General features: G+C 44.4%; 2 protein-coding genes across 8 annotated transcripts; both read right to left on the reverse strand.

The window, feature by feature from the left end:
* Nucleotides 1-3,014: 3,014 nt before the first annotated feature.
* Nucleotides 3,015-117,635, reverse strand: RIPOR1 (RHO family interacting cell polarization regulator 1). 7 transcript variants are annotated; one of them, XM_061594452.1, is made up of 22 exons: nt 117,539-117,635; nt 36,586-36,712; nt 31,710-31,862; nt 30,874-30,952; nt 30,048-30,071; nt 27,176-27,229; nt 26,092-26,244; nt 25,924-25,987; nt 25,588-25,631; nt 25,243-25,368; nt 24,999-25,147; nt 24,456-24,585; nt 20,048-20,743; nt 17,746-17,861; nt 15,450-15,627; nt 14,371-14,506; nt 13,530-13,691; nt 10,438-10,596; nt 9,409-9,605; nt 9,005-9,088; nt 8,511-8,601; nt 3,015-4,033 (listed from the first exon to the last, which is right to left on the reverse strand). In XM_061594452.1, exons 2-22 carry the CDS (start codon nt 36,684-36,686, stop codon nt 3,936-3,938), a joined length of 2,994 nt encoding a protein of 997 aa, XP_061450436.1. In that variant the 5' UTR covers nt 36,687-36,712; nt 117,539-117,635; the 3' UTR covers nt 3,015-3,935. The 7 variants fall into 7 exon arrangements, with proteins under 7 accessions (XP_061450436.1, XP_061450435.1, XP_061450437.1 ...); XM_061594451.1 differs by lacking the exon at nt 117,539-117,635 and adding an exon at nt 111,862-112,085; XM_061594453.1 differs by lacking the exon at nt 117,539-117,635 and adding an exon at nt 111,282-111,342.
* A 7,475-nt stretch (nt 117,636-125,110) lies between these two features.
* Nucleotides 125,111-137,118, reverse strand: LOC133369232 (C-signal-like). The gene is made up of 6 exons (XM_061594297.1): nt 136,860-137,118; nt 132,179-132,230; nt 130,907-131,094; nt 128,589-128,747; nt 128,023-128,133; nt 125,111-126,019 (listed from the first exon to the last, which is right to left on the reverse strand). The coding sequence occupies exons 1-6, from the start codon at nt 137,004-137,006 to the stop codon at nt 125,906-125,908; spliced, it is 771 nt and encodes a 256-aa protein (XP_061450281.1). The 5' UTR covers nt 137,007-137,118; the 3' UTR covers nt 125,111-125,905.
* Nucleotides 137,119-144,179: the final 7,061 nt, after the last annotated feature.

Here is a 144,179-nt window from a genome sequence, read left to right on the forward strand (position 1 = left end):
CCTTTGCTGTGCGGTTTTTGGCGAATGCTAAAGACGCACCTCTTTACCTTGATCTTTGGTACTTGAGATGTATGTTTTCAGGACCCACCCTATTCTTGTGATTTCTCTGAATTGTTTGCAATACTGAATTTAAAGGTGCTGTAAACTAGCCTGGGACATACTGGTGAAGGGCAGGAAATAAAAATAATAAGTCTGGAACCAACTCTGTATCTCCAGTTCCAGGGCAACCATCAGGGACCCTGCACCACAGAGACTTGCCCTGGCTTCTCCTTTATTTTTTGTGGCCTGGTGCGCTAAGCGCTACTGGATCTAATTGCCATTTTAATCTCCCACAATGACCCTGAAAGAGTGCTGTTCCAGGATATTGCTGGGAATTAACATGGGTACTAGTCCCTGCCATGAAACATTGCTCAGAGTACCATTGTTGCTGCTAGCTACCACCGCTGTCAGGTAAGGCCTGTTGACAGAGGGACTCCACCAGAGTGTGTGTTGCATAGGGCCCCCTCAAGCCTAGAGCTGGCCCTTTCCAATCGTCCCCCCGAGAGTTTCAGGGAAAATCTTTCATCTCTTACACCAGTTCCTACAGCTAAGGAAAGCATTTAATGCTGAGCATAGGCGGTGTGGTCCTCCATAATCCTGGTAGCCATTGAAATCCTCCAAAATCTATTTCTAGATTTGTTGGATGACCAGCTTACTCTTTGTGAACCTCATGGAAAGCATAACTCAGTTCTTCCCACTAGAAAACTAGGCAGCAACACTGATAGATTTTGGAAATTGTTCACTTTGTCTAATTTCTCTCAGGATTCCCAGGTGCCTTGGATACTTTAGTAATACGTTGTCTTGGGCTTAAGTCTAGTTCTCATTGAGATGAACCTGTCTCCTCCATTTTTTAAAAAACCTCAGTTTAACAGGGTAGTAATCTTCTCATTATGCGCTCTCTCTAAAGGGAATTTATTCTTTATACTTTGGGGAACGGAGCGCACACACTCACAGGAACTCCCACCTTCAGCTGAAGTGGTATAACCCACACACTAGGCATAATTCAAAAGTTATTATTTTAGGGGTAGGCTAGAGGAGCAATTTGGGGCACATTCAATGTATTTTGGCAAAGCAATCATACAGAAGAAACTAAGCCCAGGGATGTGCCAACAAGAAACTCCAATAAAAGAACTACACAGAGAGTATAGATGGGTCTTTTGCAGGAGTGAAATATTCCTCACTAGGCATGGGGAACCTGTGGCCCTTCAGGTCTTGTTGGAGGACTCCAACTGCTGTCTGCTCCAGTCAGCATGGCCAACGGTCAGGGATTGTGAAAGTTGTAATCCAGAAACATCTAGAAGGCAACAGGTTCCCCATCTCTGCTGTAGGCTAAAAGGACCCATTCAAGCCATTCTACTGCCATTTTCTAGATGTAGCAAGCCCAGGAACAGTTCATTTAGGAACAATCTCATTTTACTTTCTGTGCAGCTCTTTTGGTTTTCGTTTTAAGTACATCCATATATCTCCCTGGGCTTTCCTCAATAAAGACCTCGGTTTGCTATAAATTAGGACAAGGGCGTGCATGGCTTAAGAGGCATTGTGGAAGAACTCAACTAGGTCTGGATGAGCTAGTGTATCAAAGAACTTTTTAGGAGCCCAAGACCAGAGCTTAGGGATCAGGGGGATGGCGAAAAACTGTCATAGCTCCATCGGATTCCACTTACTATGTGGTAGTAGTAAAAGTGTGCCAACCTCAAGGACTGAATGTAATCTGGGCATGTTCATGCTAATTTCTGGGTGTAGGAGGGTTTTTTGGAGTCAGAAATGGTACAGGGAATGTCATGGGCACATGCATATTTTTAAAGTTGCACTGCTTATTCTTGGAATTATACTTATCCTCTTTCAAAATGTGTATTTTATATTCCCATCTAAGAGCCTACACACAGCCCTCAGTGTTTGCCATTCAGGCACCAATTCAATAATGCTGCAGCATCAAGCGTTTCCAGACCACTGTGGGAATGTTAATCCTTCACCATTTTCTTCCATTCATACAATGAGCAATTGGGTGAACTGCTTATTTTTAAGAAGAGAACTGCAGATGCAAGGGCCCTCACCTGGGGGTAGGAGGGAAGCGTTAACTCTTTGCCCCCTTTCGGTATTTATGATCCAGATTGGTGAGCCCCACACCTGCAATTTAACTTTAAAATGTGAATGACTTTGTCTTGTTTGGCCCTTTGCCTCTTTGAGAGTGGCAGACACATTGAGCTAGAATTTTCAGGAGACATCCCTAAATAATTCTCAGCCTAGGATATCTCAAGAATCGGCTCCTTTCATATGAGCCTGTCTAACAACTTAATTCATCTTCTGAGGCCTTGCTTCAAGTTCTCCTATCAAGACAGAGCCTTTTCATGCTGCGGGTGGGGGCACCTGGCCCCTTTGTTGTTTGCTTTTATATGGGCAGCAAAGGCTTTCGTTTCAGTGAGATTTTTTAAATTTACTATCCTTGTGTTTCATTTTCTCATTTTTTAAAAGTCTTTTAGGCTACAGTCCTATACCCTCTTACATGGGAGTAAGTCCCATTGAACTCAGTGGGACTTGCATGTCTTACTTAGACATGTAAATGATTGCACTGTTAAGTCTCTTTAAGATTGTTGTTAGGTTGATAGCTTGTTACTATTATCTGGTGTTCTATTTTTTATGAAATATTCAGAGTAGCTTATTTAAAAAGGCAGGGTAATGACTTCAAAATCAATAAACTATCTTTTCCATGTCTATTTTCTGTACTGCAGGAAGGACAAGGGCGAATTCTTGCATGTGGTCCTTTGGGTTCCCCTTTCACTTCTGAAAAAAGCTCAACCCATCTTCCTTGTTTTACAGGTTATGAAATAAACTTGGGGGGGGATCAATATTCTGCTTTGTTGACTTAAGTCACCCAAGGTGTTCCTGTGACCACTTGAGGATTCACTACGCCTCACTACTTCCCTGCTGGTTAGGGAACCTCCATAGCAGCATTCACAAAATGACATACACCCAACTTACTTGCGCAAACTTATTTTTATTTCAGGTTTAAAGTCAAAATTAGCCAAACCTCTTGATAATTACATTATATATATTTATATATCTATGTAGATATACAGATAAATTTATAAGGATTTTATAGAAAAGGGACTTTTTGCTTTTATTTGTCTGCAGCCAACCCCCCCAATGTGTAAATTAAAAATAATAAAATTGTCCAAGAAGTGGCATTGTCTGCCTATCTGTGTGCTTCCGTCTTCTGCAGCACCACTGTTAAAACAATCTCTCCTTTCCCCCTCTTGCACTGGGGTGGTGGTGGAAAAATCCCTCCTGTAATCTTTGTGTTTTCTCTCCCCACGGCTCTCATAACTGAGAGAGGAATTTTCAGTCCATCAGTAGTGGAATATACCTGGTCCCAATTTCCTGCAGTATTCACAGCCCCAAAGGGTGGAGGACACGGGCAAGATGAGAACAGGCTGAACACTAAGTAGGACTTCAAGAATACACAAAAGTTTTTCCAAGCTTATCTCAAATGAGAGATGGCTTCAGCAACTGAGGACTTTCTGCCACGGCCATAAGGCTCAATTGTTTTTCTTCAGAAAGGGGCATGTTGATGAGGGTGAATGGCAGAGAGCCAAAGGCTCGATCCCCCAGCCCAGTAGGGTCCTGTAGAAAAAACAAACAGGGATCTCTCTCAATGCCATCTGCTCACATTAGTTCTAGATGTGAAGCAGCCAGTGGAGCTAGGAAAAGGCATCCTCCGCATAAGACAGCATGCAGGTGGTGCTAATACTGCAGTGTGTGTGTGTGCCTAAGGGCAAAGAGTTGCCCACTGTATGGCACACTGGACTGACCCCAGTCTGCGTGACTTTGTTGAAGTTCTGTGGCATGCAAAGTCTGTGTCCACAAAGCATCTGGCAGGTCAGCTGGGGTGGCACTCTTCAGAACGCAGTGCTGGCCATGCTCCCTGGGGCAAAGATCCGTGGCAAACTGTCAAGAGACTCTTCTAGCCGTCGATGAGCAGATTTTCCATCTTCTCCTGCAAACACATATAGCAATCAGCTGCTAATTAAAATATGGTTTGCCCAAGCCTTGCACAAAAGTCTACAAAGGTTAGGCCACAAAAATGTATAGTCATCTTCCTGGGCAACATACAGTGGCCTGAAAAATGGTGACTCCCTCCCCCCAAACTTTCATAAAGCTTCACTGCTTGGTTGCCTATGGTAGTCCCCCCTCGGATGGACAACCAGCTAAGTGGATATCTACAAGACTGGCTACACTCTTCCAAACCAATTTACAGTGACTTACAAAAGAAATTGGCCCCCTGACCAATGCTCTCATATTACTGAATTACAAATGGTACATTGTAATTTTGTTCTATATGATATTTTATTTTATTTTGAAACACTGACACTCAAAATCTATAATTGTAAGGTGACATTGGTTTTATGTTGGCAAATGTTTGTAAGAAATGTAAAAAACTGAAACGTACCATTTGTAATTCAGTAATATGAGAGCATTGGTCAGGGGCTGATTATTTTGCAAAGCACTGCATGTGCAAGAATACTTGCTGATGGTGGTCTATTTATATTTTCTTGAATTTTAATGCAAGTCCCCAATCAAGACAGTTGAGGCTGGATGATTAATGACTAAACATTTCCTCCTAGGAATGGTCAGCTGGTATGTATGTGTTAGGTCAAGTGTAGGGAACCTTTGGCCCTCCAGATGTTACTGAACTACAACTCCTATCATCCCTGACCATTGGCCATGATTGTGGGGCTGATAGAAGTTGTAGTAGCACAATATCTGGGGAGCCAAAGGTTCCCCACATCTTTGTTAGGGGCCCATTTAGTAGCTTTTGAACACCCCTCTTCTATCCCGAGTCGTTTTTTTAAACAATTTTTGCCCTGCCTCCGTGCTCAAGTTGGGGTGTAATTGCACCATTCTATTTGAATTTGCCCTTTATTTGTGCCTGTGACCTTTGCTTGTTTGCAAAGTTCTCCAGTACTTGCAAATAAAACCCCTCAGCGATAGGCATGCTGCTTTAAACACAACTTGAAGGGGAACACAAGAGTCCCGCTGTATCAGGCCAAATGCCCATCTAGTCTAGTATCCTGTTCTCACAATGGCCAACCAGATGCCTATGGAAAGCCCAAAACCAGGATCTGAGCACAACAGCAGTCTCCCCACTTGAAATTCCCGGCAGCTGGCATTCAGGGGCATACTACCTCCAACACTGAAGGTGGGAGACAACACAATGTCTGTACAGACACTGTGAGGAACCCTGTACTTTAACTGTTACCATTTGAATGAGGTTTTTGTGTGATGCTTCCACTTTAGAGACAAACAGAATTGGGGCACCACCTAGGATAAGGTGTAGGCCAAACCATTTCCCCCATGGAACACTTGAAGATAGCCATGGGTCTTGCTGGATCACTAAATGATTTTTCTGCATGATGTAGCAAGTGTAATGTGCTGTGCTAAATGAGTATGATTTTTAATTAACTATCAAGTGGACTTCCAGTTCATCAAAGGCAAGGACAATGTACTGGCCGATGGACTTTCCAGGCAAGTGGCTGGGACTGCAGTGACGTGACCAGACAGAGGAACAAAGAAAGACATTTTCCCCATAGAGACTTTTATTTGTTAACGCGACGTATAAATCCTGGAACAGGAATAATACTCTGCAGTTGTTTAAGGGGGGGGGGAAATGTGATGTTCCTATATATTAGTGTATATATGGTAAGTGCTGGTTGTTTAGAGTATACATGGTAAGTAGTGAAAGAGGAGGGGGAGTGAATGGGCAATAGAATGCTTGATGATTGGCTGAATGTTTAAAATGGCTGACAGGTAAATCTGGGTGGATGTGAGGTGGTGAATTGTGGAATCTGGGGGGGAGAAGAGAAAGAGTGGATTGCTTGGTGGGGTTTAGAGAGTTGTTTACCAGGAGGGAGGTGGAGTTCGGATTAGTATTGAGTAAAACCATATGCTTATGTGCCTTAACTGTATAATTGTATAATTGTATTTATATAGTATTTTATGGTATTAAAATTTGAATTCCATAAAATTCAAATTGTAACACAATAAAATGCAATATAAGAAACAAAGGAAGCAATAAAAGTACAATTAAAAATCATTATAAATATTTAAACAATGGATATACCATTTCCTGTCCTCAACCACAAACCCCCAGATACATCACATACCACCTGAATTAACTACAGGCTACAGTTTGGGAACCCCTGGTATAGACTGCATTAGCCAATTGTTTGTTCTCAAGCCCGTTGTAAGAAACTGGTGCAAATATACCCACTGTCTGTCTCCCCCAAGTCAGTCGTTGGGAGTAGTGATCAGCACCCATTTTTGTGGCATGCAGGTGCCAACGCTTTTAGCACCCCAAAAGTCATAGGAGTGGCCTGAGCACCAGCATGTGACAGTAAGACACTGGAAGCTGCTGATCCTAGAGATGTGGGTTTCTTTCAACACAGAAGTGGTAGTACTGACTCCTAGACCCAGGCCCAGCACCGGCAGGTGGCCACGTAGGGACCTGTCCGAGAGCCTCTGATGCTAGCGTGACCTGCGTATCATCGGGTTGCAGAGTGTTCACCCTGTGACCCATACTGGTGCAGATCATAGAGCAGGAGCCACCTCCCAGGCAACACCCCTCATCACCAGCACAGGCTGGCCCCATCAATGTGCTGTGTGTGCATGCTTGCCATCACCCAAAAGAGCAGGGGCATCAATATGCCCCCATCTCCGTCTTGGGTGATGGCAGGCATGCACAGCACGCTAACTACAGCCAGGCCTATTTAACCCCTAGTGGTTGGTGGTGGTGATAGTGCCGCCACCACCTTCGAAGGCCTCGAGTCTGGTGCCAACCCTGCCTACGTCCCTTGTGATAACTGTGTGTGTCTGTGTGCTCGCTTCAAGCTTCCCTCCTGAACCCCATGTTCCTCCTCCGAGGTGTCTGCAGTTACAGTATATGGCCAGTAGGGGAAGTCAACCATTGGGCCAAAGCACTCTGGAGAGAGTTGCAGCATAGGGGGTCCTGCTCTTAGTGAAGGATGTGCTTGGCCTTGAACTCTGGCTTCTGCAGCATTGTGGGAGACGAGATCTTTAAGGTGCAATTCAAAGAAGTAAGGTAACCTTTGACAAGAGTGTTCCTGACAGCATATACATCAACAGGTGGTCAACCGGCCATCATCCTAACCTTACAGTAGATCCAGAATCAGAGTTGCCCATTGCTAAGGGACTGAAGAAGCAGCTTACGGTATGCCATCAAGAAGCCCTTAATCCACCAAGGGTTTCAAGCTTCTCAAAACAGAAAACACTTTGAGCTGGGAAGACAGGTGCCACTGAAAACAGAGATGACCTACAACTCTTCTTGTGATGAGGAAGTAGGAAAACAGAGACATGGTCTGTACTAAGCCCCAGAGCTAAAGGGCCTGTCTGGACACAACAGTGCAATGTGCTTTGCATGTAAAAGATCTGAGGTCAGATGCCTGGTATCTCCAATTAGAAAGATCAGGAAATAGGTGATGGGAAAACCTCTGCCCAAGGAGGAGACAACATTGGGTTTGGTGGAGAAGCAGCGTGACCTGGTACAAGGCAGCTTCCTATACAATCCGGGTCAGAGCCCCACAAGAGATGTTCCATTCCCATTGCAATAGTGATAAAGACACACACAGCTGGAACACAAGTACACTAGGAGGGTGCCTACAAACTTGGGGAAGTGAGTTGAGACAAAGACCTGATGAGAAAAGGACGGATGGAGTCCAGCACAAGAGACACTGGTAAGGCATGCAGCAGGGTGGGAAGGGAAAAAGGAGACTGGCTAACGCATCCCAACCTGTGCAGCTGCTGTCATGACCCAGAAGTCTAGTTAGCCACTCAGAGGATTCTCTCAGTGCCATCTAACAAAATGATAAATAACAACAATCACTGCTTAGTGTTTTCCACTCTCAACGTTTCTTATCAACTCTTACTAAAAGTGACCAGTAATGCAGGGCAAAGAGGATGTTCTGTCCTATGCACCAACAGAGATCAAGGGGTAAGTATAAGGGTAATTCAGAGCACACTTTTTCTTTAATACCCCGTGCCTGGACAAACTAGTAGAAGCTCTACCTAACCACACAGTACGAAATGAGTTTTATATAGCACTGTGTGGACCTGGACCCGCCCCCACAACAAACCATAAGGCAGGGTGGTCTATATGCAGCCTTTGGCCCAACTTCCAAAGCCCTTTGAAAGCTATTCATTTAGATTTCTGTCAAGAGTGAGCTATGCCTTCCCCAGCAGCTTGCTGGGCAGCAAGCAAGAAAAAAAGGTAGGCAGACAGTGAAAAGGAGTGGCCCCAACCACTTTAGGTTCAAACCCTGCCCACTGCTAGATTTGGCCCCAACAGATTGGCCTGAGGAAAAGTGTCCCTTGATGGTTGGCAGCCTCTGCCGTAAAGGGAGCCACCTGCCCAGGTGAGATAACTATGTCTAGGAACAGGGCAAGGGATAGACACTCACCACACAGCATCAAGCTCTGTTTGGCTGCCTCTCGCACGGCCTCTTTGTCAGTTTGGCACAAGTACACCAGCTGTTCAATACTCTCCTTGGCCTATTGGGGAGAAATTGTAAAAGAAGGTGACGTTATCAGGTTTTAGCTCCTTCTCTCCACTAAACTCCTAAACCCAAACCTACACACCGATACACAAATACAGGGTACTGAAGCCTTCTGCAGGGAAAGTACATTAGCCCAGACAGTTGCCAAACCAAGGTAAATAATCTCCAGCAAGGCCTTCCTCCTCCCAGGCATCTCTTCCATACAACAAAGTCTTGTTTTAAATGCTCAGACACTGAGGGAAAGATATTTCTAGAAGACTCCTGAATATTTTATTTATTAGATTTACATCCCATCCTTCCTCCCAGTAGGAGCCCAGGGTGGCCAGCCAGTAAATATGGTAAGCACTGGCCTTTAAGAAGAGTTTTATCTAATTTCACACAAAGAATCCTGCCCTCACCTTAAGGCAGCCCAGAGCTGCACAGGCTGCGATCCGCATTTGCACCTCTTCATCCTCCAGCTGCTCTAGGTAACAAACCAGGGCCTAAGGAAAGATACACCAGTCAGCTTACTTGTGCCTAATGCAAGGCAACCCCTTCCTGTATGTTACACACCTTTAAATCTATATAATATGTCATGGTACCCAACCAAGAAACCAGCAACCAATGATGAACAAAGCAGTCTCAGCATCATCACAGAACTAGCTCCCAGAATTATTTGCGAGAAATCAAGCAACTTAAACTGATTCCAGCTGGCTTTAAAAATTTGTAAGGTAGCTGCACCTACCTTACAGATAAGGATATTTATCATATCCTGATAAATAAATTACCTCCCAACAATAGGACAAGCAAAGCGGGTACTTGCCCGTTCCCGGAAGCCAGGGTTCTCTGAAAGGTTGCGCAACTGGGCTGACACAGCCCCAACAACCTTGCTGTTTCCTTCAACAAGAAGCAGGCTCAAGGCTTTCAACCCATCCTTACGGAGCCGGCTCTCGGGAACACGTTTCAGAGCCTTCAGGACCACATCTTGGTCATCAGAGTTCAGGTTCTGTGCTAGCAACACTGCAGCAGGAAGGCAGTACAGGCACCACAGTTAGCTACATCTTTTTTACTGAAGTTTGTTTACATACCATTTTTCAGGGATACATGGTATCAAGGAAAGCCAATGCCCACAGTCCAAAGGGTGAATTTCTCCTTTGATTTGTTAAAATTTACACACTCCAAAAGTAATGAGTAAAGAAACATACATAAACAAATGTAAATCATTACAGCATTTAAAAATTACTCCCAACTTAGTAAGAGGAGCTACTAACATCCTATACCTTTGAGTTCAAATACACTATGAAAATATTCCATTTTTCTATAAATGTGCATGATTGTTGGCCTTCCCTAGTGCTAATAAAGTTTTTTTTCCCAATTTTTTTGACTAGTAGTCATTCTGGCTGCGCTATCACCACTTCTCCACCCCCTGCTAACATGGCACAATAATATGGATGATAATATATAACCAGTCATATCTTGCATGTTGATTAACACTAACTTCCAGTGTTCAATAATTTTGGGACATTTCCAATAAATGAGAGATGCATCCACTTGAACTTAATTACAGTGCCAGCAGTTGTCATTAATTCCTGGATGACTTAAGGGCAAATTTCATGGGATCCCTTTACATGGTTACGAAAAGGGGCCTCTCTCCAATAGGTAAAGGGAATAGCCCTCCACTGGAAAATGTCATGTGTGAAATAATGCAAGGTGATGGCAAAACCCTCTCTGTGGCATTTGATCCATGATGGATGTTCACACATGCAAGTCATCACTTCATGCTGCTACCCACCAGGCGTCACAACTTGCATGTGGGAACTCTCCCTCAATATTCACAAGTCATATAACATACCTTCCTCCGCCAACTCCAGGATGTAAGAGTCCAGCGTCAAGATGGGCAGAGCCTCAAAGTGGCTCCAGTACTGGAAGAGGGTGACCTGCTCAGCCTGGCAGCTCCCCTGGCGCCTGGGCAGTCTGCGCTGCAGAAGCTCCTCCACCAGCTTCACACACACTGTAGCAGGAAAGAACGTTGTCAAGGAGACTCCCAAATACTTGATACATGCGCCAACAATATGTCAACAAAGCTCTTCCAGCTGCACCCAGGCTGGTAGGGACCGATAGGGTACAGTCCAGGGGAACAAGTGGTTGGTTGGGTTTGCTCTTTGGAAGTGACCGAAGCTTTGAGGAGTTTGTTCTGAGTTACACTCACTATATTGCCATCCTCAAAGGGACAATCATAACTGAAGAGCACCCCTTCCAACGAATCATGGGCCAGTCATATCCATTAAGAAGAGGAGGCCCAGGAACCCAACAGGGACAGTGCAATACTGTTCTGGAAGCACGGTCAGTCTTGAGTGCATCTCAGTACGAGAAATACTGAACTAGGTCCATGTCAAATAATAGCTCAAAAGGTTCCCTAGGAGTCATTCATCTGTAACAGTGGGTTTTAGAGCAGTGCTAGGCTACCTACCTCCTCTGGCCATGCATATCTTGCCCATAAAAGAAGCACTGGAATGGATATCTGGCCCCGAATTCAGCACTTGGGGAACTCTAGATTCATTCATAAAAGAATTTCCTGCATCCAAGCCCCTTATAACGTGAAGCATGAAAACACAAGACTGGAAACCAAGTGGAATGAGGAAAGAGTGCGGCCGAGTGTGTTTAGGAAGATTAAGGGAAGATATAAAGTCTTCGAATATTTTAAAGGCTGTCACGCAGAAGATGGAACAGACTTGTTTTCTGTTGCTCCAGGACTGGAACAAATGGGTGGAAATGGCAAGGAAACAAAAGTTCAGCTGAATGTTTGGAGAAACTTCCTAACAGGAAGAGCTGCATCAGTGGAACAGACTGCCTCAGAAGGTAGCAGGCTTTCCTTTGCTGGAGATATTTTAGCAGAGGTCGGACAGCCATCTGTCAAGGATGCTGGAGTTGCATCCCGCATTGAGGACGGGCTTGGATTGGACATAATTGGTGCAGCTTGAGGAAGTCAACAAGGTGCTTGGACTGGTGCGTGCGACCACTTCTGCTCTGGATCCTTGCCCCTCTTGGCTGGTAAAAGCTAGCAGGGATGGAACAGCCGGCTGGGCCAGGGAAGTGATAAATGCCTCTTTATGAGAGGGAGTGGTCCCCAGCTGCCTGAAAGAGGCAGCTGTTAGACCACTTCTAAAGAAGTCTTCCTTGGACCCAGAAAACCTAAATAACTATAGGCCGGTAGCGAATGTTCCATTCCTGGGCAAGGTCTTAGAGCGGGTGGTTGCTAACCAGCTCCAGACACTCTTGGATGAAACCGATTATCTAGATCCATTTCAATCCGGTTTCAGGCCCGGTTTTGGTACTGAGACAGCCTTTGTCGCCCTGTATGATGACCTGTGTCGGGAGAGGGATGGGGGGAGTGTAACCCTGTTGATTCTCCTTGATCTCTCAGCTGCTTTTGATACCATCGACCATGGTATCCTTCTGGAGTGACATCGAGTTGGGAGTGGGAGGTACTGCTTGGCAGTGGCTCCGCTCCTACTTGGTAGGTCGGCTCCAGAAGGTAGTGCTTGGGGAACATTGCTCGACACCCTGGGTTCTCCAGTATGGGGTCCCGCAGGGGTCAGTTCTGTCCCCCATGCTCTTTAATATCTATATGAAGCCGCTGGGGGCGGTCATCAGGAGTTTTGGAGTGCGTAGTCATCAGTATGCTGATGACACGCAGCTCTACTTCTCCTTTTCATCTTCTTCAGGTGAGACTGTCAATGTACTGAACCGGTGCCTGGCCGCAATAATGGGATGAGAGCTAATAAATTGAAGCTCAATCCAGACAAGACTGAGATGCTATTAGTGAGCGGTTTCTCTGATCAGATGGTGGATATTCAACCTGTTCTGGACGGGGTTACACTCCCCCTGAAGGAGCAGGTTCGTAGTCTGGGAGTTCTTCTAGATCCTTCATTGTCACTTGAGGCCCAGGTAGCCTCGGTGGCACGAAGTGTGTTCTATCAACTTAGGTTGGTAGCTCAGCTACGTCCCTATCTGGACAGCGCCGACCTTGCTTCAGTTATCCATGCTCTGGTAACCTCAAGATTGGACTACTGCAATGCACTTTACATGGGGCTACCTTTGAAGACGGTTCGGAAACTGCAGCTCGTGCAAAACGCTGCGGCCCGATTGTTGACTAGGACCAAACGATCCGAACATATAACACCTGTTCTGGCCCGTTTGCACTGGCTGCCTATATGTTTCCAGGCCAGATTCAAAGTATTGGTTTTGACCTATAAAGCCTTACACGGCGCGGGCCCGCAATACCTGATGGAACGCCTCTCCCGATATGAAACTACCCGTACACTGCGTGCAACATCGAAGGCCCTCCTCTAGGTACCGACTCATAAAGAGGCCCGGAGGATGACGACAAGATCTAGGGCCTTCTCAGTGGTGGCCCCTGAACTATGGAATAGTCTCCCTGACGAGGTGCACCTGGCGCCAACTTTGCTCTCTTTTTGGCGCCAGGTTAAAAAGTACCTCTTTACCCAGGCATTTTAATATGTTAATATTCTTAGTATATTTATTACATCTTAGTATACTAGAACAATTATGTAATATGTTTTTAGTCTTTGGGATTTTGTTATGTGTGTGGTATTGATATGTGATTTTATTATATTGTATTTTAAATTTATGCTGTTCACCGCCCAGAGAGCCGTTGGCTGTGGGCGGTATAGAAATTGAATAAAATAATAATAATAATAATAATTGGAAGGTACCTTGCACGCTATGATACTATGAATGACAAAGCCAGAAGGTTTCACGCTAAAGCATAAATGATGCACACACAAAAAGTAGCTCCATGCTTGAATTACACCCACACACAGACTGCAGAACATGAGCCACCTTGGCACAGAACCTGGGATTGGGGGCAAGGGGGACAGCAGTAAAGTAGAAAGTACTGCCCTGTGTGCAAGTCACACTCACCTGGATCTGCCAGGCCTTGCTGGCGTTCGTTGATTCGTGATGCATACTGGGAATTGAGTGTCTGCAGGAACTTTTCTACAGGGCAGGTGTATATATTAGGGATGGTCATACAGCTGTCCCAGAAGGGCAATGCTCCCTCCTTCCATGTAGAAAACTGTACCACTGAGAGAAGAGACAGCATACAGATAGCTTAGACCTCTGGTTGCCATAACAGCCCTGGGAGAAAGATTTCCCTTTGAACTACTCTTAATCTTAGGACATGCCCCTAATGTCTCTCTTCTCCTCCCCTGCACAGTGTTCTATAGATTTGTACGTATGTACATGAAAACAGCAATCAACAATGCTTCAGAAGCACATTTGTCATGTTTAAAGGTCAGCTGTACCCATTCCTCTGCAGGCTGAGGTCAAAGAAAAGTTGCACAGCTCTGCAGAAGATGGCTGGGTGCACAACTCTGACTGGCTTGCAGCTGTGAGATCACAATCGCCCTCCCTTCTCTATCCTCAGTTAAGTATTTTGGAAAGGTGTTTAGCAATGTTACAATAATAAAGGCAGACATGGTGCTTTTTAAAAAGCTTGTATATGGGAGAAAGGGCAAGACTAACCATGCTGATACATATATCTGTGCCTTGCAAAGAGAAGGTAGGAGGAAGCTGAGCTCACCCTCTGGGAGAAAGACAAATAGTCTGGCTACATGCTTTGTTGTATCTTTGTACGCACCCTTCGTAGCACAACAGTGGGCCCTGCCTCTCCGGAGAGGTTTCCTGCTCCCCGCTGCATCCTGCCAACAAGTGCCAATTCCCTCTGTCCCTCTATCTGGGATTAACCCTCTTTCTTTCCTACCTTCCTCAGCAGAACTGGCTGTCCCTGCTCGCTCCTCTGCTAGGCGGCAGGCCGTCTCCAGGACCTGTGCTTCCCTTGCCAGCCTGTCAAGTGCATACATTTCCCGGCAGCGGAGGGGCCCAAAATTGCCCAGTTTCTAGGAATCAGACACACATGGAAAAGACCCTTAAAGGAGAAATTCCAGTCCCAGTTCATCATACTGTGCAAAGCATGTGGGGAACCATTTTAAGGAAGGGCGCCAGAACAAGCTGTTACTCCCCCAGCAGGTCACATTTCCAACAACAACACAAAGGGGCAGATCTGGTAGCAAAGCTGGGACTCAACACCTTGAGTGACGCCCAACTGGAAGAGTAGTAGCCGCCATAGTGGTAGTAGTTCAAAGGCAAGGTGAATGCCAAGTCTCAGATTCCCATTAGAGTAGTGGGGCTGTGGGGGGAATGTGTGACCCTCTAGATTTTGTTGGATACTAACTCCTGTCGACCCAATCCGACAAGGCCAAAGGTCAGGAACAATGGGAGCTGTAGTCCATCATCATCTGGAGGGCCACTGTTCCCCATCTCTGCCGCAGAGTAAAAAGGATCAGTACACTGCCTTCTCCTTTGTTCCCAGGCACGTTTCATAGTGTTGGTTTTGACCTATGGAGTCCTGAATGGCCTGGGAGCAGAGTACTTGAAGAACCTCCTCCTTCCATATCCGTATACTGAGCTCATCTAAGAAGGCCCTGCTCTAGGTATTTCTGCCCATTGCCTAGCGGGGCTTTTTTTTGTTGTGGTGCCCCAACTGTAGAATGCCCTCCCCAAACATTCACCTGGCAACTATTTCTTTTGAGGCTCCTTTCCAACTCTTATGTTTCTTCTAATGCCTTTGAGAGTTTTAATTGTAGATCTGGTTGTAGTATTTGCTTTTTAAAATGTATATCCATATTATATTTTAATTTGGTTTTATTTCTAGTTTTGCTTTTTTTTTAAAAAAAATACATTTTTGTAAACTTTCTTGATCTTTATTTTGATGGAAAGACAATCATCTTACATAAATAAAGACACAGCCAATTCTCCACCAGATCTCCACTTTGCACTCACCAGCAGCAAGTGGTTGCAATGGTTCAGATGCAGGACCAAAGCCCTGTCGAGGAACTCATTGCCGGTGCTCATGGGCTCTGAGCCACCCTCTGAGCTCAAGCACCCAGCTGTGTCTTCAGCAACAGCCTCGCTTGTTCCGGGTACCCTGCCTGTGCACTGCTGTGCACTGCTAGCCTTCCTGTGAAGAGGGGCAGAAGGCAAGATGTTAACATGCATCCAATCCTTAATAAGCCCAACCCAGTCAACCTCTGAACACTAGAACACATTGCAGGCATGATGCAGCTTCACCCAGCAACCATGCAAAAACAACAAGGCTCCTAAACACATTTGAACTAAGACTGTAATGTCTAATTGATTAATTGGTTAAATCAATTCTTTTAAAAAAAAAAAAACTTTTAATCAACTGAAAAAAGTGTCTGCTAATTAATCTGGCAATTTTTTAAAATACAGAAGAAATATGATTCTCGCTTCAGAAACACTGTTTAACCCACATGCAAATCTAACTGAAAAATAAAATCAATCCATTAACACACACCCTTCCATTACAATGTCTTTAAATGAGTGACAGATCTAGTTGATTTAGCAATGCATCTTAGACTGCTGGTGTCTCAAGAGAGCGATTCTAAACACTTTTCTCCCCTTTGTGCAATGGGCTACTTGTAAGTAGAGAAGTGGAGTGGGGGAGGGGGAGAGAGTCAGAGACTGTTGCCAGCAATATCAAGAGCGGCCACAGAGTGGCACTGTTACAGCACAGCTTGCTGGGAGTCACCTGTCAAGCCAGGCTCATTTCCGGCAGCTGTATCAGCACTGTGGGAAAGGTCTATCGGGTCTCTTAGTGTGCCAAGCTGAGACAAGCTGGGCCTGTTTATATAGCCAGCTGCTCTGACGTTACCACCTCTGAGCTCCCTTCAAGTTCTCCTTTAAAATCAACACAGGGGGAGGATACGGGAGGAGAGTCGACAGCCCTAGGCAAAGCTTGCAGCTCCTGATCCTTCCCTCCCTTTCATCCTGATATAAGCTGAGCGCTGCCAACTGGCAGACCAATGAAAAAGTCTTATCCAGCCCACAGCAACTATCTGGCTAAGTTTTAATCAAGGTGGTTTTTTTAAAAAAATAAGCAGTTTTCCTACGAAGAGGGAAAGGAATAACTTCCAAAAGCTGCAAATGACAAGAGATATTCCCACCCTACATTCAAATTGGATTTTATATGCAATGCTCCTGGTTAGGTCTGAAATGTATGACTTTGTTAGTTATGAAGGGAAGGGCTGTAGTTCAGTGGTAGATCACATGCTTTGCATGCAGAAGGTTCCAAGTGCCATTTGCTGGCATCTCTGGGCAGGGCTGGGAAAGATCCCCATCTGAAACCTTAGAAATCAGTGTAGACAATACAGAGCTAGATGGAATAAGGGTCTGGCTTTGGAAAAGGCAACTTCCTGTGTTCCCATGAAGCCTTTACCAATAAAAGGGCACCGGCACTATTAGAGAACCGGATTACCTGGGCTGGATTTGGAGTATGACAAAATATGCTTTCAGACCACAACTGGAGAAGACAGGGCCCCTTGAAAATACAGAAGATGGCCATCCTGATGAAAGCTATAGCAAGAATGTTTTTGGGTGGACAGAATTTGCAGTTCATAGTCTCACCCAAGACGGTCAAACAAAGGGGTATGTATGAAACACTCTGTGGACCTGAGTGCCATAAATAAACCTGTTAGGATTACGGCACCTTAAAAGACTATTTTTTTCACCTTTTTGGCTGCTACAAAGTAAGATGGCTCCCACCCCAGAACTCCTTGTTCCTGTAAGACAGCTGCTGTCTCAGGATAACCACCTAGGACAATAATTTCTGAACTTCAATTATGTGAGCAAGATCCAGGGCAGACGCATACTAGCCAATGAAGTTAAAGGTTGTAGGATCCTATTATTTAGGAGTGGGAAACCTGCGGTCCTCCAAAGGTACTTTGGACTCCCAACCCCCAACTACTCTAGCCAGCATAGGCAAAGGTCTGGAATAGTGGCAGCTATAGTCCAGCAACACCTGGAGGGCTATAGGTTCTCTACACACACACACTCCTTCAGTTAAAACCTCATCACTTTGGGATGAGTTTTCTAATTCTGACCCTTTTAATTGAAAGCTCCAAACACTTTTCGCTATTGAGCTTAATATTACTTTGTCCCCGATTCCCATAAAGATCTGAATCCAAGACTCCCACATGCTGGGGTGACTCCCTAGCACCAACATCCCATTTATCCCAACATTGGCCTGCATTTAGTGACTTGTGTGATCCTCACTCACCCGTCGTCATCCGAATCTTCTGTATCAGAAGCATTGAGGAAGCTGAAACTCTCAAGAGCGTGCTCCACTGTCAGGCTGGTGCTGGAGGCCCGGCTCAAACACACACCCTGCTTTTGCTGCAGGATGGAGAAAAAACAATCACAAGAATCCTTTCCCTGTCCACTCTGGCAGCTGTTCCCTATGTCTGCAAGCAAATCACCCTGGGTTGTACAATCAAGTCCTGATCAACTGTGCTTCTGTGGCTGCAGCCGCCTTTAGTTTCGAAAAGTGAGAAATGGAAAAAAACTCTGAATAATCTCTGAGAAGAAAGCTCAGGATAAGGGTAGAGGGCATAGAAAGGTACATCTTCTAATCCAGGGGAGAGGTACCTTTTTGGCTTCATAGGCTAAATCCTCATCCGAAGCAGCCATGCAGGCCAGATTTTACAGTTAGGTGGGGTTGCCTGCCTGTCCATCACATGATGCCATTATGATGTTATATGACTGACAGGCAGATTGTGATATTTGTTGGGCAGGGTTCCTAATCTCCCAACTGCTGGCTGGCAGGTGCTTGAGAATTGCAGCACAAGGGGTGTTGCTAACACTTTGCAAGTGCTGGTCACAGAGCTGGCAAAGTGCTTCTTTCTCCCCGCATCTCCTCACCCCAGGTTCAAACAGGCGTGCAGAGCTGTACCAAAGCTCTTCTGCAAAGCAGTTTTTGGAGCTGTTTCAAAGCTCTTCATTTTATCAAGATTCTGATGCAATCAGGAAGTGGTTTGCATCAGAATCCCCTGCTAAAACAAAGGGGGGGATCTTCCTTTTAGCAGGTGTTTCCATACAAACTCCTTCCTGAATCAGGAAGGGGGTTGCATGGAATTCTGCAAAACAGAACACAAGTTAACTGCGAGTTAAAGCCTGCTGCCTTGCAGCACACGCGGCCAATGTGGGATTTAATCTCGTCTTCCCACCCATCAGCCTATGTCACAAGTGACATTATCTGATAGGCATGGTTTGGGGAAGACAGCTCCCCACCCCTGCTCTAATCTTATAAAAATAAAAGGTAGCCATGTTGACCATAAGAAAAAAAAATCCAAAATCCATGTTACGGCAATAGCTTTATTTTATTAGGGCAATCTTTGATTTCTTCAGAACTCTTCTTCAGCCTAGATTGTAAACAAAATGCAGACCAATAATGACGCCATGGAGCCTGCATCAGGTCAGTCTCAAGATCAAATGTGGAAGGAGCAGGCAGACATTTAAATAACTTCCTCGCAGGTGATACGTAGGTTTCAGGTTGAAGGGACAAACCACATCTTTGGGAATATAAAATCCAGCTGTTACCTAGCTCCGTTTCCCTCCTTAGGTGAGATCTATTTTGCAACATTGTGGCTGGCATAATAAAAGGTATTGCCTTAATATGGATTTTGAAATCTAATCTGGAAGCTTTATCCATGGCAGAAAATTCTGTAAGTAACTGGCACTGGGTTCAACAACCTCAGTTTTCATTCAAGCAAAGAACAAAACCAGGGGCACAGGTAGGTATTTCAAGAACTTGGGGCACAGACCCATGACACAAATTTGCATAAAATATGCACGTGCCTCTGGGCACATTAAGATGGAAGGTATCTGGGGTCTCAACCAGCACTGTGGTTTGCAGTGTATCCCACGCCTTGTTTTTCATTTAAACTAAGTTAAAGAGAGGAAAGGGGATAGAAGACCTGGGGCCTGGTGCAAAAGGCCTGGGACTTGGACCCTAACACCACCAATGAATAAACACATTTGTAGCATCCTCCATATTGAAAACATTGAGGCCTGACAGCATGTGAGCATCTGGGGGAGATGCTGCTGTGAATGCATATGAAACATGGGCAAAACACTTACTGTTCTCTGCACTTCTTTGCAAGGTCCAAAACATCTCCCCACCCCCACCTCATCCCACAACAACCACTCCCTCAGTGTGAAGTGCTTCCAATGTGGGGGGCAAGATGCTCATCTTGCTACAAAGGGGGACCGTAAAAGTCACATGGGGCTTCCTTCACATCCAGTGTTGCTCCCGAAAAGCTCAGGGAACCAAAGGTGGTGATGGGCACTAGCAATGATCACTGTGATCAGGGAGGGAGACTTCAGAGGCCCACCCAATTCTTCTTTGTTCCTCCCTATGATTAATGCAAATTATGCAAACCACCAGATAATATGTGCAAAATGAAGTTTGTCTGCATAGTTTATACAAGCCACAGAATTCAGCAAAGTTTGGTTAAAACCTTTTACACAGCCCTAAAAATGCTGTCCTTCCCCCAGCCGTAGTCTTATTCCCCCTCACTTACCAAGAGAATCTCCTCTAGGTGCTTGAGCTCTTGCTCCAAGGTTTGTAACTCAGGGAACTGGCCCCGGTAGTCGTCCAGAGCAGAGGCCAGCAAGCTGATGGCCTCCTCCAGGCCACAGTCCACAGGCTTGGGCCTTGGTGCCTCCAAGACCCCTGCTGGCTCCTTTGGGATTGGCAGGCTTAATGAAGGCTTAGGCTGTTGAGCCTCCTGGGCTGAGCAGGCAGTGTCCTCACTCTCTTCTTCAACGGGAGCGGCTCCATCCGGCTCAGCCTCCGGTTCTCCAGCCTCGCAGATCTGAGTGTCCAGCATCGAGCCCGTACTTTGGGGCAAGGAGTTCGTTTCCAGGGGAGGCAGCTCCCTGGGACTCGAGTCTCTGGGGACAGTGCACTCTTTGTCCTCTGCCACTGGCAGGTCCACACTGGCCTCACTGATCTGGCTAAGAGTCCGGGCATAGGGCACGTGCCCATTAGCCACGGCCACCTCCTCTCGAAGGGCTGGCGGCTCTTTGTCCTCAGGGTGCGTGAAGGCAATTTCTATGGCGGGCGCAGCAGCCTGTACTGCCGGTTGCACGATAGGCCTGGGCAGTGTGTGCCGGGCGCTTCCAGAGAGCTGCGGGCTGGAGGAATCGTCTGAAGACTCTGAAGAGATGGACCAGGCTGCCCCGTTCTCAAGCTCCTCCTGCTGCCGCAACATGTTCTGCAGAGAAGACAGCACGGATGAGACACAAGAGGGACGTACTGAGCCTAGTCCACATGTGCAAGCAAGCGTCTGTCTTCTACACTCCCTCAGCACGCAACTGCTTCCTTCCACGCTTCTAATCCTGTCCTCTCCCAGGCCCACTGAAGCTTCCTCAACGGACCTCCCTTGACCCCCAGAACAACCTGTAGCCCCCTCCATTCTTATACCAGGTCATGGCTAAGTTCCCCCCTCTCTGACCCAGCCAGCAACAAACAAGCCAGCCATTCCATTTTGGGTAGAAAGGGGCTGGAAACCAGTGAGAGTCTGCAACTGTGGTAGGAGTAAGGCAGGGGAGGGAATTTTTTCTTCCCATTTTGTGGCTCAGCTCATCGTCTGGAGAAACCAGTTTGCTTAGGATGTGTGATGCTGCATCTCTTACAGACAAAAGCAGTCTGCTCCAAATCTCACAGGCTTTGGCAAGTCCCCAGGGCAACAGACCAGCTACTTGTGAGCAGCTAAAACAACCTCCCTTGCAAGTGCAGTTAGATCCAGAGCTAGTCAGGATGGCCATCATTCCTACTTGCCCTGTCCCTGTTTGCAGTGACAACTCAAGAATTGGCCTCCACAAGAGGAAAATGTGCCCAAGAAACACATTTCAGCCCCTATCCATTCTCTAATCCAGCCTTTCCCCCCAACCTTTGGGTCCCCAGATGTTGATGGACTACAACTTCCATCAGCCCCAGCCAGCAAGGCCAACGGTCAGAAAGGATGGTAACTGTAGTCCAGCAACATCTGGGGACCCAAAGGCTGGGAAAGGCTGCAGTCTAATGTGCTGCATGGAGAAATACTGGCTTCCAGTCCTCCAACCCAACCTTCTCCATTCAAAACCCTTTGGGCCTCTTTCCATAGCTTCCAGCACTCCTCCGTCTATCAGCCACCCATGGATGGGGGCGGGGACTGCTTTGTTTGTCAGGGCCCAGGAATGTGCTGCAAAGCGCATGGCAAATTACATGCCAATTCTCTGCTAGTCCACGTGGCAGATCAGGAGGAAAACACAGCTTGCTTCAGGTGGCACAGCCCAGATGGAGTGTTGTGCAAGCCGCTGCAGAGCATGGTGCCTCCTTTCCTGAGATACCAACTCCAATGTGGAAGTATCATGAATCACACAGAGGAGCTGCCTTGGACTGAGTCAGATCACAGGTCCATAATAGTTCAGATTGTCTACATTGATTGGCAGCGTCTTGCTAGGGTTTCGGATAGGGGGCATTCCTAGCCCTATCTGGAGCTGCCAGGGATTGAACCCGGGACCTTCTGTATGCAAAGCATTTGCGCTCACATTGAGCTACAGTCCTTCTGCACAAACGTTCCGAGTCAAGCTTGGAAGGCCTATAATAACAATAATAAACTTTATTTCTACCCCGCCCTTTTCCCAATAGGACTATAGAAGGCATGGCGGGAGAGACAGATGGAGTACAACATCTAGAGAGCCACAACTCCCATCATCAATTACTATTTGTCATGCTGTTCTGGTATTGATTATGAATCCCCCCCCCGCTGTTCTGATTTTAACAATTGGATTTTATTGATTACATTGCGTAATGTTTTATATGTCTGGATAATTCGTTATAAAAGTGAAACGCAGTATATAAAATTCTGCAAAATAAATAAATGCTGGCTAGGTCTGATAGGAGTTGTAAGACCAATATCTAGAGGGCCACAGGTTCCCTGCATCCCTGGATTACAGGGATGCAGCTCTCTGCTCCCAAATCCAAACTCTAGCACCAGATGACTGCAGCGTAATGAATATGGGCAGTCCATAGAAGGGTGGTAATACAAATGGCAAACCAGTGTGAGGAAGGCATCTAGGGATACAAAAACCAAGAGACAAAAGCCTGTACTACTCTACCCTGCCTGCAGGGGCAGCAGCGTATCAGCACATGACTACTACAGAACACCATAATCTGGCAAGGTAGGGGAAGCCCATTGCTCACTAATGCAAAGCAGCAGAGGAACAAGCAAGATTCTTCAGTCATTCCATTTGCTCCAATTCAGGCCTTAAAACAGGAATCGCAGACTAACACACAGGAGGCAGAGCACAGCTACCTCTACCTCAGGAGACGAGGCTATGCTACAGGACCAGCACTTCCACAGCCCCGAGGTGCCCTCATGCCGAGCTGCACGGAGGAGACTTCACTGCAGAAGCAGCTCCGTGGCAGTCTCTCCAGGAGAGTCTCCCGGAAGATGTCCAACAAGGCCCACCTGTACTTGGGGGTAGCCTCCCGGTGCAAGCTCTTGGGCAGAGAAAGAGGCAACCGTCGGCAACAAGGGCTCAGCTCCGTTATTTGATAGCGTTGCTTGCTTTACCGATCATTCTTGGTGCCTCTTCCTGGCAAGCAGACCAATCCTAGCCTTTGTAACAGGCCTGCCTGTTTCCTCTGTCAACCAGATGTTGTCCTGTCTCTCCCTTTGGGTGGTATTCAATGCTAGTCCTACTCAGAGGAGACCAATTGAGTTAATAGCCATGACTAATTTAGGTTCATTAATTTCAGTGAGTCTACTCCCCGTAGGACTTCGTTGAATACAACCCTATGTTAATTTCCTCAACTTCTTCAGCTCAAGACAAGAAGCCTTTTTCAGATGCAACTGCCTTGGCCTGATAAACCATGGTTTGTTGGACTGAGAACAAGTGTTGAGAGTTGCAGCCACTTTCCACCCCTCCACTTATTTATTTATTTAATTTATATCCCACCCTTCCTCCCAGCCTGGTGGCTAAAAGAGTGATCTGTGAGGTTGCCAGTTCAAATCTCATCTCAGCTACAAATTCAGGTGGTGGGACTTAGGCAAGCCGCAATTCTCTCCACTTTGGTTCCCTCCTTCTGCGATATGGGAACAACAACGCTGGCCTTATGGGTTTTTGTAGAGATTGCTGAGATAATAATGCATGAGAAGCGCTTTGAAGCACTGTATAAATACTACTGATTTTTATCACTGGATTGCTCTGCTATCCCAACTCGAAAAGGATGTAACACCAATTTCCTTAACCAGCAAGTATATTTGAGAATGGCCTGGAGAACTTCTCTACAGGCACAGGATAAATTTGTCCCTAACACTAAGCAGGTCTAGCGCTATAAACTGCTTAGATTTAAGAACTCCTAGGAACTAGAATAAAAGCTTGTCAGACAAAGAAAAAAGTGTAAATAAATGGTTTACATAGCCACTTACTGGATTAACTTGCTGTTAGAAGTGGGGGGGGGAAGAGACAAAAACAGATGCATATCTTAGTCCTGTATCTTAATAATCCCCATCCCAAAGAAGTTGGGGTATATGTTATCAAAAGCATACATCATAAAAGTTAACATGAATCTTGCAAATTTATAGAGCAATTTTATTAGTCACAGATGTTAAAAAACAAAAATCTTAATGCATCACAAAAACTAATCAAGGAAATCCTTTTAAAGTTAAAAATATCTAATGTATTTTGACCGTGAATTAGTCGTCTTCAGCAGTCCGGTATCACAATTACGTTTTCACACATGCACATATTGAAAATAATGCATTAAGCTTTCCGATTCAAACATCTGTGGTTACAAAAAATGTTTTATAAAGTTGAAAAGTGCGTAGTATGTTTATTATATACTTTTGATAACACAACCCCCAATTTGGAGAGTTGTTTTTTTCCAGCGTGAGTTTGATTTCCTTCTGTTTTTTGTTTTTTCCTCTTTGCACTTACATAAAATGCCTGTTCACGCATGGAGGGTGTATCGGGTGGGCTCTGGTTGTATGAGGAAAATCTCTTGTTGACCGTGGAAGTCTTAGTTACGGTGCTGGCAGATGATGGCTGGTCCTCTTTGTCGAAGGGGCTGGGGAAGATAATGCAGAGCAGTCAGCAAGAAAGGTGAATCTCGCCTTGTGTCCACTGATGTACGAGGGGGAAAGGGAGGGCTGTGCTTTCTCAAATCCTCTCCAGGAGTTACCATTCAGAGCAGCCATCTCCAACCTGGTACCCTCTGGATGTTTTGGAGTACAAATCCCATCAGCCCTAGCCGACACGCTATGTTGCCTGGGGCTGAGATGAGAGTTGTAGTCCAAAACATCCGGAAGGTGCCAAGTTGGGGAAGGCTGATCTAGAGCACGACAGTTCCATTCACCTCATTTATCAGACCACTCCCCTTGAGGGTCTGTAAGATCTCGGCCTTCCCCACAGCCACTCAACAGAACCCCTGATACGGCTTCACAACAGAGAACCTCAACCAGCCTTAAGAGAACAACTCACTTCCAGTTCACCTCCAGGCTCAGCTTGATGGTGCCCAGGTCGTTGATATCCACAGCCACAACCTGGGGCAGCGCAGCAAACAGGTCCTTGGTCTCACAAGAGACGTTCCCCACCACCACATGACTGGCCAAACTCTTGAGCTCTGTTACCTAGGAGGAGAAGGAAGAGGCGGGGCCCAGTGAGCCTAGGAAAGGCTTTGTCTTTCCTTCGAAAGACACCAGCTGCCCAAGGTGGTATCAGATACCTTGATGGAGAGGAACTCTGTAATGAGGGGCAGGAAAATCATCTCCTCACTGTCCCACACTTGCTTGCTGTTTGCCTCAATGCGGCCCCGCAGCTTCCACCGTTGGCGCCCGTACCTCATGAAGATCTGCCATGAGGAATAAGAGAGTTCCTATCAACTGGATGGACATGAACAAGATGTGCATCCAATTAAAGCTGGACAACAGCTAACATAATCAGTGGTAGGCAGCCAGACCCGCCCTACGTCAAACTGTTCAGTCAAGCCCAGTCATCTCCACTCCATAACCTTACCCCCCCCAAAAAACCCCTCTTCAATGTGTTCTGAGCCCAACTCTAACTCACAAACCTCGTATTGGTCGCCAGCACAGAGCCTAGCAAAGCCAGCCAATCCTGCAAGAGAAAGAAGAATCAGTACCTCCTTGATAGCTCCACTAGGGCAGCCACAATTTTGCTGATCCACATATGTGACTGGAGGTGGGGGATGATCCAGAATTCCACCTGCAAAATGCAGGTGCATGTTTAAACTTGCTTTTGGGATTTCATAGGTGGGATCTGTGGCAAAACCTTAGTTGGATAGAAAAGGGTTAAGTAGTATTGCTCCTCCCACCTGCTCAAACTCATGCACTCCCAAAGCTGCTTTTCAAGTTAAACACACATTTTTTTTTGTATAACATTTCCATACCTTTCATCTTGATGTGGAACTCCCCCAACTGGCTCTCCAGTTCACTCTCCAACAGACACATATTCTGGAAGGGGAGAAACCAAACAACTGCCCATTAATGCCACCAGCGAAGAAAAGTAGTCCCTACTCTTCCACTGCCTTCACCAGTACCAGGCCACCTTGACCCACCTCTGTGTACTCTTTGTAGCCCTTGCTGGCTTCGGCCAAGCTCTCGCGTGCCTCCTTGCTGCCGGGTGAACCAGCTGTGTAGGCCTTGACCATGTTGTGGGCTCCATCCCGAAGCCGTCGTTGGATGCAGTAGGCTTCGTAGAGCTCATCTATCTGTTAGAAGGAAACCCATGGAGACAGGGTGACAGGGGCTGTAGGGCACGTTTAGCCAAAAGCTGGTTTGCCACAAACCCAGAGCAGCTGAAGCACTAAGGCCATGCTCTCACCGTGCCATAAAGTAAGTAAGGGAAACCTGTGGTCCTCCAGATGCTGATGGACTCTCATTGGGCCAACAAAAGGACTGATTAGGAAGGGCTGTAGCTCAGTGGTAGAGCATCGGCTCTGCATGCAGAAGGTCCCAGGTTAAATCCCCTGCATCTCCAGGAAATGCTGGGAATGTCCCGTCTGAAACTCTGGAGATCTGCTGCCAGTCAGTGTAGATTATACTGAGTTTGAGGTGCCAGGGGTATGACTTAGTATGAGGCACCTTCTTATGTTCCTATCAGGCCGAGCTGGTGTGACTAAAGGCCAGGGAGGATAGGAGTTTAGCAGCATCTGGAGGGCCACAGATTCCCCATTCCGGCCATAAGGGTCCCATGAAACACAACGGACTACTCTGCCCTGTAAGGCTACTTTCAATAACCTATTTTATTTTTCTTCTCCCTTTTTGCTCCTCCTTTCCTTAGGGGAAGGACGACTGTTCAGTGGGAGAGCACCTGCTTTGCATGCAGAATGTTCCAGGTTCAGTCCCTGGCATCTCCAGTTAAAAGCAGTCAAATGGGAAGAGATGGGAAATGCCCCTGCCTGAGACCTTGAAAAGGAGCAGAGCAAAGGCAGGGTTGTGCATTTTTACAACAGCACTGTGCAAATGCAGAAATTGCCTGTCGAAGTTTAAGAGGCCAGAGGACAGGCTGGGCAGCATTCCATTGAACTCCAGCATAGTTCTCTGTGCCATGACTAAATTGCTTGATTTTCAAAGGTTAAAAAAAAGTCCAGTTTCCCTTGGCGCAGAAATTCCTTTCACACACCCAGAAGCAGGAGGTACCTTGCTAGCGTGGAACTCTAGACGGCGCAGAAACCGCTCAATTGACTTGACTTGCTGTGAAACAATAAAAGGAAGTCCCGTTAATACAGAAATTGAAAGCTGAACTGGCGAAGGAGAGCAGGGCCCCAGAAATCCTCCATGCTCCCAGGTTGCCCATGAAAGGGATTGGGTCTCTAAGTTCCAATTTAAAGAGAGAGCAACATTGGCGCTGACAGGCTAAATGGGCTCTTCTACTGATCTGTTTTGGAGCAACAAGTTCCTGATAAAAGCATCTCCATTGGTAAAAGAAAAGAAATGTTTAAGCTAAGAAGATATAGCCCTAGACCAAGAGTTAATTACTGGGCAACTGGCCAGGGTCCTTCCTTGGCTGCTGTTTTATGGGCAAGAGAAAATTGTTCATGGTTGAAAGGGAGGGGTAGGAAAAACTAGCTGAGTTGTTTTCTTTTAGGTACCAGACAAAAAACCTGTTTTGTTTGCTCCCACTTTTAACAGGAGCATCTTCAAAAGTATGCAAGTCCTTTCTTTATTTAAAAAACACATCTAGTTAGAGGTCACTACTACATCTTATTTTAAAGATCAGCTATCCCGAGGAAGGGAGCAGTCCAGGTTACCCGACTTCTCTAGCAATATAATATAAGAAGAAAGCACAAACACGTCTTGTTAAGAAAAGGGGAAGCCAGGGAGTGCTTCCTTCTCCTCTCCTTACTCTTGTACCCAAAAGTTCAAAGCCACCTATCTGCCCTCCTCTACCCTGCTCTAACAGCAGTGACCTTTCATCAGGCAAAGCTGACCCCTAAAAGAGAAAGCTACTTTCTTGTGCCTTTCATAGGATCATAGTTGGAAGGGGCCTATAAGGCCATTTAGTCCAACCCCCTGCTCAGCACAGGAATCCATCTTAAAGCATACCCAACAGGTACCTGTCCAGCTGCCACTTGAATGTCTGCAGTGTTGGAGAGCCCACCACCTCCCTAGGTCATTGGTTCCATTGTTGTATTGCTCTAATAGTTAGGAGGTTTTTCTGGATGTTCAGTCAAAATCTGGTTTCCTGCAACTTGAGCCCATTATTCCGATGATAGAGAAGAGATCCTGGCCCTCCTCTGTGGTAGCAACCTTTCAAGTACTTGAAGAGTGCTATCATATCTCCTTTAACTCTTATCTCTTCAAGGCAAAACATGCCCAGTTCTTTCAGTCTTTCCTCACAGGGCTTTGTTTCCAGTCCCCTGATCATCCTCACTGCTCTCCTCTGAACCTGTTCCAGTTTGTCTGCGTCCTTCCTAAAGTGAGGTGTCCAGAACTGGACATACCCAAGATGAGGCCTAATCAGTGCCGTATAGAAGGGAACCAATTCTTCACGCGATTTGGAAACTATACTTCTGTTAATACAGCCTAAACCCAAAGCAACTTCAAAGGCTGCCAACAGCATTTGCCTTGGTATGGAATCAGGGAAGCTGATTGTTCACTGCTTGGAGTGCGGGATGCAAATAAAATGAATGAGAACTAGCAACATGTCTCTTTCCTTCCAAGTCAACACATTTAGGAACCCAACACATATTGGTGTTGGTTTCTTTGACGTTAAGCACTGGGAAGGAAAAGTAGTTTTCAGACAGGTGAGAAAAGCACGCAAACACACACACGACTACTTTCATCATTTATTCAACAGATAAAAGAATGATCCTTTTTGTATCCTTTATGGCCTTCAGTCCATCAAAGAGAGTTCTTGTAAAAAAGGAGCTTCAGACAGGGCACACCTGACTCAAAACTGCCAAAGAAAACCATGCAGGGAGTCAAAGGAAAAAAGTTGCCCCCTTGATTTCTCTGTGCTCTCCTGGCCCCATTCAGAGATTACTGCTGTAGCTAATCCTTAGACTAACCTCAGGACAGAGATAAACAAAGTTTTCATTAGAGAGTTCCAAGTTTTTATAAGAGAGTTGGCAATTGGTTTATGAGAGGTTTCACAAGGAATTTACCTAATGGTATTTCTTTTGTCTAATTTCATCTCTCGCCAAACAGTCTTTGCATGTTTTTGAAAGGATACAAAGCCTTGCAAGAATTGTTTATCAGATGCAAAAGAGTGGGATGAATGTATACATCCACTCTTTGGATGAAAATCCCACTCTTTTGGGATGAGAGCAGCAATACCTATCTTGGAACCACTATAACCCCCCCCCCCCGGACAAGGGCTTTTAAAAAATAATTTGTTCCACCCTTCTGCATTCTGTTTTCTTTTCTTTTTTAAACCCAAAGCAACTTCAAAGGCTGCCAGTCTGAGCAAAGGAAGGGCTGGAGGGGGGTGGGAGAGAACTGCCTTCAACCTTTACCCTTCAGCCACTTTGTAAAGCTCAGATGGATCTCTCCTAACCTCTTCCTTCCCCCCACACACATCTTTTCCCCTATGGGTAAGAGCAGCTTGTGAGCAGTGGTGCAGGATCAAGCTGTCCCTCCTCTAACACTTCTACTTTTGATTAGGACTTCCAACACTACCTTTGAATTAAAGAGAATCATCAGTGGGAAACAGAACCCCCCTGTCACATTTAGTTTGGCCCTTACCTGCTGCTTAAGACAGTTGGCCAGTGAAACAAAGGATCCAGAAAATGACTTCTAAGGAAAGCAACAGCGTGACCAAAGGAGCACCACTCAAGTTAAGTAACGTGAGCTTCTGTGCTAGCAAAGGCAAGGATAAGAAATGTAGACCAGGGCCCAGAAGCTCCAGTGTCTTGTTCATTTATTTATTTATTAAATTTCTATCCTAGCCTTCTTCCCAGAAGGAGCCCAGGGTGGCATTCAGGGCATATAGCACACAGCAGGTTGACAAGCCTATCCCTCCCAAACACAATGCATGGGCAAGCGCCATTCCCATCCCAGCATGACTTACCTTATCAAGGTCATAAAGAAAACCCTAGAGGTGAAAAGAAGGAGAAGGTGAACATTAGGTAGAGGTGCAGAAACAATGATTGCTGAGCATACCATGCAATTGCTCCTATGTGCCCGCTGCCCATAAGAACATAAAAGCAGCCCTGCTGGATCAGATCAAAGGCCTACTTAGTTCAGAATCTGGTTTCTCACAGTGGTCAACCACTGTGACAGAGGCCCACAAGCGGGACACCAATGCAGCAGCCCTCTCCCACTCATAATCACCAATAACTGGTATTCAGGAGCATACTGCCTCCGATACTGGAGGTAAAATCCATCCATCATGATTAGTTGCTATTGAGATCCTTCTCCCTGATGAAATTGTCTAATTCCATGTTAAAGTTGGTGGCCATCACTACGTCTTGTGGTAGTGAATTCCAAAATTTAACTCTGCGCCACGTGAAGAAGTCCTTCTTTTTGTCTGTCCTGAACCTCCCACTACTTCGGTTCACTGGTTGGCCCAAGACTATGCCCACTACTACCACAGCAACAAGGGATGTGTCAAGTTCCCAGAAGGTGCATATACGCCCCCCGGGGAGAGGAGAACCATCCTGTGGTTCCACAGCTTAAGGGAAGCAGCTGGAAGATCAGAGTTGTTTCAAGAATACAAGGGTGGCAGAAGCTGTTGCTGAGCAAAACAGCCAAGGCCCCAAACCCCACGGTATCAGAAGGCTCCCTCCCCAAGCTTCCGCAGTGTCTCTGCTGATGCCAGCCCTGCACTCTGGGGAGAGCGAAGTGCACACAATGAGGGCAGGAATGCTTTCAGTCACCACCAACCCTCCACTCACCAATCGAGAATTCCTTTTGGACTCGCGGATTTGAGTGCTCAACTTTTCCAGCTCCAGCTGGTGCACCTCCAGATAAGCGCTGCAGGGGAGAAATGGGATGAGCAGAAGCGGCAAGACTCTCCCAACTGAGTCAAGAGATTAGGGGAGACAGCATCCCGACCCACTCATTCAAACTGCCCCGGCTTCTGCCGGATGTTTTCCTTGGCAGCAAGGCCCAAGGACAGAATGCTTATCCTTTCCCTCCAGCTTCCCAGCAGGCTGCACCCAGCACAGCTATGTTTGGCAGAGCTCTTGGTTCACCAGCTTAACTGAGAAAGCCTCTGGGATAGACTTGGGTTTAAATATACTGTGTAATTGCCTGCGGGAGCCCCCACACCCTCAAGCACGGACTGTACAGAGGTAGTGTACAGGGTAAGAGAATATGCAGGCATACAATGGATCAAAGTATAGGAAGGGAATATTTTTCTGTATGTGTATAGCAGGAAGAAGGGGGCACTGGCCCACCCTCCACAAGCCGCTTTTCGCAGGGGGGCAGGGCCTGATTGGGGGGTGGCTGGGGCTGATGGAAATTGCAGCCCAAAGCATCTGGAGGGCATCAAGTTGGCAAAGCCTGGGTTACACACTTGTTACCATTTGTTATGATCGGTAGACAGCTGGCAGTGCTTTTGAGATCTGGGTTTTTATCTACCACTCTTGGGTTTGTATTACTAACGGGTTTGTGTCCCAACGATAGAAAGATGGTATTAAAATGTTTTCAACAAAACAAACACCACACCTCCCCACCCCAAGCCAAAGGTTAAGGGGGGGGGTTGCGTCCTGGGAGCAGCATCACTCACGTCAGTCCCTTCTTCAGGGCTTCGTACACTTCATCGAGTCGTTCTGGCTGGGGCACCTTGGGGGGAGGGGATTTGTGGGACATTGAAAACATCCTACTGACTCTGGAGCCAGACTTCCTGGAGACCGTCGGGGTGCTGAATGCAGGGAAATTCCTACAAAAAAAACACAAATCCCCATATAAAGTATGACGTTACGGAGCTGGTAGATTGGGCTGACACTTAAAACAATGCAGTGAGTGTACCCATGTGTAGGCGAGAGAGCTTTGACTCATAGTGCAGAGCACCCATCCCAGAGCAACACTCACTCACTCACTCGCTCGCACAAAAAATGCTCAAGAATCATCTCTCAGTAAATAATATTTTCCCATGCTTCAAAGTGGATCACAAAGACTGCATGAACTGGATCCCCTACTGTAGTGCAGTCTGCCAGTAACAAAGATGTGAGGGGGGGAGAGGGCTGATCAACAGAGTGTCAGCACCTCTGTATAGTGGTGTTTGGAAGTGTACTTCTAAAATCTCTGTGCATATTCTAAGACAGCAAGTCTGGTGTTTTATCACAGCTTAGACCCAACTAAGTATTTTGGCGGAGTCACTCAAGCATTCTGTGTATTCTAGCCCAGGAGTAAGGAACATATTCTGGCCAGTGTGGGTCAGATCCTTAAATTCCCCAGCCCTCACGGGCCACGTTTGACAGGTGGGCAGGGCCACTCACATTTCAAGAATCTGAAATCAAGTGATTATCATCAAGACTTCAAAATACCACTCAGGGCTTGCAAAAAGCCCTGCATGGTGCTCTGAAGAGTCGTTGATCAGAAGGCTTTACATTACCACCTAATAGCTTATGGGAAGTGGCTTCAAGTCTGCTTTTTGAATTGGGACTCAGTTGCTCAACTGTTTCAGTTGTGTCTCTACCTGCTCCATATCTGACATCAGATGTGGGGCAGGTAGGTGTGGTTTAGGGTAGAATGGCTTCATGGTCCCAATTAGGGCCTATACCAGGCCAAATTTGACCCATGGGCTGCAGGAACTACACCCCTGCCCTAGTTTAACTGCAGTCACAAGGGAATCCTGACTCTTGTATTTCATTCCAGACCCTTGTCTCCCTCTCACCACGATAGTGAAATCCCATTTTGTCCCTAAGACATGCTGAGCTTGATTCTAAGCAGTACTGACCAGTTTCACAGACATGGCTGCTACTGTTTGATTGTTTCCTACATCCCCCAAAAGCATGGTTTATATTATTCAGGCTCCAAATTCTTGCAGCCAGATTAATATTCCATGCTATTTTAGGAAATTCTGGTCATGCTTCTCCTGCTGTAACATGGTCAGGGAACCAGTGGCCACCCAGATGATGCTGGATTACAACTCATCATCCCTGTCCATTGACCAGGCTGGCTGGGGCTGATAGGATTTGGAGTCCAACATCATCCAGATGGCCACAGGTCCTCTATCCCTGTGCTAGAGGCCTAAAAACTGTGCTACTTATTGAGAGAAGTGTGAGAGATATTGAAAAATAGAGGCCTGGAACTAGGAAAGATGTCTTGCCAGTTAGGCAACTTTAAAAAGACAGCTGACCATGAGCGCACTTTTTCTGCAATAACAGGTGGTTGTAAAGTAGTGCATGTTTGATCTTCTTCATACCATTTTGCTGCTGACGGTGGTAAGAAGGAAGGAAAGTCTGACAATGAAGGAATATAAGAAGCTGACAAACCACGTCAGACTATTATTATTACTACTACTACTTACTATTACTAACTTTATTGCCCTTCCTTCACCAGTAGGTCTCAGGGCAGGTCAGAGCAATATAAAATACATTATTAAAAGTAAGTTCAAATAACATTCACAGCTAGAGAGGGTCTAGTAGACTATATGTCTATTTAGCCTAGGGTTGTCTGCTCCAGTGGTTCCCAAACCTTCCCCCCCCGACTACTTGCAAATAGCTGAAGGCCTAGACGGATCGCTTAATGAGCTTTCTGCCTGTTGTAGCAATTGTACTGCGCGATGCCAAATACATTTTGTTGTATTTTTATTGCTTCTTTTATTTCATATATATTGTATTTTATTGCATTCTACAGAATTCAAGAGAGCCAGTGTGGCGTAGTGGTTAAGGTGTTGGACTTCGACCTGGGAGACCAGGGTTCGAATCCCCACACAGCCATGAAGCTCACTGGGTGACCTTGGGCCAGTCGCCGCCTCTCAGCCTCATGAAAACCCTATTCATAGGGTCGCCATGAGTCGGAATCGACTTGAGGGCAGTACATTTACATTTTATAGAATTCAAATTGGAATACAATAAAATACAATATAAGAAACAAGAGAATCAAAATTATATTTAAAATCAATATAAATCTTGAACTACCACCCACCTGAATGAAGATGGAGACCACGATGCAGACTCCTGGCTTACCATCATTGGTAGCAGCTCTCCAGGGTTAAGGCAGGTGCCTTCCACATCACTTGCTATCTAATCCCTTCAACTGGGGATGTCCGATATTGAACCCGGGATAGTCTGCATGCAAAGCATGTTTTCTGTCACTAAGCTATGAGGTCCTCCATAGAGGTAGGAACAGGCCAGAAATCCCAGATCCAACAGGAGGTGGTGAGTGAAGTGCCCAGTGGACCAGGACATAAGCAGCAGCTTATTAGCACCTGAAGACGGGTGCTCACCAGCATGTGCAGAGAAGCAAAAAACTGGGAACCCCAAGACAGAGCAAACACAGCTCCCGGGAATTGGGGTGTGAAAAGGATCTAAGAAGAATAACTGAGGAGCGGCCCTTAGCCCAATAGCTCCATGATCCAGCACTGGACTTTATACTGCATTTGCCTATGGCACTCAAGCCAGCGTAAACTCCTGGCTGGTATTCTTGAAGGAGTTGGAGGAAGGAAAGGGGATGAACACAGCACCGAAGCCAACTGTACAGTATAAAGTAACTTTCACCCAAGCTAGCCTCTGATCTGGAAGTCCTACCTAGACCCCTGGTTTTTCCACACAAATAACTTGCTACCTTCCTTCTATAAGTGCCAGACATGTGCTGCTTCTTTTTAAATGCTGAGGTTTCTCATGATCCTTCAGAAGCAACTGCAGGGTACACCAGAGACTGTCTTCACTCCCTTCAAGGGGAAGGAACACAGAGCGGCTCCAACAGCTGGAATTCTAATGACAGTTCTAAACTTCAAAGCAGAGCAACTGACAGAAATGGGAATGCCAAGCATCGATACTCTCAGGGTTGGGATGGCAACTGCCACCAAGCCAACAGGCGTTGCTGCTTCACAGATGTTCCAAGGGCACCGGCAGAAACTTGAAATGTTACATTTAGAGCAATTCAGCGCTGCAAAAATGTTTGGCGGTTCGAAATGCTGATATGCAGAATCATTTTATAAACTGGGGGAGTGATTAAAGAAATCTGATGTTACGGATTTTAACACTCCTGGGCTTTCTGCGTCATCCTCGCCTAAAGTTAAATCGCCTAGCACTGCCCGTGGGCGATAAGGGCACAGAATATGATGAGCTGATAGCATTCTTTTGCAGGCCTATTTTTCCTCTGTTTAATTACTGCAGAAACAGCAGCATTCACCATCAAGTGATACTTTTGCTGCATCTTGTTCCCATCTAGCTTGATTCATTTTTGGTCAGTACTCCAGGAATTCAGACCCAAGCCTCGCATATTCAACCTCACCAGCAAAAAAGGGACAATGAAAGAATTGCACACTTGCCAAATGTTCCCATAGGAAGCCCTCTGAACGCACGGTCTGTGTCTTTGCTACGGTGGAACGTTGGCCAGGCTGCATCCTACCCCTTCTTCCCGCACGGGATTCTGCTTCTACTCTAAAGCTATGGCTATGGAACACAGACCTGACCTAGGAGGGCATTCATCAAACACACAAGCCCTATTCAAATGTTATTTCAATGGGTACTTTACTATGTGAGGAAGGGCAGTGGTTTTATCATATTGTACACCGCCCTGAGAGCATGTTGCTATAGGGCGGTTTAAAAGTGTAATAAAATAAATAAAATAATAAATAATAAGCATACTAACTGCTCCCCTGCCCCGTGCCTGGTTTTGTTGCTTTCTGCAGGTTGTAAGGCAACTGTCTACAGAGAAAAGCCTCTTCTGTCTGTGGAGGTTCCTTGCCCATTTTGGACCCATGCCCAGCGTTCAGGAAGTACCACCTTTTGACATGCTAAGAAACACACAGACTACAGGTGCAATCCTAGCTTGACTGTCTGGTAAAAGAAGCTAGAGTTCTGCAAACCTCGGGGTTCCCACAAACCTGGTGATACCTCCCTCTAGTTCATGTTTTGGCTACAAAATCAACAGCACTCACAACCTGAACATCAGAAATAGAGGGAATGATTATGGTGATTGGCACAGATATGGGTGCCTCCTGAAGGGTCCTTGGAGCAAAGGTAGTGGGTGATTGCACTGCTTACTGCAAAGTAAAAAGCCAGCCACAGACACTGCTGGAATGATACCCTATCTGATGTACAAAGCTGTGTATATTTCAGCTTTGATTTTTTTTAAGTATTTTGAGTTCTGGTGAAAATGAAGCTTAAGAACATGTGATCAGTGCCTGGAGAAATCTCAGGAGATCTGAGGGGAAGCTGAGCAAGACTTCCAAGTTGCCAAAGGGAATGGATTGTTTTGAATATCCTAATCCTTCCCGCATAATGAGCCAAAACAAAATACACCGTGCACGATAAATTAAAAGATATGTAGAGTAGTATAACTCTCAATCACATGGGTGGAAAGGAAGGGAAAAGGAGAGATGTCATCATGCCCAAGCTAGCCAACTAGGCATCACACACTGCTCTTCACCTCTTCCTGGAGCGTGTCCCGACCCCCATTTCCACCAAAGAAGCTTCTCCTGGGCCTACCTGAAAGGCTTGTCCTGAATGGAGTTGACGCCAGCAAACGAATGGCTCCTATTGATCCTGACCACCAGGCTGCGTCGCTGGGGCCGCACTGAGAGCGACATGGTTGAGCTCCACCTGGAGGGACTCCCTGCAAAGAGGAGAGAAGAGTATGGCATCAATGATCAAGAGTGGGGTAGCAAAGGAAACCATGTCAGGGAACCATGTAGGGCTGGAGATGGGGGTGGGGATGGTGGAATCAAAGCTGCGGAAGATGGCATGAGGGTATCACTAGGAAACACACTAAGAACAATCACCGAGTCATAAATTTATAAAAAGTGATATCGCTAATTACAATGATTCACAGCAGAACAGCCAGTACATAGATGAGCCACAACATCTCAGTAAATGAAGAGAAAGATCAAAGTAATGATCCAGTAAGAGGCTCATAATTCAGCTCATTCCTCAAATCCCATTTGCTAAAAAGTAGCCCCGAACATCAAGCACACAAATATTCCTTATTACTAGTCAAACGTCTAGTCCAAGGGACCCCAAATTGTCCACATTGTGTGAATTTCTGACTGAATACAAGAAATGGCACATCCTTCATATTAAATATTCATATTGCTTTTTTAAGGTATTTTTACTGCTTCCTTTACTTTATTACAGTTTGGATTCTTTGTAAAATACAATATACAAAAAAATGCAGCTTTAAAAATACAATTAAAAATCATACCGCTTCTAGCACAGCACATTGCAATTGTTGCAATAAGCAGAAAAATCATTAAGTGATCTGCCAAGACCCTTAGCAATTTTCAAGTGGTCCATGGGGGAAAATTTTTTGGGAACCACTGATCTAGTCCATCTAGCCTGGTTAACATTCTGTTCTGACTGGAAATGGCTCTCTAAAGTCCTCAGGAGAGGCAGCGCTGTTACCTACATTCCTTTAAATTGGAGATGCTAGCAGTTTCTGGGTGCCTAGAGTATGACTACTCCAGATTAGCATAGTGGAAGGTGATACACTGTAGGCAGACCCACTTTTCCCCCCATGCAGTATAGGAATACCCCGCATTAACATACGCAATGGGTCCAGAGTGAGTACGTAAGCCGAAGATGTACTTAAAGTGAAGCACTACCTTTTTTCACTTGCGCCGCCACTGTGCCACCTCTCCTTCACGCGGAGCCTCAAAGCCCCGCACTAAAGCCTCTGCTGCTGCGCCTCCCAGCTGATTGCAATCGTGCCTCCCAGCTGATTTGCGGTCGCATCTCTTTCCACCCTCCCACTCACCAAAAGAACAGGCCACAACCAAAGGTTAAGTGTCCATTCTTGCGAAGCGAGCCTACGTAAACAGGGGAATGGTGCTACTGCAAGTATGTCCGTACTCGCGAGTGTCCTTAAAGTGAAGGTCCGTATAGCGGGGTACTCCTGTAGCACCTTGCCTGTACCACCTCCCCACCCACAACAGCTACTGAGCCAAGTGACATCCCCAACCCATGTCAGGGATGGGGAACCTAGTTGTTGCTGAACTATAATGGCCTTCAGTCCCAGCAAGCACAGCCAAGGACTATGGGAGTTGCAGTTCAGCAATATATGGAGGGCCAAAGGTTCCCCACACCTGTATATTGCACTCCAAGAATCTACCATAGGATTCAGGCAAGATTGCCTTTCCTTATTCCAGATCTTTTAGACCAGTCTCACTTTTGAGATGAAGCAGCTTCCTATTTTAAAAATAGAGGGCAAAAAACAAGGCAATGCCTATTGTTCAAGTGTTGGCACAGATGGAAGTAGCAGGTTCTCCAAAACTGGTTGTCTAAGAGTCCTCCTTCCTCCACAATCACCCACTTGCTGTTTATAGGGAATCTAACATAGTTGTAGAAAATGGACTTGCTAAGTTGTAGGGCAGAGATGATGAACCACTGACTTGGAAGCTGAATATGGTCCTTTAGGCCTCTTTGTCCAACCATCAATACTCTTTCCAGGCCAAGCCCCACAATGGCATGTTCTGTGCCCTCCTCGAGAGCTTTCGCTTGGCTGGAATCTGTCCTTGAACTGTGATAATACCTCTTGCTTGCCAGTATGGCGATATATGGGGGGTGGGGGCAGAAATGTAGTCTGCTGTACAGATGAGTCACATCCTTTGTTCCACCTACTTCTGCCTCTGTCTCCCCAAGCTGCATTGCCATGCAGACTCCAGAAGGTCACACATGGAGAAATGTGGCCCTCAGGCAAAAAAAAAGTGTTCCGCACTTCAGAGAGGAAACCCATCTCTTGTTTCAGAAGTTCACTTTAGCAATTCTTAGTGGACCCTTGTAAATCAAGTACAAAAGTTACTAACCTACCTATTCACATAGGCTTATGTTAATCATTTGCGGCTTACTGAAAAGCCTGGGAGGAAAAAAGGTCGGAGGATAAAATACAACAAAACTGTTCCCCTCCCCTCCTACTGAAAACAGCCTTTTAGAAATCCCTTTGCCCAATTGACCCTGCATTTATTTAAATATTTATAAGCCATACTCTAGGCCAAAAGTGGCACCCCAAATGGTGCCAAATTCCAGAGAGGAGGCTGTGCGTGTTTGTATCAGCTACAGAAAACACATAGAGTCTTGTAGCACCTTGAAGCCTACCAGATTCATATAACTCAAGATCTGCTAAGATCAGAGGGCCCAAAAGGCCCAGTATCATGGCTTGTAGAGGCAAGGAAGCGACTTCTAGGGCCTGGAAGGAAACTTAAGAGCAGAATGCACTGGAATGTCCTTTTCTTAGGAGTGGCTCAGGGTTAAGACCACTGACAGGCTTACAAGAATGTACAACATGGAGAAAACTCTGAACAGAGCTATGTATTGGAGTCTTGGATCTTAAACAAGCATCCTTAGAATTACCGACCCTCACTTCTCACATTTTTAAAAATGGGGACAGTGTCAAACTGCCTTGTTTGTTATTGTAAGGATTTGTAAAGTAAGGAATTGCTTCTGGTGCTGAGCCTGCGTAACTGAACAATTACAGTGACAATATATATATAAACAGGTAGACGAAAACTAAGTGCACAACCTTGTCTGGCAGGAAACGCATCCGTGAGCCACATGTCAGTTCCGACTTTAGCGAGATTCTCATTAAGAGAAGCCCTAAGCCAGCCTTTCCCAACTAGTGGGCCACCAGATGTTGTTGGACCATAACTCCCATTAGCCTCAGCCAGCATTGCCAATGGTCAGGAAAGATGGGAATTGTGGTCCAACAACATCTGGTGGCCCACTAGTTGGGAAAGGCTGCCCTAAGCTCTACCTAAAACAGCTGGTATAGCACAGTGGGGAGGAGAGCCTGGCTGGGAGTCCAGAGTCTGTGAGTTCAAATCCCTGCTTGTGTCTCCTGGGTATCAAGGGCCAGCTAAAGATCAAGCCCACAGGGAGTGACTCAGGGGTTATGTGCTCTGCCCCCTGTGCAAGCTGCATAGTCCCAAGCAGCACAGCTGGCAGTTGCAGACAAGGAAGGGGCTGGCTTGTGCAGCTGTGGCAAGCTGAGCAGGCCGTAGCCAGCTGGGGAGAACTAGCCTCAGAGGGAAGCAATGGTAAACCCCCTCTGAATACCGCTTACCATGAAATCCCTATTCATAGGGTCGCCATAAGTCGTGATCGACTTGAAGGCAGTCCATTTCCGTTTTAAGCTCTACCTATGGGTCAAGGAGCTATCTCTGCAAAGCATGATGGGGGCACCCAGCCATCTCTTGCAGCAAGGGCAAGACTCTTCTGGTCATGCCTAGGGCACATCCCAACCAGGGTGGGGCTGATTGGAGTTGTAATCCAAAACATCTGAAGGGCCCCAGGTTGGGGGTAACATATTTAAAAACAAACAAAAATATTTTTCCCAAACAAAAGGATATAGCCAGGAAAAACACACATACAGTGAAATATATATACCTAAATGCACAACAACACAGAATCATATATATGAACCTGGAGGACAGTACCAGCATCACTTGAAGCCCCTCTGAGCATTCCATCCTCAAAGCTCTATAACTGCCACCTTGGTAACAGCATTTGTATGTTGGCAGCTGATGAAGGCGGAAGCTGAAACGTTTTGTTAATATAATAAAAACCTCTGTTTGGTTAATCACAATTAAGTTCGTTCATACACACACACACACACACCCTAAATACACAAAATAAAAAAGAATTGACTGCATAATAAGCAAAAAATACTTCTTGCATTTTTTCAAGTGATGTCTGCAAGTAGAGGAACAAGGAAAACAGTAGATGAATAATACTATGAGTTTTAAAATATACATGTTTGTAGGAAGTACACACAAACACACACACACACTTGGGGAAATAGCTGCAAAATAATACAAGGTGACCTATTGCATTGGTATTCAGAGTTGGGTCCGTAGTCTCCCTAACATGATGAGTTAGTGTGTAGATTAATTCTAAATTTCCAAATCTTCTGTATCCATTGATTTTTAGCAGGTTATTGCGCTATTTTCTACAGACTAGAAATATAAATCCTGACTGACTTCAAGTTTCTCCTATGGAGAGTGTTGAAAGTGCTCTTGCTAAAAGAAAGAAACGCTCATAGTCTAGGATCCACCTCTTCCGGTCATTCTTAGGGCAGATTGGCCCTATCTCTGATGACTTTTAGGTTGGGAAGCAAAAATGTTTGTATTCCACTTGTCTTTTGATCCATTTAACTTGAGATTGAAAGTTTTTTATGACATGTTTAATATTCAATTTTAATTCCATTATTGTTTAAACTGCTATATTCTTTTCTTGCAAACAGCCAGGGGTGGGGGGGTTGTTAAGGCTGAAAGGTGGTATAAAAGTGTTTTTTATAAAGTAAAAAATGTCTCTCATACAGCACACTCCTTGTGGACTAAGCTGGGCCTGGTCTTCCTCCGACCCCTGCAATGTGACCATGTTTACTCTCAGTTCTCCTGGCATGCTGCAGAAAGGAAAGATCTATGCCAGGGGTGGGGACCCTTTTTCAACCCTGCGTTCCCTTCTGGGCAACCTTATAGGAGCCATGTGTCAGAGATGAATACGGCCAGAACAATGAATGCAAGTTTCACCTTTGTACAGCAGGCTAGTTTTTAAACAAACTCATGCACCCCTCTCCACCCTCCATGCAGGCAAACAAGAGTCTTCATTAGAGTTCAAGGACACATTGCAGCCAGGCAAAAACACTCCAGGAGGGTGTGAAACAAGGTGGTGAGGGTGGCCAGGGAAAGTCCGAAAAGCCAGATACAGAAGCCTGGAGGGCTGCATTTGAGACTCTCACACACATACCTGAGGTTCACCACCCCTGATCTATGCCTTTTGCACAGCTGCCCTCCAGCCACTAACAGACCTCACCCTCCATATCACAAGAGTGGGGCTACTTGCACTCTGCAGAATCTACCAGGTAGTGCCAGTTCACAATTTTAAACTCCACAGCCCAAAGGCCCTCAGAAGTACTCAAATGCTAGCTGTGTGACCAAGTGACAGCCACCACCTCACAGGAAGGCTCAAATAGCCCTTGGGGACGACACACAAGGAGAAGGGGCTGGCTTTGGAATAATATCCTCCTGAAGAGGCTAAGACTGGCACCATCAATGTACTCTTTTCAACATCAGGCTGAGATGTTTTCAAGTTGCCCAGACTTTTAAATTTTACTGTATGGTTTTAGGCCACTGAAAAATGTGCACGTTTATTACTTCCGTGATTTTATTATGTTGTTTTGATTCGAATTGCTTATTTTAAATATTGCATTTCATTATTTATTCACTTGTTACATTTGTTTCCTGCCCTACCTCCCACAGGAGACCAGGGCAACAAACATCAAAATGTTCCAACAATGCAATTTAAAATAAAGAAAAGAAGTATATTGAAAAACAATCACATCCCCTCACCATGACCAAGTTTCAAGGTTGCCATAGCCAGTATCTATCAGCTGTCAAATGCCTGGGTAAACATTTCATATGTTTGTAGGGATATTTGCAGTTTTTATGAATACTGCTCATGGGATCCATGGAAGAAGGGTTTTGTGTAACGGAATGATTTTTTATTTTTTTAAAAACCTTTACACAGAAAGGGTGGAGTCAAGAGGAGCATGTGTTGGGCTTCACTCAAAGAACCATCTCCTTCATGTTACTTGGTTTGAATGCCACCTTTGTCTACAAAAGCAGCAGTATGAGATGGTATAGTGGACTGTACCAATTCAGAATGAAGGTGGAGTATACTACGCTACCAAAATAAAAACCCATCCTACCAAAAGAAAGCTGGGGAAAGACCCAGTACATCAAGAAGAATGCTTCTTAACCAGCTTGCTCCTGATTTTTCTACGTGTAGGGAACCCTTAAAAAAAAAAAAGGAATCCACCACCTGAAATTTGAAGTGGTGCAGTCCATTCTCTCCTCTCAGTGCTCTCCTAACACGTGGCAGAATGAGGCAGCACAGGCCTCAGAACCAACCTACCATCCCACAACTTAACAGGAAAGAGTCCTCAGCAAGGGCATTTTTAGAATTATCACATTTCTATCCCACTCTTAGCTCAGGGGTCAAATACATGATGCATATTCCCCTTACCCTTCCCATTTTATCCTCACAACAAACTGGTGAGGTAAGTGAGGCACAGAGATTTTGCCCCAAAGTCAGCCAGGGAGCTTCATGGGCGATCTGAACTCAGGTCTCCCTGGGTTCACATACAACCACAGCCTGGCAACCCCACATCTCAGTGCAGTCTGTCATAGCTCACAAACAGTATAATTTCTACAGGGCCTGTCTCTTTTCAGGACAGAACATGGCGGCATCGCAGGGGCTCAAGCTTACTGACATGCGGGTGAATGAGAGCTGAAGCCTGAACTAAAGGCTGAAGAAACATCAGGAAGACACCAAACCTCCTCTGGGAAAGGAAGAGTGGCGAGTGAGCCAGGACGGGATAAGAGAAAATATTCCCACCACCTCTAAAGCCATTTCCTCTCAAGACATCTCAATCTGCGCGGGAAATTCAAACTCAGTTTGTGCAAAGTATGCAGCCAACAGCCCCCCACTATCCTCCTCTCAGGCATTATTTTTTAAGTTTGCATCCCCTTCAGCCCCTTCCTTCCATGACTACCTGCTGGGCAGAACTAGCACTTGCCAACAAGCAGACGGCATTGAACAGATGGGCAGGGATAAAGTGCTGTGTGCCGGAAGACAGAAGCGGGTGGGTGTTTCCATAATTGGTTTATTTGGCATTCTGTTGTTCTCAGTAACTGCTTGCTCTGCTTTAGCATTCTGGAAAACCAGGTGCACACATACCACACACAGACATATTAAATTCTGTAGTTAGAGCACCTGAATTTTGTGACCTCTATACATTATGCAAACGAATCACATTCCCCTATTTATTTCTTGCATTCTTTATTCTGGCTTCGCTAGCAGGGGAACTAGGGAGAAGAACAGCTAAGCAGGGCACTGAAAAGTCTAAACTTTTAATCATCTTTACAGCCACAAGGGCTAGAAACTTTTTTTAAAAGCAAGAGCAGAGCTTCATGAAAAGCTGGATTCTGAAGCCAGTATCGATTCTGCTAAACCACATGAAGGTTTGCACATAGTATTATTCTTCTCAGCTGAGAATATGCCTGTGCAAAGATGTGAAATGAATTGACTGGGAAAACAAAGTCACCATATTATACTGCCAAGTTAGCTTCAACGGGGGAGGGGGGGAGAATCAACAAAACTGTATTATTAATAACAGGGACTAAAATATATCCGTACATTATTTCAGACACATAAACATTTCATGAAATGAAATGGATCAAGCATAGTGTGGAAACCCACCGTTGTTTCAGACAATAATATAGCCCATTAGAATTTCTTTGCTTTACCTATGCTTGATCTTGCTGATTATACAGAGATCACAAAATTCAACCTCTTCGTACCGACTTTAATGTGGTTGATGCTATTCTGGCAATACAACACATACAGTTATTAACATCAGTGTTTAATGTGCCAATTATATAATCTAATTAAGAGAGTAACTTTTTTGTGTGTCCTTTTTTCCCTTTGGTACTTGTTCAGATCACCCTTTCCCCCTCTGCATCTTGACAGGCTATAGCTAATTAGGGGAAGGGGAAAGAGGCTGAACAGAAACAAAAAAGGGGAAGCACACGGACAGTTCATTCTAACGTTAGCAGGATTAGCATCACTATTTGGCACTTGATGAGACTATAGCAGAAACAGAACAGGGAGCCTGCCCTGCGTGGGACAAATGGCAAAACACTTCCCATTCCAGAGTTGGAACAAGACACAGTTACAGACCCCATTAACGATGGACAAAGGCTTTTAATTCACTTCCAGGGTAATGCTGCTCTGGAGCCGGAAAGCCATAGTAAGCCGGGATGGAGCAATGAACACAAAATGACCAGTTCTTTGGGCACAATGAGGAGCCCTGTGAAACTCAAAAGCTTGCGATCATACTAACACAACTGACCCACCCAGAAGATGCATTGTAAGAACCATTCTATCTATCTGTTTTCTTCATGAACGCTGACCAGCAGGAGGAAGAGGAAATAGACAGCACAGCAAATGGCACAAACTGCAAGGTCCATGTACCCACGGTCTATAGCTTTGTCACCCAGCCAAGAGATTACCTGCCAACCTTAAGAGGCAGAGCTCTTCTCATTTGCCCCGAAAGCTACACAGACCTGAAGAGTGGCCAATCCAAGACGATCAGCATCAGCAACCAGCCAATAGGAGCTGTAGCATTTTCCCTGCAGAAGATCTTGGCCACAATATCCAACACATCCACGGTTGATTCTTGGCCACAAATATTTTAGAGGAGCATCACATGAGCTAGGAAAGAAACACCCTACACTGGGCGCCCCAAGACCAAGGCACCATGCAGTTTAGGAGCCAGCCCTATGACTGCAGATCCACCAGCCCCGTTTCTAGGACAACGCTGGCCCAATTAAACTCATGATGAAGGAACCGTAATCCCAGGTAGGGCCTTGGCAGATTACCCTCTCTGTTGGAGCCGTTTAATCTGATCACTGACGGAGCTATAGCCTGCCACCCCAACTGACCCACAGTGGGTATTTATGGACTGCAAGCAAGGATGACAATGGCTGCTTCTTGCCAAATCAGCACGATTCAGCTAGTTGGTCCACTACAGAAGTAAAAAGATGCCCTCATCTGGTCAATGCAAGGGTGTCATTGCCAACGGCACAGCAGGTAACAAGACCAGAAGCCAGTCTTCAGATGAACAGCCTTTGTGGATGAGCATGAACCATAAACCCTTGCAGGTGCCAGGCACTGGGAGAAGAGGAAATGCCAATCCCAGGAACCTACCTGTACAACCAAGTTAATGTCCACTGCTGAAAATATTAGCGAGACCCTTGGGGCCACAGGAGATGGAAGCTTGACACAGAAAGGTAAGCAACTCTCAGTGAGGGGACACAAGCCTGGGGGTGCACCCACTCCACTGAAGTCTTCAAAGCTTAGGGAAGTATTTGGAATCCAGAATGGACACACCGTATACCAAGCAGGACATTTCCCAGTGCTTTCCTTCAGGGCTGGGCTCCACTCTTGCATTCCTAACATTTCATAGATAATCAGCAACTGGTACGGCCGACAGCAGAGGCGGGGAGTCCAGGAAGTGCTGCTGGCTGGCTGCCTAAGAACAGGTAAGCAAATCCCCACACAAATATGACTTGCAACAGAAGCTTGCAGCAGGGAGGAATGGAGCTGGGGCTTTGTGCCACTATGTTAAGGTCACATCCACACCATACATTTCAAGTACATATATACCACTTTAACAGTCATGGTTACCCCCAAAGAATCATGGGAACTGTAGTTTACCCCTCATAGAGCTACAATCCCATCATTCTCTGGAGGCAAACCATGACTGTTAAAGTGGTATATAAGTCATTTAAATGTATGGTGTGGATATCATCCAAGAGTCCCCTAATTCTGTTTTAAAAACTTACATATAAGGAAACGGAGAGGAAAAACAAATGAAAACGCATAGCTTTTGTCACGCCCAAAAGATCTGACCCAAGTATGAATTAAGTCGATAAGCTCTTGGGAGCTTTTGCTAGACACGGATCTTGTGCTTGTGGGTTTCCCACTGATCATTTTGCAGCCTCTTTGCCAGCATGCATTTTAAAAGGGATGACATACATTATTTATTTATTTATTTATTAATTAAACTTATATACCGCCCGACTAGCAATAGCTCTCTGGGCGGTGAACATCAAAAAATGCAATACAATTACACAGTCTAATAGAACAAAGTATATAAAATTGTACAATCTAAAATCAGATACAACAATTTAAAATTAAGTCAACTTAAATTAAAATGCCTCAGAGAAGAGGAAGGTTTTAACTTGGCGCTGAAAAGATGATAATGTCGGCGCCAAGCGCACATAACTCGGGATTAGATGGGGGAACCCTTTAAGAGGCAGATTGGGTGGCATGGGCATCACACCGTCATTTTCAAAAGCTTGGGCAGAGAAGGTCGGAAGTAGCAGCAGGGCTGGCTCTACCATTAGGCAAATTGAGGAGGCAGATGCTGGGGTGGTGATGGTGAAGTGTTGAAGGACAGGGCTGTGTGCACCACATACAGCCTGTGCTGGGGGGCCCAAGCTAACCTGCTGCCCTCAGATGTGGTAGAGTGAGGATATCATTCTGTCGCCTGTGTGGAAGACTCAACTGCTATTCTAGCTGACTTCTGCACACAACCCTGAAAAGGAGCACCATCTTGTGCTTTGCTTCAGGCAGCAAAATGTGGTGAGCTGGGCCTGAGCAACAGCAACAGTCTGATGGATGGAAACCCAGCTCTTGTGACTAACTCTGAGATGGCAATGACAGGAAACCTGCTTGAATTGCATCAACATATCCCCACTCATGGTGCCAGCTTGCTGAACCATCCTGTTTTTAAATTGCTACTGAGGAAGAAATCCACAGGGACTCTCACCAGCTGGTCTGAGGACTTGGTTACACTACCCCTTACCTCTGAAGCTGCCATCAATGTCTCTCCTTAAGTCAGTTCTTAAACCTTTTTAATAAAGTCACTGCAAGCATAAAGCCTGCTCAGTCTAGGAAACCTCTCCCTTAAGAGGTGCAAACAAAAACTCAGAAGGAGTGACAAACAGCACCTTTCATAATGAATGCAGTCAAACCAGCAAGGTATGTTTACCAACATTTGGCTTGCTGTAAACCACAGACATCCTTGAAAAGGTGAAGAATGTCATCCCTTCAGATCTGTGTATATTTTATACATCTATCATATACGACCTTGGTTCTAAGCAATTCTACTTCCTATCTCACCCTTCCTTTAAAAAAACCCCCAAACTATTATTGATTTGTCTTGTAATGTATTTTAATGCTTTGTTATGTGAGCTGCCTTGAACATTTGATTGGAGGTAGGATAGAAATGTTTTTTTTTGTTTTTTTTTACTAAGCACTAAACAGGCACATACTCCCCCCCCTCAAATTGGTTTTTGCCTCAAAAATAGGAGTGGCCCTCGGATTTACAGAGCCACATGCCAAGGAAACAGATTTCTAGTACAGCAATCTGGCATGCAAAAGGCAGCCAAAGGGGACAGGAGAAGGACAGAAATTGTGGCTTCTCTAAATCCCCATTTTAAGCAGTTGGCTATAGGTGAAGGATCCTTGCAAGAAAAGCAAACCCCTCCCCACAAGCATTCCAGGGACAAAAGTTCTGGCAAGGGAGCATTAAAAATGTAACAATTACCAACATCTTCAGTCTGAAGTGGTTCAGTCCATTCTACTATCTCAGGACTGTACCAGTTCATTCTATTACATGTGCAGATCCAGCTCAGGTCCACAAAATCAATGTATTTTTACAAGCCTTAAGGAGGCCAGCAGGAGGGCCCACAACAGACTGGAACAAGAAAAGGAGCAACAGATTAGATGACATTACATTTATCTTGCTTTACTGTCCAAAGACACACAAAAAGGCCTGTTGCAGATTCAGCTGGTGATTCTCCAAACTCTATAATGGAGCAAGCTGCCCCAGCAGCTCATAAAACACAGCAACATTTTTGCTAAGTCAATTGATGAGTCACAAACTCTCGATTTATTCCAAGTGTGTCGTGACTCACCCGGGATTTTTAATATTTTTGGGAGCAAAATGATTTCTATTCTGTCTATGATGGAGTGATGATCTATAAGCAAATTCATGAGAAATGGGACTACAGAAATACTGAGCTGTATTTCCACCCACACCCAGGGCTTCCCTTTCCAACCCCTTGGAGGTTTGTGCGCATGCAATAAAACAAGGCAGCTGCCAACACCCAGAAAGAGAGACTGGAGCAGACATACTCCACCCTCCATGGGACCCCAGAGGGAGAAATGAGAGGCTGAAAAAAATTAAGTGTTTGGGATAAAAGGACTGTGCTAAGTGTTACACACTCAGTGGGTGGACACATGTGTTTTAAAGCAAGGATAGCAAAGCAGTGGTCCTCCAGGTGTTAAACTACAACTCCAAGCATCCCTGCCCACTGATCATGTTGCTCAAGATGAAGCGAGTTGGAGGCCAACTTCCCATTCCCACTGCCCTCATTGTCATGAGCTCCAGCTTCCCTCTCCCCTCATTCCTTTCCAGTCTTTGTAATGGAAACAAAGTAAATCTGAATTCTGGGAACTACACATGGGGAATTTTATGCACATTTGCACTGACTGTGTATGGCAGTCGCAAAAGTTTGGTTTCCTGTTTGGGAAGCATTTTTGAGTGATGGCATCACTGATAAACACAAACCAAAGAAATGGGATGAGTCCCTGGAAGAGCCAGTTCTCTGCTTAGCAGAGGTGGCAGCTGAGCTTTTAAAAAGGCGTTCAGGTAATCTCATGTCAAGTGAAGTCGAGATGCTTATGGGTTAATGAAAAGGCATCCGCTGAAAGAGCGATTAAGAAAGGAAAAGCAGCAACAATTGGGGGAAGTGGATGCTTACCTCTCAAGCATCTCAAAGGAGGGTGTGCAAAGCTAAGATGGCTGGGAAGGGCTCTTCCTGCCACACCAAACCAAGCAAGAACCACACCACCTTCTTCTGGCTAGCCTTGTCAGATGAAGCTCATCCCTGCAGAGTTCACTTCCCCAGGCACTGCAGCTTTGCAGAGTCTGCTCTATTCGGAGATGGAAGAAGTAAACCCTATTCAACCATGTGTTCACTGAATGACTCTTAAGGAAGTCATTAGCTCTTTGCTTCAGTTTTCTCTGTCCATACAATGGCAATAATAGTAAGCAGCCTTTTCAGGATTCCAAGCATGACATTACAGACTGTGAAGCACTTTGCACAAAGAGCTAGGGAAGTTAAGAGCCATCAAAGCCACCCCATCATCCCCCCCATGGAAAAATCCCAATGCAATTCCACATTGCGTTCTGATCAATTTGGAGACTAATGAGCAAAGCCCACCTCTCCCACTGCTGTGGTCACTTTATTACTCCTCTCCTGAAGATGTACATTTTTTTCCCTAGTTTTTAAAAATGCACTCCACATACATTATCTCATTCTTACAAATCTGTAAGGGGGGGGCAAATGGATAGTTCTAATAAAACCAGGAGGGAAACTGCAGCTTCCGGGGGGGGGGGGCAGGAAAGAGCATTAGAGCCTGAGGCACTACCACACCATGATTTAGCCATGACTGGTTCAGGCCAACAGATTGCCTAAGGTCATATTGTGAGTTCACAGCTAAAAGTGAGATCTGAAAAGAAAAACAAAATCAAAGACTTCCCAGCTCACTAAAGGTTGAGCTATTCAAAAGTAAGTGTGCGGGCCTGATCTGGTTTGGGATAGCAGCTTACAGGGAGTGAGACTTAATCCTTCTCAGTTGTGACCCCCCCCTCTCCCATGAGCAGCAGTTACTGGTCATTTTTAAAAACCCAGCTCCACTGGCACCAGTTTGGTTCTATTTCGCAAACCGTGATCTCTACCACTCAACCCTGCTGAGATTTTAGCAGGCACTGCCCACCACTTTCAAACCTATATTCATACCCAAACTACAGCATATAGGAAGAGTTGTAAATTCAGGATGGACAAAGGAGTGTATATCTTTGTGCACTGTATAATAAACTTGTGAAATTCAATACAAGGTGCAGTGACGGCTACTGGATCAGAGGCCTTTAAAAGGGGATTAGACAAAATCATGGAGGAGGACTTCAATGGTTGTTAGCAGTGATGGCAATAGTGAGGGAGGGCTACTGAGGGGCTTCCCAGAGGCACCTGGTTGTCCACCGTGGGAAACAGGATGGTGGATTTGACAGACCTTGATCTGACCCAGCAGGGCTCATCTGCTGTTCCTACGCCCACCTGACTTCACACATACAGCGGCAGGGCAGGAATAAACCACCGTTCCACAGCAGGAAAGCGGGCTGGGTTCCCTTCCTGGCAGGACTGGCACAAGTTCTCCTCTGCCAAAGAGCCAGTCAGCATTTAAATGTGTCGCTGCCGAGGCCTCCCCAGCTGCACAGCATCCATCTGTGTTTATTTCTGGGCTCTCATTATCAGTAAGCAGCAATTTAAAATGGAAAAACCGTGGGAGTGTGGTGGGGAGGAAACCTTAAAGCAATCAACTCATCAGAGGAGGAAGACAGCAGTGCAGCAAGATAGACACGCTGCTGGGGGGGGGGGGGTTGTTAGGGAGGCTTTCCCACCTGCCTGGCTAGGAACCTTGTTGTAGCCCTTTCTCACCCTAAAAGCAGGCTGTAAGCCAACAGCGACAAAGTTGAAAAGGAAGCAGGCGCATAGCAAAAACTACCACATTTGCCACTGCCAAACACCTGCCACAGGAAGCACGAGCAATGAAACTAAAGCGCTGTTTGAGCCCAGCTAGCATTGGGGTTGTGGTCAGAAAGCAAACCAAAGGAACAGCATAGTGAGGGCTATGTGTACAGTAGGGCCCCACTCATACGGCAGGTTACTTTCCAGGCCCCCGCTGAAAGGCGAAAACCGCCAGAAAGTGGGGCCCTACTGTATTCCAGCCGCCACGCTACAGCTGACAGCAATCGCCTAGCAGAACGCCGAAAAGCAGGGCCCTACTGTACACTAAAAAAGCAGTCAAAATTCTGTGCCAAGAAAGAATGAATTCGACCTCTAGAGATTATTTATGTTTATTATTGTGCATTGTTTGCTCCACCAGTGATGATGGCAGCCAAGAGGCATAGTGGGTTTGTTTCCAGGTGCAGTCTGAAATGCTGAGCTTTGACCTATGAAGTTCTAAACAGTGTGGGACTGGCATACCTGGACAAGCTACTCCCATATGAATCTGCACAAAGGTCTCGCATCCATGGGCAGCTGCCAGGCTCCCCTGTTGATGCCTACCCCCTTTTTTGCTGGACTTTTCCAAGACTCCAAACAGCTAGATCTAGTCTCCTTGTCAATTCCCTGCAAAGCCGTCAACCTAGCATTGCTTGGGGGGATTATGTGATATTAAAGGGGTAGCTAGACCCAGCCACCAACTATTCCTTGGCGCACCATCACCACAGCCACACTTGTCCACCAGGGCCCAGGGGCAGAAGACGGAACTACACCAAAGCACACTATGCCTACGGCTAGCCAGAACCATATTACTGCAATTCTGAATGATCTGTACTAGCTGCCTATATTTAACAACCGGTCTCTGTGGCAAGATCGTCAGGGAAGGCCCTTCTCAATGTTTTGTTGCCAGGAACACTGTGTTACATGATAAAATGGGGAAGATCTGTGGTGACACCACAGTTACAGAATGCCCCCCCCGGTATTTTCTCTTCAGTGCTAACTGAAAAGGAACCTGTTTTCCCAGACATTTGAGTGATATGAGTTTTACTGTGAATGTGAGCATTTCAAAAACATCATTTTAGCGTGAATTTGATAACTGATATTTTAATCCATGTATTTCATCAGCTATATTATTATGATGAATTCTGTCTTTGTAATCCTCCCTGGGACTGGTAACCATGAAAGGCAGGACAGAAATTTCTTAAAGTTAGTAGGGTCTCCTGAAACCTGGTGCTGGCCCCATTTATGGGTGCTGTGTTCTGAGTGCCCCTACCTCTGGAAGAGAGGTGACTACCAGGGACAGGGGGTCTCCTCTCTGGTGGCATCTTAGCTGAAGAGCTTACCTGTCCAGAAGGATTAGTCAGGCAACAACACGATTAATGTTTAGGAACTATGTTAAAGAAAATTGATCCGCTTCCTCACTCAGCATATAGCAGCATCTTGAACCTTGTTTGGGAGTTGTGTTCGGAAGAGAGGAGGGAGGAGATTGCTTGGTCTATGAAATGTTATGGTTTAGGCGGCGGGAAGAGCATGGACCAACAGTTGGGATGGCAATTCTGTCAGCTGACAGTTGGAAGAGGGAATGGCAAGTTGGGTTTAGCTGGGTGAGATAGGCCTGGGGAACCTGTGACCCTCCAGATGTTGTTGGATTCCATCAGCCCCAGCCAGCATGGCTAGCAATCAGGGACGATAGGAGTTGCAGTCCAGCTACACCAGGAGGACCAGAAGTTCCCACACCCCTGGTTTAGGAGGCTTCCAGTTGCAATTGCATTCACAGTAAACTGAAGTGTGGGATGAACTGTTTTCTTTGCTCCTCAAATAAACATTCTTGTCTGTTGTTAACTGTGGGTAATTGTCACTGAAAGCCACACTTAAAAGGTTTGAACACCTACCCCTGATACCTACACCTACACAGACCTGTTTAAGCACAACAAGTGCAGCACTGGTATCTGAATGATTAATTGTGTTGCAGCAGTGCTGACATTTACTTCATAGTCTTCGTTTCAATGGGATATTTTATTACTACTATTGTTTTTAAAGGTTTCATTTAAGCCGCCCTGGAGATCTTCCAGTCAAAAGGGAGGATAAAAATGCTGTAGATAAATAAATGTGGGCACTGAAGCCCCTAGTTCTCTGTCATGTGATGTCACCTGGCATTGCTTATAAACACTCAAGTATCTTTTCAGACCTAAGGGCTAGAAGCATGCTTCTTCCACCACTACCAAATGAAACCAGTGTTGCCAGGAAGCTAAATTCAGTGCCTAACACCACAACCTGTGCTTATGGGGCACACACAGACAGACACAAACACACAGAACTAACAAATAAAAAATAACCAAACACCCTTTGATGACAACACTGGGCCTCCTGGTTGTGTTACAGCTGATGGGAGATTCACTTAGCACAGCCTTTCCCAACTAGTGGGCCACCAGATGTTGCTGGACCACAACTCCCATCAGCCTCAGCCAGCATTGCCAATGGTCAGGAAAGATGGGAATTGTGGTCCAACAACATCTGGTGGCCCACTAGTTGGAAAAGGCTGACTTAGCAGGAACCAGGGAGAGAGCCATTTTGGTGGCAGCACATTTTCTATGGAACCACCTCCCCACTGAGCTTAGATGAATGCCAACACTATCTGCCTTCTGGTACGTATTAAAATACATCTGTGCTGCCGGCTTTTGTGGGTGCTTAATTTCCAGTAGATTAGTTCGATTTTAACCCTGCTCTGGGTTTCAGCTACATTTTATGTACTGTAATTTTAATATTCAAGTTGTGTTTTCAGACTGTTGTTCAATGGCAGTATAGAAATGTCTTAACTAACAAACAAACAAATGAACAAACAAACAGGGCCTTCCTCTCTAGCATCATCTTTAATTTCCTCCCATCATAACGCAAGAGTCACCATTGCTATGCTGTGGCAGTGAAAGTAACTCCATCTCCATTTGTAAGACACTACAGCAGGGGTGGAGAACCTTTGGCTCCCAAGATGTTGTGATACTACAACTCTCATCAGTCTCAACAAGCATGGCCCATGGCCAGGGATGACAGGACTTGTAGTTCAGCAACATCTGGAAGGCCAAAGGTTCCCCATACCTACACTACAATTTGTTTTAAACAAATCATGTATAAAGTTAGTATCCCTCCCTTCCTCCCAAGAGCTCAGAGATGTACATTTTTAACCTCACAAGAACCCTATCAGGTAGATTAGATCGAGTGATATTGAAGGTCACCCCTGTGGCCGAGTAGGGATTTGAACCCATGCCTCCCTAGTCCAAATTGAACACTCAAACCATTACACTGACTCTTTCCCCTTCCAACCTATCACTAACCACTACCTATTTGTGAGAACCTTTAACAGCTTCCTAGCTATCCTGCCTAGCACCTAGACAAGACCAGGAATGGGGCCTGGCTAGTATCACCAGCACACCCACGATACTTCAAAGCAGCTCAACTAGGTATTAGGCAGGGATAACTGGGCAAGGAAGGAGGGAGACAGTGTAGCTCACATGCAGACACTAGGAACATCCTATATGCTTGCACAACAACAAGAACTTGAAAGTCAGATTCTACTGTCACTGTCTTTGCTGTATGGCTCTGTGTCTATTGACAAGCTCCCTAGGAAGTACTGGGGCACAGGATGAGCAACTTACAAAAACACTAGAATCCTCCCAAGGCTCAGCCAACGATAAGCAACTTTGTGCCCCAAATTCAGGGAGTGTATGAGACATCCCTAGAATTCCTCCAGAGCCCTAACTTGGTTCTCACCCTCCATTATACAACATTTTAAACCCCTTTTTTTCAACCATAAGGCAGCTCACAAAATAAAACATTAAAAATCAGCAGTAACAGAACACTAAAAATCTGTACTTAAACAAGAGACTATTAAACAAGATACAAGATTAGTAATTCGCATGCCACAATTTTTTTTTTTAAAACCTGGGACTCCACTGCTTACCCAGGCGCATTGAAGCATGGCAAGAGAAAGCCCTCCCCCTGGCTCACGAGGGTCCATATCTCCTCTCCAAGCCTTTCCATCCTTATCAGCCACTCTGATTTTAGCAACTTAGAATGAACCCTGCTGCCCAACATCCCACCAACTGCCCCGTCTCAAGCTCAAAAGCTTGTCCAACTCCCAGTATTTATATAGCACTTTAAGTTTTCTAAGGATTCCACATGCATTACTGCAGCAATCCTTTAAAAACAACCTCATCAGGCTACCTAGTCAATTTTTATCCCCATATTGCAAATTTAGGGGCTGTTGAAAGGCTGCATCTTGCCTGAGGCCACTTCCAGAGTTCACGGCAGGCAGAGGTGGTTATTTGAACCAAGGAACTTCCTGGCTGACAGTTCAACGACTACAACAGCTTGGAATCCTCTTCCCAAAACTTACGCACTTTAGGGATCCCACCACATTGGTCTGGAAGAAAAGATGACGTATTCAGAGAATGTTACCTTTGTATTTCCCTTTCATCTCGAGGCTGGGGTTAGTGCATCACCCTCACTGGAGAGCGGGGCAAGGCCTCGAGTGCCAGTGGGCTGGTGCTACCTCCTCTCATCCTTGTCCCATTAACTGTGGCAGGGAAGAGAGTTTCTAGCCAGCCAAACAGGGCAGCGTGTCTCCTCCCACACTTCCCTGCTTGCAGCCTGACATCACCGCACAGTTCCTGCTGCTCCCAGGGTGAGTCAAAGCCACACAGTCGTGGAGGGGGAAGAGAAAGAAACCCTGCCTCTGGAGAAGAAAGAAGAGGCCACATCAGGAAGAAAGAGAAGGCTGCCTGAGAACTTCCAAGAATCTTTACCGCCAAGCTGTTTTTTTCTCCTTAGCAAGGACATCACAGCCTTCAACAAGAACTGGAGCCTTCATTCTTTCAGACCCAAAACGTACTTTTATTACAAAACTTCAACACGGGGCCCACTTCAATTTTTCCTTACTATACCCAGTGGTAAGTTTTGAAGTTCAGGCACTTATTATAACAATCCCCATAGCTCAGTAGTTGAGCATCTACTCTGCATGCAGAAGATCCCATGTTCAATTCCTGGCATTTCCAGGTAGGGCTGGGAAAAGCCCCTGCGTGAAATCCTAAAGAGCTGTCACCAATCATCATAGACAACACTGAGCTAGATAGACCAAAGGCCTGACTAAGTATAAGGCTGTTCCTATGTATGCCCCCAAGCAGAGTCTAGAAATGTAGGCAACTATGCACATAGAGCAGCAATACATTCCATAATACCCAAATGTGCCAGAGCAAGGAGGGTCCTCCAAATGCCCTGACGCCCGAGATGATGTCAGTCAATCCTTCTCTGGGAAAAGAATCACAGAGTTGGGCTCCCCTGCATTCTCCTCACCCCACTGCACCACTTACCTGTTTCTCACTCTCCTCATCCCACCCATCACTTTAGGGTAACCGGATGCAAAGGAATCTACTATATTTTTTAATACAGCCTTGTATTTAACAGCTCATCTGTAGCATAGGTGACCAGTGATACCATACAGGTGAGTGTGTGGGCTGGCAGAGAAAGGACGGATCTCTCCATTTCTCCTTTGTCAGCTATGCTTGGTTTCAATGCTGTCTTCAGAGGAAACAAAACTCTGTTCCTCATCCACCAGCCTGTTTGGTAGAATACATGTATTTGGTATATATATACCTGTTTGGTGTATGTGTGTATATATATATATATATACACACACATATATATATATATAACTTTTGTGGACTTATTTACAAAGCTACTTAAATAGCTATGTAAGAGGGGGGAATGTTTGCAGGAACAGCTTGTGTGATGCAGGGGTGTGAAAACCACACCTAGCAAAATGTATTTTTCTGCACAACTACTGAAGATAAAGGAACTCAATACTCCTTTGCATCTGGTTACCCCCTTTACCTCTCTTTTTCCTTCTCCAAGAAGAAACCCCAGCCATCCCCTTGATATACATATAAAAAACAACAATGGTACCACTCGTGCAACCCACCAGCTGAAGACCAACGCCTTAGAATTGTAAATAATAAAGGAGTATCTGAACATGAATAGAGTGCATTGAATAGAGTGGTCAGATTCTCCATAGCGCACACATACCCCATTCCAAAACTCAGATTGGGAAGCAAGTTGCCCAGGTAAACAAGCATAGCTTCCAGCTGGATGCAGAGCCACGCACCTTCCTCTATGCACATCAAACCACCAATTCTATTTTCTTATGGTCTGGCAAAGTTGGAAAGCTCAGGCTGTCACTGGGAATGCCACCTAAAGACATACCCAAGACATGACCATGGATTAGGCCTAAAGACTAAGGCAGTAATTCCCAAACATTTTCCCCTGATGGACCACTTCAAAATTGCTGAGGGTCATGGTGAACCACTTAATGATCTCTCCACTTATTGTAGCAATTATAATGTGCTGTCCTAGATGCTCTATGATTTTTTAATTGTATTTTTACAGACACACCATAGACCACCTGAACAAAGCTTGCAGACCACAGTTTAGGAAATCCTGGGCTAAAGGACACACAGCACCAGCTTGCCTGAGTTCTGCTCCTCCACTGCATCGCATACACACGTCTTCAGCTCTACATCCTTACTGTAGATCAAGTCTGAGACACAAGAGATCCAATTGTTAAAAACGGGGCTTTCAGCTGATCTTAAAAGATCTCAGTAGGTCATAGTGCAGCAAGGCGAGAGCTGGTCTCTTAGCTATGAAAGGATGGGGAGAGGGAAGATGGCAAAGCCAACGGGCTATGCTCCTGCCTCCCCCGCCCCCAGCAGAAGACAACTATAGGGTACTACTAACCCTAACCCAGAACACACAAGCATTCCTGGCAAACACACAAATCCTTTCATTTAAAAGCTTTTGTCATCTCCCAGAAGGAAGTCCCCTCCCTGGCTGCCTTCCTGTATGGAATAGCTACTTAAGTGGCTACTTTAAGTGGTCACCTTTACTCACAGGGCTCCTACCTGCGTGTGGCATGGAACTCTCAGCCTGGGGTCCTCCTGCTGTGCTCTGGTGTTAGAAAGCACCACAAACATCCCTTATGCAGCTTTTCCATAGCTACCAGCATGCAAGCCCTGCTTGAGTCCCAGAGCAACTACTGTTACCTATAGCAAGCCAAGCCAGCAGCCCACTCTTTTTAGATGCAACCCACATCACCTCAGAGAAGACACATCTATCTATGCCATATGTTCCCAGCAGAACTGGCACAGAGCCCCATCCACAAACCTTTAAATCTTGAACCCTGAAGAGAGACCTTACACCTTTTCTGTGTGAGCCCAGCCTTAATCAAAATAAGCTCGCCACTTGGAAAGACACTCAAGAACCATGCCGGAAGTGGCATAGTTACATTCAAAGCAGATCCATTTGAGTTCTTTGAAGGAGTCGGAGAGGTAAGAACTCTACTCTTACTCATGGCACCATCTAGAGGCACAACAATAGTAGGTATAAATAAAGCATCTGAATGGCAAGTTTTTGACCTCATAAGAACTCTTCTTCAGGTTGGATGTTAAGCAAAGAAGAAAAAAAGGGGGGAAGTGAGAGAAAAAAGATGTTGGGGTGTGATGAAAAAGGCAACAGCTGCAGTTCATAACAGTCTTAAGAAGGAAGTGGTGGAAGTAGGTAATTAAATAAGACGAAGTGGATGAAGTTATACAGATTTATTTAGGCTCCAGCAGACATCCCCAGCCTGGTGCCCTCCAGATGTTGAAGTCCAATTCCCATCAGCCCCAGCCAGCATGGCTCACAGCCAAGGATGTTGGGAAATGTAGTCCAAAACTTCTGGAAGGCACCAGGCAGGGAAGACTTGGCTACACCATGCTAAGTGCAGAACAGATCTCACGTTGCACCAGAGTCTGCTGGGACGAAGAAGCACTGGCAGCTTTTCCTTTGAAAATATAAAAGCCTGCTGATACGATCAGAGCTGAGGCCTATAAGGGACACGCCTAACCAATCTATCCTGACAACCAGCCCTTTTCTGATGACTTTATGGCGAACGTATTAGCTGAAAAAAAGAAATGTCAGAGAAGTACAATGGGGATGGAAACCAGGAACCTCTCACTACTAGCCAAATCTTCAGAAAGCACAGCCTGGGCCTTGCCTGCTTAATGCATCCGGGGCAAGGATCCCTCCATTCATCAGATTTCAGCCAAAGGAAAGGTGGTTCCATCTGTTCCTTGAATCCAGTTCCAACGGTAGAATATTTCGCTGTGATTCAGCAAAGCCCATCCCACTTCCTACTTGCATGCCCTTCCCCTTGGATACCCTGCCAGAGGAGAGAATGGAAGTTGTTTCTGAGGACTTTATAGTTCTTGCAACTCCATTTCATCTCCACCCTGCATTGGCCCCTTGCTTTCTTCCTTCAGATCCCAAGCAGGGCCAAATCCTTTCAGGGTGGATCAAGAAAAACTTGATTCTCCCCTACAAAGCCAACCAAAGTAAGTGTGTATCACTGGACACAGCAGGTTCACCCCAAATCCCCACGTGAAATACCAACCACCACACATACAAAAACAAACCCATACCCCAGCTCCATTTGGCCTCCTGAGCAATTACATAAAACCCAGCTTTGGGCATTTGGTAGAATAAGATGCAACACACTAGACCTTGGTAGTTTCCATACTAGAAACAAATTGTTTTTCTATTTCTGTTACGTGTGTGGAGATGGCCAGGGTGCAGCTGCTATCTGCTTGCAGCATCTTCAGGTCTGGCAGGGGGCTGGTGGGCACCCAGTCCCTCGTTTTTGCCAGTTTTCAATTCCTAGAATGAAAAGAGCCATACATAGAATAGAGAGCACTTCACACCCATAATATGCTACAGTTTCTCAGATCAAATTGAGCATGCTCTCTGAAGCATACCATTTCTGTTAACAGACTAACTGATGAAGGGCAGCCATAGATAGGTCTATTAGTCCTGCCAGCTAACTGGTGGAGGCTAAGTTGAAGCTTCTTTCATTCTTTTTCTACTTTTGCAGTACTGACTGGATGTGTAACGTGGCCTTTTATTATATGTTATATTATATTTATAGTGTGGTATTAATTCTTGTATTGTTGTAATATTTGCTATCTGTTTTTTATTACTATTATGGTTGTATTATTTTGTTTGAAATTGTTTTACAATTGTTTGCTCTTGTTATAAGTTATTTCAATTATTGTTTTTTTTATTGTAAGTCGCTTTGAGTTCTACTGTTGAAAAAAGCGACTAACAAATGCCAGTAATAAACAAACAAACAAACAAATAAATAAATGAATGGAACCTTTATGTGCAGAGGCAGTTCTACTGAACATCAGTTTCTGTGTAGCAAATGGGAAGGGAGGCCTATTGTCTTCATGCCCTTCTTGTGGACTTTCCAGAAGCATCCAACTGGCTGTTGTGTAAGACAGGATATTGCTAGACTAGACGGACCTCCTGTCTGATGCAGCAGGCCATTTCTTATGTGATGATTGGAATGCTAAGACAGCGCTTGATAGTTACACCCTTTTCCCAGCTCTGGAATTGTTTTCTTTCTCACCTTACCAAAAGCCTGAGCATCCAGAGGGATGGGAAACCTGTGGCCCTTCATATATTGTTGGACTCAATCTCTCATCAACTCCAGACAGCATGGTAAATCATGAGGGGTGGTGGGAATGTAGTCCAACAACATCTGGAAGGTCAGAGATTCCCCATTCCCAATTTAAATTGTCTGTAAAAAATGTTAACTTTTTTCCTATTAGTGGTTCATTTATATGGGGATGTTATCTCCTACAAATCTCTTTCAACCAGAGGAGACATCTGAGGAGCTATTTTGCATTCCCTCCAGGTCTCCCAAAAGGGCTCAGCATGGGGGAAAACCGCAGCTCAGTGGTAGACCACATGGTTTGCATCCAAGGAGCCAGTGTGGTGTAGCGGTTAGAGTGTTGGACTGGGATGTGGGAGACCAGGGTTCAAATCTCCACTCAGCCATGAAGCTCGCTGGGTGATCTTGGACCTGTCTCTCACCCTAACCTACCTCACAGGGTTGCTGCAGGGATAAAATTGGGAAAGGGAGAATTATTTTGAATGCCACCTTCAGCTCCTTGGAGGAATGGTGGGACATAAATGTAATAATAAATAAATATAAATAATAAAGTTCCAGATTCAGTCCCTGGAATCTCCAGGTAGAGCTGGGAAAGATCCCTGCCTGAGCTCCAGAGAGCTGCTGCCAGTCTATGTAGACAATATTGAGTTAAACAGACCCATGGTCTAACTCTGTATAAGGCATCTTCGTAAGCTTCAAGAATGTGGCTGAACTCAAATTTGGCAGTAGAGGGCAGTGAAGAGCAAGCCAAGCTGCTACAATTCTCAGAAGCACAAGAAAAAATTACCTTGTTCTCCCACAATTCCAATGGGCTTCCATGAACTGCTGTCTCTAAGAACTGAACCACGAACTAAGGTGGCCCTGAGCCTGGATGACTGAGCAGCCAAACTGGTTTATGATTACGTGAACAAGCTGGTAGTCAATAACTGAGTGGTAACATATGCTATGGTCCCACTCCTCCTCTGCGTCTTTGCTCACTTGCATATGGCAAAAGCAGTGAATTTGGAAATTCTATTTTAGTGATCAAAACCAAAACATATCTTGCAGTACTAAATCTTGGAGGTTTATTATGCAATCTGTAAAGTACTTTTTTAAATCTCCAGAACAGGTTGAAAATCAGCTTCAGTCGTGCCATTTCCCCTCCACAAGTGGGCATACACCCACATATCTCGTTGCACAAAACTCATCTCACTCATCCTACAGAGACTATCCAGTGACTGATGACTAAGACATCCAGAGGATAGTACAGCAAGGGACAATGTGGGCTATGGATGGCATTACGTTTTGTAAATAGTGGCCAACAGCCTGACAGATCAACACTCAAGAGTAATCAACACTCCGGCAACACCAGATTTCCCCCTCCTCCTCTACAACCTAACCTTAAAAAAAACACAGTTGTTTAAATCAAAAAGCTTGTTTCCAATATTTGAAAGACTATTTTTGAGACAATATATTTGAGACACTGCTGTTCAAGGTACTGCTTCAGGTTTCTCATTCTGTGGGCCCAGCATGGTTATTAACAGCCCAGGCCTAAGCATGTTTATGCAGATGTTAAATCCCCACTGGGTTCAACGGGACTTGCTTCCAAGTAAGGATGCTTTGGATTAGAGCATAAGATTCTAATCTACCCATCAGTGATAGGTTTACAGAAGCTGAAAGTGAATGAAGCAACAGAGCAATAACAGAAGAGAAGCAGAGTGGCTTTTTTCTTTTGAAAGCCTTTTTTTCATACTAGCTGGAAAAAACAGAGGGGGCTGAAGGGGGAGACTACTGCAATCAGAACTAATGATAGAAACATACATTCATGTTTACATAATTCATTTTAAGCGCAGAATTTGGGCCTGTCTGCGTAGCCTTCGACTAGCAGCTAATTAACCACATTCATAAAGCACTTTATGCTTTGCAAATTCGTTATCCCGGCCAATTTTTCTACCCAAAGAAGGCAGCTTTAGCCTGAAAGAGGCAACGCCATCTCTCTTGGGAGAACATAGTGGAAAGACAGCATGAGTCAGGTTAATGGCTCATCCTGACTTCCCTCTACCCGCCCCCCCAACCTTCTTTCTGCTGGAGAAGACCCTTTAAAAAGAACTCCAGTGGTTTCCCTTGCTCTCATGAAAGGCTGCTCTTTCATTTCATTCGGGATCTCCAACAGGAGTGCAAGAAAGAATTTATTCATGGGAAAAAATGAGGAAAGCCTGGCACACTCTCCCTCCCTCCTTCCCGTCCCCCCCCCACCAATCTTGTCTGCCTCATATTCCAAATTTTTAATGCCTTCTTACTGAGGACAGTAAACTGTGTATGAGCAACAAAGCAACAGTTGAATGGGACACGCAGAGACAGAGGAGGTGAGGGGCAGGGGAGAGAGAGAGGGAAGGAAGAGTGTAATCCTACCTCTCTGAAAAGATTGGGAGATAATGAAAGGGGGAAATAAATGACTACTTTATCTCTTACATAGAAACATAGCTCCACATTCTCTACATTGACAGGCTACTCCAGGGTTTCAGACAGGGATCTCTCTCAGCCTGACCTAGAAATGCAGGGGATTGAACCTGGGACCTTCTGCATGCAAGGTAGATGTTCTGCCACTGAGCTGCAGCACTTATACTCAAACCCACCTGCCCCCATACCCTATCCTGGGCCCTTCTCTCTTGGCCTAGAAGAGCAGCCTCCCAGATTTTGTTCTAGAGAAGTGTGCGGTTCCTTGGAAGCTGATTGGGGTTCCTTAATACAGACATAACTCCAAGATAGTTTACTCCCCCCCCCAGCCACACCGACCAGCCCCATACCTATCATCATATGAAATCAGTTGTGGGGCAGGTAAAGCCACGGTTGCTGAGGAACCATCCGGGGAAACCTGTGATCCTTCAGATATTAATGGATTCCAACTTTCACCAGTCCCAGACAGGCAGGCAGCAACCACTGGTTGTGAAGCTGTAGTCCGAAGGGCCACAACACTACTTTGAATGCCCAATTGGAGCTGATCCCTGTCCAAAAGCAAGGCTTGCACCTGACTCCGAATGCAGTTATTATGTTTTTATATGAACTGTATTTGTGTTTTGCTGTATGTCACCCAGAGTGGCAGACTAACCTCTGCCAGATGGGCATCTAATCAAATCTAACAACAACAACAACAACAACTGCAGCTTTGGAAGATTAAAACCACCACCTTGAATTTAGCCCAGAAACAAATGATAAAACACTCAAAACAACAGAGAATAAAATGATCCAAAAGTCAACATCCCCTAATGCAAGCAGGGGCCACAGACTAATAACCTGCTGTATGGCAGGGCTTGGGCAAGCTCCAGGCTTTCAATTTGCCCTGGTCTTTTTTTTCTTCTTAACTAAAACCTCCAAGATCCACCAACTGGAGACAGTTGTAAAAGATACTCGTTTCAAATTAAGGAAAAAGAGTGCCTCTGAGCACATTTTGAGCCCAAACACTTATTCACAGCACAAAAAACGAGCTTACAGTTTTCACATATAAAAACCACTTCTGAGTACCAGGTTTCTTCTTTTTACCAGCCTTGCTTGGTGAGGTGAAGTAGTCTCTTTGTTGTTGCTAATATTAAGCTATTGGGAGACAGAACCCCTTGCTAATCTACTGCAAACAATTCCAAGAACTACCAGCAAATCTGGATCTACTTTCTGCCCTGCCGCGTAGGGTAAAAAAACACATGAGGCCACAGATATCAACCCTATGCTTAAAAAGGTCCATTTACCCTCTCAAATACCAAGACATAAGAACAGCACTGCAGGAAAGCTTATCAACACCACACACATCAGGGGAAAGGGTCTTCCTTTCTCACTCTGCACACCAGCTCATTTGTTCTCATTAAATTTTAACAGGAACAGCACTCTAGATGGAGAGGTAGCCAATGTGATGCTCTCAATAGGTTTGCTGGACTACAACTCCCATCACCTCATCCAGCATGGCCAATGGTCAGGGACTGATGGGAGTTGCAGTTCAACAACATCTGGAGAGCCACAGGTCCCCGAGCCTTGCACTGCTACCAGAAGGCTATCTGGTGTTTCTTCCTATTCTTTACCTGCAAGGTCCCCCAACAGTTTCTTTGAACTGAAAGCTCCACACCATTCTCTGTTCAAAGTCAGAAGACTCAACGCTACCACTGCATGGAATTCACCTATGATCTGTATCAAATTTAACGCACAAACACAACACTGTTGTCTCCATCTGCACACCACACTTATCGGCAGTCCCTATTCATTTTACGCCAGAATGGGACCACATCTTGCTTTTAGAAGCCATCAATATTTCACAGTGTTCTGCTGCTTCCTTTCTATCCCAAAGCAGGAAGAAAGGGAGACAGGCAAAAGGCAGGGAGGGTTTCAATACACCCTGAAGTTTTCTTTAGTTTTGCTGCAACAGGCAATTTTCAAGCAAAGTGCTGTTTGTGGAATTTGCACTTAACAGATAATTGTTGGAAAGGGAATAATCTTCTAATCTGGGATTCATTCTCATCTCTAGCCAGTAGCGCCATGTTGCTATCAAAGCCAAAGAAACCAGGATAAGGGTCTGGAAATGAAGTCCTGGGGAATGGCTGGAAGAGCTGGCTATGTTTAGCCCAAGCCAGCAGTTCCCAAACTTTTTTTACCCACAGACCACTTGAAAATGGCTGAGGATCCTGGTGGACCACTTAGCAGTTTTTCTGCCAGTTGTAGCAATTGTAACGTGGTGTGATAGGTGCTGTATGGCTTTTTATTGTATTTTTACTGCTCCTTTTATTTCTTTTATATTGTATTTTATTGTATTCCACAGAATTCAAATTGTAATACAATATGAGAAATAAGAGAAGCAATCAAAACACAATTAAAACGCAATGCGACTAGTCGATGCCATGGACGTACCCTCTCCTCATCTTCAACCACAAATCCATACACATGCCATAGACCACCTGAATGAAGCTCACAGACCACTGGTGGTCCGTGGACCACAGTTTAGGAACCCCTGGCCTAAATTAAAAGACGTTAAGGGAAAACAATTGCAGTCTTCAACTATCTGAAGGGGAACACAGAAAATGGAGTAGACTTGTTCTCTCTTATTCCAGAGTGCAGGACTAGAACCAAAGGATCAGGGAAGCAGATTTTGGCAAAAGCAGAGGCTTCCTAATGAAATGAATTTCCAACAGTGGAGCAGGCTGCTTCAAGAAGTAGCAAGCTCTCCTTTGCTGGAAGCATTTAAGCAGCAACTGGATGGCCATCAGTCAAGGATGCTACAGTAGTTTCATTCTGCATTGCAGATCCTGCATTAAGACGGGAGTTGGACTAGATGTCCTCTAAGCTACCTTCCAACTCTTATGATTCTATGAGCCCCACTCACCTACTGCAGATCTCATCTAACGAGCTGCTCCTTGGATTACTTTGCACATGGATGCACTCAAAACATCCTGTGCTCTTTATTTCCATGCGCTTGCAGACTCTCTAGGATGCCAGTTGCCTCCACCAGTGGCACTGTACAAAGCAAAATGGCATCTACCCTGAAGGGTTCCCTGCATCATAGTCTCTCCACTCCTTTTGGGAGCAATCAAAGCCAACGTTTGGAGCTCCCAAAGTCCTGCAAGGCCTCAGGTTGCACCACAGCAAGTGGGCAGTAAGCATGGGGGCTCAATGGCCTCTGCATGCTGCCAAACACTGATTAACATCAGCCCTGCCAAGAGCAAGATGCTTGCCAATGGAGCTGGAGACAACGGGACTATGTGAGCTAAATAGTGGTTGCTGCCGTGAAACGAACACGAAGCAGAAATGAGTTAAAGTTGTTGGTGCCCATGGCTGCACAGGAAGGTTCCTCAAACCACCATGAAGAAAATAGGTATCAGATTATAGTGCAATAAATCATACGGGTGGGTGATCCAAAACAATTCCCCATTATGCAAATAAGAACACCTTAAACATTTATTGCTGGGAGGAAACAAGCAAATAAAGGAAATGAATATTTTCTCTGCAACAAAATCATTACAGCATCTGTTTGGCACTCAGAGAAATGGGAAAGGCATAAGGAAGGAAAAATTCAAAGTCCAGAATTCAAAGTCTGACAAATTAGCCAAGTGGCCTCCATCCTAAGAAACTGATCGTTAAGATGGGGGCAGCTGCTTTAAAGTTGCAGCTTGTTGCTACACTTTGAGATGGAGCAGCCCAATCTGGTAGTGGCTAAGACCGTGAACCAAGAAGTGTCTGTTTTGTGGCTCACCTCAACCAAGAAATCACCAACTGGCCTCAAGGCAAAGCAACATTTTCTCACCCTCCTACCACCCCCACACTATGGAGATACTAATATAAGCTACTAATACTGACCTACCCTACAGGATTGTTGTAAGAATTACTGAGATATATATGAGCTAGTGCCATAGAGTGGACAGAATGTCTGACTGGGACTAGAGACACCAGGGTTCAAAAGTCTCCACTTTGCCATGACAGCCATGATACTCTTTGGGCGACTTTGGGCTGCCCGATGCCCTCTGTCAACCCTACCTGGCTGTTGTATCACCCTGAGCTCCAATGAAAAAGGGTGGGATAAAAGAAGTAAAATATAATATACACAGATGAATGACACCAGTCCCTAGAGACATGGCTGTTTACGTTGACTGAACTGACAGATGCATAGTTCCTTTTTCTTGTTAATAGTTTTTTCCCCTGTAGACTGAAAGCAGGACGTGACCTTCCATTGTTGCACAGCTCCCAACAGCCCCAGCCAGCATGGCCAATGGTCAGGGACACTGGGAGCTGGAGTCCAACCACTTCTGGAGGGCCACATGTTTCCCATTCCAGTCTGAAAGCAGCTTTACAAATAAGATATGAGGTGATATATGTCCATCCTAGCCCATTTTATGGCACCTTTTGCATTCCATATGAAGTAGATAGAAAGAAAAAGATAAAGTGAGCCTTGGCAAAACTTAGCTGACCCATGGTGCTTTGCAGAGGTGGCTTCCCAAGGGCACAGTTTTAGAGCAGTCTTATTGGGAATGAACTCAAAGCAGAGGTCAAAAGAAGTTAGGAAGCTATTTTTGGCCTTAACCTGGACTTGGCCCATTGAGAACTGCAGTGCAGCACACCCGTCCTGCAGCCTTTTTTGCCTGGCTTTGGAGCTGGAAGGCCTGGTGGCTGCCAGCCTGAACTGTCAGCAGCCCAAGGGACAGTTCCCAGCATGACTGCTACAAGCAACAAATCCATCACACACTGATACCCAACAACTAGAGTCACTATAAACACCATTCCATTCCACTCCATTGCAGCACAGCAGCTCCAAGGGAGAGGAGACAAGGCGTATCAAGCAAGATTCTGAACTTTCACTTTGTAGCTCATCTGTTGAAGATTCGTCTCACTGACTTGGAGCTAGGGATGGACAGATTAGACTATTTCCGGCCCATGTCAACTTTGCATGTGTTCATTCATAAATTTGTTCTGTCCCATTTCCAACTTAATCTGCCAGTTTTTTTAAAAAAAACTACAAAAATGTGTATTTTAATACATATTTCTGCACAAATTTTTTGGTCTATTCTATGTCAGTTGTACTAAATCTATTTTACTCTAAGTAACTTTTTTTTACTCGTTACGGTACGTTTTTGGTGCCCATAACTACACTGCAAAACTCAGAAAAGGGTTGCATCCAAGCTGAGTCCTGCTCTGAGTAGACCCCCTGAAATTAACTTATATCCATTAATTTCAATGGCTCTTCTCTAAGTTCAACTTAGCTGGATATAACCCAAAGTGTAAAATCTGAAAGATAATTACATTTTGATCCATGTGTTAGTCCAGGAGGTATAAATTGGGTCAGTTCATCTAAAAATGCAGACTGAACAAAATTCTTTCCCATCCTTATTTGGCTAAGTGCCAAAGAGAATGGCACAGCACAGATGCTCTTGTGGAGAATTGGGCAAAAACCGCACAGGCTCAAGGTTCTCATGAATGCTTACACTCTATAAAACCTGACCTAAGTCTGGAGTTTTACTCCTCTGGAGGTCTCCTGCCTACACATAAACAAACACAGATATATACAAACAGAGACTGCTCTTTCCCAAATTGCTCACTTCACTTGGAATCATCCACCTCCTGGCTCCAGAACAGCCCACAAGCAGCTTTGCAGCAATTATTTCACCTAATAAGCTGTCATTTGGCAGAATCCACGTGGCTTTTCTACATAATCAACCAGCACATGCATTGTTTGCTGTTGAGGGCTCAGCAACCTACTGCAGCTTAATTATTCTACAGACCTCCCATTAAGGGTGAGGGGAGAACTCAGAGATTAATAGGATCCTTAAACCAGCCTTCAAGAAGCCAAGAGACAGAACAGATGGTCTCCTCTATTAAACACAAGATAGTTTCAACTATATAGCCTTGGCCTCTGTTCAACTGCATAGGTTCCCAAAAATTGCATTAAACATCTGTTGACCCTGTTGGTTCTGGTTATTAAGCAGTGCAATATATCCCTGTTGTCCAAACTGCAATCATCTAAATTGCCTGATGGTCTGAAATAGCTGAATGTTCTCAGACCTACCAATGTAATCTTAAGTAAACAGACTTCTGCTAACCCAGACCCATGGAATGAGCCTACCTTGTGCCATTCAAACCTATAAATCAAGATCATGCACACGTGCACAAGCCCACATCCTACAAATCAGAGGCCTATTTCTCACTGAGGTTATATCTGAGCAGTTCGGAGTGGGGTGGGGAGACTCACACAACTATGTTCTTCCATACAAAAAAAGAAAATAAAAGAAATAAATGCTTCTGAGAAGCTGTCATGCTAAAGAGAAGGCAACACTAGAACCACTTTCACTGAACTCTAGCTTTCTATATGGAGGAAAAATATTGTGAACTGCGTATCACAGAGAAGGGTTCCAAAGTAACCTCCTCCCTGACATGTTACCTTTCTATAGGCAAGGATTTTTTTTATTTTTGGAACTGAGGAACACTGAATCATATGAGACCCCACCCACAATATGAACTAGGCAAGAGTTTATTTTTTCTTTCTTGTTTGCTTCCTCCATTTCCCTGCACCATCTAGTTTGGTACCTCACTCCCAGCCCAAAAATGTCAGTTGTGGGAATGTATTATAGGATATTTGGTTTCTTAGGTCTTTCAATCCCACCCCATTTCCAAAAAAGATCAAAGAAACAAAAGAAGCCCCCATTTTCTCATCTAGCGGCTGCTATGAGAGAAGCTCCTCATCTCCCAAAGCCTTTAGGTTCTTTTCCCCTTTTGCAACCACTCTGAGACAGAACCATGTCACTCAGGATCAACGTCGTTAAATGTGAGCTGGGAATAAGACATTTGTTCAAGTAAACCAAGCCTCCACTCCCCCCCCCCTTCCAGACAGCTGTCTTCTTGGCAGGGAAAAAAAATACATGGAAGAATCCAGTAGAGAAACAAAGCAAGGCCTATCCATTTAATTCCTTCCACAAATCAGAAAAATCGGCAAAAGAAATTAGTGGAATTGAACACATTTATTGGACTGTAATTAGGACTGCACCTTCACTCCCATGGAAAAGCTTTTTCCTGCCAACAGCAGCACATGTTATCTTTAAACTGCTGCCTAAACTGAGATATTGAATTATTTTATTGGGTTATTAACTAATTAAGCCTATTCAAAGCTAGCCAATGAATGAGCAAAGAGCCCTCCTATATAAGGCCCCATGTATCAGCTGATATGGGGAAGAGGCAGGCAGCAAACAGCTTAAGCGATCCTTCTTGCTAATTCAGTTGTGGGGCAAAGGAGTCTTTCCATTCCAGTCTACCCACTTCCCTCCTCCACCAGTTCGCACACAGCCCAGCCACAGTCTAGGATTAAGGAGGGTTTCACTGGAAAAACCACCCTGGCCAGCTTTGGGCTTGACAAACTCATCTGGCACATTTAGAGTGTGCCTCTCTCTGGAATCCGAAAAAAAACAGCATGTGCTTTTCATCAGCCCCTTCAAAGCCAAGCAGCCCTGATAACGATGGTGGAAGCTTATCCAGTTTTGCCATCTGCATCACACCCACAGCATCAAGGTGGGCTGTGAGCTGGCTGTATAGTCAGGGAACAAACACAGAGTACCTGACAGCATACTATGCTGGGCTTTCCATCAACAGCCTCAAACAAAGGAATTGGGGAGGAGGGGGATTAAAATCTAAGGGCACTATAAAACATGCTGTGAATTGTAAATCTAGAGCATTAAATATATAGACTTCACTAGGGAAATTTCTGTAATATTTCTAGAGCAAATCTCTGCCCAAGGAGTGTTTTTCTTCCTCCCAACAAGATTTTTTTTTGCAGAAAATGATGGAATAATTGCTTGCATCTCAAGAGGCTGGGATCTGATGGTAAGGATTATATTTACAACAGCTGGCCAGCTCACAGCTCTCCACAGATGGATGGGCTGGCAGCCTTGCCATAAGCTTTGCCATGTCAATGACTACAGAATCAGACAGGTTCAAGTATTCTCCCCTTGAACTTGCCAGCATGTGAATTGAAACATGAGTTCAGCCTAAGCTTTTTTAGAAGCCACAATTTGGCCCAGGTTCCCATTTGGCTTGGGTTTACACCACACACAAATGCCACCATCTTCTAACTCCAAATCAATTAAACCATGGTAACTACCATGCCTGGATCATGCATTAAGACCTGATTTATACTCGCAGCAGAATGAAGTGGTAGAACCCTAAGGCTGTAAAGAAGATTGTACCAGTTCAGACTGGAATGGGATGGGGAGCAGTTCTGAATGCTCCACCATTTTTTAAAAAAACTAGCACATCATGGAGAATGTGCCTAGGTTGGGTCTCTCCCTGTTTTGCTACTTTTCTACTTGTAAGGAGCTTTTCACGTTCAAAAGTGTGTTTTTACCACCTACCTCTGCACCACAGAGAATGCCAGGCCAAACCCTTTCCCCACGTTTTGAGAGAAGTGGAACTACCACGAGGCCCCCTGTGCTCAGTGTCTAGCTCAGTATTATCTACACCCTGACTGACAGCAGTTCTCCAGTGCTTCAGACAAGTGGCATTCCAAGTCCTACCTGGAGATGCCAGGCATTGAACCTGGAACCTCTTGCATGCAAAGCATGCGATCTGCCACTGAGCCTCAGCCGTTCCCCGTGATCAGATAAGGTGTTCTTTCTTAAGTTCCACATTTGTCAAGCTTGTTCTTGAAAGGTGAGAGAAGGGCGGCCTTCTTGAGCCTGTCCCTTATCCTGAGCAGGAGTGCCTGTTAGAATACAGTTGCACAGTCCAACTTTGAACAAAGCCTAATTATTACTGTCTCCTGGGTGTCAAGGGCCAGCTAAAGATCACGCCCACAGTGAGTGGCTCAGGGGTTACGTGCCCTGCCCCCTGTGCAGCCGTGGGCAAGCTGCAGAGTCCCAAGGAGCCCAGTTGCCCCCCAGCTGGCAGTTGTGGACAAGGAAGGGGCTGGCTGGTGCAGCTGTGGCAAGCTGAGCAAGCCCTAGCCAGCAGGGGAGAACTAGCCTCAGAGGCAGGCAATGGCAAAGCCCCTCTATACTGCTTACCATGAAAACCCTATTCATAGGGTAGCCATAAGTCGGGATCGGCTTGAAGGCAGTCCATTTCATTCTTCACCCATAAACATCTACTGGAGAAACAAAACTTTTCTTTTTATCAGAGTTTAACCACCATGAGAGGAAATAAAACAGGGAGGCTGAAGGGTGCCAAGGTGAAACCAGCCTGCTTTTAAAAATCTTGAAAACATGCTCTTAAAGAAGCAGAAACCGTGTCTGAACACACTGGATAAATGCTTATTTTGCAACGGACAGGGAAGGACACTACCGAGAGCTGACTTAAAAAGAAAATCCACCGACTGCAAAATTGACATTAAAAAACAAATACCAAGGTTCTTTTACCTCCCATGAACACCCCTCAACTGGCACCCAAGCCCTCACACTAGAGCAAAGCAAGCAAAAGGAAATACAAGATTATACCTGGCTGGCAAATAGCGTGAAGAGCGAGTCCCTTCTGCTACAGCCACCACTCAGGACCATAACAAAGCTTTCTACCCATCACCAGTCAAGGGTCTCAACAAAGGCAAACTGGCACATCTGACAGCCCCCTCCTGAGATGGTGTAGATAACCAGCCTGGGTTGCCAAGTGCCACAATCTTCGCACCCTATCCTGAAACTGAGGCCATGCACCTAGTCAGAGACTGCATCTCAGGCAGCCCAGTTACAAGCTAAATATATACTGCTCACCCGATATAATGTGGGGCAGGGGGGAGAGAAGAGACATTCCGCTATCCCAGAGCTGCCTGCCTCGTTCTTTTAAGTTTTATCAGTCAAAATATTTGTGGCGCTCCTGGGGACTTACATGTCTAGGTGCCCGGGCAGAACAGGCAGAGAGAGAATGCGTGTACGGCTCTTGTCGCGTTTCCTTTGTTCCACTCTCATGGACAGAGCGAAAACACTGAAGTCTTAAAGGCGCTCGCTCTGAAGCACCCACCCCCTCTTGCCTTTGCCATGGAAACCGGCCGAAGCCATGTGATTGAGACAGGAAACCAAGGGGAAGTGTCTCCTCCCCACACCCCTCCCTATCCACACGGGAAGGAGACAGGAGACGGCTGCCATGCTGGGTAGGACATAACAAGGGAAGGGTGCATCAAGGCGGGTCCCCGCATCACACACACACACAAGATTCCAAGCCATCCACCCCAACTCTGGGCGAACTAATTAAATGGCTGCACAACTCTGTGCCCCTTGCCATGGGAATCAAATCTCTCCAACTTGGGAAAACAACGCGGAGAAGTGCTGGCACAAGAGTTTGTTCCGCGCCAGCGTGGCTGAGCTGCTGAGCTTACTTTTGGAAGATCTGTTGGGCAGGCTTGCCTCCTGCTCAGAGTCTGATTGACTGTGGTATTTGTGGCCAGGAAAAACTGTGACCTCCCTCTCAAATCGGCTAGGAACCCAGGGTCGGGGTTTGGCTTGTTGTGTGTGCACGTGGGGTTCTTTTGGCATCCCACTGCAGTATGTGGCTTGGCTCACTTCCTTAAAGCTCATCCGATACATTTGTTTTGCTGGCATCTTTCTGCAGTGCACCTCTTCTCTGATTATGCCACACTGCCACCTAGGTTGTGCAGGTTAATGGCTGGAAGAGCTTTCATTTGGACAAGGGATTGAGCTAAATGAACCATCCATCTTTTATTTATTTATTATTAACTCTTCTCCCTGGCATCTCAAGAAAGGGGTAGAAACTTGAGCCATCTTGTTTCCTAGTCTCACTAATGCATCCAGGCTACTGGTGCCTGGGGATACATCAAGGATAAGGAAGGGGATGTAACCCAGTGGTAAACAAAACATTTTGTATGGACAAGCAAGTGTGGGGTAGTGGTTAAGAGTGTTGGATTAGGACCTGGGAGACCAGGGTTCAAATCTCCACTCAGCTATCAAGCTCGCTGGGTGACCCCATCACAGTTTCTCAGCCTAACCTACCTCACAGGGTTGTTGTGAGGATAAAACAGAGAGAGAGGAAAACCATGTATGTCACCTTGAGCTCCAGGAGGGTGGGGGATAAAAATGTAATAACAATAGTCCTGAGTTCAATGCCCAGCAACTGCAGTTAAAATGATCAGGGGTCTGGTAACAGAGAGGACCACTTCCCAAGGGCCTGGAGAGTCCCCGTCAATCAAAGTAGTCAAGGCTGGGTTAGATGGTCCAATAATAGAAAGTAGTTTATTCCGTTCAGGAAATTTGTACCCTACACCTTGGGGACCTTGCAGAGATTGGACATGCAGACCCAGTAGCAACAGGCATATTCAGAGGAACAGCAGCAAAGGTATCACAGAGGCTCGAAATCCTGCAGTTGCAGAGCCCAGTCTTGCTGGTACAGGAAGGAAGAGGACGGGCCTCGGTCCCTTCTAAGGCTACCTACAAAGCTGAGTCTCTCAGCTCAGGAGCAAGGAAGCAACCTGGCCCTTTTTCTACTGGACTTACTGAAGATTCTGTTTGCCGCTTAGGTGGTTCAAGACTTGCCTATGTGGCTCAGATTCGGTTTCAATGCCAGGCTATGGGACAGTTTTAAATGCACGTACAGAAATGGGAAATTTGACCCTTTTGCCCTATTCTCCAGAACAGGCTAAAGGTGCCAAACTTGGGACTGCAACAGAGAACAATTCACATTCCAGTGGTTACACCCCAGTATTTTCTTTGATCTAGCCTGGCTATTCTAATTCTTTGGAAGCTTCAGAATTTCAGTCCCTGGCAGAGGCTCTCACAGCAGCCAACAAGAACCAAGCAGAAGGCGACTAAGCAGTCACATTCCCAATCCCACCCCCACTCCAAGCAACCCACTGGCTCATCCTCTTGCAAGACTAAGAGCAGCAACACTCTGGAGCAGCCTAGCTGAGACCAGGTAAGCAGTGTGGCTAAGGCCTAAGACCTCATTCCCAGTTTTGTCATAAGTCATTGTGACCTGGCCACTCTCTCTGCTGCCACCACCCCAAGCAGTGCCTGTGGCTCCCCAGTGACTCAGGGTGCTTCTGTGCTAGCTATTTTCCAAGGAATTGACACATCCATTCACTGTTATTACTGTTTGATTTATATCCCGCCCTTCCTCCCAGTAGGAGCCCAAGGCGGCAAACAAAAACACTAAAAACACTAAAAACACTTTAAAACATTATAAAAACAGACTTTAAAATATATTAAAACAAAAGATATTTAGAAACATTTTTTTAAAAAAACTTTAAAAACATCTTCAAAACAAAGGTTTAAACACATATTTTTTAAAAAAGGTTTAAAAACATATTAAAAAGCAATACTAAGGACAAGGTTGCTGCCTAACTGTTGCATTCCAGAGTCCTCCCATATTTTTAAAGACCTGGGCAGCAAAACTGAGGGGCCAACCTTTCACATCTGACAGGAAAAATAGTCTGTCAGGCAGTTAGCGACACAGCTGCTTCACCGGCCACCATTACCTGTCCAGAACACGTGGAGAAGGAAGGAATATGGGACTAGATTCAGCTTTCCCACCACCCACTCCCGCCAAACTGTTCATCAGCAGCATTTTAACCTTCTTTGGATGCTTTTATGTCCACCACTATATATTCTGAAATGCAGCCCCTGTGCACCCCACCCCAGCAATCACTTTTCAACAAGAGTATGGCCCAGAACACTTTATTTTAAAAAAATTGTTTCTGCACCAGAGTGGACGTGCAATAATAAAAAGATAAAAATGAAATAAAATAGATGGCTATTCCATCTTTTCACTTGGAATTGCTCTGGCTGGCACAGTGATGCCTTACCCACTTTTGCCTTTGTTGTGGAGATGGGTACTGCGGGATTATAATGGAGAATATGATGCCAATATTAAGTGTAGTGCGGAACTTTGGCGACCCACCCACTTCCAGCTGATGGCAGAAGGGCAATGGCTCAGCAGCACCAAAGGGCCCTAGCATGGAAAAGGGCCTTTGTCAGCTCCCAAAGCAAAGGTTTATCTCCTCATCGCTGTCTGTGCCTTTGTAGCTGTGGTAGCCTATGCTGGAAATCACTTGACAATCAAGTGCTGCAGCTGACAGAGTCAACTTTTCCACAGCGAAGCATGCAAAGCTAAGTCAGGTTCTCTTACCACATACACACCCAACGACAACAAAGTTGGAAACTGGGAGTTGTGAAGCCCAAGTGGAAGCCTCCTCAGTATTATTTTCAGGCTCCACAGCTTTGGATCTAACTAGGGAAAGATCACTGCAAAACTGAAGAAACATAAAGTGGATTCTGGAGATCACTATTGACCAGGGGCTCCAGGGAACTGCTATATGCAGGCTCCAGTAGGGAAGGACCAGAATACACATACACTTCTATAGCCCACTACAAAATTCCACAAGAGTGCCAGAGTTCCAAGTGAGTCAGACTGGCTCCTATTCCCAGTGAAACATACTCCAGAATGGATAACCCTGTGGAAAGTCACCTTTTTCATTCATTATGCTTAACTATCATTTCAAGGGTGCCCAAATAAGATCAAAGTCAGCAAACACTCTCCAGTAATGAACACAGGGTTTCCCTTATACAAACAGTTTGGCAACAAAGCAGTCTCTGAATGACCCCTGCATGGTTGGGTTGTGACAAAGGCCACATCCGTGCCAAACATTTAAAGCACTATGATACCACTTTAGCAGTCATGGCTTCCCCCAATGAATCCCAGGAACTGTCATTTGTTAAGGGTGCTGAGAGGTGCTAGGGGACCCCTATTCGCCTCACAGAGCTACAATTCCCAGAGTGGTTTAACAATCAATCCCTCTTCCTTAGGAACTGTGGGAATTGTAGCTCTACAAAGGGAATAGGGGTTTCCTAACAACTCTCAGCACCCTTAGCAAACAACACTTCCCAGGACTCCTTGGGAGAAGACATTGTGCTTTAAATGAATGGTGTGGATGTGGCCAAAGCCACTTTTAAATGAGCCCCTGTGCCAAGCCGCTCTCAGCCAATAAATAATGGCTACCTAACTAGAAGGCAAAAGTCTTTTGAGTGTTTGTACTTCCCCTTCTCCCACTTGCACATGATCTGGAAGCAAAGGAGAAGGTATGGCAGAGGAAGGAGGACATGGAAATTGGGGGCATGAGACAGAAATATAATGCATGAAAGCTGAGCAATGAGAAGCAGAATGTGAGCATCATAGTATATCTCTCCTGAGAGCAGGAGCAACATTAATCTCTCTGTGAAACATAAGCAAAGTTAGATGTAAAGCTTGAGCAGTCTTCGGCCCAATTCTTTGGATGCAATTGCTGAACATATTTCTGGAGGCGGCTGTGGTGTGCCCACTGTTTCTGCGTCATAAATTATGGCAGCTGGAGTCTGTAGGCATTAGTACAGCATCGCTAAATCTGCTCCCTTCCATGCAATTAGCAGTTCCTCTCAAAGTCTGAGGACATTCATAGGATTCAGGAATAGAGACACTGTGTTTCAACACTGTACCTGATGCCTGCAGGAAGACACTAACTTTTGCTAAAGTGTAGTTTAATAATATTCCCCAAATGACAGCAAATTGGGGAGGAGGGGAGCACAGCTGAGCGATACAGCATTGCTTTGCAAGTCAAAGGGCCTGAGACTGATCCTTGGCACCCCAGTTAAAAGGATCAGGTATCAGGTGATAGCAAAGCAGCTCTGCTGGACACCCTGGCAAGCTGTTGCTAGTCAGAAATCGGTGGACAATACTGGCTAAAGCAGGGCTGACAGTACTGGAGAAGATGGACAAAAGTCTAACTTGGTATAAGGCAGCTTCTTATACTCCTCTGACATATTTTTTTTAAAAAAACACCACTCTGCTATCATTAACTTTAGACAGGAGATTCTGTAACGATTCACTTACTCTCACCCAGGTAGGCAGCATTTCAAGGAGAAAGGTGTGAGCTGTCGGATGCTGTGCCAGCTCAGCTTGTGTCAAAATCCTGCTGCAGATAAAGCAAGTTATTTTAACCTTGTGCAGCCTAGGCACTTATAAGAAAAAGCCGTATCATGCAAATCAAGACTAAACTGTGCAAATGCATGCTTTTCCTAACTGTACAGTTCTGTAAAGCAGCCAAAATTAATAGAATTTGTAAATCATGCTTACAACAAGTTCTGAAGTGAAACACTGCATCTGAACAGGAAGACTATTATAAAGTGAAGATTTGCATTCAGTGTTTTACAAGACCTGTTCACTCACACTTTTAAAGACACCCCATGCACTGAAGCGGATAAAATTATCTGCCAAAGAAACCACAATCCTCTAGCAAGAAAACCAAATTCAGTACTTCAGCAAATCAGTACAACACATGACCGTTCCGCATATTCTCAGTCTTTATGTATAATTGAACCTGTTATTTTCTCTGGGATTAAGATCCACCACTATCCTCCACAAAGAGTAACATGTTAAGAAAAGGAAAGATTTCAGCGGTTATGTAATAGGAAACGTACACAGTCACCTTGCACTGAGTCAGATCACTGGTCCTTCTAGCTCAGTAACATCAACTCTTGACGAGTAGCAGCTTTCCTTGGGAATGTAGGAAGCTGCTTCCTACCGAGTTTAGACCACTGACCTGGAGATGCCAGGGACTGAATTTAGAACCGTCTGCATGCAAATCAGATGCTCCTGCACTGAGCTGCAGCTATAGAAGGTCCCAGGTTCAATTCCCATCATCTCCAGCTAGAGCTGGGAAAGACTCCTGTCTGAAACCCTGGAAATACAGAGCTAGGTGGACCAATGGTCTGACTTGGTACAAAGCATTTCCTATGACCCCTCTAAGGCAGTGGCCTCCAAACATTTCCCCCCGCCAATCACCTGAAAATTGCTGAGGATCTTGGTGGCCCACTTAATGATTTTCCTGCCTGTGGTAGCAATTGTAATGTGCTGTGCTAGATGTTGCATTATTTTTAATCTTATTTTTATTGCTGCTTTTATTTCTTATATATTGCATTTTATTGCATTGCAATTTGAATCCCATAGAATTCAAATTGTAATAGAACCACAGTTTGGGAATTCCTGCTCTAAGGCTTTAGCTTACTTACTTTGCATGCAGAAGGCCTCAGGTTCAATCGCTGGCACATCCACTGAAAAGAATCTCAAGCAGCAAGGGGTGGGAAACACACTCTGCCTGAAATCTTGGACGGCAGACGACAGCCAGAGAAGACAGTACTGGGTCAGATAGACAAATTGCTTGACGTGGCATAAAGCAGCTTCTTATGTATTTTCTGATCCTGCTATCTTTTTCCTGGAAATGTAAGGAACTGAACCTAGGACCTTAAGCATTTGCCCCACTACTGAACCACATTAGTTCCAGAAGCACACAGTTCTCTAGGGAAGTATCTCAAAGCACATTGTGCTTCCAGAAGCACAACTGTCAAAAAGTGACTAGAAGCCCACAAGGGCATCAAACGCATAGACCTCACAAGTTCCTCTGAAGCCTTTTTGCTCCCAAATGTAGTCCGGTAACGACGAAGGCTGGATTCTCCCTCCTTCTCCAAAAGCAGCCTGAGATTCCTGTGATTTCACATGTGGCTAGATTCTGCATAAGGCACTACAATCTGAGCACGGGGTTCTGTAAGGCAAACAGTTCTACCCGGTTATTGTCCTGGCTTAACTGAGATTAGAACATGAACCTAGGGACCACCTTCTCACCACACTGTTGAATGGAAATGGTCTGCTTTCAAGTCGTTTCCGACTTATGGCTACCCTATGAATAGGGTTTTCATGGTAAGCGGTATTCAGTGGTGGTTTACCATTGCCTTCCTCTGAGGCTAGTCCTCCCCTGCTGGCTAGGGCTTGCTCAGCTTGCCACAGCTGCACCAGCCAGCCCCTTCCTTGTCCACAACTGCCAGCTGGGGGGCAACTGGGCTCCTTGGGACTCTGCAGCTTGCCCACGGCTGCACAGGGGGCAGGGCACGTAACCCCTGAGCCACTCACTGTGGGCGTGATCTTTAGCTGGCCCTTGACACCCAGGAGACAGTAATAATTAGGCTTTGTTCAAAGTTGGACTGTGCAACTGTATTCTAACAGGCACTCCTGCTCAGGATAAGGGACAGGCTCAAGAAGGCCGCCCTTCTCTTACCTTTCAAGAACAAGCTTGACAAATGTGGAACTTAAGAAAGAACACCTTATCTGATCATGGGGAACGGCTGAGGCTCAGTGGCAGATCGCATGCTTTGCATGCAAGAGGTTCCAGGTTCAATGCCTGGCATCTCCAGGTAGGACTTGGAATGCCACTTGTCTGAAGCACTGGAGAACTGCTGTCAGTCAGGGTGTAGATAATACTGAGCTAGACACTGAGCACAGGGGGCCTTTTGGTAGTTCCACTTCTCTCAAAACGTGAGGAAAGGGTTTGGCCTGGCATTCTGTGTGGCAGCCCCTAAGCTGTGGAAGTTCCATTACCACAGAGAAGTCTGGCACCGTCACTATACAGTTTTTGGCGAATGATGACGCAAATGTTTACCCTGGCCTTTGACACCAAAGATGTATATTGTTAGGACCCACCCTATTTGTCATGTTTGTGATTTTAAGTTGTTTTTAATGATGTATTTAAAACTGTTGTCATCTGCCCTGGGACCTTAGGGTGAAGGGCAGGTAATAAAATAAATAAATAAAGGATCAACTATCTGACTCGGTATAAGGCAGCTTTCTATGTTCCCATCAGATGCAGGGAACTATTCCAGAACTGACCAGAGAGAAACTTTGTAGGAAAGGGTGCAGAGGCTAAGGGTTAATGAGCAGCTTGTGAGCAAGTTTCTTGCAGAAATCGCCTGCCAACTCATGAACAGCACTGGAACAACAGGGTGTTGCACTCGCACCAGCCATCAGGCGGTATTGCTATCCTCCGAGCATATGGGGAATATCTGGTCTCAGTTGCCCTGAAGGCCCAAAACTCACAGCAGCAGTCACTCTCCCTGGATAAACATTAACTACGCAAAGGCCTCTGTGTTCTGGCCTGTCACAGGCAGAGAGCACAGGCCGTTCTAAGCCTCCTGGAACCCTGTCAAACCAACCTTCCAAATTAAGTGAGCCTGGGGAAGAAGGTGGCCGAGACACTGCAAAACATTCACGTGCGACAAGCACCCAGGGATTTTGGGGGTGGGAGAGAGAGAAGAGAACAGGGAGTGAGTGCGTCAGAGCAGCCACATTTTCCACTTTTTGTTAGGAGGTGGTGCTTAAGGGAATTTAATGCTAATGACACTAGGCCACAAGTCAATGCATGAAACTGTCCAACCTGGTGGTGGGCTAAGATGGCAGAAACGTCAAAGCCCTAGAAGGAAAAACTGAGCCCTTCCTAAGCAATGAGGCCATCTCCCAAACCTCTATTACACCTGTTATAGCAGCACATGCCACATAAGCAGAACATTTCTGGCAAAAAAAAACAGAAAAAAATGGGGGGAAAGGGTTCCCCCCCCCATAAAAATTGGAAAAAAACGGGGAAATGTTTCCCCCCCTGTTGTTTTCCAGGTTTTTTCCCCGGGCCTTCACATCTCCAGCTAATAGGTGTTCTTAGCCTTGCCCACCATGAATTTGTGTAGCCTCTTCTTTAAAGCCATCCAAGTTGGTGCTCATTACTTGGACACTGCTGCTTAATTGTTCTGGCAGCACATTCTGCATAAGCATAACAGGTGTAATAGAGGTTTGGGAGACGGCCTCATTGCTTAGCATGGGGCTACATACTTCCCCCAAGTACTGGAGATGGTATACCTCTGAATATCAGTTGCTGAGTAGCACAAGCCTACATACACCGGCATATACATCTACTTATGCAAAACAAACGTTTAAGACTAGGAGAGGTTAAGAGTGGGGCAAACAATACAGCTGTGGAGCCTGTAGGGGCAGGTCAAAGGCTACCCTGTTCTGCACATTCCAAGATCTTTCCCTCCTATATGCTCTCGGAACACTCACGTACATCATCTTCATCAGCTGCATTTTTATCCCACCTTTATCTCCAAGGAGCTGAAGATGGTGCACATGGTTCTTCCCTTCCTCATTTAATCCCTACAACAACCCTGTGAGGTAGGTTAGGCTGAGAGGCAGTGACTGGCCCAAGATCACCCAGTGAGCTTCATGGCTGGGTGGGAATTTTAACCCTGATCTCCCAGGTACTAGTCCAACACTCTAACCACTACACCACACTTATACCAGTTAAAATTTGAATTGAACTAAGTGATTTACGCATGGCCACAGCTGTCATACTTTGTTTTTTAAGATGAGAAAATCTGACAGGAAAGGATGGCCTTCTTTGCTTTAGGTAGGTGGAAAAGTGTCTCTGGATAAAAACTTCCCTTCCCACACTGCAGGATTACATATCCAAAAAGCAGTGATTCCAGGTGGAAAATTTCCCAGAAAATTTCCAGAGTTCTGTTTTTCCACAGAAAGCTTTCCATTTCATTCATAACAATGAATGGATACCATCTGCAAATCCAGTCTAAGCTTGGCAGTTTTCAACTTTATTTAGTACCGCCAAGTAAAATGAATATGCTAAATGCTTTCTTCTAGGACATCAGAGAATTTCACGATGCAAACTGAAAAAAAATATCCTATGCAGATTAGCCTAATTTGCACAAGAAAATTTCCCAATTCAAAATTTTCTGGAAAGTCACATGACTGCTTGAGACAGAAACTCTCCTTCCTGGACTCCAGGGCCACACAAACAGAAAGCTCCGTTTTTCTTCTGCCATTCTGTCTTCTCTTGGCTTCTTTCCTCTTCTCCCCTTCCAACCCCACCCCAAGCTCCAAAGCTACTTTTACCCCAACAGCTGTCTCAGGCCTGGAGGACAATTTTTCAGAAGGTAAAATGTCTAAACAAGTTAGCTGCTGCCTCAGCATGCTAACAGCCAAGAATAACCTTAGCCCCACGCCTACCCTGACCTTCCACATTGCCATCCTCCACCACAGAAAAACACTTGGTGAGGTATGCAGGCTTCACAATGAATGAGATTCTCCCAGCATTCCAAGGGCTGCAAGACAAAATTCCACAACAATCAGCACATAAAAAAACAGCCCAAGCCCAGTCTGCAAGAAGCAAAATGGGTTGTCACAGAAAGTGCTTAAATCCTGATCCCCCTATAGCAGGGGTGGGGGAACCTGTGGCCCTCCAGATGTTGTTGGGACTACAACCGCTGTCATCCCTGACTATTGACCATATTGGCTGGACTGATGGGAGTTGTAGCTCAACAGCATCGGAGGGCCACACATTCTCCATCCCTACTCTAACACGAATGAGTAGGTGCGTGGGATACACCTGCATGCAATTTACAGTACAGAAGAGCGAAGGCATCACATGTGCAGAACTGAGCAGGCTTTCCCCTTCCATCTTCCAGGAAAAGAGGCAGATGGCATCAAACAGACAAACTAGGAGACGCTTGGCTCCAAAATACTTCTTGTCTTTTTCACACTAGCTCAGACTTGGCCAGTAAAGTGGAGCAGAAAATTTTTCCATAGAAAAATTTCCATTTCATAAGTTCATTAGTAACAATTAATGGGCACCAAATGCAATTAAATATTAGGCAGCCTTGGCAGTTTCAAAGGTTTTTAGCTTTGTTTACTAAATAAAGTAAAATCAACATGTTTAATTACTCTTGAGGATATCAGAAAATTTTCCAAAGCAAACTGGTTTCCCCCCCAACATAATTACCCTTTGCAAATTAGCCAGTTTCATATTTTCTGGAAAACCCACATCACTGGACTTAGCCCAACCAGTTCATAATATATGATGCCAAGAAGCCAACAACCGCACAAGAATCTAGAATGCAGTATTGTGAGGCAATGGTGGCTGCTACATGGATCAGTTTGCCATGGTGCTCATCTCTTCTGTGTCCTCATCTAACCCTGAAGTCAGCAAAACGGGCATCCTGGGGTCTGGGTTTCCTAGTGGGTGATGCAGCGGACAGACCTGGAGGCAACCCTAACACTCTCAGTTCCACATCTGCAAAATGGGAAGTGCAATATGTTTTTCATTATTATATAATAAGCTCAGCATAGCAACTCATTCACTGAGAGCCCCACAGGGCAGGAGCCTTTGCTGGATGAGCTTCCCCAGTGCTCCAACAGACACATGTAGTTTTGCAGGCATATATTTATTGACAGGTGAATTAAGTGTGTTGTGTGTACTCCACAATTCCTCACAAGCATGGGATTTGGTGTGGAGGGCAGAATTCTGCATCCTGAAGCAGAACCTACACTATACACAGAGGATAGGAATATGCCTCAGACAGAGCACATATGTTGTACACAGAAGGTTCCAAGGGATAATCCTGCACATTTCCAATAATAGAATCAGGAAGAAGAGGATGGGAAAGACCCTGGAAAGTCATCACAAATCAGAGAAGACAATATCAGGCTAGAGAGACCAAGAGTCTGGTCTAGAGTCATAGAGGCAGAAGGTACACCAAATGTCATTTAGTCTAAACCCCTTCTGATGCAGGAAATGTACTGATAGAAAGCTGCTTCCCAGCTTCCTGTAAAATGCAATGTGGTGTCCAAGGCTGCAATATCAAGTGGAAGATCAGTCTGGAAGGAGAGGGTTTTTTTAAAATCCTTTCTGCCAGTGTGGTGTAGTGGTTAAGGTGTTGGACTACGGCCTGGAAGACCAGGGTTCGAATCCCCACAAAGCCAAGAAGCTCACTGGGTGACCTTGGGCCAGTCACGGCCTCTCAGCCTCATGAAAACTCTATTCATAGGGTCGCCATAAGTCGGAATCGACTTGAAGGCAGTACATTTACATTTTACCTTGTATCATTATTCAGCTGAGAATGCCCCTTCCCCCACTAGGGGTAAAAGCACCTCAGGGGTATTCATGGGGGAATGGTGCAAAGGCAAAGGATAAAGAAGTGCCTTTCCTCCTGTGCCAAGCTTCAATTTCATATTGTAGCCTTGGGTATTTGCGTTCATATATTTTGAATCCCCAAAAAGAATCAAAACTAACCATAATGTGAAGAACTGCCCTTAGGATCTCGGCTTCCATATTTTAAAGAAAAGGCAAGGCTCCAATTCTTATGGCTGCAAACAAAGGCTGGGTAAAGTTTATGGGGAATGCCTTATGAAATTATAGAACTGTAATTGGAGTGGGAGAGAGACGAAAGAGCAACATAAGGAGAGGATTTCTGTGGATCAGGGGGCTAGAAGTGCCCTACATATGTACATGAAGCACAATAGGTTATGTTAAATATAGGCAAATGTGCCTGATCTGCTTAATTTATACTTATCACAGAATCTGGACTATTCCAACCAGGGATGTAATCGTCCAGGGTCTCAGGGGCTCTTAGACCCTTTACTTTTTTTGGAGCAGGGTCCCACGAGGGTCCCTATGTCTCCTATATCCTGCAAGCCAATCAGCATGAAAGGGGATTGCGTTAGCCACTGAGAAGAGTGTTATAACATGCTTCCTTGTCCTTTCCTGTGGCTTGTAGCCAATCAGAGTGAAAAGAGGCAAGTCAGCCACTGAGAAGACTCTTCTCAGTAGCTAACACTCTCCATTTCATGCTTATTGATTCCTATGGATGTCTGTTGTTGTGGGAGAAGGCATTAACAAGGATCTTATTCTCAACTCAGCAGCAAAGAGAGGGGAGGGGGTGGCTGTGACTAACACGTAGAGACCCTGTACTACTGAACTTGTCATTATGCTACAGATTCCAATGCAATTTTATTTGCAATGCAAGGAACATATCGCCCTTTAACAGGGAAAAGGTAATTAAAATGTCAGCATCTGCCCCAAGTAAGGCAGAAGAATCCAAGCAAGCCCCAGAATCCAAAAGGCTCAGAATGTACCCGCTTCACCTTCAAGCTTTTAATGCACTCTGTACCAACTTTTACTTTCCACCTGCATCTTTCTATGATGTCCAAGAACTCCCTAAGAATTCCATAGGGAATTATAACTAAAAGGTTGCGACGAAAAGTAAATCAGTGGCTGTTCAAGGCATTGCTCCCATTAGCCCAATGGATCCCCACAAGTCCAGGGAGATGGCTGATGATCCATACCATGCAAGACAAGATCTCAGCCAGGCTACAAGAGAAAAGTCCTCTTGCTTCTTTCACAAATCCACAAAAGCCATGAGAAAATAGCCCTGTTGGATTAAAAACTAATAACATTTAGAGCCTAAACAGGAAAAAAAAGCTTTTATACTCTATTAAATAGATAAAATGCAATAGGAACACACAGGCACAAACACAATCAAGCTGCAGCACAGCGACAGGAAGTGGCTTTTAATAACCTCCTGCCTCTTCTGGACAGCAGATGTCCAAACTGCAAACTCAAAAGGAAGTCACATGGCCTAGGGAAGATGTCATGGAACAAAACACAGGGGGGAAATTATATGTATATGTACTGAAGAAATTCCCAACAATGCTGGGGAGAACTCAGGCTCAGCTGCTCAAGAAACCATGTACAGCCCCAGGGTTTAGAATGCACATTCCCACACTTGAACAAGCCAGAAAAGGAACAAGGAAAAAGAAAGAGGCTCCCTGGGAGTCAGCTAATATAACAACAGGCTCATCTTCCTACAGACTGCCCCTTGCTGCATGCAGTGCAGTTGTTACCTAAGCAAGCGGTAGCTGCATGCCCCCAGGAGGCATGCAAAGTTGCCTCTCCGGACACCAGGAGAAGCTTGAGACTATCCAGCCACAGCTTGTGGAAAAGCCAAACAAAAGCCAGCCTACCTTAGTGGAACAACAATCTACAATTCAGAGAAGACACAAAGAATGTTAGCAGAAGAACAGGCAAAGAGTATGCCTGTAAAGCAGCCTGGAACAGGTCAGAATACTGCCTGGCCTATTGCCTACATCCCCTGTCTCCTTCTGCTATAACACACCTCAGATCCAAAGAGGCTACCTGTAGAAACTTAATGGGGAATACGGCCCCAGTGAACTCAGTAGGACTGACTTCTGAATAAACATACAAAGAAATTCAAAGAATCCTAGAGCTGGAAGGGACCTTGGAGGTCATCTAGTTGAACTCCCTGCTCAGTGCAGGATACAGCAACCCTGACAGAATTGCACTGCACTAACTCACATCACTAGCACTTGTATTTAAGAGCATAAGGAGAGCTTGCTGGATCAGGCCAATGGCCCATCTAGTCTAGCATCCTGTTTTCACAGTGGCCAACCAGATGATGCCCATGGGAAGCCCACAAGGAGGACCTGAGCACAACAGCGCTCTCCCCTCCTGTGGCTTCCAGCAGCTGGTATTCAGAAGCATACTGCCTCCTACTGTGGAGGCAGAGCACGGCCATCATGGCTGGTAGCCACTGATAGCCTTATTCTCCATGAATTTGTCTAATCCTCTTTTAAAGCCATCCAAGCTGATGGCCATCACGGCCTCTTGTGGGAGGGAATTCCATAGTTTAACTATGCTATGTGAATGTATGAACAGGGTTAACACAGCATGTCACACAGGGAACGGATGACTTCTCATTTAATGATAGTCCCTAGAACTGTGAACATTAAATGCAAAGGATGAAGCCAGCATGCGCTATCCCGCCCCTGTATTTTTTAAAAAAACAAAAAGCAAACTCAATTGTGCGCATCCTTAGTCTAGAGACTGCCATTTTTACTGAAGAGAAGCATAGCATCTGTTTCCCCTCCCAAGGGCTGAGAGTTGGATACAGACGATACAAGTACGATGCCATCTTAAGTGTATATTGTGAAAACAGCTCAGCTGTTCTTACTTTTTGCTCTCATTATATTTTGGCTCTGATGCTTTCTGTCAGGCATTCAAGTTCTCCTTTCCGAAATGGTTCCTCTTGGGTTAATAACATGTGAGTTAATATCAGACCCGGTGGTAGCTTCACCCTCGGATTTGGGCCTGCAGCCTTTACTTCTCTCTGTGCTGTGCATTCAGGGCTGGCACCAACTTGCCCCGGGCCCCAACATGTGTGCGTGAACATGTGCAGCTATGTGCATGCCCCACCTACCTGCCTCCTCTCTTTTGCGGCTATGTGCGCAGCACTACCATTAACCAAGACGGCGGCCAAGGTTCCCTAAGGGGCTGAAGCCTCCGCCGCCACCTTCGTTGATGGCACTCATGTGTGCGCATCTCTGCCGTCAACCAAGATGGTGGCAGGGGCATCAGCACCTTAGGGAAACCTCAGTCGCCATCTTGGTTAATGGTAGCACTGCGTGTGCACTGCACACAGCAACAAAAGAAGTCAGCAGAGAAAGGTACGTGAAGCGAGGGAATGGTGGGTGGCTCGGAAGCTCCACAGATCATGCAAGGGGAGTGGAGGGGCCCCTCAGGGGCCCTTGTAGCCCCAGGGGCCCTCAGCCAGGGCCCTACCTAGCCGCCCTTTGAAGCCGGCCCTGTGTGCATTGCTTTATATCAGGGGTGGGAAATATCAGACCAGGGGCCTAACACAGCCCCTCCAAGCCTCTTTGTTTGGCCCTTAAGATTCCCAAGGCCACGCCCCTCACCAGCCCTGCTACACACCCTCCTCAAGTACTTTTGTCTGGCTGGAATGTGTCTTTGAAACATGATAATGTTTCTTACTTGCCTGAGGATGAAGAGATGTGAATGATGGGGCATATAGAAACTCCTGTCTTCTGTGCACTGGAATACACCCTACTGCACAAAGGTTAGAGTCACATCCATTTCTCCACCCACTTCTGCCTCTGGCCTTGTCCACCACTGGCACGTGGCCCTTGTTCTGAAAAAGGTTCCCCACTACTGTTTCGTTTGTATTTCTGCATCATGCAACCATATTCCAACATGCAGTGCTGTGATTTGTAATGCCCCAGTGATGGAGAGGCGCACAGGCCTTCTTGAGGACAAGGAAATTGCAAGGGAGTCATTCCCTTTTGTAGTGATCCTCAAAAATCCTCCATATAAATTCTCACAAACCTTTTTGGATTTGATCCAATACAGAATACGCATGTGCATATAGTGTCTGCTGAGAAACAAAATTAACTTTAAATGAGAAGACTTAGTCTTTAACCAAGACGGCTCAAAAGGGTGGTATACAAACCAACCCTGAGGATCCAGAAACTGAAAAATACTTGGATCCTTTGGGCATACCTCAAAGACAGGTACAGCTAAGGATTTATTAAGAACTGAAGGCCCAAAGCAAAAGCACAAACGTGAGCTAGGAAACCCTGAACTGGTTCCTTGGATGCTGTAAAATATTAAACCTGCAGGAAGAAATTCCCCTTGAAATTTTTTGTCATGGCAAAAAGCCCAGAGGAGAGAGAAAACACACCTTTCCCATCCACCCCAAGTATGTAAACACTTTTCATTAAAGTGCTACTCATTTCATAGTGCTGGCCTGAACCTTGCCGTCCTAGTTAAAACTATTTAAAAGCGCCTCATGCTTGGCCAAAAGTCCACTGGAATCTTCCCAGGCTCCACTTCCCAGGCTGGTGCCAGGACCACGCTTGAGCCTTTTCCTAGTCCATTCTCACATTCCCCTAGTATCATCTCTCTCACACAGTGGTCCTGGCAGTAGTATTTGTAGTATTTGCATTTATTTACAAATATACCAGTTAGGCATAGGTGGAGACACACAGCTTAAGCGCTCCAACAGACAGCCAAAATCCACTGTTCCTGCCTCAGCTCTCTAGGGAGACAACCAGTAACCCAAGATGCTGAAAGGGCCCAAGCTAAGGTATTTGTCTCATCTTTTTCAGTCTGACAAAGGTCACTTCCAGAGAACCTGTTTAATTAAGCTTTCAGACTTATTTGTTTGCACAAAGTTTGCAGAGAAGTTTTATGACATTGGCTGTTTATTGAGCATTCAGATTTTGTTTGTGGGGAGGTTCTATATAATGCCATGTCAAGCAATCGTTATGCCACACTTTCCAGTGCATTTTCATGTCTCTTTCCTTATCTTAAAAAAGACTGACTTTCTTCAAGCAGGTTTGTTGCGCAAGGGCACCAAATCCACTTTCACTATGCAACCTGAATTTGCTGGTTTGCAACGGAATCCCACCCACAAAAATAGTAGACAGTCTGGAAGTGTCCTCAAATGGCAGTCTCCTCTTCACACAGACACCTGGATTACATCATCCTTACCAAGGATGAAGAGAGAGGCTTTTTCTTTTACCAAAAGGACCTTCCAGCTATTTCCTAGTCATTGTGGGCCAGCTATTCAAAACAATGAGCCAATTTCCCTAACAAAAGAAAAGTACTTGCCAACTCTGCTAAGGCTATTTAAGGTAGCCTCCAGGTCTGCTGTCCAACACACAGTCTTACAACATCACATACACATCCTAAATGTCAAAGAAAACCTGACCAAACTACTAGAAAGAGATTCTTTTAAGCTTATTCTTAACCAGGAGACATCATTATATGCACGTAGTATTATATGCACGTATTTACCTTAGAGAATGGTACATATTCTTGCCCCCAATAGCATGGCTGTGCAATTTTTGTATCAACCACATTCTAATATATGGTATGATAAATACTTCTGCCTCATATGCATTTAATCCCCTACCCGAAACATATACAGGAGATACAAGACCCAGGAAATCCAGATGTAAATCCCCACTCAATCATGAAGCCCATCTTGGCCCATTCTCTATCAGCCTAGCCTACCACATGGGGTTCTTGTGAGGATACAATTCAGGAGGAGGGAGAGGGAAGAGAAGAACCATATATGCAGCTCTGAGCTCTTGGAGGAAAGGAGCAAAAAAATTGTAATAAATATTTTTTACCATGATCCATAGCTGTTGTTCAGGACTAAGGACCACATTTGGAGAAACAGTTTAAGAAACCTCAATAAGGGTTTGTTAAAACTGGGGTTAGACTGAGGAGGATATGGGAACAGGTGCACCAACTTCTTCCTAAAGAGTTTGCTCCACAAATGGCTGCCCTCCCTTCAGAGAGTGAGCGTGCCTATGCCAATCTCAGAGACAACAGCTATTTCCTCTCAAGAAAGGAGAAGTGAACTGTGGGATATCCTTCTATGACTTCACCTTGCACAATACTTCTCGGGAGGAAATGTGTACTGATTAGAAGGGGTATGAACAATAAAAAGTTAACCTACTTTCTCCTGAATAACTACCACATTTCTCCTGAATTACCACCACGTAAGTACTGTACTTTCTGACATTTGTCCTTTGTTAAAGTGAACAGAGGCAAACTACAATATAGACTGGAAAGTGTGAAACCATATGTGAATCAATCTCTCTTTAAAAAAAAAACCAAGAAAGTAGCCTTGGAGGCTGCAAACCCAAGCAAAGGAATGGTAGGGAGGTGGGGCTGCTTAACCCTTTCCCTACCTGCCATTTGTCAACAGAGAGCTTCCCCATCATGCTCCTTTTCTTTCCATGGAATAAAAAGATACAAACACCTTGCACTTTTGGGGATGAGGGCACTTTTGAGCTGAAAAGTACCAGACTGGAAAACGGCTTCTTCCCAACTCAGGAAGAAACAGATAGTGTGTCCATATTTCCAAAGAGAGCAAATAAGCATGCCCAGGGAGAAGGGGGGCTTCTGAGTGGCAGGAGGAAAAAGTTAATCACCCCCTCCCTAGAGATGTGAAGGCCCGGAAAAAAATCAGAAAAAAACCAGGTTTTCCCCAAAGCCTTTTCTGTTTTTTTTTCCAAAAAATTGGAAAATTGGGGAAAATGAAGAAAAAATGGATTATGGAATGTTTTGTTTTAGCATGACGAATAAAATGTTTCATTGAATCTTGCCCCCCCTTTTTATCAGTTCTTTTTATGGGAATGGATGCTTTATTGTCATTGTTTTTGTTGCAATTTTTTTTGCTTTTGTTGCATTGTTCTTGTTGCATTGTATTTGCATTGCTTTTGTTGCATTGTATATTTACTGTGTATTTTTACTGGTTATTTCTTATGTAATCTTTTTTTGTAATATGTTTTATAATATTTTGTTCACCACTTTGGGGGCCTTTTGGCCAAAAAGTGGTATATAAATGAACTATACTACACTATACAATGTCTGCTTGACACTGTGGCAGGGCTGTGGAGTCGGTACGCCAGACCTTCGACTCCGACTCCTCTATTTTTCTACTGTCCGACTCAGACTCCTTTATAAATGGCAAATATATATTAACTAGTAATAACAAATTTACTGTAGTAAAATGGTAGCACAAGGCATTTCATCATCACCACGTGAATCCAGAGCTTGGAAAAGTTACTTTTTTAAACTACAACTCCCATCAGCCCCAGGGATTGGGCTCGTGAGAGTTGTAGTTCAAAAAAGTAACTTTTCCAAGCTCTGGATTCATGTGGTGGTGATGAAATGCCTTGTGCTACCATTTTACTACAGTAAATTTGTTATTACTAGTTAACATACATTTTCCATTTATGAAGGAGTCGAAGTCGGAGTCGGAACATTTCTACCGACTCCAACTCCACCCAAAATTGCTCCCGACTCCATAGCCCCGCACTGTTGAGGACTAGCAGAGACATAAATAATTTTCTTTGTTATTAATGTTGATGGTTTCTTCTGTGTTTTTTAAAAAAACAGTTTTCCTGCTCCTCATAAACTGGCAAAACAAAAGAGGCTCCTGACAGTTTAGGTGTTCCTTACAGTTTAAGATCTTGCAGATCCATTTGTTGCAAAGAAAAGTAAAAAAATTAAAAAGTAAATTTAATTTGTAATAATTGTTTGAATAAAATGTACTTTTAATATACCAAATGTGATAATTTTATGCCAAACCAATGTGTACATAATTACATTTGATGTTCCTGAAGTAACAAAGTGACTTTCAATCTGTAAAAAGTGCTAATATTGCATTTTTTTTATTTTTCTGAAAATTTCCATTTTTTCTAAAAAACAGAAAAAAACTGGGTTTTTCCCATGGCTTCAAAATTTCTGGAAATTTTACATCTCTACCCCTCCCCACAGCAGTTTCCACCTCTGAATTACATCCAAGGCTGCTTTTCTTTAATAAATAAATAAATAAAAGGGGGGGTGTCAGGACACTGTTCCAGCTCAGCTCATAAGAAGATTCTTCAAGTTAGCTCAGACTTTTCATTTCTAAAGGTCATCTCTGAAATGGGCTCCGCTCCCCATTTAACTGTCACTATTTTCTGTTTCTTAAATAAGCTTCTCAATTATACATTACAGTGTGAACAGAGAAGTCCACCTTTAGGCTTTGCTTGGCTGCTCCTACCTGATCCCTCTTGCTTGCACCACTCCAGTGCCAGAAGAGAGAGTGCCAGCCTTGGCACCAAAATTACACCATGAGCTTGTGGGCCCAGGAAGGCAAGTGGCAGGGAACAGAAGGCTTTCATCTCAAAATTACACCCTGCTAACCTCCTTAGGAGAACTTTCAGGCTGTGAAACCCACACTGCAAATTACACAAATAATGCAACAAGCTGCATGGAGATGTGGGCAGGCAAATCACAGCCAACTGGCAACCAGACAGCATGCTCGAGAACTGAAAGTTTAATCAAGCATTTGCAGAGAATGGCTACTCAGCCATGAAATGGAAAATGAAAATTACCTGGTATGACCAACGTGGCTGCTGGCCACAAAAACAGCAACCAGAAGCAAGGAGCCATGAGAAAAAATAGAGCCCTGTACCTGTGGTAACAAATCCTTTAGCCTGTGCATCCCTCTTCTACCACTTTCCATGGCATGGAGACACACCCACTAGTCATCCTCACCTACAATGCCAGATCCACATATCCTTTCCCTTTCTCTTGCTATCATAGCCCCCAAACTTTCTCTACACTTTTTGCCACTACCGCAGTCTCCAGCCTTCTTTTTCCACTTCTTAGCAGAGCTGGAAGAGAAGATGCCAGAAAGCACATTATATGCAACTTAAAAGCATCAATCTGGACTGGAGGGCTTTCAGCCCAATACTAACTATGTCTACTCAGAAGTAAATTTAATTGAATTCAGTGGTGCTTATTCTCAAATAAGTGGGATTAGGATTGTAGCCTTGGTATCTGCTTGGTACCTGAAGATCACTGATTGGAAAAACAGAATCAGCTATGTCTTTTACAAAAAAATTGACTGTGCTTTACAATACTTTTAATTGTAATTGTGTTTTGGAATGTTTGTAACTGTTTTTAGTGTGTTTTTCTTTTTCTTGTTCAATTGTTTTACGTTTGCCTCCCTGGACTCCTTTAGGAGGGAGGTGGGATATTAAATTTAATAAATAGTATTAGAGCCCAGGGCTCAGCCCAGCAATAAATGATGCAACAAAAACATGCAGCCTCTGAATGTATGCAGAGTGCTGTTCACAGTGGTGCAAGAGTAACACACATGAATAGGATGCATTTGGTATAAATATACACAGAGATTCTAGGGGAAATGGAGCAATTTCCACTTGCCTCTCCTTATAGAAATTAAACACTGCCTCTGTTGAACCTCAGCTAAAAAGATGTTCTACCCCCCAGGTGGGTGAGGGGCAGCAAAATGAAGGCTGCTACTACCGCTACAACATTTTTCCTGCTCAGCCCTCAACTGAATTTCCAAAATCCTGATCCGGAAACCATACAATGCTCCCCTCCCACCACCACCACCACCACATACACCGAAGATTCTACAAAAGGGAATACTGGGAGTGGGAGGATGAGAAAGATGTTTCCATGACATTATTCCACTAAGGCCCCATCTGTGCTATATGTGTAATGCATTATACCGCTTTAAATAGCCATGGCTTCCCCCCAAGAATCCTGCGAACTGTAGTTTGTGATGGGTGCTGAGATTTGTTAGAACCCCCTATTCCCCTCACAAGAGCTGCAATTTCCAATGTTTAACAATCAATTCCTCTTCTCACAGAGCTCTGGTAGAGGAATAGGGCATCTCCTAATAGCTCAGCACCCTTAACATAGGATAGTTACCAGGGTTCTTGGGGGGGGGGAAGCATGACTGTTGAAAGTGGTATAATTGTGTTTTAAATGTATTGTGTAGGTGGAGCCTACATATACTTTGTTTTTAAGATATTTGGTTTGTCGTTTGCTGCCCTGAGCTCCTTCTGGGAGGAAGGTGGGATATAAGTTTTACAAACAAGCAAGCAAAAACAAAGCAAAAAAAAAAAGCAATTCAAAAAAAGCAAACAAGGCCCAGGCCATCCACCCTAAAGGATATCCTAGATTAAGAGCTCCCTGAACCGTTTCCCTTCCAAGGGGGCTGAGAAGCGAAAGATCAAGCCTCTTATAACATTCTTACTCATAAGGGGCCAGGAAGACAAAGCAGAGTTCAGAGGGGGAGGCGCCTTCGGGAATATTAGCCTCTGGACTTCTTACATCCAATTTATCGTACTCCAAAATGTGGCAACCCAATACTACTGCATTTCGGGGGGGGGGGCTCCTGCCCCGAAGTTCCACGCCAACGGCACCCCTAGGGAGGCTCCCCCCCCATTATCGTCCTCCGACGAGGAGCCAACAGAGTGAGCAGGGAGACGGGTCTCGCACATACACACCCACACCGTCCCCCCGAATATCTCCGAGTTTAGGAGGAGCGTGAGGTAATGAGGGCAGTGGAGTTTCTCCATGTAGGGACAACACGTCAGGAAAAGCTGTAGGGGGGGGGTGAGGGGACCGACAGAGGACCCAGGAGCGTCGCACACTCCACCCCTTCGCAAAGAGAGGGAGGAAGGGCGCCCGTCTTCTCTTTCTCTCCCCCCCCCTTTTTTTTCAGGCCGTCCCGTGCGCTCAAAACAGTCTCTCGCCAGGGATGCAAAACGCCAAAAGACCTAGCAGAATTAAAGGGGAGGGGAGCAAGCCGTTCGTCTCCAGGGCGCAGATGGGGCACTTACATGGCTGCTAACTGAGCCCCCGCCGGTCATCCGCCCCGTCGCAATCCAGACGCCCCACCACAGCTCGTCCGTCCCGCAGCCAGCCACCCGAGCCGCACGGGAACAAGACGGGGAGGAGCCGGCGCAGGACGAAGCGTCGGGCGGAGCATGGGGGGGGAGGAGCGTCTTCCTCCGGGAAAGAGCGTGGAGGCGAGAGAAGAACTTCGCTAGGAGGGCGGCGTTTTCCCTCCGCTCTTAATACCGAGGGGAGAATCCATCAGAAGCAGCGGCTGCGCCACCCGCCCCGGCCTTCCCGGTACAGCCATCACCAATCATCCCTCCAGACGTTACGCGCGCAGAGCGCGGGGAGCGGGGTCGCGTCTATGCTTTCAGAAGTTACGCCGAGCGTGTTTAGGGCGCGGGAAAAAAAGGCCAGCGGAAGCGATCCCTTTCCAGCCTCCTCTCTCCTCCCGGTACAGGCGTAACGTCTGCACAAGGCCACCGTATAAGTGTTTTCGCAGCAGGATCATTCGAATGTAAAAAAACACACCCTAATTTTCTTTATATCCTCTTTTGCTAGGAAAATTCCCATTTTAATTTTTACATGCCTCCGTTTTCCCTCTGCTCGCATCAACAACATTCACACGTAAAATTAACGTGTCAAAGACCCCAACTATTTTTCTGTCCCAAGACATATAGAGATGCTGACGCCAACTCGGTGGCGGAGGTCTCCTCCTGTTAAGACCGTTGTCTATTAGGCAGTATGCAAATACCCTTTCAGGTGTTTGTTTTATTTTGATTGTGGTAAGCTCATTTGCTGATTTGTTTTGTATTGTTTTTCTTTTGTATGTTGTTGACTGTAAAAGCTGGCTTGAGATCCACTGCAGAAAATTGGCATATAAATGCTGCCACAGAGTCATAGACTTGGAGAGTTGGAAGTGAGCATGGAGATCATCTAGCCCAACCCCCAGCTTAAAGCAGGACCTACAATACAAGATGCAGCAACAGCAGCCCCAACAGGTGGCTGTCCAGCCTCTGTTTAAATTCCTCCAGCAAAGCAGGCCATCACTTCCTGAAGCAGTCCGTTCCACTGTCACACAGCTCATCCTGTTAAAGAGATTCGCTAGAATGACCAGGGAAAGACTGGATAATAGGGTATATTAAGTCCTTCCTGGCCCCTTGATAGAAACTGCAATACAAAAGAACATGCAGGCTGGACTCAACCTCTGCATTGTTACAAGGGCAACATCCCGAATTCATGCGCGTTTTATTATATCTGCCATTGAGTAATTTAGAAGGGAGAACATTAAACCTTGCTAGGGAAAAAGTCTTCCTATAATTTGGGATGGTTAACCATCCCAAATAAGGCTTCCCATCTTTCCAAGGGTAATGTAAGAACCAATGACTGAGAGGAACGTGGGCAGCTCTGTAGAACTCTTGATGGTCTATATCTAGTAGTCTCTGTTTGACTATCATTTTTAAAAATGTATTATTTCACTTATTTATATATATATTCCATTTATGTTTTTTAAAATTGAGATTGTAATGATATTATCTGTTTCAATTATTATCTGATTCAATGGTCTGTTGACTGTAATAAAATTTGAGCTCATCCTGTTAAGAGGTTTCTCCCTAACGCACAGCTGAAATGTGCTTCCCTGCCATTTCTAGCCATTGGTTTTAGCCCTGCTCTCTGGAGTGACATCTTCTACATGGCAGCCTTTCCAATATATTTCAAAGAAGTTCTCATGTAATTGTTGAAGACGGATGATACACTTGGACGTATAACAACTGCACAAATGCTCAAGCCGCTTAATATGGAAAGACTTGCATCAAGCAATAGAAGATAAAAAAAAAGTTGGCAACTAGGGTCAGAAGTGAGCCCTTGTTCTGACTCCCAACACACAAGTGACTACTTAGACCAGGGGGTTCCCAAATTGCCTGCGAGCTTCATTCAGCTGGTCCACAGCATATCTGAACTTGTGGCTGAAGACAGGAGATGGTATATCCATCACATTAAATATTCACATTGATTCTTAATTGTAATGCAATAGATGAGAAATAAAAAAAGCAACAGAAATACAATCTGAATTCTATGGAATTCAAATATATAAGAAATCAAAGAAGCAACCAAAAATACAATTAAAAAATCATTCAGCATCTAGCACAGCGCATTACAATTGCTAAAACGGGGGGGATTAAGTGGTCCACCAAGACCCTCAGCAATTTCCAAGTGGTCCATTGCGGGGATGGGAGTTTGGGAACCACTGACTTATTCTTCTAAAAGTTCACACATCCAGGATACCAGTGTTTTGTAATCCCTGTACTGTGCCAAGCCTCCATGGAAAGCGATGGCACCTTTGAGAGCCAGAGCTCTGCACTGTCTCCTCTTTGTCTTGATTTTTCCCCTTTGAGGGATAAGTACGCACCTCTTTCCTCCTTGCTACACATTTCTATTTATAGAACAAACCTCCAAGGGCTTGGCTTTGTTGTTCTTGCAGCTCTTTGCTACTACAGTGTCCATGTTTCCACCCTCCTCCAATCAGCAGGTCTCCCACACACTTTTAGAAAAAAAGGCTGCTCCCATTGGACGGCAGCCCAGCAGAGGCTTGGCTTGATTAGCCGGTTATGAGACAGAGGATGGAATGGTATCTATACTTAATTTTGATTGACATCAGATGCCCAACATTTGAGCCAAACTGCAAAACACATTGCCACAGTGCTGAAGCACAAACAGGCATATTGTGAGCCTCTTGGGTTGATCATTCCTAATAAACTCATGACCTGGCTATATAAGTCAAGAATACAGCCTCTCTTCAGGATGGGGTGGGAGTAGAACCCAGGAAAGGCCGCCCTGGTCTACACCCACATGTTCTTTCCCAAGTTTCCCAGATAAACTCACTATGGCAAACAAAGGAGATGATCACATGGCTACTCAAAGGTCAGCTGAGAGTCACGGAAAGAATAAAAGGATCAAAAATTAAATGGCCAATAGCATAACACTATTATCCAAATCTATAGCAAGACTATATATACCTCCACTGTCAGAGGCATTATGCTTCTGAACACCAGTTGCTGGGAATCACAAGTGGGAGAGTGCTGTTGCACTCAGGTCCTGCTTATGGGCTATCCAGAGGCATCTGGGTGGCCACTGTGAGAAGAGGACACTGGACTAGATGGGCCACTGGCCTAATCCAGCAAGGCTTTTCGTACATTAGGTGTACAGTTCTGGTCACTCCACCTCAAAAAGGGATACTGTAGAGCTGGAAGAGGTGCAGAAAGGGGCAACTAAAGGAGTAGAGGCAACTACTTTACATGGAAAGGTAACAACATTTGGGACTACTTTGGAGGAGGAATGCATTGTGAGGGGACAGGATAAGGATGCAATATTATTATTAGACACATATAAAAGTATGCACGTTATGGAGAAAGGAGAAGTTTTCCTAGGACCTGGGACCATCCAATGAAGTTGAGTCTTGGGAGATTCAGGACAGGCAACAAAGAAGTACCTCTTCATACAGCACATAGGTAAACTGGAATTTGATATCACAAGATAAGAACATAAGAAGAGCCTGCTGGATCAGGCCAGTGGCCCATCTAGTCCAGCATCCTGTTCTCACAGTGGCCAACCAGGTGCCTGGGGGAAGCCCGCAAGCAGGACCCGAGTGCCAGAACACTCTCCCCTCCTGAGGCTTCCAGCAACTGGTTTTCAGAAGCATGCTGCCACTGACTAGGGTGGCAGAGCACAGCCATCATGGCTAGTAGCCATTGATAGCCCTGTCCTCCATGAATTTGTCTAATCTTCTTTTAAAGCCATCCAAGCTGGTGGCCATTACTGCATCTTGTGGGAGCAAATTCCATAGTTTAACTATGCGCTGAGTAAAGAAGTACTTCCTTTTGTCTGTCCTGAATCTTCCAACATTCAGCTTCTTTGAATGTCCACGAGTTCTAGTATTATGAGAGAGGGAGAAGAACTTTTCTCTATCCACTTTCTCAATGCCATGCATAATTTTATACACTTCTATCATGTCTCCTCTGACCCGCCTTTTCTCTAAACTAAAAAGCCCCAAATGCTGCAACCTTTCCTCGTAATGGAGTCGCTCCATCCCCTTGATCATTCTGGTTCCCTCTTCTGAACCTTTTCCAACTCTATAATATCCTTTTTGAGATGAGGCGACCAGAACTGTACACAGTATTCCAAATGCAGCCGCACCATAGATTTATACAACGGCATTATGATATCGGCTGTTTTATTTTCAATACCTTTCCTAATTATCGCTAGCATGGAATTTGCCTTTTTCACAGCTGCCGCACACTGGGTCGACATTTTCATCGTGCTGTCCACTACAACCCTGAGGTCTCTCTCCTGGTCGGTCACAGCCAGTTCAGACCCCATGAGCGTATATGTGAAATTCAGATTTTTTGCTCCAATATGCATAATTTTACACTTGTTTATATTGAATTGCATTTGCCATTTTTCCGCCCATTCACTCAGTTTGGAGAGGTCTTTTTGGAGCTCTTCGCAATCCCTTTTTGTTTTAACAACTCTGAACAATTTAGTGTCGTCAGCAAACTTGGCCACTTCACTGCTCACTCCTAATTCTAGGTCATTAATGAACAAGTTGAAAAGTACAGGTCCCAATACCGATCCTTGAGGGACTCCACTTTCTACAGCCCTCCATTGGGAGAACTGTCCGTTTATTCCTACTCTCTGCTTTCTGCTTCTTAACCAATTCCTTATCCACAAGAGGACCTCTCCTCTTATTCCATGACTGCTAAGCTTCCTCAGAAGCCTTTGGTGAGGTACCTTGTCAAACGCTTTTTGAAAGTCTAAGTATACTATGTCCACTGGATCACCTCTATCTATATGCTTGTTGACACTCTCAAAGAATTCTAATAGGTTACTGAGACAGGACTGAGACAGATGCAGCGATGACCGCTGATATAGATGGCTTTAATGGGGGGTTTCCACAAAATAATGGAGGATAAGGTTATCAATGGCTACCAGTTTTGATGTACACACACACACACACCCCTTCCAGGATCAGAAGCAGCATGCCTCCAAATACTATGCATTGGGGAACAAACATGAGAGAGGGCTATTGCCCACGTCCTGCTTGAGAGCTTCTAATAGGCACCTGGTTGGTCCAACAGGATGCTAGACTAGATAGGATTTTAATCTGATCCAGCAAGGCTCTTGTTTCTTCCATATGGCAATAACAGTTGTAGACTTAGGACTGTGGCATACACACTGCTGCCATTAATGACATAGAGTCAAGCGTTTCCCAGATGCCTAATTGCAAATCAGTGGTAACCAAGACTGTGCCCTCCAGATGTTCTAGACTACAACGCCCATCATCTTTGAACATTGGCCATGCTGGCTAGGGCTGATGGGAGTTGGAATTTAACAACTTAGTAAGTCTAATAACAAGACTTTCCTCTTCTCCTGGACATTTTAGCATGTTTTTAAATTGCTTTTTTAAAATGTGTTTTTTTAATTTGTATATTTGTTTTTAATGTTTTAATTGTTGTAAACTGCCCAGAGAGCTTCAGCTATGGGGCAGTATATAAATGCAATAAATAAATAAAATAAATAACATCGGAAGGACACTGTGTTGCCTACTCCTGTTGTAAGTAGCATTTTACTAAGTTTCTAAAACCATAGAGATTGTATCCTCCAGCTGAATTGGTTTCATTAAAGGCTTAGGTTTATAATAAAATTACAACAGGCAAAAGTTAGGAGGAGCTTGGTCAAGACAGTTTTTAGCCTCAGAACAAAAACAGTGCCCTTCCATTCCACATACAGAAGCCAATAGGATTGTCAATAGAACCTTATTTCAGCATTAGTGATAGGTCAGCATTGTTCACTGAACCCGAGGGCAGCAGCCTAGTTTAGAGAATATAGGAGATGCCATGCAGTATACGTAGCCAGTAGTGTAGTGGTAAATTCAGAAGTGCAGGTCCCTTCATGATAATCATAGCTATACCCCCACAGCCACACCCCTTCTAAGAATATACAACCTAATATTCTAGAATAACCTGGCCAGGTTTGAATACTGATTTCTACTTCTCTGCCCTTGTTAATGCCTTCTCTCAAAACAACAGACATCCCTAGGAGCCAATCGGCATGAAAGGGGAGTGTGTTAACTATTGAGAAGAGTCTTCTCAGTGGCTGACTCACCTTTTACTCTGATTGGCTCCAATCAGCAGGAAAGGACAAGGAAGCATGCTAGAAGATTCTTCTCAGGGGCTAACACATTCTCCTTTCATGCCGATTGGCTCATAGGATGCTGAAGACACTGGGACCCTGCTCCCAAAAAAGTAAAGGGTCTAAGACACACACCCCTGGGACTCTGGACAACTACACCCCTGTACATAGCTCTGTCCTCCAACTGAGTGGAATTGCCATGTGGGACAGAAGAAACAGCCAAGAGAGGGTTGCTGCCACTTCCTCCCCACTGCCCAGCAGCTGCCTCACTCTTATTAGGGTTGGCCCTGCAAGATCTGAGTTCAATTGTACCCATTCAAGCACAGGTCATCTACAACTAATTTAAGGTGAAAACCAACAGAACAACCAAGACCTGTGTTTATTATTCTCTCTCTAAATGTGATAAATTTAGGATAAATCTCAATGTTATTTTTCCCAATAAAATATTCTAAATATCTACCCTTACCTTCCTGCAATTTGATGCACAAGGCAGCTTATGAAAGATCATAAAAACATAATCCAAACTATAAAACTAGAAATACAACAACACAGCCAAACATCACCAAAAATTAAGACCAGAAGAAGCAGCAGCAAATAATAAACATCATCCATCAAGAAAACACCCAGGAGATTATAAAAGTTTTCATTTGTCACCTCAATGAGAACAGTCAGTGATGGTGCCAACCTGTGGAGGACATTCCAGAGTTGAGATGTAAACTCTGTCTCTAATCACCACCAGACTCACCTCTGAAGTTCAGGCCCATGGAGCAGTGCCCGCACAGTTATTGTTATAGCTTATTTCAATACCTCCTTTTGGCCACAACGGCCTCCACAGGAGGCTCACAAAGGCCACCTATATGGGTTGCCATGAGGGAATACCTGATATTGACAAAAGAACTGGCAATATTTAGGTGATGTGTCTCTATGGGAGCTAAGATGACCCAAGAAGGCTAGTAGGCGATGGTTGGAAGACATGATTCATCCACATTACCCCTCACCTCTAGCCAGGAGGAGGGGGAAGTTGTCCATGTATGAAAATAACAGCTTGAGTTTGAGTAGTTGAGAAAGAGACAGAGAGATGAGTTTGGGCTCTATAAGCATTTTAGGGTGCTGGCTGTCTTCCTAGAGATATGGTGTGTGGGAGCAGTGAACATTGGCTGCATTTTAAATTGTGTCTCTCCTCCTATGTTCCACCTGGATATTACTAAAGAAATGCAAATATTACAAAACACCACTGAGCCTCCAGTGACCTCCTTATAAAGGGAAGCAAAATTAGGTAAGTGCTGTATCCCTGGCACTTCTCATTATGAGAAGTGAACACAATAGTACTACAAATGCCTATGCTTATTGCTTAATAAAGTTATTGATTCTGATTTTAGCATAGGCCAAGGAGTAACTGACAAGAGTTGAGGATTTTAGGGGTCTTCCATTTACCTGTTTTAGATTTTGGACATTTGCACATATTAAGTAATTGATCTGAGAATAAGAATATTTTTCAATTGTTACTTTTTTATATCAACAATACCTGAAAGTGTCTGAAGCTGATTTGGGGTGTGCAGTCTTGACCCAGTGCAACAATTAAATAGCTTCATCTTCTATATGACAACCCTGAACAGATATCTGAAGACAAATATCACATTTTTCCTTAACCTTCCCTTCTCCAGGCTAAATGTATCCAACCAATGTGTAATGGTTAGAACATCGGACTAGGACCTGGACTCAAATCCTCGCTCAGCCATGAAGCTCACTGGGTAACCTTGGACCTGTCACAGTCTCTCAGCCTAACCTACCTTACAGGGTTGTTGTGAGGATAAAATGGGTGGTGGGAGAACTGCTGTCTGCCACCTTGAAGGAAAAGTGGGATATAAATGAAATGAAATAAAAATAAAGCTCCTCATAGGACTTGCCTTCATGACAATTAAACCTTCATGTGAAGAGCCAATAGGCCACTAAATACCAGTTGCTGGGAGGCAACAGGCCTATTGCCTTCATCCTCTACTTTTTGGTCACTATGGGAAACAGGACGCTGCATGAGATGAACCTTCAGTCTCATCTAGTAGGGCACTTCTGATGCTCTTACCATCTTGCTAAGAATTGTTTTTCCAACAGTAATCAGATGCCCCTGGAAGTTCACAGGCAAGGCTTGAAGATGATGTTCATCCTCTGTTGTTTGCCCCATGACCACTATCAACAACAGGCATTCTGAGGCTTTCCGCCTCTGCAGGTGCAGGCTTCATATTAGCTGTCATGGCTAGTAGACCCTGATAGATCTGTCTTTTATAAATTTGTCTAATCCTTTTTTAAAAAAAAGCCATCTAAACTAATGGCCATCAACACATCTTGTGGTGGTGATTTGGCAAGCATGCAGGTATGATAGTTAAAAGGAATGACTACTAATCATGATGGCTATATATTTTCTCCAGCATCAGACATAATATGCCTCTCAATACCAGTCACTGAGAAAAAGCAGAAGAGAGTGCTTGTGCTCATGCCCTGCTTATGGGCATCCCAGAAGCATCTAGTAGGGGACAGCCCTTAGCTTAGTGGTTAGAGCATCTGCTTTGCATGCAGAAGGTCCTAGGTTCATTTCCTGGCATCTCCAGGTACGGCTGGGAGACCCCTTTTAGAAACCCCGGAGAGCTGCTGACAGTCAGTGTAGGCAATACTGAGCTGGATGGACCAATGGTCCAACTCAGTATAAGGCAGCTTACATTTGGAAACAGAATGCTGGATCAGATGGGTCATTAGTTTGATCTAGCAGGGCTCTTACTTTCTTAACACAGAACTGAAAAAGAAATCGCTGCTAGATTCTTATTGTGTTCCTTGTGTTGTCACGGTCTTAGGGTGGAGGTTGCAGACTACAAGCTAGCTGGCTGTTACTCCTCAGGGGGAGGGAGCAAAAATTCCTTCTCCTCAGCAGGGAGGACTCTTTCTGCCTACACTCTCCAACACATGCTGCTGTTGTTGCGTCCTCTTTGTGTCCTCCAGCCCCTGTATAATCTCCATTCCTGCAACAGGACGAATTGTGCTAGCTTTCTTGCTCTCTGTTGCCCTTTTAATGCTCAGTAGGCATCCAGGAGATGAGAGTTTTATACATCTATTAAATCAGCTTACGAGGAGGACAAGTGAGACTTATTGCAAAATGCAACACTATTTCATCATGTTTTCTATTAATTACATAATTTATGACACCTGACCCCATCACAAATTGATCAAGCTGATTGTTCTCACTTTCAGTAATGCATCAACATGGTTTACGTACCAAAATAAATGAAATACAACACATAGTCACACGGCATTCAATGCAATTAGAACACAGGGCAGGTCAACAGACATATAAGGTAAATATTAGGCTGCAAGCCTTCCTGCGTATTATTTGAAATCGGTGGGACTGATTTATTTCTGGGGGGGAAAGGATGTTTAGGACTGGGCTGTCAAATTCATGAACTCCCATACATAATTACAAGATCTTGCAAGACCACTGAGAAGTGTTTGTTAACTGAGTTTCAACAAAAGGCAAACATGGCAGATAGCTTAATAGATTGACTCTTATTTCTTCTGACTTGTGCACAAGCAAGGTCAATGCAGTTCTACACCAGTTCTCTTCAAGTCCACCCAGATTGTGACAGAGAGACTAGGTTTCTTGAGTGCACTTCTGAGGCTCATTTAGAAGATATTGACAGAAATGTATGACATATCAATATCCTAGGTTCAAGGTTTAGCTGCAAGAAGAATCAAGCCCAAACCTGCACATATTACCATGCCAAATGCCTTGAATGTCTTGCTCCTTAACCTTAAATTATTTTATATTTATTTATTTATTAGATTTATTAGATGGCCATCTGGCAGGTTGACCCGTCACTCTGGGTGACGTACAGTAATATATAGTACACTCAGTATAAAAGCATATACAGAAAGGTTAAAATCACAACTAATAACTGCCAAACCTGATAAAACCTAGTGCCCTGAATATGCTTGGTAATGAAGGAAACATATTTTTGTACATGCTCAGAGACAATTTTCTTTGTTACAACACTTTGCTACACTGCACTGAAGACGATATAATTTTTTTATTATATGACTACAATGCAATCCCCCCGTTTGGAGTTTTCTGTAATCTCTAGCTCTGCCCTGTTACTGCGAGGCCACATTCCTGGGCTCTGCCTAGGCATCAGATTTTTGTCTTTTTACAGAGTTGACAGGCCCACATCACAAGGCCTTGCCCCACACGAGTGTCAGGTAGAGCAGCCACTTATGCATCATTCACACAAAAAAGACAACAAATTTGCATGTGCCAATCTACATGCAAATTTAGAAATAATTACTATAATTTTAAGTAGAAATACAAGACGTCTCACCGTAGTAGGGAAGACACCTAGAAATGTGTGTACTGCTTGGTCTGCTGTCCATGTGCTGTCAATGGGCAGCCTCAAGGCCCCTGCCCTTTCTTCTTAAAATTATCCTTATAGTGGACTTGGCTTGGAACAGCCCTTCAAACAGAGGACTCTCCTCTGTAGAGTTGGAACATGCACACATTCAAATCTCAAGATTTACAATGTCAGACCCATCAACCCTTAACTCCGCACTACAGACACAAGATCACATTGCAGCTGTTATGGCCATAGTTCCATCCAGTGGCCCCCTCCAGACCTACACAATGTCTCTCTAACAGTGGTGAATACCAGACTGAGAAGAAGTGCAGAGAAACAGTCCCATTCTAGTGAACGAGGGGCTCAAGAGGTTGCCTGCATTGCATGTGTTGGCTAAGAGCCCTGGCTAGGTCAATCCTGCAGGAATGTCTCTTCTTTGAACTGTGTTATAACCACTTGGCAGCTGTGGCCTTGGGACTGCAGCTGTTCCGTGGGGCAGGGAGCTTCAGAAGGAGCAAGGACACCATGCAGGGAAATGTTCCATCAATAAACGGGACATTGCCGGGAAGGAGGCTGTTGCTAATCTTCTTGTGCCTAAGACATGCTAGACTACCATAAGACCAGTTTCTCTAGGACAGCCTTTCCCATCTAGTGGGCCACCAGGTGTTGCTGGACCACAACTCCCATCAGCCTCAGCCAGCATTGCCAATGGTCAGGAAAGATGGGAATTGTGGTCCAACAACATCTGGTGGCCCACTAGTTGGGAAAGGCTGCTCTAGGAAGACTGCATATCAATGAGTGTTCAGAGAGACACTCACAGGCTAGCTCCTCAGCTGCTCTGCTGGCCATAGATGTTCTCTCTCACCATCTCCCCAGTGGGAGTGACAGAAGCAGCTGGGCCCACTGGCGCTGCCAGCAGTTGCTTAGCCAGCCAGCACATCACTTTGCCTATTCATAAGTGCAGACTTGTGTTTTGTGTGCAGTGCCATCAAGGCAGAACTTTAGGGCAGAGGTCCAGGGCTTTACTTAGCAGAATGAGCTGTGAAGAGCCCCAAAAGACAACAGGGCTGACTTACCACATTTGGAAGGCAGTAAAGTAATACACATTACTGTCAAAAGAGGGGTGGCAGGTATGCCATTTGAGTCTAACACTGTTGAATGGAAATGAACTGCCTTTAAGTCAATCATGATTTATGGCAACCCTATGAATAGGGTTTTCATGGTAAGTGGTATTCAGAGGTGGTTTACCATTGCCTCCCTCTGAGGCTAGTCCTCCCCAGCTGCCTAGGGCCTGCTCAGCTTGCCACAGCCTCACCAGCCAGCCCCTTCCTTGTCTGCAACTGCCAGCTGGGGGGCAACTGGGCTCCTTGGGACAATGCAGCTTGCCCATGGCTACACAGGTGGCAGGGCACGTAACCCTGAGCCACTCACTGTGGGGGTGATCTTTAGCTGGCCCTTTACACCCAGGAGACATGAGCGGGGATTTGAACTCACAGACTCTGGACTCCCAGCCAGGCACTCCTCCCCACTGTTCATTACCCAACTGCAATTTAATGCACAGTGCCATAGCACATATCTATGCAGACATTACAGTGTGTGCATGTGGCACCTTTAGGTGCATATACAATACATTACTACAGTGCCGTGTGTGCCCATGCATATTATTTTTGTGTCATGCAAGCGCTTCTGTACTGAAGAACTCAAGAAGTAACTATGCCTTGGAAAAACACGGTGGTGGTATTAAATATTAGTTCTACTCAGAGCAGGCCACTGAAGTTAATAGACATGATTAACTTAGGTTCATTCATTTCAATGGGTCTCCTCTGGGTGAGACTTAATTGAATGCACCCCAACACCTACAAGTCAGCTTGGTTTGGTCCGAGTACTGCTGAAATGCTAGGGGGAAGTGGATGAGGGAGGCAGAAACAGAGGCCTGCCTTGGCTTACATCACCTGAAGCACTTCAGAACCCAGCTGGGATGAACTAACTACATGCGGAATGTATTATATGCTGGGCCAGGCAGGTTCCAGCAGACACAATCCAACACATTTTGATGCCCAGCAGCTTTTGGCATGAAAAAACACAGAAGAGAAAACAAATGAGATTTATGACAGCTGGATAACAGCTGGACAGATGGGCAACCTCCTGTAATAGGAGAAAGCACAGCCAAGAGGAATGAGACTAAAAAAAAAACAGGGCCAGGAAGTGGGGCAATGGGTGGTAACTAGAATGGCCACTTACGCATTGCTAAAAAAGAAATGCATCACACACATGCACAAGAAGAAGACAGAAGAAGGTACAGAATTGCATAAAATAGGTATGTGCCAATTTATATGAATAGTTGCAAAATGATAAATAGTTACTATACTTTAAATAGAAATAAAATACATCTCCACATAGTGGGGAAGACTGACCAGGTGACCTGTGTGCCTGCTCAATCTGCTGCCCAGGTGCTCTCTACTGAAGGGCAACCTCAGACCCCTGCTCTCCCTTCTTAGGGTTATCTTTAAACTAGACTTGAACTGAACAGCTAGCTTCTGAGTTCTCCAGAACTCTTCAACAGACTAGATGGAGGAGGGAAAAACTCAGCTAACACTGGAGTCTGTGAAGTAGAGCAGACTCTATGGGTGTTATCAAATGCTAGTCATGCTCAGAGTAGACTCACTGAAATCAGCTGACTTAAGTAACTTGTTTATTTATCACAGTGGCACTCTTTTGTGTATGACTTAGTTGATCTCACCCCATGGCTCCAACACCAGCCAGGTTGTTTATCATCCAGCCTAGCAGAGGTTATTGGAGAACTCTTAAACTTGCCCCCTATTTTGGTGACATTTTGTGTAGCCTAATAAAGGTATTGTTGTAAAGTGGACTTTGAAAGGAAAAGAAATGTGCCACTGTGTCTGTTCCACTAGGGCAACAGAGCAATTTTATCCACTTTAATTGCACAAACCCAAGTTCCTGGCACATGTTTGAATTCCTCCGGCAAAAGAGTGACAGTCTAGAGACCAAAGGCATAGCTGCCTCAGTCAAAGCAGCTGCCCTTTCACCAGAAAGCTGCCGCCACCACCACTGTCCTCCCTCCCTCCTCCCTCCCCTCCATCAGTGTTCTTGCAGCTGCTGCCATCTGCTGCTCTCTAACAGCATCACTGGATTGGGCTGATGGGAGCTGTAGTTCAAAAAAGTAACTTTTCCAAGCTCTGAGTAGAACCCACAAAACCATCTGGAATGGAGAAAATGATTTGGGCTCATTTTCCCCTGGATTCCATCCCACTTGATTCCTTCCCAGAATGCAACACAGTTAATTATGTCAGTCCAAGCCACTGTTTGCACTTGTTTCAGCTACGTAGATTTCAGATTTATAATTATTATTATCATCATCATTAAGTTTATTACCTGCCCTTCACCAGGAGGTCCCAGGGCAGGTCACAACAATATAGTATACATTATTAAAAACAGTTTAAAACAGATTACATTTGAAACTAGAGAGGGTCCTAAGATATATTATTATTATTATTAAATTTAACTAAATATTATTATTGCATTAGTCATAGCCCTTCAGAGAAAAGGCAACCACGTGAACCAACAGAAAAATACAAGACTGATCACAAACCAAATAACAAAGAGATTATAGCCTTTCGGACATTTCTACTTCCAGAGGGGTAGCCATGCTAGTCTGTTGCAGCAAAAACAAAGAGTTTTGCTGTGGCACCTTAAAGACAAAGGGTTGTATCCAACTAACCTTTACTCAGAGTAGATCCATTTATATGTACATAAGCTAGTTTCAGTAAGTTGTATCCAGTGCAAAACGCAAAGAGGGAAGCACCCAAAAAAGCTCCAGCCAAAGAGAGGGGGACCTTCGAGGTGCCAAACCAGCAAACAGCAGAGATTTGAGAATGAAAAATGTTTATTGCAGCCCAATGCGTTTCGAGTGTTGGCACAACCCTTTGTCAAGGGCAATCTGCAAAAGTGTGTTTGTGTATGTGTGTGTATATATATATATATATATATATATATATATATATATATATATAAACACCATTAAAATCAATTACAGAGTGAATTATAAAATATGAAAAGAACTACATACATATATCTCCTCAAAGCAAAGAAAACAAAACTCTGCATGATGCTGGCCAAACACTAAAATTAATAAGGAAAGGACAACCAAAATGAAACATAATGAAAAATGAACAGTAAAAACCTTTCAAAAACTTAAACTGGTTACACATGAACCCAACAAAGAAAATTAGTTATTGACTGAGGTAGTTTCAGTGGGTTGTATCCAGTGCTAGTCAGAGTTAACCTAGGTACATTAATTTCAATGGGTCTGAGTAGAAGTTAGTTACATATGACTCGATGGGTCTACTCAGAGCATAACTAACATTAGATAAACCCAAACAGACAAATTGGGAGAAGCTTTGTATCTGATGAAGTGGCTTCTAGTCCACAAAGGCTTGTGCATCAATAAAACCAGCAGACTTTAACGTGCCATGAAACTCTTGAAGATGTTTCTACGACTCCTCAGATTTTTAGAGCTGTAGAATTCGATTACTAGAATTAGTTGTTCTCATAGTGAATGACAGGAAGCGAGTATCCCACTGTTTCCCTGCAGCATTGAATGTTTGCTCTCATACATCCCAAAGTGACCACATTTGCAGGCAAGATATTGGACTAAGTAGCCCTTGATCTGACTCTACCAGCTTTTATATGCTTAAAACAAAAATCACCTTGGAAGGAAACGAAAGCCCATTTAGCTCAACTCTCTAGAACATAAAAGCTACCTTATACGGAATCAGGCATACCTCAAGTCTCGCTCAGTATTAACTGCACTGACTAGCAGCAGCTGTTGAGGATCTCAGACACAGGTCTTTCCCAGCTCTCTTTGAATGTTACAGAGGTTAAACCCAGGATCTTTTGCATGCAAAGTACGTGCCCTACCACTGAGCTACGTCCCTTCTTCATAGGCAGGGGCCACTTAGCAGCCCACCAGTTCTACAAAAGCCATTTTAGAACATAATGTTCTGTAGGAAGCAGCAAACAGAGTAACCATAAGAGAAAGAGGCTTACACAGCAAATAGCTCAAGGTACCTCATGTCAGCAAGCAAAGGATCATGCTGAAAGGAAAGGCAAAAGGAATCAACAGCTCCCAACCCTTAAAGAGACAAAATCATCAGTAAGAGTAAGCTCTGTGGTGTCATTGTCAGAAGTAGCTGGGTTCATTGGGGGTGGCAAGGGAGAAGACAAGATAGCCCAGCTTATCCCTTCCTACTACTTCCCATATTCCAGTGGCCAGAAACAACTTTTCAGCCTGAAAGCAGACCAGTGCTGTACGTGGGTGGGTCCAGAAGCAAAAAGGAGCAGAGCAACAGGTGTGACTCTTACCTTTGTACAAATAAAATGTTTCTACACCCCCCTCTCTCCATGTCGGTAATCATGAGGCATTATCACAGCTGAAGGACACATTCCAACCAGGCAAAAGAAGTTGAGGAAGGTCAGGAGAAGGGCTGGAGAATGATGTGGCCCAGGGAGATCCCCAAGAACCAGATAAAGTGGTCTGGAGGGCCACATTTGGTGCCAGGCCTGAGATACCCACCACTTAGAGTCACATCCACACCAGACATCTATTCCACTTTAAACAGTCATGGCTTTCCCAAAGAATTCTGGGAAGTGTAGTTTGTGAAGAGTACTCAGTGTTATTAGGTGACCCCTATTCCCCTGACAGAGCTCCAGTGGCCAGAGTGGTTTAGCAATCAGCCCTTCTTCCCAGAGATTTCTGGGAATTGCAGAGCCTCTCTAAACTTCCCTTCCATGGCACCCTCTGAAGTTTATAAACCTCTGGGAAGCTCCACCATTCCTCAACTGTAGGTTATTGGAGCTGATTGCTGCTGAGGCTACTTGCAAGTAAGCAAATAGCCTAGCAATTTCACCCTCCAATTATTTTATTTTTATATTAGATTGATTCTTAATTGTTGTTTTAATTGTTATTCTTGTGCTTTTGTAAACTACTTTGGGGGGAAAAACACTTCACAAAACGAAACATTGATAATGAATGAGTATCATCGCTAACCTAAACAACCTAAGAATAAAATTGGTTCCTTACTCCAAAATGTATGTATCCCCATAGGCATATCTGGTATTTATTTCTTTGTTTAGCAAATTTCTATACACAAGTGGTTCCTCAGACTATTTCCCCCCCATGGACCACTTGAAAATTGCTGAGAGTCTTGGAGAACCATGTAATGATTTTTCTGCTGGTTGAAGCAATTGTAATACACTGTGTTAGATGCTGCACAATTTTAATTGTATTTTTACGGACACACTGCAGACTTCCTGAACGAAGCTCATGGACCACTAGTGGTCTGCGGACCACAGTGTGGGAACCTCTGTTATACATCCTTCATTCGTGGCTCACAGGGCAGTTTACAGGCAAATACATTAAAACAATAAAACACACTTTGACAGCATTGTAACTTTATTAAAAAACTAAATCTTATCAATGTAGCAGTTATAGTGTGGTGTAGTGGTTAAGGTGTTGGACTACGGCCTGGGAGACCAGGGTTCGAACCCCCACACAGCCATGAAGCTCACTGGGTGACCTTGGGCCAGTCACTGCCTCTCAGCCTCATGAAAACCCTACTCAGAGGGTCGCCATAAGTCAGAATCGACTTGAAGGCAGTACATTTATAGCTGGTCTTTCCAGATCAAATCAATTGACCCCCAAAACATGGGTAAAGAGGTACATATTTCGATGATGCTGAAAATCAGATAGCAAAGGTGCCACATGCACCTCCAACAGGAAGTAATTCCACAGATGAGATGCCATGACAGAGAAAGCCCTACTCAGTGCCACTGCACACTGATCAGCTCCCACAAGATGGACAACAAGAAGGGTCTCACCTGTAGATCTTGAGGCCTAGGTAGGTTCATATAAAGATATGTCCATCCTATGCATTAAAATGTTCGATTGCGGCATCTCTCCTGCATATTGTTGGCTATTTCAAGGCTTTGAGACTGGTAACAATGGCTGCAAAGTGACAATTTGTTCTCACCCAAAGATAACTGGTAACACAGACTAAGCTATTCAAGCAGATGTTTGTTTTTTCTCCAGGAGACAAGAAGAAAGTATCCAAGAGAGAGGTACCATCAGGGATGTATAAGTACAAGAAATCTTTATGGGGAAAACACTAAAACCAGGGGGAGGGGGGAGCTCAAAGACAACCCAATGTGAACCCAGTATTCCGTGGAAACGGAATACTGACTGACTGATGGGGTAGGGGTGGGGAAGTGCGAAACTGGGAGGGAATGGGAATGGAGCGTGCAGAAGGAAGCTCTCCTCACACTGCAGCGTTTTGTTCTAAGTTCCACTTCTGCTTCCTATAGGCCATTAGGGGCTCCTTTCTTCTTTTGTTTCCCCCCAAGTATGTAGAAAATCACTACCTTATATATGGAGGGGAGCATTTTGCTTCAGACAGGTGGGCACTTCAGTATGAGGGTTTGCTATTATCTCGCTTTTAGTATTTGCTTTATCTTCCGACTGCCGCTGCTGTTCCCTTCTAATTTGGCTACTGGTGGTTTTTTTTAATCTATCTGCTTTTATTGTTGTTTTATTACTATCTCGTGTTGGGTATTTTATTGTATTGTTTTATTGTATATTTTTATCCATTATTTATTAAGCCTTTTCATGTATCGTTTGATAAGAGGTAGGAAATAAATAGATACCTTTATTAAAATTGCAGCATATGATTACTATTGTTATTTTGGGCTGGGGTTTTGTTAGGGGCTGGCCCAAGGGGCCTGAGCCCCAGGATGGGTTGTTTGCTCTGAGCCCCAAATCTCCTATCTCTCCCCCTCCCCTTTTAAAAAAACTTTACCTTACTTACAGGGTGGCTGGGAATACTGCAAAAAGCAAGGCAGGTAAGACCCCAGCCACCATAGGCATTTATATATATATAAATTCACATATGCAATTGTTATGCAACCTTTGCCAGGGGCCTGTGGCCCAGCTCCGGTTAAATCTCTTGCAACACCTATGTTATTTAAGCTTAATTTGAGTCGTGTCTCACTTAGAAATTAGCCAGAGGAGAGCCAAGGTTTAGTCTTCTAAGACAAGGGCTGCCAATGTGTCACCCATGGGTGGACATGTGCCTGCACAGGCCTTCCCTAGTGCCCACATCCCCTTCCCCAATGAGATGAGGCTTGAAACAAGCATTCTATTGTAGCCTGTATAATAGCTTATGGTGTGTATGCTTGGTTGCAGTGTGTGTGTGCTGCCTATAACAGTTTATCTGGTTTGCAAATGTGCCCAAGGTCCCAAAAAGGCTGGCGACCCTTACTTATTTGTGTCCCACCCTTCCTTTCAAAGGAGCCCTGGGTAGCACGAATTAAGAATCAGATAACTTTGATTGTGTGTGTCTTTCCCTCAGTGCTTAAAGAAAAGAAAAGAAAACCCACATAAAACCTCTATGCCATGGTTGGGGAACTTGTTAGACACAACGGAACATCCATCATCCCTGACAACTTGCCATGCTGCCTGGGGCTTATGGGAACTGGAGTCCAACAAACTTTGGAGGACCACAGGTCCCCAACTCCTGCTCTACACATTTAGGATTAACATGTAAGGTGTCTCAGAGCAGAAGGGATATAACGCCACCCTGGGCTCCTATTGGAAGGGTGGAATATAAATCTAATAAATAAATAAATAAATAATCAAGGCCAGTAGGAATACTAGCATCTGTCTTGTTTGAAACTAGTAATTGTTCATTTTATTTATTAATATATCTAGATTTTGTTTTTTTAATCTCATCCAGTCCCTAGAGCTCCAGGCAGATAACAATCTATTCGAAACATACAATAGCGGCCCATTTAAAAATGAATGGAAACTGGTAAAATATATCAAGAGTCAGCAGCAGAACTGTGCAACAGGCTTTTTGAAAGCGATGGCATATCATGCTACCGTCTGAGAACATAGCGTGTCTCCCCCTCACATGATCAATTCCCCATGGGCAAAATGTACTCTGAAGCCAACAGAATAAGCAGCCCATCATATTGGGGCTAATGGGTGTAGGTTTCTGCTATATTCATGTTGACATAGGATGCCCCACTGTATGGATGCAAGAGCCAGTCACCCCTTCCCTCAATATCTGGCTCTGTGTCTGCTGTTCCTCTTCTTAGTGCATTAGCAATTACGCATGTGTAGCGGACAGAAGTGTGGTGGGAATGTCTATCTCCCCACTCCTCTGTGCAGCAGCCGAGCAGTGCAGAGTTAATTTTTGGGAGAGTGAGGAATTTATTTGCTGAGGCACTTCCTTTCAGCTAACAATAATAAAAACTCCACAAGGAGGGATACATGTGGGATCTGTGCAACAGATAGAGGCCGGGTGACCCAGGCCAGGCCAAGAGGAAGCCTCCCGTGTTATCTGCTGTTCCCATTGAGTCTCCTTGGCAGGCTCTCAACCTGCAGTGGCTGCAGAAATCAAGATGTGCTTCCTTCCAAACAAAGCCAGCTCTCCCCAAGGTCTGTCTCTGCCATGGTAACCATCTCCTCCCCCCCGCCTCTGTATACACATAACACATGCAGTGTATGCAGGAGGCCAGATGGACACAAGTTCACACATGCTTGCATTCACAGACAAGCCATCTCCAAAGCAATCTTTAGCCCTGTAGCTGGGGTGGTCTGGCCCACAGCATGTTTGACTTGACGGAGTGGGGTTCAAGAGGTCCAGCTGCACCGTGAGCTCATGGAAGGGCATGCCCAGAGGCAGCCTTAGACAGCAAATGCTCTCACACAAGCCGAACATTTGACTTAGGAAAAAAATGGGTACTTGCTTTATGTTAAGTTAAAAAGTGAAGTCAGTAGTGTAACTAGGGCCATATTTACACCATGCATTTAAAGCAGTATTATTCCACTTTGAACAGTCATGGTTTTCCCCAAAGAATACTGGGAAGTGTAGTTTGTTCAGGGTACTGAGAGTTGCTAGGAGACCCCTATTCCTCTCAAACAGCTACAATTTCCAGAGTGGTTTAACAGTCAATCCCTCTTCCCAGGGAACTCTAAGAACTGTAGCTCTGTGAGGGGAATGGGGTCTCCTAGCAACTCTCAGCACCCTCCACAAAGTACACTTCCCAGTATTATTTGGGGAAAGCCATGACTATTTAAAGTAGAATAATAGTGCTTTAAATGTATGGTGTGAATGCAGCCTAGAGATTGCCAACACAAGTTCTTGTGCAAGGCACAATCAGACGGCACAGGTAAGATATAATTGGCCAACTCTAAAATAAAATACCAAAAAATAATTTTGGGGTGTTGAATTTGTTATCTTCCCATTTGGGGAAAAAATGCTACTTGGAGCTCAGGGATTTGTGATACAACAGGAACTCAAATGAGCAAGTTACTCTCTAACATATTAATGGGAATACATTTTCTTACACAACCCAGAATACTAATTTCCTCATATCAGTTGGTTCCTTTTGACAAGTCCAGTGCATCCCAGTCCCCCAAATGCCACAGTGATCAGAATTCCTCAAAGTTTGGTACACATTAGGAAAGTTGGGATGTTGGGCTCCCAAGTACGTCAAACAGCATGATAACCACAACAGATACGAGAAGCAGATAGACCAGGGTACAAAATAAAAATGAAATACAAACAAGCTGTACGGGTAAGGAAATAGAAATAGGTACTGTGTCTTAAATAAGTGTCACTCTCATGCAGTGCAGTAATCATTACAGTTTACACGCACCAGGGGTTTAAACATGAAACAGTCCTGAAAAAACAGAAACAAAGAGATAGGTAGGACTGCACACAAGCAAATAGCACATATACATGAAAAAAAAAATACCCCTCACGTATCAAAAATTATGACCTCCCAACTTCGACATTAGATTTAGGACCGGGGTTCAAATGTCTGTTCCCCATTTCTCCAGCAATCCTGTTGTTCTTCACACTCTGGTCAAGTAATTCCCCATAGAGATCCAGATGAAGATCCATGGGGGGGGGATGCAGGCCCGTTTCTCATTGCAATTTAGTGACTGAAAGTCAGCACCTTAAAACCACATACTCACCAATCCCAGAGGTTCAGTCCAGAGGCTAGAAATCCAGTTTAATCCTGAGTTCAGCCAGACTGTGATCAGCTGCCTTGGCTGGGTGTGTTAGCTAAGAATTCTCTTCCTCCGATTAAGCAGGGCAGGCTCAAAGAGTTTCCTTACTCTCTGGACACGTATGACCGGCCTCTCACTTGATGCTCCACCTCCCACAGAGTAGCTTTGGCTTCAACCATGTTAAAATCAAAGGGACATTTCCTGTCAGGAGTGTGCATAGAGTATGCTACATTTTTAAAACATCCTTTTTTAGCTCCCTCCTGCCATGCACACAGAGACACACTTTCCTCTAATAACGCTGTGCTGCAGACTGCCCACCAACATCGCAGCACACCTATTGGAACTCAACTGCCAAGCACATACTTTTGATGCCAGCGAGGTACAATATAAGTCACTTTGTTTCATGTAAAAGTAACAAACCCTAGAAAAGGAAAAATAAGACTTTCAGACAGATATGTCTTCTCCTGGAGTCACTAGTTATCAGTGAGGGGGCCTCTTCCTAGATGTGTTGAGAGAGAAAGCTGGTGCATCAAGGCCAAACTAGTGGCAGCCATGTTTGTTGTTCACATGTTCTGCCCTTTGTCCTTCCTGCTGCCATGACAGATTTGCTTGCAGCCTGGTTCACTTCTGGTATCCAGCTGGGATAATGGTGCCTGAAGAGATGGAAGGCAGGGAGATAAGGCAGAGGATAAAGCCTCAGCTAACTTCATCCATGTACCTCTTTTGATCTGAAAATCAAAACTGCCCTTCCACCACCACCATTTTACACATGAACAGACAACCGCACGAACAATCACAGTTAGTTTGACCCAAAATGTTGTAATTAAGACACAGACCCTGCTCAGAGTTTTGTGATCTTCATCTGAGGAGAACTGAAGGATAAAAGGAAGGCAAGAGTCAAAAGCCAACATGGCTGCCCTGCTGCTATTTGTAACACAATTATGGCCTCTTCATTTGATTCAGTTATGTTTTTATTATTATATTAGAAAGAAACGAAGGGGGCTGTTAATCCCTTTCAAAGGTGCATTATATAACTCAAAAGGAAATAAATAGTCAGGAGAAGCTAGGGCATAGGAAAAGGTTAGCACCCCACGTTTTCACAGGGCAAGTGACATTTCTGCTCCAGTTAAAATATTTGATACTGACTCAGATGCAAAAGCATAGATTAGAACTATAATTACCCACAGTGGTGCCATCAGTGCAGAAGAGATGGGTGCAGAAATCCAACTCCCACTTAGCAGAATGAGGAGTGCCCCACAAACAGCAAGGCTAGCTCGCCACATTTTGAAGTTTAGTAATAATTACCATCTAAAGAAGAGCTCCCCCCCAAAACAATCAAGTGTTACCTAATTACCTGAAAATTGCCACTGATTATCCACTGGTATGTGTGTTCATTTTTCCCTGACCCACCATAAGACTCTGATCAAACAGGTTTCACTCCTTCAATCAAACTAAAAAAAAGAATATGCCTGAACTACAAATATTTTTTATCTTCTGAACTTTCATATACAGAACATTAAGTGCTGAAGGTGTGACCTTAGGAATGGCGGAAAGCTACTTTTCCAATTTTGGAAACAACAGTCATTTCCTCTCCTCCCCACTCTCGCCTTCACTCCACCAAGATACAGCAGTGACAGCAGGCCTGGATGGAGACTGGAAACTCCCCAGTAATAAGAAAGCATAGTTATTGCAAGAGAAAGAGAAGAGCATCAGGCATATGTAAGGAGAACAAGTAGGGTGGAAAGTCAGCTTCGTAAGAGACTTTGGAAAATGTCGTTGCTAGAAATTATCAATGGTCAGTGTACCTTTCCAACAATATTGTTTCTCCCTCCTTTATTTATATTAAGAATGGGGAGCCTGTGCCCCTTCAGATATTGATGGATCTTAACTCCCTGCAGACTCAGCCAGCAAAGCCAATGGTTACGGATAATGGGAGTTGTAGTCAGGGTGTTGTTGAGGTTGGGGCTGTACAGGTGCCCTGGTGGAGCCAATTTGGTGCTCATACTGGTATGCCTGCATAGCCCTGCCCTTGCTGCCACTCTAATTGTCCTGGCTAACCCTCCTCGGAATCAGACTTGGTATCACTAACGTGTTTTTCTCTGTTACCTTTAATTCAAAACTTAACACTCAAGCGGTACATAGATCAAATTACAAATAGGACAGGTTTTTATGTCTCTAAAGGCATTTCTAGCCATGGCTACTCAAGCAAAGATGTTGTCACAACAATTTGACATGCCTCCTGAGACTCCTTAAGTAGGATCAGGATGGGCACACAACTTGCATGAGAACTGTCTCTTGGATGAGGACTGGGCCAGCAAATGCACAGTCTTATGAATGGGCTGGAGAGTGGGCTTGATCTGTTTGCGCCTGAGCAAGCAGTAGTGCATCCTTGGCAACAGGGGCAGAGACACCTCAGCTAGTTCACCTCCAGGCTCCTCCTCTGCACACCTCCCAGCCACCTCTGATCCAAGGGGCAGAGCGGGAGGTGGCTCAGGTAGCTGAGAATTGTCCAAAGGTGGGGTGATGAAATGTTCATCCTCATTAGCCACAGGCCACTCCTCAGAAGTGAGCTGTCACTCAGCAGACTACTATGATCTTCACACCGGTTTCCTCTTCCCCCACTGCAGACCACTGGGCCCCTTCCCTAGATCCCAGTCCTCCTCCTCCCCTGACCCACTCTACCAAAGGTTCTCCACAGGGCTCACAGTACTAATCAGACAAGCACCAGTGATGCAGCTATCAAGAGGATGTCAACAATGCACTATCCCACTGCACCGGCCACTCCAGGTTATAGTCCAACAACATCTGGAGGCTCGCATGTTCCACGTCTCTCATTTTATTAAAGAATTCACCAGTTGGGGCTCTGTTGATAGATGGGTACACCAAGGTCCCTGCATTTTGCTCTGTCAGTATCTTCCGAGAGAAACTTTTCACCTGCCAATTCTCCAGTGGCTAGGCAATGGTACTGTATACGGCTCTCTTCTGATGAGGAAGGCCCATAGTTTTGTGATGGAACACAACTGTTGCATTCAGGTGGTCTCAGGTTCACTCCTAGGCATGCGCCAAGAGCTCAGGTACCAGGTGATGCCTGATGTGAAAGACCTCTGCCTGCAAACCTGGACAGCCACTCAGGATACTGGTATGTATGTATGTATGTATGTATGTAATCTGTATCCCACCCTTCCTCCCAGCAGGAGCCCAGGGCGGCAAACAAAGTGCTAAAAACACTTTAAAACATCATAAAAACAGATCTTAAAATACATTAAAACAAAACAGTGTTAAAAACATGTAAAAAAACTTTTTAAAAGGGTTAAAACATTATTTAAAAACATATTAAGCAATTCTAACACAGACCTAGACTGGGATAGGTCTTAACCTAAAAGGCTTGTTGAAAGAGGAAAGTCTTCAAAAGGCCCCGAAAATATAGCAGAGATGGCCCCTGCCTAATATTCAAAGGGAGGGAATTCCACAGGGTAGGTGCTGCCACACTAAAGGTATGCCTAGTATAAGGCAGCTTCCTGTGGTAATATCTTAATTTCAGCTTTCTTTTCCTCTTCTGCTTGTTTCCTGAGCCTGAATTCTCAAAGGAGGCTCTCCATTTGTGCTTTCCTTCCTTTTGGCTCTAATCAGGGCCTTGTTTTGTTCTAAGTAAACTTAGTAAGTTTTGCTAATCTTAGTAACTTTGCAAAAGTGATGTGGGCCATGTCCTTCTCTCTCTCTGTCTCCCTCTGGATAGGATGTAACCTACAGACCTTTTTAGGAATTGGGCAAAGAGAATCCTGTACCCCACATCTTGCTCAGAACTAGCAAGGCATCACAAGGAAAGTGGCTCAAGGAGAGCAGATACACCTGTTGGAGAGAATAGATTGAAAGTAGTTAGTGAGACTTAGGTTGTAATCCTATATCCATATACCAGGAATTAAGTCCCGTTGAGCTCATCATGACTTAATTGTAACATGTTTAGGATAACATTGTAAGACCTGGATGATCTTTGAAACAGTTGCTGAGAATACCTCACACATAAGACAATAGCCTGTTCTGGATGGTTTTGCACTCCCCTGGGAGGAGCATGTTTGTTGCCTGGGGATACTTCTGGATCCAGCATTGTCACTTGAGGCCCAAGCTCAGATTGGATTATTGTAATGCTCTCTGCATGGGGCTGCCCTTAAAGATGACTCCGAAACATAAAGTGGTCCAAAATGCAGCAACCAGATTATTGGCTCGGCTTCCCTTTAGATCTCTTATAACCCATTTTAAAACAGCTGCATTGGTCACCAGTTCATTTCCCGGTCCAATTTAAGGTGCTCATGTTAGTGTTTAAAGCCCTGAACAACTTGGGTCCCAAATATCTGAAAGACCACCTCCTTCCCTACAGACCTTCTTGGGTGTTGAGGTCAGCAGAGAGGACCCTTTTGGTAGTTCTGCCACCCTCAGAAGCTCAGGGGTGGTGGCCCAGGAGAGGGCATTCTCTAAGGTTGCCCCTAAGTTGTGGAACTCTCTCCCACCCAGGTGTGTCTGGAAACTTTGCTGTACAGTTTTTGGCAAATGCTGAAGATGCACCTCTTTACTCTGGCCTTTGACACCTTAGACATGTATTTTTAGGACCCACACTATTTTGGGATTTTAGCTTGTTTTTAAAATTGTTTTTAATGTCATATTTTAAAATGGTTGTAACTTGCCCTGGGACCTTTGGTGAAGGGCAGGTAATAAATGATTGATGATGATGATGATGATATAAGAAGAGCTGGCTGGATCAGTCCTGTGGTCCATCTAGTCCAGCATCCTGTTCTCACAGTGGCCAACCAGATGCCCATGGGAAGCAGGACCTGAGCACAAGAGCACTCTCCCCTCCTACGGTTTAGTAACTGATATTCAGAAGGATACTGCCTCTGACTGTGGAGGCAGAGCATAGCCATCATGACTAGTAGCCTTTGATACTGCTATCCTCCATGAATTTGTCTAATTCTCTTTTAAAGCCATGCAAATTGGTGTCAGTTACTGCTTCTTGCGGGAGTAAATTCCACAGTTTAAACTATGTGCTGGGTAAAGAAGGACTTTCTTTTGTCTGTCCTGAATCTTCATCTTCATTGGATGTCCACGCGTTCTAGTGTTATGAGGGAGAAAAGCTCTTCTGTGTGCACTTTCTTCACGCCATGCATAATTTTATACGCTTCTATCAACATCACCTCTGTCATGTCTTTTCTCTAAACAGCCCCAAATGCTACATTTCCTCACAGGGGAGTCGCTCTGTCTCGTTAATCATTTTGGATGCTCTTTTCTGAACTTTTTCCAAATTCACAGCTTGGAACAGTTACTTTTTTGAACTACAACTCCCATCAGCCTCAGCCAGCAAGGCCACTGGATTGGGCAGATGGGAGTTGTAGTTCAAAAAAGTAACTTTTCCAAACTCTGATTTTTGAGGTGAGGTGACCAAAACTGTACACAGTATTCCAAATGCAGCCACACCATAGATTTGCATAGTGGCATCATGATATCAGGAGTTTTATTTTAAACTCACGTTCCTGGTTAGTCACCATCAGTTCAGACCCCATGAGCGTACTTTCCTGCTTGCTGATCTTTCTGCCATGGTGAACAAACTAACCACATTATCTCTGTGTCTCTCTTTCTCTTCAGCCAAACCAGTGGTTGCTGTGAGGGAACAAGAGACAGTCGAACAGGCAGGTAATGAGCTCAGAGGCCCAACCACAGATGCAATACCATCCTACACTCTCAGCTGAAATTTCAACATTCCATACATCCCTGAAACTGGTAGATCTTTGTATGGCTGGGTTTGGGTTTTTAAAAACATTTTTCAATTGATTTCCAAAACTATATATTTCTGTTGTTCAGCTCCTATAAGGTCCTAGCAATCCCCCTGTTATTAAGCTTAATATTAACCAGGGTCACCAGCTATTAGCCAAGGCTCAGTCTTGTAAGGCAGGGATCACCAACATGGAATGTGCAGGTGCCCACAGGGTTCCGTCCAATACTGAGATTAGGCTTGAAAGAAGCACTCTGCTGTAGCCAATATAATAGGTTGCAGGGTGTGTATACAGTGCCCTGGTTTACAATGCCACAAGATGCTTTGTTATTCTTGCTATAATAGATTAGTACGGCTCCTTCCTTGGAAATTACTACTACTTGGAACTACCACACTGCTACTTTTGATCCAGCTGTTGTCAAGTTAAATAGTTAAATAGTCCATCTTCTATTAAGAAAAGACAGGAAACACCATCTGAATTTCCAGTGAACTCATTGAAATGCATTTTGTACTGGGGATTTATATTGATGCCACCGTGTGGCAAATGTGCACACTGCATCTTACAACTTTGTGCAAGTTTTCAACCAAGCCCACAGCCTTGATGCAGGGCAATCCACATTCTGCTGCTCTCCACATTGCGCAGACACCATTCTAACATTCTCGGTTATTTGGGGAGAAAATTGGCTGTGCTACTGGGGCAATCCTGCCACATCTGCCAACAGCTACAATTCCAAAGAGATGAAACTTTGAGTACAGTCCTGCAGTTCCAGACTTGGCCACAGAATATTTGTGTCTCCAGCAGCACGGGCTGCAAACTCTAATTGATTTAACCAAGAAATCATTGATCAATTTGATCAATCCCTTCCTCTCCCTTTTTTGCTGCTGGGTTGAGAAGAAGACCCTTGTTAATACCTTCTTCCACAACAGACGTCTCTAGGAACCAATCAGCATGAAAGGGGAGAGTGTTAGCTACTGAAAAGAGTCTTCTCAGTGGCTGACTCACCTCCTTTCCCTCTGATTGGCTCCAAACAGCAGGAAAGGACAAGGAAGCATTTTAGAAGACTCTTCTTAGTGGCTAACACACTCCCTTTTCACTCTCATTGGCTTGTAGGATGCTGGAGACATAGGGACCCTGCTGGGACCCTGCTTCCAAAAAGTAAGGGGTCTAAGACCCCCTGAGACCTGAAAAACTACACCCCTGCCTACTCGACACCCTCCTCAAGTGTTTTTTTGCCTTACTGAAATGTTCCTTGAATTGTGACAATGCCTCGTTTCCCTTAATGGAGGATGGAGTATGTCCATGTATTTCAACCTGTGGTTTTTGCATGGCTAGAATGTAGCCAACTGTACCAAAGGTAAGAGACACATCCATTGCTCCATCCACTTTTGCTTCGTGCCCTACCCCGTACTGGCATGCAGCCCCCACAAGGTTACCTATGAGGGAATGCGGCCCTCATGCTGAAAAAGGATCCTCACTCCAGCTCTACATGGTTGGTAGGGATGGGTGAGAAATTAGATTCATTTCTAATTTCAAGCCAAATCTTTCAGATTTGCACTTCCCAAAACAAGATGAGAACCGAAACACAGCCATCCTTGGAAATTCACACTATTTCAAATTTTGCAAACCAATTTGCCAGCCGAACATTGTTTTCAATAACACATATGTTAGGGGAAAGTGTGGATAACAATGAGTATGTGAGTGAAAATAACATACAAAAGTGCATTACAGGATGAGAAATTCCTTGTACAAATGTGTGCATTAATCAAAACTGGTTACAAAAATGTGTTTATTAGGAAAAATTCACACTAACATACTGGAGAATTTTCATGAGGATTTAAACAAAAACCAAATTGCTGCAAAAATGTGGAGAACTGAATTTAAGATTGGGAAAATAAGAAAACCGAAATTAACAGATTTTTTCCATCCCTAATGGCGCAGAGTGGTAAGCGGCGGTAACACAGACAAAAGCTCTGCTCACGGCCAGAGTTCGATTCCAATGGAAGGAGGAAGTAGAATCTCCGGTAAAAGGGGTTGAGGTCCACTCAGCCTTCCATCCATCTGTGGTCGGTAAAATGAGTACCCGGCATATGCTGGGGGGTAAAGAAAGGCCGGGGAAGAAACTGGCAATCCCACTCCATATATACGGTCTGTCTAGTAAATGTCACAAGACGTCACCCTAAGAGTTGGAAACGACTCACACTATAAGTGTGGGGACACCTTTACCTTTTTTAATGCTTAGCAATTTTGTCTTGAATGATGTTTTCTATCAGGTTTCCCAGAAAAGATGTTAAGCCAACTTGAAAAACAGTGAATACCTTGCCTTGGAAAGCGTTATAATCTCATTCCACACTGGCTGGAGCTGGTGAAAGATTGACCCCAACCAACTTCTGGAGGGCCACAGGTTTCCCATCACAGAGGAAGGTTTGTTTATAGCGTGAAGTGATTCTGGCACTTGAATGATGCTGCCTTTTCAGTATTTCTTGAATACTCCAAGCATCTGCCTTGAAAACTAAGTGGGACATTGTTCATTTTATGACTCTCAGCCTAATACTGATCCATTGAAAGACGTTCACCAAGGAAGTTTCTTTCCCTTCCAGTCAACAAAAGCACCGCTGTACTCATCACCAAGGTTGGAAAGCACATGGAGGATCCCTTGCACGCTCTCATCTACAGTCAGGTGAGCCTGCAAGAAACAAACAGGAGAGAGGTGACCAGACCAGCCAATGGCTCTTCTCTGCAAAGGGCTGGATTTTTCCTCTTACAAGTTGGATAGGAGGACCATATTTATTTATTTAAACATTTCTAGCTCACTGTCTGACTTGCACTCAGTTGGCTCACCCTGGATGACCAATCTGGCACTATTAGGCCTTACAAAACCAAGGCCTAGAGAGTAATTCCGTAGTGAACAATGTAACTTTGTAAGCTTCTTTACATACTGTAATATTTTGTGTTTTAACTAATATTATTTGAACTCCAGTTAACATCAAACTATTTGTTAACTGGATTGATCTTCCCTATGAGAGTAAACCATGAAGTATGCCACAGGTAGTTTACATATCTCTTTTTATTGTGTTTTAAATGATGTGACTAACATAATGGTTTTGCAGCCTAAAGAATTTATATGTAACTTAGACAAATGTGTTCTCTAAAAGTATAAATAAGAAAAAAAATTCCATTGCCAGCAACATATATAAACAGCTAATGTTTCATGGACAAATGTCAAACATATGGTAATGTTTATTGGAAACCATGGAAGAAGGTTTCCTGGCAAATTACCCATGACCAATGTAACATAACCAACGTAACATGTGACAATTCAATTACAGACACCTATAAATAAATGCTTCCAAAAAGCAAGACCCTGTGCATATGTCACTTTAGTATGCATTCGTAAGTTGCAGATCAGCATCAAGTCCATGAGGGAAGGTGTTACGTCTATGGGGATTCACACTTGGCTATGGCAACACCCTAATTATTTGTTTCTTTTCAATCTAACATTTATAATCATTTGCAGGGAAGATAAATGTCACAAAAGTCCCTCTTTTTAAGAAGAAGATTTAATATTAAGGATCAACAAACAAAATTTCACAACAAATTTTTGCCAGTAAATTTTCTTCTTAATTTCACTGTCTCAAACTCAGCAATAACAAAGTTGCCAATTGACACCAGTACCTCAATGGATGTTCCTGCTTCTTCGCTTTCTGTCAGGATAATCACATTACTGACGTGAATTTTTGTATCTCTAGTTGACCCCTTCTGGGGATTGCTAATCTGTTACTTGTGGGTGCCAGGGCACCCATGATGGCTTTCAGTGGCATGCCTAAGATGTAGCCCAGGATCTGACCTTTTATTTTAAAAAAGTAAGCCTCTAGTCCTCTAGAAAAAAGTTATGGAGCAAAATGTGCATGTACCCTTCTAAGTAATTTCTGTGAAATGAGCCAGCCTGGCTTCTCCTACCTGTCAGTATCAGCCAATTAGTGAAGTCAGAACAGTAATTGCTAAGTTAATTGTTTGGACATCAGACAACAGGGATCCCTGGGATCCTAAAGAGCTGCTGTTTTGCCTTCCCTTTTGGTGTACTTGCCTTGCATCTGTCTTTTTTTTTTAGTCCTTGGAATCTCCATAGTTTGCCTTTTCTTTTTCCCTAGCACCCAGGATGCATCTTTCCTGTGCTGGGTTCATCTGAGATCAGGGAGTGCCTAGAAATTATTTTCTACAAATACTACTATACAGTAAGTGTGGGTGAATGTTAAAGAATCCCCCTCCCTCATTAGACGAGTGTGAAAACTTTGCAAAGATTATGGTTGGCACTGAGGAGAAACAGGGGTCTTGTGCTATTAACAGCTGTATGGCAGGCAGAAATTCAACAGGTCAAGCCTTTTCTAGTATGGAAAAACATTTATGGGAAAAGCTCCAGCATGACTACCCTCTAATTATGTATTATGCCACACCCCGATGGCAGACATTTTGTGTTATGCTTCACCCTCATGACAGCTATTCTGTGACTGGTGCCCCCAGCACTCTCTCAAATTTTGAAATGTGCCCTCTGCTCCAGAAAATTTGGTGCCCTCTGACCCTGCTTATTCAGCATAGTTAGGGAGAGCCAATCAGGACTGACTTGCCTCCTTGATATTATTTAACTGTCTTTCAAAGGAATTCCTCCCCCCCCAAAAAAATGGCACGCACCTCTTGACCACCCATGTCCGTCTTCACCCATCCTGGATGAACCACAGTGCACAAAATCCCTTCCTCTTTGTAACTCAGAGATTGGCACTTAGTCAGCATGTTGAGAGCAGCCTGCAAAAAAAGGGGGGGAAATAAAGAGAGTGGGTAGCAAGCATCATCATAAAGAGAGTAAAGCACCTGACTCTGTGCTATTGGAGGTCCACCATAAGTCATAATTGACTTGAAGGCATATAACAACAAAACTCTTATGTTAAGGATCTGCATCTACCTTGGAACATGGGGCATTTTCACCCATCACTCAGAGGAAAACCTGGGCTTGCCACAGAGCCTTCACTCAATGGGGAGCTGCAATGAATCACAGCTTCCTGACAACTGTGACCTGTATTTGCAAACCTGTGTTTGTTAAAATTCACTTCTATAAAACGGGATGTGGCCTAGTTTCCCCAACAGTTAGAAAAGGAAACTAGGACGGTCTGCTCCCTTAGATGTGACCACTTGTTTGGAAAAAGTTTGTGGCCAATAGTAGGACAGTCACCACATTTCTTGAGCACAAATATGGCACCTACCTTGCTGCAGCGGTAGGAGATTGCAGGCTTGACATAGGTTAAGGGGACCAACTCAATAGAGCTTAACAGAGAGGAGATGTTGATAATGGCTGCCTTGCTGCAGCTTAGCCCTTTCTGTGCGCTTCCTTGGGCTGCCCTTCTTAACAGGGGCAGGAAAGCCTGGAATAAAGGAACAGAAAAAGGGGGTGGGAATAGTCAAGTGAGCAACCCAGGAATGGCCACAGTGCCCACTTGATTTGCCTCAGTTCCGATTCACTCAGTATGTCTTCTCATGTAACCATCTATACTCGTATTATTGCCATTTTAAGCCTACCCTTTCTCTAAAGAGTTTGTGGTTGTGATAATGATTCCTCCCCCCTCCCCTCAGAGGGAGATCAGTAACTGCCCCAAGGTGTCAAGAACCGAGGACCACTGCCCCATGTGGTGAGCCACGTAACTGAAGTCTCTTTGGAAAACCTTCCAGATATGGCCTGGCTGGCTCTACCCATTCAGGCTGGCACTGGCTCCTCCTGGGCAGGAACAGCAAGGAGATTAAAGCACTTCCTTTTCCAGCAACAAAACCTACCAATTCTAGCATATTTTGCACTTCTGGCCTTGCTCCTGACTTGGTCCTACTTTCTGGTTTGTCCTCTGATCCTGATTGCTCTGCGGTCCTGACTCCTGGCTTGTTCTCCAGCTGTGCCTTCAGAATGCCCGTGCATCCTGGCTCAAGTTCCTGACTTCTGACTCTTTCCAGAACTCTGCCATTGGTCCAGCCCTAGCACAAGCTTTATAGTTGAGGGGTGATTTGAATCTGGATCTCCTTGTCCTAAGTCCAACACACTAATCACTATAGCACACTGGTATTAGAAGGAAATATATCACTTTGACTACATACTAAGGACTGTATTCTCTGAAATTCTCTCTGCTAACATTCATGAATCAAGCCTTTAAAAAGACAAATATGACCAGAGAATACCTCAGAACCTTGACTGTCTTGCCCATTCAAGAGGTCTTCTTTGTGATAACCTGTATGAAACGCTCAAGATTTCAATTGTGCCCACAGGCACAAGAAAAGTTGGGGACTGCCTCTCTAGTCTAGACAGTGTTCTGGAAGCTAATTCTGACACTGAATTCCCAGCAACTTTCCTCTTCTCCAATTCAAATCCTGCATAAAATCACATCATTGTGTCAGTTTGCACAACGTGTTACAACTATGGAATTTGGAAAGGGAAGACAAAGAAACTCCTGGCCTAGGAGCCTGATGCTAACCTTATGTGAGGTTCAGCTAGCAGCATAACCATTGTGGTCCCATCACATTAGAAATTTGTGGAGAGACTCTTTCATTAGGTTGAGGGTCTAGTATGTCAAAGTGGCCCCTACTGTGATTTTCAGGAAGAGTACATGACAAATTGGAAGAGGTTCAGAGGAGGGCAACAAGGACCTATGAGGACAGAAAGAAAGAACTGGGCATGTTTTGCCCTTGAGAAGATTGCAGGGAGATATGACAGCACTCTTCAAGTGCTTGAAAGGCTGTCACACAGAGGATGGCCAGGATCATCCCAGAATGCAGGATAATGGGCTCAAGTTACAGGAAGACAGATTTCTGCTGAACATCAGGAAAAACTTCCTGTTAGAGCAGTATGACAATGGAACGAATCGCCTAGGGAGGTGGTGGGCTCTCCAACACTGGAGGCATTCAAGAGGCAGCTGGACAGCCACCTCTCAGATATGTTTACGTTGGATTCCTGCATTAAGCAGGGGGTTGGACTCGATGGCCGTTATAGGCCTCTTGCAACTCTACTATTCTATGATCTACATTCAGAAGCCAGTGGAGAACACTTCTATTTCCAAGACACTGCACTGCCAACCTGAAAGTTGCAGTTAGATAGTTTTAGACTCTCACCTTTAGGGTCTTGTCAGGGGGAGATCTTTAAAAGCCAATGTGTATTACTATACTTGCTTCAAAATATGGAAGGTCAGCCCTGCAGCTCATCCTCCTGACTAGAGCCCTGGACATCTGCCCCAAAGACCTACCCTGATGGCACCCAGTTAGCAATGTTAGGATCATTGCATTATCCCCAGTTAATGCTGTTGTGAATGGCCAGCCACTTTATTTTACATACTTTTATGCCTTAATTGAACTGTCTTAGACACTGCAGCATGTATTTTTTACTTTTACTGATCACTTGACCCAATTGTTTACAATTTTCTCTCCCTCTAACCCTTTGGATATATTTGGATTTATACACATGTCTACAAAGGATAACACTTCATGCATCTGCAGTGTATCATTTGACTGTTGGGTGCTTGGAATTAGCACCCCAAAACAACTGTACCTGGCTCACTAGCAATGGCCCAGTCACATTGGTCTTGTATCCATTTTCCATGTCTTCAAGGTCTACAGTTTCTAGTGTCACCTCTTTGAAAATGCCTGCATTGTTTATTAACACATTCAGCCCCGAGTCTTTCAGGTGGTCCTTGACACATGTTGCAGCTTCCTTAATGCTTGCAACATTTGTAGCATCTGCAAAAGCAGAGACAAAAGAGATGTTAGACTGAAGCAGGAAGAATGTGGGGAGCTATTCTGATAGTTCCAACTTCACCTACAAAATGCAGGGTCAATGTATGGACCACAACTAGAACAAACAAACGAGCAGAGCTCTCAAAGCCCCCCCCCAACAGTTAATGGTCATTATTAATGTCCAACATGTTTCCCTTTTTTTGGGGAGGGTAGATAATCTAAAACACATACAATTATACATTAAAAAGAATTTAGAACATGTTTTTAAACACCTTGCCAAACTACCTTTAGAACAGGGGTAGCCAACATGGTGCCCTCCAGATATTGCTGGACTACAACTCCCAACATCCCTGACCATTCGCCGTGCTGTTGAGGGCTGATGGGAGCTGGAGTCCAACAACATCTGCAGGGCAACATGTTGGCTACCCCTGCTTTAGAATAACCAACAAAACCTTTGCACCTATATATAGGTGCAGCTGATGAAGGCGGAAGCTGAAACATTTTGTTAATACAATAAAAACCTCTGTTTGGTTAATCACAATTACATTCAGAGAGAGAGAGAGAGAGAGAGAGAGAGAGAGAGAGAGAGAGTTGTTTTGACTGGACAGATGTGTAAACTGCCCTGAGATCTTCACTGATGAAGGGTGATTTAAAAAATTGGATAAGATAATCAGATATATCAAATTCACATCTGTACAACAGAAAACCATTACTAGTATAAACCAAACCTATTAACATAAAAAACAAGTCTTAATGAACACCCTTTTTATTAGGAACTACAAATATGCTTTCACAGAAATTAAAAAAAAACACTGCATGACTGAATGTCCCTCATTAAACAAACACCCTTCCTGCACGGTAGGAAATGCACTGTTCCAGCTTCAGTGCAAATGGCTGAAGAAACAGGGCACAATTCGTTAGTTGCCAGAAACCAAACCAGAAGTCTGTTTTACCTTCCCTCTGGGGAGAAGATGGAATGGCATGGAAGGGCTTTCTTTGCTGGAAAGAAGCAAAAGAGAAAGAGTCCCAAGTCTATAGGTTGGTTTTTCAAAGCATAAGAAGAGTGAGCCAGAGAAAGAAGACATACCCAACTTCACTATCGTCAGGTTTGGGTGGCTGGAAGCCAGTTTCCTCAGTTGCTGAAAAGATAAGAGATATGGACGAGCAGAAGAATTAATACAAGAAGTAAAATTATACCTCCCAAGTTGGTGCTGGATCATGCCAGCTTTCACAGAACTATTTCTTCAGGCGGTTTTTAAGGACAACAACACTGGGCGTGATCCAGCCACTGCTAAACACTTAGAAGCCCTATTCATTTCAGTGGGAGATGCTTACGTGCGTAGCTTACTCAGTGGGATCTGTGAGAATCAAAACACATTTAGGCTGTTCTCATCCCTACTGATTCTTTTAGAACTGGAACCAAATGATCTGTCAGGCTTGGGAGATTGGCTTTAGGAGCTGTCTGTCTGAGGGGAGGCTCCCTCCTCCTCCAGAGAAACCCAGAAAGGAAGGAGCGGGGGGAGATGACCCAACCGTCACTGTCGATTGGCTTTTGGGAGGACCCCGATGATTTGGAATAAGGCAAGGATGGATTCTAGCAACATCTGGAGGGCCACAGATTCCCCACTCTTGCATTGAGACTTTGGCCCTGTCCTGCAACTTCACCAAGAATAACAGTGTGACTAAAAATTTAGTAAGTATGCTTTCTCTCCCATCCCATGACCGCTGCACATGGTTAACCTTTGCTCTCCTTCCTTAATCCTTGTCCCTTTCGACATATAAAACCATTGGGTGTTCAGATAAAATCCTTATGCCTCCCGATTGGGGATTCCTCTCCCTACGTGCTCTCCCATCTCACCTCCCTCTTGATTTTGCTTACAGAATGAAGGGTTCCAAGAAGTCAAGGGTGCTTCCCAGCCCAGCCAGGATAACATCACGAACTCGGCAGTACCCAGTGAAACTACTCAGCTGAAACCAGCCATATTCCCCTTATGCTCCAGCACTGAAAAGTCCCTTCCCAAATCCCCATATTCTCAGCCATGCCCTGGAGCCAGATGCCGACTCTTTGGGTGACAAACTGGACCTCCTGCTGACCAAAGACTTGTGGGGAGCAGGCAGGATGCCCCTTTGCAGCCCCGAAGACCCTGAGATTCCAAGGGCCACCTCCTCTTGAGGGCTTCCAGGGTGGATTCCAGTCAAATTGCCAGCAGAAGAGCCCCCAGTGGACTGAGAAGGTGAGATCAAGCCACCCCCTAGTTTTCCAGACCCTTATGCTTCCTTGAGAGGAAGAGCTCCCAAAACAGCCAGGGGTGGGGCTGAGTGGGGCCAGGAAGCCAGGTTATATCGGCCCTTACTCTGAGCCTGTCAGTTGCTGGAATACCAAAGATCTTCTGGCTTCAGTGCAACCTGACTTACCTGTGACTGGATTTCCTCTGTTGCTGAACATCAAAGCTCTTCTAGGATTTTTTCCCCCAGGGGCTGTCCCCTTATTTGAAATATTTTTATTCCTCTCTGCAACCAAAATCAGTTCCCAGAATGGCTTGGAAATATTGGGGGGGGTATTTTTTAAATAAAACAATATTGTATTTTGCAAACTCAGGGTTTCCCTGATCATTCTCTTCATTCCCTCTCATCTTTCAGTGGTCCCATTTTGGCTCCAGTCCTGTCAATGTTCATCATCAAAGTTCACTATCAATGGCTAATAGCAACAGTGGCTATGTTCTCCCTCCACTGTTGGAGGCAGGATGTCTCTGAATGCCAGTTGCTGGGAATCACAAGTCGGGGGGGGGGCTTTTGGCTTCCTATAGGTATCTTGTTGGCCACTGTGAGAACAGGATGCTGGAATAGATGGGCCATTGGCCTGATCCAGCAAGTTTTGCTTATATTCTTGCTATTAGATAGTGGCATTATTTCACCTTTAGACATCTGAAGCCTGATTAAACACACCAGGCATCAGTTTTCAGGAAGCTCATGTATATGAGTTTAACATATAATCAGAAAAATTTCTTGGGTGATTTTTGTGGATAAAATCTGTTGCTTCCTCCTCCTCTCTGGGCCAAAGCCCTTGGAATAACATCTACTGAGGCTCTAACTCTAAACACACTTACTAGGGAATAAGGTCCAATGAACACAGTTTATTTCTGAGGAAATATACAGCACACTCATATGCACCCTTTCTTTGTTCCATCCAAAGTTTCCTCTGTCTGCCTTCCAAAAGGAGAAAATCTGGAGCTTAAATCCATTAGAGAATGTTCTCCTGTCCTTGACTCTCCCGCATGTGCATCTATTGTTTTTACTGAGAGCTGATGCTAGTTAATCACCAAATCAAAATATAGCATTTTTAGTATGTTTCTAGTTACTAGACTGAAATTGGTCTGAAATTTGAGGGGGGATATTTTTTGTGGAGGGGGGGGCAAGGCTCAGACTCCGGAAACTTTGCTTACAGCAGTGTTTCCCAAACTAATTTTCTCCATGGATCAACTTAAAAATGGCTGAAGGTCTTGGTGGCCCACTTAATGATTTTTCTGCCCGCTGTTGCAATTGTAATGCACTGTGCTAGGTGCTGTATGACCTTTCAGTGTATTTTTATTGCTTCGTTTATTCCTTATATTACAATTTGCATTCCCCTGTAATACAGTAAAATGCAAGATAATAAATAAAAGTTGTAATAAAGTACAATTAAAATCAATATGGATATTTAATGGAGACACACCACGGATGACCTGCATGGAGTTTGCAGACCACAGTTTAGGAACCTCCCTGGCCTACAAGAATAATCTCAGTCTTTTTTAACTTGGCACAGAAGTTCAAATAAATTGTGTTGACATTTTCAGATAAACTGCCCAGATAGGGCAAAGCTGGCTACAGAAGACAACTCATTTGATAAAGTCCTTTGTCTTTGCCTAGTACATATATAGAATTAATTATTGCCAAGCACAATTTCACAGTGGGCTGAGATTTACCTTACCAATATCATTCTGCTTGGCCGCCTCAAAGGGAAAGGTGGCACAACGATAGGGGAGGGGCTGGAAACAATTGCTCTTTGGCGCCTCTTTTCCCAGGACTGACTCAGTTACTATGTAACTTCACCTGTGTCTCTGTAACTGCATACCTGGGAATAAGCCCCACTGAACACAATGGGTCTTTCTTCTGAACAGACATATTGACGATTGCACTATTCATTTTGCAAGAACTGGCACCTGAATTTCATCATTTTCCTTTTCAGTTCCTGTTATATCATGTTTCTTGGCTCACAAGCCAACTGTATTAACCTATAAGCCACCAAGTTTTTGCAGAAAAGGCAGGAAAAATATTAAAAGAAATAAAGCTGGATCCACCCATGGTACATTTTTTTTGTTCAATCATGAATATGAAACCTATATTTCTTTTGCAGTGTTTTTCCACATAAAATCCTTCTGTTCACCTGCAATTTTGGCAAATGTCCTTAGCTATTCTCAAAGGCTGTTTCATCTACTCAGCATTATCTCTGGAACTGAGGTTATCCCCTCATTATTGGTTTGATCTGTCCATAGACTAGGCTCACATTTCCTCCTCCTGTTTCAACTCAGTTTAACCCCCTGACACAATTTTCAACTAGACTGACCAATACCAGTATGTGGAAATTTCCTATGTTCCTAATATAAATACAAAACAAAATATTGATCATGAACAAGGTCTCTTTCGCATCAGCACCTGAAAGGTGAAGACAACTTCAAAGGAACATTGACATAATCAGACTGTTTTAAGGATATCCAGTAGGGTTGCCAGGTTCAGGGCCTGAGACTGATCCTGTATCTTTAGGAGAAGAGAAAGTCAGCCAAGTGCAGGTGTTCTTGCAACACTGTAATGGGGAAAACCACAAGGTGGAATTCTCCCTTCCCCATGCACAACTTTTAAAGATACAGAAGACTTTAAAAGTTGTGCAGGGGGAAGGGTAAATTCCACCTTGTGGTTTTCCCCATTACAGTGTTGCAAGAACACCTGCACTTGGCTGACTTTCTCTTCTCCTAAAGATACAGGATCAGTCTCAGGCCCTGAACCTGGCAACCCTAATACCCAGCTCTTTTCATCATACATTTATAACTTTATAGATTTGCCTTTAATGAAGCCATGCATCCTTTTTTTGTCTCAAATGTATATTTGGTTTCTTATGAACCATGATGTATTTTATAGAAACCATTGCTTATCAACAACACAATCCTATATTTACTCAAAAGGAAGTCATGTTAAGGTAAACGGGACTATAGGACTGCAGTCTCCAAGTGCTCCACCATGGCTGGATCGTGGCCATTCTCCTTGTTGTCATAAATACATACTTCGATTCAACCAAATTCTCATGCCAGGGCGGACGAGATTGATTGTAACCTGTTCAGGCCCTTCCATTAATCAACACAGTTGCTATCTCATAGCCCAGGCTCTAGCTCTCTGCTCAAGATCACAACAAACGGAGGAATTTTTTCATGCCCCTCTTTTTGAACTCCTCCTTCCCCAGGTGCTGTTTCCCGAATAGACTCTTCCTCTGCCCGTTTCCTCGGAAATCAACCCCGCTGAATTCCGTGGGACTTTCCCCCAAGTAAACCTGCAATGCCGCTTGCACGCTTCCCTGGGAGTAAGACTTACTGCCAGGAGTAGGACTTGCTTCCGAGAAGCCCTGCCCTGGAACGGGCTGCAATAACCCCGAGCATTCTGGCTGAACCCTGATCCAGTCCCACGGGAGCAGCCCCCGAGTAAGCCCGCTGCGCTGCCAGCGATGGGGCTGAGAATCTCACCTGCCCGCGCTCCCCGTCCGGATCCCGGCAGCAGGCGAAGAGCCACTGCGGCGGGTCGGAGCTGCCCAGGAGCTGGCGAACCAGCTCCAGGCCGATCCCGCGGTTGGCTCCGGTCACCAAGACGCTGCGCGCTCCCAGTCCCGCCATGAGCAGCTCCTGCAACCGAGTCCACCTCCTTCTCCTCTGGCGTCCGAGCAGACCTAAGACTGCCTCTGACCTTCGCAACACTCCCCACGCCTTCTCTTCTCGACACACACCGCCCCCTTGTGGCCGCCCGCAGGCACTGGAGCCAACGTCCTGCTCTTCAGCCGCCCATTTTTCTCCTTTTGCCTTTCAGGTGATGAGTCCACATAGAAAAGTGCGGTGTGGGTTCCAGCATTTTTTTATCGCAGTATGTAGAAGCGGGGGGGGGTACTTTGTAGAGGCAGCGTGCGATGTAAGGGTGAAACATCTTCTCATATGCCAATTAGGATTCTAAGAAGATACGTTGGTATTAGAGATGGAAAGACCGGCCAAATTCGGTTCTCTCCGTTTCTCAATTTTCTAATGTTAAATTCAGTCCTCTACATTTCTGCAGCAATCTGTGATTTTTTTTAAAAATCCTCATGAAAATTCTCCACCATTTTAGTGCAAATTTCTCCAAATAAACACATTTTTGTAGGCAGTTCTTGTCAAAGGTACACATTTTTGCAAGCCATTTCTCATCATTTCATGCCTTTGTGCATGTTATTTTCACTCATGCATTTATTTTTGTGCACACGTTCCCCTAATATATGCATTTTTGTAAATATTGTTTTGTTGGCGAACTGCGTCCCAAAATTCGAATAAATGTGAATTCCGAAGGATAGTTGTGTTTCAGTTCTCATATTGTTTTGGAAATTGCAAATTTGATCAATTCTGCTTGAAATGCAAACTGAATAGAAATTCTCACCCATCCCTAATTAGTACATGAGCAGATGTTTGCATGCTTCTCTCAAAGAGCGGGAGGAAGCCTTGAAGGCTGTCGAATCCAGTCCCCTGCTCTGTGCAGGAAATCCAGAGCATTCCCACCAACAGCTGCCAAGCCTCCTCTCCAACACCCCCACCCAAAGCAGGCCCGTTTAACTTCCTAGGGGTTTGGTTCCATTACATTTGCAAATGGCTCGTCACCATTTTGAACAAGGGTGGGGAACCTTTTTCAGACTGGGGCTGCATTCCCATCTTGGCAACTTTCCCAAGCCCTTATGCCAGAGGCAAAAGCGAGCAGAACAAAGAATGTACATATTTACCTAGTTTCTGCACACACCCCTCTCTATCCCGCATTGAGGCAGCCAAGAGGTATTATCGGAGTTCAAGCACACATCCTAGCCAGGCAAAAACACTCAAGGATGGCAGGAAGTTGCCTCTAAAGTGTCTTGAGAACAGCCAACAGTCTTGCCGAGAATTCTCTGTTGAAGCCTCCCTAGCCCCATCTTCTTCAGAAAGCTATAATTCCCAGTTGAATTGCTTTGGAATAATTACAGTTGCTGAGTGCCCAGCTGCCTGTAGCTTTCCCTCAGTGCTCACTAGCAGCAATTGTTCTTGCAAACTGGAGAGCAGAAGAAGGGAAGGGAACAGGGCAATTCATTACAACAAAGCCTTTGATTGTGTAGATCATGAAAAACTATGGAATGCCTTAAAAGAAATGGGGGTGCCACAGCATCTGATTGTCCAGATGCACAACCTATGCTCTGCACAAGAGGCTACTGTGAGGACAGAATAGGGAGAAACCAATTGGTTCCCCATCGGAAATGGTGTGAGACAGGGCTGTATTTTATCACCCTATTTGTTTAATCTGTACGCAGAACATATCCTACAGAAAGCGGGATTGGACCAAGATGAAGGAGGTGTGAAAATTGGAGGGAGAAACATCAGTAATTTAAGATATGCAGATGATACCATACTCTTAGCAGAAACCAGTAATGATTTGAAACGAATGCTGATGAAAGTTAAAGAGGAAAGCATAAAAGCAGGACTACAGCTGAACATCAAGAAGACTAAAGTAATGACAACAGAAGATTTATGTAACTTTAAAGTTGATAATGAGGACATTGAACTTGTGAAGGATTATCAATACCTTGGCACAGTCATTAACCAAAATGGAGACAATAGTCAAGAAATCAGAAGAAGGCTAGTACTGGGGAGGGCAGCTATGAGAGAACTAGAAAAGGTCCTCCAATGCAAAGATGTATCACTGAACACTAAAGTCAGGTTCATTCAGACCATCAATCAATCAATCGTTTATTCGACCCTAGGGTCAGCATAAAACATAGTAAAACAGATCATCCAATATGTAAAAATAACTAATATATAACATTTTAATACAATTAATAAAATAGGACTTAGATTTAAAATAGTTATAAATTTTTCCTAATTTTATATCTTTGTTGAGTTCGTTGAAATTTGGCACCATATTTTGATTTCAGAGTTCCATTCTTCTCCTGAGCTAGTAAGGTAATAAATAGTCCAATTAAAGTTTTGAATTTCAATTAGGAGAGCTTTTTAAAATATTACACCTTATCTTTTGAGCAAACACACTAAATTTTGCTACTATGGTGGTTATTTTCGAGGATGTATCTCCTAACAGACGTTCTAGCCAAAAATGTTCTGATTCATACGGAAAAGGAGACAAAAGAGGAATGATTAGCTGTTGCCTTGGTGTCTTGTAAAATGGGCAGCAAAACAATACATGAGCATTGGTCTTGACTTCTTCACCCCAAATACATATGCGATCTTTATAAGGTGTTTTAGTTAGTCTGCCATCCATAACGGCCGAGGGTAGAACGTTCAATCTGATCTGTGAAAAGGCTTTGCGATATTTAGGCAATCCTAGATTTGATAAATATGTCATTGGTATAAAAAATTTAGGATTGTGTCTTTGATTTTTCGTTTCCGAAACTTGCTGTTGGTAATCTATGTCTTTCAACCGTTGACGAATGTTTACTAAGACTGCTTCAAATCCCATCAAAGTGATAATTTGGGGGGAGAAACCTATCTCAGAGATTTTATCTGTCACTAATCCAGCCCAAGTGGAATGAAAGTTGTCATTTAGGATGTCCGGAGCAAGACCGATAGGATTATAAATGAGTTTTAGCCATGTATTAATTCTTAACTGCCATATCTTGACTTCTATTGAGTAAACTCCAGCTTCCAATCTAAGTATATTATTAGATACACATGTGGGAATTACCATAACAGATCTTAAGAAAATGGTTTGGGTTGCTTCAAACTCAGTGAATTTTAGGTTCTTATTTACTTGGTAATATCAACTGCGGTAATATTTTAGCATTAAAAATTTTAATTGCTGGCAGAAAAGCTTGTCCCCCTTTGGAGTAATAAAATGATAGAAGTGTTTTCATTGTTCTCCGAGCATTCAAGATCATCAGTTTGTTGTGAAGCTGATGACTACCTGAGGCTTGAAATACATAGCCCAAATATTTTAGTGAATTAACTTGCTCAATTCTGTGTTCGTGTATCTGCCAATAATGTTTAGCTTTGCTGCGAGTAAAGGCTATTATTTTGGTTTTCTGGTAGTTTATTGTCAATAGTTCTGTGGAACAGTAGGTTGCAAGTTTGGCAAGGAGGCGTTTCAGATCAACAGGGGTTCTAGAAAGCAAGGCTACATTGTCTGCATATAATAAAATGTTTCTTGCTTTCTTGGCCAGGATGGGTGGATGGGAAGAGGTTGAAGCTAGATTATGGACTATATCATTAATATAAATATTAAATAATATAGGAGCTAATATGCATCCTTGTTTCACTCCTCTTGTTGTTGAGACGGAATTAGACAAATGGCCTTTAATGTTGCACCTTATTTGGAGTGAGGTGTTGTTATAAAATCCTTGAATTAAGGCTATAAGACGCCTATCCAAACCCAAATTGTTAAGCTTCGACCAGAGACGAGGGCGGGATATTGAGTCGAACGCAGCTTTTAGGTCTATAAAGGCCGTATAAAAGGATCCTCTTTTCCTGCCCGCATATTTGTCGATTAGATGGTGAAGAACTAGTAAGTGATCAAAAATTGATCTTTTTGGTCGAAAACCCGCTTGTTTGATTGCTAGTATATTGTTTTGATCAAGCCAATCAGTTAATTTTATATGGAGATGGGCTGCATATAATTTACTGATTACATTTATTAGGCTGATCGGTCTATAATTCGCCAGATCATTGGCGGGGCCTTTTTTATAGATAGGAACAATTGTGGCCAATCCCCAGTTATTTGGTATTATTAAGGACGAATCGATGTACGTAAAAAGCGAGGCAAGAACAGGGGCCCATCAATTAGCATTAGCTTTAAAGACTTCTGGTGGAATATTATCTGGTCCAGGAGCTTTATTCAATTTCAGTTTGGAGATTAAGTAAATGATTTCCTGTTTGTTGACTGGGGTCCAGTCCTGTAAGTTCTCATTTAATGGGTAGAGATCTACATTTGAGACAGTTCGATCCAAAAAGAGGTTAGCAAAATATTTTTCCCAAACATGAGCTGGGACATTTGCAGTGTTTTGGAATTGAGATTTTGGCCAATGCTGTGTTACCAGACGCCAAAAGGTATTTGAGTTTTTTAATTTTGCAGCATTGAGTAAATTTTGCCAAATGATGTTTCTTTCTTGTTGTTTTTTCTTTTTTATTAAAGACTTATATTTTTTCTTTACTTCACAATATTTTTGCAGATCGACAGCAGTCCCCGAGGCGATGGCCATCCAGTAAGTATCCTTCATTTGTCTTTTAATCCCAACACATTCACTATCAAAGCATGACTTCGATTTTACGCGCTGAGTGGTATTGCAGGTGCATGATTTTTTGGTCATGATTACTTGTATACTTGACATAAGTTGTTGAAAAGTAGAAATCGGATCGGTGTCAGCGAGGGGAACTAATAATTCCTCTTTGATTATCAAGATGGATGGAGAGTTCAATAGATTGTGGATCACGGAGTCTATTTTAGGGATCCACTTGACTCTGGATAATCCTGTTTCTATTTCACTGTTATTAAATGTTCTATATGGTAAATGGACTTCCACAGAGTTAACATTAATTTCTACAATAATTGGAAGGTGGTCGCTTTCCATGCGATTTTTAATAAAAAAAATATTTATTTGATAGAAAAGTTCAGTTGAAATAAAAACTAAATCTATAAGAGATGATCCATTGGATGAGTGGTAAGTGAAATCTCCGTTGGTATCTCCAAGAGCTCGGCCATTTAATAAAATTAAATTCGCCTTGGTACCCATCTTCATTATCAGTAGGCCAGCATAATTTATTCCGCTATCTTTTGAATGTCGAGAAGGTATATTTATAATCTCTGTTGGTAAAAGCGTTAATTGGTGATATTTTCCATATAAGGCTGTATCTGATAGGCCAATCCTTGCATTGAAATCACCAAGTAAAACCAGATTTTTATCAGGATTTTCCAATATCAAGTTAGTTATGAAAGCCTCAAGGAGGGAGATTTTTTTTATGGTTATTTTATTATTTCGTGTTGGTGGTAAATAAACATTGACAATTATTATTGAAAGTTGGGTAAAGTTCAATATAAGGGCAATGGACAGATCTTGTAGTTTCACAAAATATATAATTTTGGCCTTCAAAGATGTTGATATGAAAGTACAAACTCCTCCTTTTGGACGTCCTCCCCTTTCACTAAGTGTAGCTTGTAGGTGGAAGGATAGGAAGCCGTCGAGGGTTGGTTCATTTGTGGACCAAGTTTCTTGAAGGGATATTATGTCATAGGCATTCAGAAAGTCTTTTATATCCTGATTTGTAGATTTACTGTTCCATCCGGCAATATTCCATGATAATATTTTTAGTTGATCCGTCCTTAGGCTGGATTTAAGTCAGTATGGTGAATAACGCCTGGTTGGATTGTCTTGGTGGAGCGTTTCGCTGATTACATATTCCATAGATATATGGCATTGCGAATTCAGTGGAATATTGACATTTGAGATGGTGGTAGGAGAAATGTGGGAGGAGCTTATTACCGAAGTATTTAGAGGACTAAATTCTGTTAATTGTGTCTTAGGAGGCACATGTATAACGACTGCATCCTCCCGGGAGTTAGATGCGTTTGTCGTTTCATGTAAATCAGTTAAGCTGGACATTTTCCTTACAGTTTGCAGGGCTTGGAGTAGATTTTTTAGTCTTTCAACAGTCTCCATTTGCTGTTCAGGGTTAAAATCTGGGTAAAGATCAAGGAGAATCAATTCTTCAGGTAATATATTTCGTATCTCAAATTTGTTGTGTCTGATTGTCAAATTGCCATTAGTGTTTTCCGTTCTTAGTTGCTGTTCATCTAACACTTTAAAAGAGTTGTTAAAATAATTCTTCACTTCAGTGTTAGTCTCTTTTGTTGATTTTAATTGGGTGTTTTGGATGTGATGTGATGGTGAGAAATTTAAGAGGCTTTGGGGCGGGGCATGGTTTTCAAAGTATCTTGCTATTCCTAGTTGCTGAAATAAAAATTTAGATTTATTTTTGTATAGTAAGTTCATGGTTCTGATATCTCGAAATGTAATTATTGCTCTAGCCGTGATATAATTATGAAAAAGATATTGCACTTTTATTATTGAGCTTTTATTGATAAGTCCAGGGACTGTTCTTTCAAATAGTTCCCATAGATGATGCCTTCGATCCACTTGTGTAAGCCCGCCCCTGGGTTTAGGAAAGTTCAAAAGTACCAGTTTTCTTTGGTTCAAGATCAGTTCCCAGTGGTGCCTCTTCAGTTGTGTTACCTTCACCTCTTTAACAATTCTACATTCCCGTTGAGATTGATTGGCCGTTATATCTGTCCGCTTTTCTATATTCTGAGATATTGTCTCGTGAAGAATATGTTGGACTGGTGGAAGAGTGTGTTCACACCGGGAGGACTCAGTCTCTTGGATAATCTTAGATTTCTTTTTTTTCTTGGTTCTCCTTTTCTTTTTCTTTGTTTTTGTAGCACAGCTTGGGGGATCTAGGATCTTATATAAATTCCCAAAGTTCATATATGATTTCCGGGAGAATTTTGAGTTCTTAATATTTTTTGTTTTCTTGCATTGCTGCAATGATTGACGTTTCCCCTGGGGCTTGTTCTTTTTGTTGGCCTCTGGAACCCTTTAAAATTGTTTGCGAAGCTTGTGATCTTTGTGTTAAATTTCCTTTTTCAGATTTGGTTTGCAAGTCTATTTTTGCAATGAGATCAATTAATGTTGTTATCAAAGAGTTTGATTCAGCAACATATGAAGCTATTCGTGCAAAATACTGTGTGGCTGTTGCAAACCATTCAGCGTTTACTCCATTATCTCCCTGTATGCGATAAATCTCATT

Source organism: Rhineura floridana, chromosome 13 (genome assembly GCF_030035675.1).
Source record: "Rhineura floridana isolate rRhiFlo1 chromosome 13, rRhiFlo1.hap2, whole genome shotgun sequence".
NCBI classification, from domain to species: domain Eukaryota; kingdom Metazoa; phylum Chordata; class Lepidosauria; order Squamata; family Rhineuridae; genus Rhineura; species Rhineura floridana.

Coding starts and splice junctions, on each gene's coding strand:
- RIPOR1 (XM_061594449.1), bottom strand. Junction 26,245..27,175: donor TAGAGTTCCACGCTAGCAAG/GTACCTCCTGCT, acceptor TCCTTCTAACAG/ATAGATGAGCTCTACGAAGC. Junction 25,988..26,091: donor GCTACAAAGAGTACACAGAG/GTGGGTCAAGGT, acceptor CTCCCCTTCCAG/AATATGTGTCTGTTGGAGAG.
- LOC133369232 (XM_061594297.1), bottom strand. CDS start 137,006: ATGGCGGGACTGGGAGCGCGCAGCGTCTTGGTGACCGGAGCCAACCGC. Junction 131,095..132,178: donor CCTGACGATAGTGAAGTTGG/GTATGTCTTCTT, acceptor CTGCTTTTGCAG/ATGCTACAAATGTTGCAAGC. Junction 128,748..130,906: donor GGCCATTGCTAGTGAGCCAG/GTACAGTTGTTT, acceptor CCTTTATTCCAG/GCTTTCCTGCCCCTGTTAAG.